General features: G+C 39.5%; 1 protein-coding gene across 1 annotated transcript; it reads right to left on the bottom strand.

Annotated features, from left to right (window-relative positions):
- Window positions 1-28,882: 28,882 nt before the first annotated feature.
- DEUP1 (deuterosome assembly protein 1) lies at window positions 28,883-116,429 on the bottom strand. The gene is made up of 18 exons (XM_054389564.1): window positions 116,069-116,429; window positions 111,012-111,118; window positions 110,232-110,304; window positions 91,367-91,621; window positions 90,648-90,761; window positions 89,822-89,885; window positions 67,934-68,105; window positions 64,999-65,094; window positions 59,201-59,335; window positions 56,189-56,302; window positions 53,145-53,357; window positions 49,539-49,684; window positions 48,810-48,915; window positions 45,796-45,993; window positions 44,741-44,827; window positions 42,018-42,208; window positions 35,114-35,414; window positions 28,883-29,053 (listed from the first exon to the last, which is right to left on the bottom strand). The coding sequence occupies exons 1-18, from the start codon at window positions 116,427-116,429 to the stop codon at window positions 28,883-28,885; spliced, it is 2,904 nt and encodes a 967-aa protein (XP_054245539.1).
- Between the last annotated feature and the right edge of the window lie 27,750 nt (window positions 116,430-144,179).

The raw sequence follows: 144,179 nt of genomic DNA, 5'->3' as shown, positions 1-144,179 counted from the left end.
CAGTTACAAGCTCTGCAGGAAAGGCATAGGCAACTTGTGTTGACAACTTTTAAGATTTCCTGTTTCTCTGAGCCAGCTGGTTTCTGGCTGAGCCAGTTAACTTTCACTGCTGGGACATCTTCCTGTCTTGCATTTCCCTGGAAAATTTGTTCCTGACCACCCTGGATAGTAATCTCTTCCCTCCAAACTCACAATACCAGCAGTGTAACAGCGTCAGCTATGTGCAAGTCTCTGAATTCTGCTGTCAGTTGTATTTCTTACGAATAAAGTGTTGGTGTTACAGAATTCCAGGGAGCCCTGAATATAAACGTATCAATTATGTGTCAACACAACAGCATCTGTCATTGAAATTGGGTATCTTTTATTTGGCATCAGCATAGCAAAGATTTGGCTGACAGCCAAAGTAAAATGTTCCAGCAGAAACTGCTGCAACAGGAGCCATCTCTGAAGTAATTCTCTGAAATACAGGTGCTCTAACATGATCTTTTAATAAATTCTTAAGACATGAGGGACCTTAAGGAAAAAAACTCTCAGGTTCCATGTTCTGATCTACTTTTGTTTCTATTTTTTTGTCTATTTGTTGTTATTGTTTCTGCTCTCCGAAGAGATACACGCAAGGTTTAGGGATGTATATATCCTGGGATTTTTAAATCTTTTTTTGGCTTTCTGTTTCATTTTCCAATACTTTCTTACATAAAAGAAATGCAATCAGTGATGCCTTCTTTGGGGAAACTTTTGCTTAATTGCAGATGAGGCAAAGCTTTAAAAATAGGAGAGGGAGAAATTTCTTGTAAAAGATGCATAGTTGTTTGCCTTTTTTTTTTCCCTTTTTTTTTTCTGATTAACTTAATCTCTCTGGTCTTCCTCACCTTTTCATAAGCCTTACCTAACTGAATTTTACATTCCCAGAGATGTGAGTAATTTCAGCAAGTTAGGAAACCCTGAGTCTGTAAGATGCTCCATTTGTCACAGGCATAATTGCTGTGGTTCAGTAAATGTTTTAGAGCAACTGTGGGAAATGGGAAACTCAGATCACTTTGCTCTTATGGATGATTCTTATCATACCTCAAGGAGGGTAAAGAAGTCACTTTTCTGCGTAAAGGTGTAGCTTGTAATAGTCAGCTGTCTTTAAAAATGAAAACGGGGAGATCAAAGTTGGAAAGCAGAAAATATGGCAGAAGTACTTGGGGTCATGTAATGTATCCAATTGTTTACCTCATGTCTTTTCATTGACTAGACTGAAAACAGTTCCCATCCTTCAACAAATTGAAGTTTTTCACTTGTGTGCTAAAGAAGCTCCTTTTCTAGGAGAGCATTAAGAACAATACAGAGATAAAAGTAGTTAGGAGAAAATATTCATTGGATTTTCAGTGCTGGGAGAAAAGCTTTTAGAATAAAGATGAGCTGGGTTTTTTTAAGGTTTTTCATTTTCTTGTTTTGTTTTTGTTTTTTTTTCCCTGAGATTTGAAGTCCTGTGAAGTTCAATTTCTCTCAGAGGGGAAAGAACAATGAAAGGGAGAGGGGGGGCTATCATATTGTCTACATTTTAAATGTGTTGGTTTCTTTTTTGGGTAGGAAAACCAAATTATGTTTGGGTAGTAAATTTGGGTTAACTCTTCGTACCATCAAATGAAATCACAAGTTTAGAGTTAAGTAATGAAACCTCTTTGGGAAAATCAATGCTACCTTTATCCAAGCTCAATATATTCAAGAGGTCAGCTTTACTGCTGCCCTGCCATAGCTCAGGTTTAATGATTAACCTCTTAGTGGCTGTTCATGTGACTTCTGGCTTCTTATGTAGTACTTTATGTAAGCCAAGATGGTAACAGAGTGCTGTAGTAGAGTGGTGTGAGCTATTTGTGGAAAAATTCCTTTCCAAATCCTATATGCAGTGTGCATCAGCCCCGGTGAAACCGAGAGAAGCCTATTAAGAAATCCGATTAGCTGTCTGCTCTCTAGATGAGTTAAAAATCTCTGTCCAGCGTGGTAATCAGTGATGTCTAACTGGTAGCTTATCTGGTAATAGTGCTGTCATCTTGTGTAGAGGCACCTTCTCTTGCTGCTCTGCCAGGCATGTGTGTTTGTTTCAGCCATGTATAACACTGAGCTTTGAAGTGATGCCCTGTAATACATTTTAAAGTCTTCTTCAGTGCTGAACCTGGCGCTGTCTTGCACTGTTGTGTCACCCTTTCATTCACCAGGCTTCCTTGTGAGATTTTCAAGTGTCATGTAAGCAGTAGCATACAAGAGGAGGGAGAGCATGTTTTGTGTGAAAGCAGCGGAGAAAAGTGCAACATTAGGTTTGCGGTTCAAAGCAAAGTATTGTCAAGTACTAGGCGGTGTGCTTGCTGTATAGTAATCCTCTCTGTAGGTTAAAAAAAATAGAATCCGTATAATTTTGGAAAGTTAGTATGAAAAATACTTCAAAAGTAGCTTTAGTTTATATGAATTAACTGAATTCTAAATTGTTTTCCTGTTGAAATGGAAAATGCTGAGGAAGATCAGTTCTAGTGCCAGCGGTCTTTGATGTATGAATTTGCTGTCTGTTTCATATCCAAAGAAGTTCATCTCCATGGAGAAACTTGACTGAAACCTGTGAAGCGCTGTAGTAGCAAACTGAGACAGGCTGCCAGATGGGAACTGAACTTCTCATCAGCTTTTGCCAGATGTACATAGTCCTGTATCTTTTGAAGATGTCTTCTGTTGGTAATTGTTGCTTCTGACCAGTGTTTGTTCATCACTCTTCATTTCACTTGAAGGAGGTGAGTTTTGACTGCAGCTCTCCTGATAGTTGGGGTGTTTTTAAGTGCTGTACACTTTTACCCTTGGGTTCCAGCAAGTTACTGTGATCTTAGTCAGTGCTTTCTACCTTCTTTTGTATTTCCTTCTAAACTTGCTATTCTGAAATATATTAATATTGTCTCATTTCTTTTGGGGGTTTATGAACAATTTTCAACTGTTGCTAGCATCCCCAGCTGATAAAAACTTGAGTGTGCCTCCAAGGAAAATGAGATGACACATATGGTATAGCACAGTAGATAAAGGGCTCTGCTTCTCCCCCTTCTCAGAACTCTGTTTTGTGGTTGTAGTTCTAGTTTCAAGATTTGATTAATTTGTGGGGGGGGGGAAAAAAAAAGAAAAAAAAGAAAAATTTCACTTCTCTGTTGGACAGAGGGGTAAGTGGTGGTGAGTGGCCTGTATCATAGAAGGAGGTTTCTGATCTCTCTAGCTCTATATAGGAAGAAGATAGTTCTGAGAGTCCTGCTGAAGGTGGTGAGTACTGTCCTCATCCCCAAATGCACAGATTTCTTGACTCTCTCGTTTGTTTTGGAGAGCCATGCTCAAGGATGTGAGTACATCTGGCAGGAGACCTGGCTTTATTTAGAATATTCAAGTTCTGAATTGGTAAAAGGCTCTGCTAAACCACTGCTGGTTTATTTGCCTCTCTGTCTTGAACCTCCATCTCCTCTCTACCTGTCAGTTCAAATTATTGGCAATTTTGGAGGAAAATAGTGTTTTCCTTTTCCTTTACATATGCACCAGAAATTCAAAGGACAAAATGCCTCCTAGGAGTGAAATGCTATTTTATAATAGCCTCAAATTAAATATTGGGGTTGTTGAATCTACTTCTAGCACCACAGCTCTTGTATTGAGGAACAGCCTGTTCAGAGCAGTGTTTGCAAAACCATTTCTGTGCATCTCACTGTTACAAAGCCAGTGCTGCAAGCTTCTATAAGCCAGTCTCCATCCACTTAACTCCAGGACAGCTTACATGATTAATATTTATATAAAAGCTTCCATGTTTCCACAGTGAAATTGTCACACTCACAAAAGAAAAGAGGACTTTTTTCCCTGTTGACTTGGTGTGAAGGATCTTGCAAAGGCTTTCACCAGCACTGCATCTGATAGAAGTGTCAGCAGACAACCCAGGGTCATTCTTAATCCAGTATTTCATTTTGTGAAATTGCCAGCTCCGAGAGAAATAAAACATTTACATGTATATTAACCAAAGTTTGCCATCTATTGGAATAAAGCCAGTTCTCTCGGGGCCAAACAAATGCTCTGACTGAATGAGTAATAATCTGCTATTGTCACTCCTAATTTATGGATGGGTAGATAGAGCAATGTTTGCCATTTTACGTTGTCCTCTTTGCTTGAAAAACTAGAAATCATGATCAGATATCAGCATGGAGTATCTGTATCATGTCTTTTCATAGCTGATTAGCCTCAGTATAGCTGCTGCAACAGTTCAAAACCTCCCCACATGATAAGAAATAATTGTGGAAGAGGATGAGAATGCATGAAGGTTGCAGATGTTTTTGGACAGTAATTTGGAATCTGCAGCCACAGGCTGAAAAGATGTGTGGCATCTTCTCTTTTTAAATGGTGTGCAAGGTTCCTGTGCCTCATTTATTTTCTGAAAAAATCTGTACACTCATCTCTCTCATCTTAGTAGAAAGTTAAAAAAAAAATCTGTGAATTCCCAAGACTGACTGTACTGAGGTTTTTGTTGTTGGTAGATAAGAGGAGGACATAATAGTGAGCACCTTACAATGATGTCTTTTGTGTCTATGAGCCTTTTAATTTGCTTAATTTTTTCAACAAATGCAGTGTAAAACAGTTTTGAAACCCTTGTTTTATGCATTTATGTGCCTGCTTCCTTCATGAACTTAACAGCAATCTTGACAAGATCAGGGTCAATAAAACCAGCAGTGAGACTTCCATTTGTTGAGAAAGAGGAGTGGTTTTAAGGGGGGGCACTTAAAATCCTATGCCTATAAACCCCATATGGAATACTGTGAAGAGGCAAATAGCACAGCATCCCTCTGAAGTAGGAGTTTGAGGCATTGAGAGTCACTCTTGGGATGAAATTGCCCTCAGAATGTCCTGTGAAGTCTTGTGTGAGATCTCCTGACTGCTTGTGGAGGAGTGTGCTTTGTCACAGCTAAATGCATAGGTAGGAGATGGGTGAGAAGTACCAACCTTACTTGTCAGCCACTAAGTGTAGATAACCACAGTGCAGAGGTGAGACCAATAATTGGTGTCTGTGTTCTCTGGTGGATTGACTCTTCCATCCACTTCTTTCAATCTTTTTTTCCCTTCTGTGCATTGGTTTTTCTTCCTTTATTTCATCTCTTTTCTTGTGCGCTGAGGAGGTTTTTCTGCTCTTTCTGTCTGGGCTTCGTTACCTCACTCACCTACTTTGACTGCATCACATTTTAAAGATTTTTTTTTTTTTTTCCCTGCATAAAACTTCCTGTCTGTGGACTTGTCAAATGAAATAGCTGCAGGAGTGGTTGGTGTTGTAGATACCGGGGTACAGCCATTAATATTCTGTCTGTAAGCTGTGGAAGACAGGCTCTGAAGAGATGCCTAAGGACATGATTCCTCAGCCCCTCTGAAAGGTCAGATGTAGGACTTAACTTCTGTACTGTGCAGCCTGAGCTGTCACTGGCACTTGGATAAGATTAAAAACTAATATCTCCCCGTTTTGAGAGAATGTCAAATAATACGTGATCCAAACCCTGCCTCTACTGAGTCATGGCACCTTTAAACACCCATTTCCTGCACACCCACGGTTCCCAAACTGTCTGTGGGCTCCAACACTTCCACTGTTAGAGAGGTTCAGGGCAAAACATGAAGTGGTTTGATTTTTAAGTGCCTGGCATTGCATTGACAAGAGTGATCTGCTAAATACACCTGAAGGCACACATTGAGCGTGGCTGATGGTGAACAGTGAATCAAAAGGAGTAGTGTTTTTGGGAGCTGGTTAACAGCATCTTAATAAAAATGGGGGGCAGGGGGAGAACCAACTGCACCACAAAACCAACAAAAAAATACCTTATCTAAAGACAATAAAACCCCTAACCAATTCCACTGAAGATAAATCCACCAGCCAACCACCCCACCCAACAGCTTGGAGCAATGTTTCTTGGAATTACTCTAAAATAGGAAGCTACTAAGATTAATCTGAGTTAATCTTTACAAAGTAAGAAAGATACCTCCTTAGATCTCAGCAGCAGCAAGTGCTTGCAGTATTATAAATAGAAAGCAATACAAATTGAGATGCTTATTTAATTTGCCTTTATGATGCTTTGAAGAATTGCAGTGGAACAGGAAAAAAAAATACCAGAGGCTCTGGATTAGAAGGGTGAGGTAAATAGTTATGCTGCCAAAAGAAACAGAACATTAACTAGAAAAAGTGATAGAGTTGTTAAAAATATTATCTAGCCAATTTGTCTCTGCCATGGAGAGATTGGCCAAGAGCTTTGAAGGGACATGATTGAATTGGAATTTTTTTTTTTTGGTCAGTTTTAATACAGGATTAAATTTTAATGTGTTTTCCAGGAGATTGCACTGTAATCTTTCCCAGCACTGAAAAGTTTTTGTTTCCCTTTTCCCCCAGTTCTGCAGGAAATGCTTACATTTGAGAAACAGATTGATTCAGAGTGTTTTCTGCCTATTTGGATAAGGCTCTGGTGAGGGTCCTATGTGTCATTCAGCATTTTCTAAAATTCATGAAACACTGTTGGGCCTCCACAGAGAGGTGGCTGATCAGAGTAGCTAACAAATCCGCAAGTGAACTGGATTGGAGCAGCAGGCTCAACTGGCAGAGAAACTATTAAAAATGAATCAAAATCTCCAATGTGTTTTCCTTTAATGCAGATTGATTTAATTTGGCAGGGAGCGTGCTAGGAAAACATAGCATGGGGAAATCAGCAGTTTGGGGAGCAACGAATTGCCCTGCATGAGAACCAAGATCCTACTTCTTAATGTCGTGAAGCACAACCACACTTGCTGGTGGAGAGAGGCCTACAATGGCATTCCTGCACCCTTCCCCTCTCAGTTACTCTTGGAAAATGCCTGGCATCAAACCAGTGAAAGAGTCTGGGATAGAAATGGTATAACACGTGTACACATACAGAACAGGTAGAGTCATTATCACAGAGCAAAAGGAGAGAGGGAACACATGTGGACAACAGGATTGGCACCCATGGCCAGGTCTTCCTGGCACTGCACCTCTGGGCTTACACAAACTAAAGTGGCTTGTGTGTCATACATCACATTTAATGTGTTTTACTCGTGGTTAAGAATTCAGTTGCACCCATACACTTAAGAGTTATATGGAAAAGACAACTTAGGCAGTGCTCGAGCATGACTACCCCTGGAAAAGTTTGGACCTGTTCAGTAGGGAGTGAAGCTGCACTAAACTTACTGAGGTTAATGGACAATTGTGTATCTGTGGTAACTCTGAGAGCACTGTGAGTGAAAAGGGAGGTTTTACAGGATTAAAGAAGGGATAATATGAATACTGTACCTGGGGTGGGGTGGAACAGTTTGGTCTTGGCAAGGGCTTTAAAAGGTTGCTTGTACTTTATGTGATGCTGATCAATAGCTGTTTGCAGAACTGAGTCATCCTTCTCTGACTCCCTGGGCTTGCTTGTAATGGATTTTGTGACACACAGGGCTATCATTTGCTTTTGCTTTCTGAGTTTTTGAGTTGGTGGGAAGTCATGGCAGTAGGACTGTAAATAGGAGTATGTAAATAGGTGGTGCAAGAACCAGTGTTGCAGAACTGATGAGGCAAAACAGGCTTGTGTTTAGAGGGTGGCTTTGCTGGGAAACTCCCTTTGGTTAGACTCTGCAAAACTTTTTTTCTTTCTGTCTCTGTGATTTTATTAAGTCTTAATTAAAATTTTCTGCATTTAAATTAGTTTACATTAATGTCATGCTGTCTTATTATATGTATATTGACAGACACTAGCAGGGATTTGATCAGCCCAATCCAGCTGTATGTAATTATGTGCCTTCTTAAATAATTGCAAACAGAGCCTATCAATCATGGCAGGAAACCCTGCTGCTTTAGTATAATGTGGGATTGTTTAGTGAAATGTAACAAGACTTCAGGTTTAAGCTGGGGAGTAAACAGAATAAGATTTTTAATGAGACCATTGGTAGGAAGAAAAATCTCCCCACCCATCCTGTGCCGCAAGTCTCAGTTCTTATCTCCCTTCCCCCCCGAAAAGGTGTCCTGATTACATTGTTGTCACACTGATGTTGAGAACATTTATGTAATTTGAAAGGAATTTGGTAAAGGTGCCTAAACCTGTGGTGCTCTTCCAATGTAAGGCGGAGGTTTTTATTTCATTTATTGATAACTTGATTACTGGGACCAAACAAGAGCGTGTAGAAGGCAGCAGAGCTGGGAACGACATCTGTCAAACAGCAGCGCTGCATAAGCTCTGAAACACCTGCCCCACTTGGAAAGCAAATGGAGGAACACAGGCACCCACTTTAGTGACTGTATTTGGGTTGATTTCTGTGTGACTTAGTTACTCTCCAGTGTCATGCAGTTCTCCCTTGGCACATGTACAAGCAAGGAAAGACAGGCACAGTGCCAGCAGTCTTTCCACAGCTTCCTACTGGAAAACCATCCGTGCCAAGAAAAGCTTGAAAAACCAGAACATCAGACAATCCCTGATGAAGGGGTTGAGTTTGAGGTCTGAGTCCCTCGTTCAGCTTGCTGTGGCATTGCATCCAGCTTGCTTTAAATCTGTGAATGCTTCCAAGTTACTTAATAAAATAACATGGTAAGTGTCACTATCAGTGCAGTTCTGTCCATGTTCCCCCTGCAGGACCCTCAGGAGGCTTTCGTGAGTCCAGATTCACATCCATTTTGCTTCCTCTTATGGCAGACAGTTTTGTATCTTGAGCTAGAAGGGGACAATTTCCCTGTGTACCTTCTGAAGAAACAAACTATTTCACAAATAGTTTGAGTCCAGCATACTCAGATTATCTTGTGGTGAGGAAGCTCACTTCTTGTTTCTAGATTCTGCATTGCTGTCCTGGGAGTTGTTCTTTCAGCTTTTCTCTACCATCAGTCACATCGTTCCCCTTTCTGGTGCTCACACACACATGCACACACCCCTGCTGCCCCTGGCTCATCCCTTGACTTTGTGTTTTTTATGTTTTTAGATTTAACAATCTGTTCTTGCTGTGAGCATGGATTTTCTTTTTTGCCTGCCAAGCTGTAGCCTGGACTGAATGTTCACTGACAGTTTTAATGACCGGTAGAATTATGATGAGAAACAGTGACAGTCCCTCAGCTCTCCTGTTTGTGTTATAAAACTGTAACACCAGGCTTTGGACTTGCTGGTGTCCTGCCTGGCATGTGTATAGGGCATCTGTTTCAAACATGTTCACAGTGATGCTGTTGCACAGTGACTGTTGCAAACCTGGTGGTGTGAATGGGAGAAGGAGAAAGCAGCCCACGTGCTGGATGGTAGGAAGAGTGTTTCCCATTCAGGGCATCATCAGCTCAGAGTATGAGCACTGCTACCCTCTGGTGATAGCTCAGCTTGTGGTGTGAGTCAGCAGTGACAGTCCAGATCTTGGTGGATTTGTGGTCCTGACACTGGAAAGCAGAAATGTTATTTTCATACCAGGTCCCTATTGCTGCACTTCCTTTCAGATGCCAAATGCTTGGGGTTGGTCTGAGAGAGCGGCATATGGATTTTGAAGAGCTCTGACACCAGTGGTTCCTTTATTTTTATTCCTTTGTTTAAGTCTGCTGTTTAGAAGCTGACTGGAAATATAACTGGTTTGTATCCAAAGGAGTCTTGTCAGGAACAGCTGAGAAAATTACTTTTTAAGAAAACAGCTGAGCAAATACATAATGTCAAGTCAGATGCTAGGTGCTGTGGCTTACAATATTTATGCACAAGATCATCTGTAGCTGTATAGATGAAAAATGGCAAGCTCTTCCTTTACAGCTTCCTCTAGGAGTTGAAGTCATGCAGTGACAGAAATTCCATGTTTTGTTTTTCTTCTATTTTCAGTAAACATTAATCATATTTCTTCATTGGACTCCCTGTTGCAAAAGTTGCCTCAACGCTGGTTCCCTATCTAGAGAGACGAATACAGATTATTTATTCACCTGTTCATGGAGCAGAAGGATTTGCCATTTTATTTCTTCATTATATTTTTTAAAATTGGATTCTGTTCCGTTTCTTTGCCGCATTCTGGGCAGATAGGGTTGCACTGCAATGCCATATGTGCCAAAAATACCATTACCTCGTCCCTCTTTAACAATGCCTTCCCAGATGCAGAGATCTATGGCTTTTTGTTTCTCCTACAGATTACTTGCTGTATCCAGGTCTTTAGAATTCTGAAAATCATATTGAAATAGCTTTGTGCTACAGTGGCCTTGCTCTCTCTGACTTTCTGGCAGTATTCAGTGCTGGCTTTCATTTTGCAAATTCTTTGAGTAGTTTCAGGTCTCAAAGCCACACTTGCAGTAAATGTGGTGTTGCAGTAATGATGGGTCAATTCTGATTTAGGGCTGTAATTTGGGGAAAAAACACCCCAGACCACCCCTCACTTAAAAATATTAAACCAACTTCAAACAGTATCTTAATAGTTCTGCATTGTTATGTGTGTAATTAACAGCTTTTACTCTTGAAAATGGGATTGAGTTAATTTGCTAATCATAATTCCTTGCTCCAGTCAAATTGATTGAGGTAAATTTTTATGATACTAAGAACTGGCCTCATGCTGTAATGTGAAAATCCATTTTTCATAGAGCAAAAAAATTTCTCTTAATGCTTTTCCTAATTTTTAGCATACTCTGAAATTCATGGCAGAGAGTGTCACTGTAAGAGAAGATCTCAAATTTAGCATGGCAAGCATTGTCTTCAGCTGTGCATCATTTCTCCTGTGCAACTTGTGTTTAAAAGTCACAAGCTGGGTGGCCCAAAGCGTTTGACAGTGCAGTAGGTAAAGTTATGTCTGTAGATAAAGTTGCTCATTGAGGTTGCTCTTGCTTCCTTGGGAGCATGGCTTGTGCAAATTAAAAGCTTCTTTTTTAGGCAGCTGATTATCACTTCCCCTTGTTAGTGGTTGCACAGAGCTGTGCTTCAGTATCAGAAGGAACTGTCCTGTAGCTGGGGTATTTCACTTCACCATGGGGCCACTTCAGTGATGCTGGAAGTGGGTTAGCTGGGGAGGTTTGGGGGGAGGGAAGATGTGATTTGGGATTAAAGTGTTTTATTGATCCTCTGGGGAGGCTTGCTCTTTAGGATTCAGCAGCAATCTCTGTTCTATCCATCTTTGTCACCCACACAAATGATTGCACAGAACATTTGGCTCTTTTGGAGCCTGTCAAATAATGAAGATTTTTTAAAAATATCATTTAAAATCTAGTCTTTAAAATGGAGTGTAATAATTGTGCTTTAATGCGATGGACAACCACTACTGAAGTTCCATAAAAACTGTTAGATCAGGCTCTCTTTCTTTTAAAAGCAACCTGGTCAGAGACAGGTTTTTAAGGCATTAGGTGCTGTATGTGTCTGACACAGAGGAAGGAGCAGGTTTAGTTTTGTGCCTTGACATGGGAGTTAAGTGCAAACTGCTCTAAGTGCTCCTGCAAATCCTGCCCAGGTAGCAGCCAGCCAAAGGGATGAAAGTGTTGTTCAGAGAAGATGTAAGGATAGTTATTTTTCTCTTACACACCTGCCAAAAAAGACAAGAAATTAAAAACAAGGAACACAGTTTGACCAGGATCGATGGAAAGGCTGTGTGCAGAACAGAGTTCTCTGGAGACTACTTCTAGAGGTGTGTGCCCAAGTATTTCAGTTTGTAAATCTGGGCCAAACTCCTACTGAAATGCTAAAAAAAAGTTCCTATTTAGCTGCATTTCTAAGCTGATCAAATCACCTTTAGAACTCGGTAACCTTGCTGACACTACTCTAGTAACGGCCAGTCCTTAAAGCTGAAGGAAAGAAAATTCCCCATCCAAAATGTAATATATTTCACCTTGAGGTAGAATCAGTTATGGGCTAGTGATAAAAAATAATAAATAAATCTGTGTTCTGTGGGGTAGCCTAAACCAAGTCTTGCTTTCATTAAATACTACCCAGTGTTTCTGTAACAGTATCACATGCAGTTCACTCATTTATTTTAAAAACCCCTTTACATGGTTTCAAAGGCAATAAATAAGGTGTACCTGTTGCTTAGACCCCACTGTAATTAAGGTAGAAGTAAGAATGCTATTACTTTAGCCAACTGGTTGGTTGGCCTTGTCTCCCCATGCTGGCTGGGGCAGCATGTCAAGCTTCTTCCTGCTCAGTCAGGAGGTGTTATCTCCTTGCAGCGTCCTCTGGCTTGGCCACAGTGGAGTTGATGTTGTGTGAGGGAGGAGGACTAAAGCCCTGCACAGGCAATCCTGGCTGCCCAAAGCCACTGCATCAGTTCTGCTGGGACCATGCCAGCAGTGCGCTCTGCCCATGGCTGGCGCCTTGGCAGCACTGCAAGAAGAGATCTCCTTTCCCTGGTGGGAATGGTGCCCTTTATCACAGGGCTGGGGAGAGCTCCTGTTTTAATGACTGCTCAGTGCTGAGCAGTGGTTCCCTGCTAACCAGGCTTCCTCTTGCCCTTGGAGTCCCCATTGCTGCTTCTTCAAACGTCTTTAGATTTAACTTTTCTTCCAGGCTCTGTACAGCAGCTTTCTTTGTAGTACCCTGAAGTTACCAGCCAGTAGCAGAAATAAATAACAAGGAGATCAGCTTGGTTTTGGTTCTTCTTGAGTCCAATGCTGGTGTGTCCTGGTGATTTGGAACTACTGGGTTTGGGGCTGTTAACACTCACATAATCTAAAGAGAATTGTCTGCTTAGGTGTCGTCGTGCCCTTTTTCCCTACTGCTGGCAGGCAGTTTGAATACAGTGTGTCCTGATTGTCTGCTAGTTTGTTGTTTGGCTTGGTTTTTAATGTCCGTGTCCTAGGGGGAAATTTAAATTATAAAAGTTAATTCTTGTCAGATTGTTTGTTTGAATTTCAAGATGTTTTGTTGTTCCAGAAATGTTACAGTGTCAGTAGCAGGATCGTGAGGCCAGGCTAATCTGGCTAAATTGGCTTGCAAACACTTGTAATTTTGGATTTGGAGAAAACATTACTCAGCTTAACATAGCTAATACCTTCATGCTGCAAGGTTGGTGATAATGTGTTCTTTAGGTGTCTAGATGTGCGATTACACTTAAGTGCAGATAAATGAAATCATCTGTGCATGTGTTGCATGGAGAAGGAGTTGCAGAACTGCAATACTCAGCAAGTGCTGGTGGAGCCAGGATTTAGGCTGCTGTTCCTCACTCACAGGAGTTGCTGCTTCCCAGGTTTTCATTTTACCCAAAAAAACCCCAAACAACAAATTGCCATAAATTTTGCTTGGAGGCTTGGTGATATGTTTTGAAGGATACCAGTCCTCACAAGTTTCTCTACAGCCTTCTGGTACAAAATTGTCCCTACTTAGCAGTGGCTGACTTGCTTTAAGATGCTGGCAAATGCTTCACCATTGGTGTATGAGTGACGTCAGCAAGTCGGCTGATGGATGCACTTAGGTTTTGAAGTTAGCTCTGCAAAAACAGTTCAGGGTAACTTAACCCAGACGGTAGAGCAATGAGTACTTTGATATACAAAAAGGCAATTTCAGTGATGGGCAAGGAAGAATGTAACTGCTGTAGATGTCAAGCCAGGATACCAAACTTGTGAATTTTTATTATGCTGAAGAATGATGTCTGTAGGTTTGTCTTCAGTAGTTTGAACTTTTTCATGTTTTGTTCCACTTGAAACCTGAGCTTTTTGGTGTCAAGTTGGAGCATGGTAGTTCAGAGAGAAGAGGTAGGGTCTGTGAAGTGGATTTTCAAACAAATATACAAAGTCAAAACTTATTTTCTTGACCTGGCAGTCAAGATGGTTTCTTTCTAGTCAGTAGGACCCTGCTTTGGGAGAAAGCTTTTGATATAGTGAACTTGAAAATAATCTCATGCGCTTTTATTGTTAAATTTTAAACTGCAAAATTCATAAAAGGAAGGTGAAGTTACAGTCTCTGGCTATTGCCAGACTCCTGTTGTGGACTATGGACTTTTGCTCCAGTCTGTTAATCTCTTCTATTGCTATTCCAACAAATGTCCCAGTTGAAGGAGTTGCTGGCTTTCCAGTAAAAAGCAGTAGTTGAACTGGCTTGGTGATCATTCCCAGCGTGGACAAATGTTTGGGCCAGGTTTGAGCACTGAAGAGAAATGGGAGGATGCATACGGTCTGCAGCAGTGAGCCCTCTCCTTTTGAGGGAGCCTGGGGAGGGAAAGCAGACGCTCAGCATCTATTTGCAGTTCTTCTGCAGCATGAGGTTAGCTGGTCATGAAGGTTAGAGCTTGCACAAGATTGAAGTACCTGTGGGTCATCACTTTCTCATTGCCCTTCTGACAGTGCCTTTCTCTGAGATGTTTTCGGTGGGCAGTGCTCACTAAACTGTTTATTGAACCTATCCCAGTGCTCTATTATTTCCTTCCTCTCTCCAGTTCAAACTTCCCAGTGCACAAGCAGGGTGGTTACTGGCTGAGGGAGGCTGTAGCTCAGTAACGTGAGACAATTTGCTCTCGTGGGCTGTGCATGCCACAGGGAACGAGACCCTAAGGTAATCCCATCCTTGGCACTGACTAGCTGTACTGCAGGTATCTGTTTATTCCTTTCCCTAATTGTCAGTAGTCACCTGCCTTCCAGTGAAGTCCATGGGTGGCCAGTAAGAGGCTTGGCAGTGAACGGGGTGGCTGCGGCTCTCTTACTGCATTTGTAAACGTGGGCCATAGGATTTCATCTTACACAGCTGAGCATTTAAGTGTTGTTTCATACCAACATGGATACAACGGCATGTACAACATCCCAGACCTTTCCTGTGTTGTTTCTTGCAGCAACTGTCTAATATTGGCTGTCTAATACTGGCAGTCATGTCCAGGCTCCTAGTGCCAATAGAAGCCTGGCAGCAACTTGCAGAGACTCTCTGCTTCCATTTTATGCTTCAGTTAAGATGAACCCTAAGGCTCATCTCCCTGAAAACCATGGGCCAGCTTCTGTGCAAGTCCATCTCTGCCAGTAGCAAAGCCAAGTAACCTAGTCTCCTGGAAATGTATTTGGAGAATGCTGCCAGATTCTCAAACTGGAGAACATCAGCTTGCAATTCAAGTGGTGCTGACATTTGCAGGAAGGCTTTCGTTCTAGGCCGTCAGATGTTAGCTAGTGTATGTAATTAACTTGGGATAATTTTGCTTCAGAATGAAATATTCATTCAAAAGATACTTGAAAAAACATCCTGAATGTTTTTAACGTCTGAGTTGCAAGTGATGCTGCAGAGAGCTAGGCATACATTTATTGTTAGATTAGTTTCATGGCAACTCTTGTTTGTTACCAGGGTACACAGCAAGTCCCAAAGGTTTTTTACTGTCCATCACTTCTTTGGTCCTGTGAGTGATCTGGATATAAAACTCACTGATGTACATTAACAGTGGAGACAGAAAACAATATGAAAATACTAGAGCCTGAAATGATCTGGTTGTCTAATTATCCCAATGAGCAAACATAAAACTTTATTTTGCATAGCATTTTTTCTAGAGCTGGGTAATAAAGTTTGTGACCAGAGTAGAGGAGAGGGAATGTAGATGGAATGTTCCAGAGGAAATTCAAGAGTGAGTTAAAGAAGTGATAAACAACAAAACCAAACCACAACCTGTAGCTTGGCCGAGTCTTGGGTATTCTACCTTCTGCCCAAATTAATAAGAGAGCTGAGGATTTGCTGAGTAGAAAGAGTTATAAAAGTTTTGAAGTAAAGTCATCCCATTTGATTCAAAGGCTGGAACAGGGTGTCACGTGTGGTTGCTACATCCAGTTCCTATTCACCTTCCCATTATGAAGTTCACTGATCACTTCTGGCCTCCCTAAACCTCTTACATATTTTGAGTCTAATGCTGCATCTCGCAGAAAGAGTTGGTTCTTTCTAAGGCTTGAACTTTATTGTTTCTTCTTGATAATCATTCCAAGCACCAAAATTTCCCTTTTGTGCTTTATCAAAACTGAAATCAAGTGTTTGCCTCAGAGCGCAGGTTCAATTTGCAAAGGTTATGAGCAGAAGGGAGAACTGCCTGAAAGATGTGTGTGCATGGGATGCAGATCAGTGAATCCAGACAAACACCGAGATCCTGCCACTCTTCATGCCTTTTTCTTTTTGCTGTTGTTCTTCAAACTGCATCCAGGGAGGACCATGTAAAGGCAGAAGTGTCATTTTCCCAGTACCACATGGTTGCTCTGATAGGCTAATTAATTCCAGAAGTTCAAGTTGGTAGATTTATTCTATATTTTACCATAACTGATGTAGTATCTCATCTCATTTACCATAACTTTGATGTAGTATCTCATCAACCCAACTGGCTGGATGAGATTCACAGCAAACAGGTTGCTGCTGTTTTAAGAAAGGATGAACACTCCTGCACATACCCTGCAGGTGGGAATTCTTGGTTTGTGCATGAGTGTCTTAGTTCAATTTTGCTTCTGTGGTCAGGCTGACAAATAAGGTTCAGTGCTAAAACCAACAGAAAGCATCCCACTTTCAGCAGAAAACCTCTTCCATTTTTTAAAAAGTAGCTGTAAGACAACTTTTAGCACTGACCACAAATAACATATCAAGAGGAAATTGTGTCTGTGGTGACACGAGTGAGCTCTACTTGTTGACACCTGCTCCTCACCTACAGCAGCACACTAAAGTCATCGTTATATATCGATATAAAGAGGGGAAGAAAAGAAGCAGTTACATTAACCCACTAATTTCTACATACGTTTTATTCCAAGTGTGTTAGAGAGTGATGGGAAGACATCAGTTCATCCTTTAACCAGTAATTGTTCCCCTCCAAATCTGTGCTGAGATACACCTGCTCTGTGTCCAGCTGTTGTGCCACTGCAGAAATGGGGCATGTGGCAGAGGGGAATATAGCCAGAAATTGGCATCTCCCCTCCTCATGCAGTCAGTGAATTGCAGAGCTGTCAGCAGCTTAGAGACAAAACCCCTTAGAGTGCAGAAATATTGAGCACCAACTAATGCTCCATATTTCAGGGAGACATCCCTATCATGTGGTGTTTTTGTTAATCTCACTTCATAGATACTTCTGCTTTTAAAAATGGGTTTAGTAGGTGCTTCAGAGCACCTACCTTATTAATGACTGCTTGTCTACACCAGTGATTTGTAAGCAGGCTGGTTACCACTTAGGATCTTTGTCCTATAAAAATGATGGCTCTAAGAGGAGTGACAACACTGAGCTGTGTTATGATTTAGACTTTGTTCTACAGCAGCAGAACCAGAAGTGTAAGTTCAGCAGCTCTTTCCCCGTATTTCTTTATGTTAGAAGACCTTTTATTCCAATATACCTGGTGTGGATGATCAACACTTAATGCTTCTGGTTATGGCAGGTTGCATGCTCTCCTGTCCTTGTTCTGCAGGTTTATGGGGAGCCACAGACCTTCAGTTGGGAGCCTGCTGCTGTGGCAAGAGGAGGCAGCTGGCACTTTCTGTGGCTGCAAGACTAATTCATATTATTTTCTTTAAGTCTTTAGTGATGTTATCTTGTTTGCCTTAGTGAACAAAATGTGTGGTGCTGTGCTTGGTTTATGGCTTAAAGTGCAAGTTGAGTGCTCCTGGACAAATACACCCCATGATGAAGAGAAAAGAAGGCTCTGGGGAGACCTAATAGTGACCTTCCAATACCTGGAGGGGGCCTACAAGAAGGGTGGAGAGAAACTGTTTACAAAGGCCTGTCATGATAGGACAAGGGGCAATAGCTTCAAACTAGAGAGGAGCAGATTTAGATTAGGTGTTAGGAACAGGTTCTTTACCCTGGGGGTGGTGGAACACTGGAATGGGTTGCTCAGGGATGTAATTGAGGCCACATCTATGGAGATACTCAAAGTGAGGCTCAAGAGGGCTCTGGACAACCTGATCTGGTTGAGGATGCCCCTGCTTACTGCAGAGGGCTTTGGACTAGATGACCTTTTAGTGGTCCCTTCCAACCCAGACTATTCTATGATTCTGTGAACTGTAGCTTTCATAGGGAAAGTGTTCCTAATGAGCTGAGCTCATAACTGGAACACAGCTGGAATATGGGTAGATCTTGATCAAAAGTGTTGGTTTTTTTTCTTCCTTCTCTTGCAGTTTCTTGCACAGCCAGCCATTTGAAGGAGAAGGAATTCTTCAACCCTTCCTTTCAAAAGACCTTGGACTATTTGCTGCTGTTCAGCTTCTTTCACTTGCCTATTTCAGCAAACAAAAGATCCTAGCAGGAGGATGAGACAGCTAAGAGGAAAACCCAAAAAAGAAACCTCCAAAGACAAAAAGGAGAGAAAACAGGCAATGCAAGAGGCCCGCCAACAAATCACCACCGTCGTGCTTCCCACACTGGCTGTTGTAGTACTGCTGATTGTTCTATTTGTTTATGTAGCAACTCGTCCAAATACAACCGAATGATGCAGCTTTTCAGACTCTCTGGCTTTGGGGTGTTAATAATTTTACCAAGAGCCAAAAGGAACTCTTCTCTGCCACTCTTTCAATATTTTACAAAGGAACTCGCTGGCATTTTCAGTCTTTCTCTTGGTTAAGGTCCCACAGATTCTCTTTAGGAATGTAACATAAAATGTATTAGTGAATGTGCCAGCACGTTTTACGGTGCGGTTCATGTGCCTTTCAGACTTTTAAAACAGTGTTTTTCTTAAATCTGTTTGAAGCTCTGTATTGTAAAAGGAAATCGTGTTCTGCTACAAATTTATTAAAAAAAAAGAAAAATCAGCTTTTATCACTGTCACAGATAGTGTTGCTCCCATGAGCTCTTGTATGTCTATTTCAGAACTTCCAAAGAAGTCCATTTATTTCTTTGTACTTAATGTCATATGAAGTGCTTTTGATTCAGAAAGGATATATTTATTTTTTGAATAAAAGAGAGAAGTCTTACTTGGAATCTTCAAATTATTTGGGGGAAAAAAAAAAAGGTGATTTACTGTGAGAGCCACCATTGTGTAATAATTTTTTTCATTAAACACTCTAGAGTTCAGTCAAAAATCTTGTTGCTGTGAGATGCCAGCATGCAAAGTGAATACTTCAGGATCCGCTGGAAGGAAACAGAAGTTGGAGAGGGAGATTCTACCAGTTTATGGTGAAGTAACTAATAACAAAGTACATAAACACATATAGTTGTTTATCTGAATGTTAAATATTTAAATCTGTATAAGTGGCAATAAACCAGTGATTTTTGGATATAGCCCTTGACTGATTTTTTTTTTTTTTTTTTTTTTAAAGGAAGGAAAAGTAACATTCATGTAATTTAGTTCTGCCATCTGTTTGCTGAAGTGAGCTGCTGTTTGGGGGCTTTTTAGTCTGGAGAGGAGAAGACTGAGAGGAGATCTAATAAAAGTATATAAATATATGAGGGCTGGGTATCAGGAAGGAAAGGACAACCTCTTCTCACTTGTGCCCTATGATAGGACAAGGGGCAGTGGATGTAAACTGCAGCACAGCAAGTTTCAACATGAGGAAGAACTTCTTTACTGTAAGGGTCACAGAGCATTAGAATGGGCTCCCCAGAGAGGTGGGTTTTCCTTCCTTCTCTGGAGACTTTCAAGACCGATCTGGATGCATTCCTGTGTGACCTATGCTAGATTATATGGTCCTGCTCTGGCAGGGGGGTTTGACTTGGAAGTCTCCAGAGGTCCCTTCCAACCCCTAATATCCTGTGACATCTCCCCTGAACCTAGAAGAAGCTGCGAGCACAGCTTGGACAGTTTTGTTTGGAAATCAAGCTACAAATTCTGATCAAAATGCTTTAATAGTCCTGGCTTCTTCTGCATCCCTTTTCCATTCTAATATTTTAAGGCACTCAGTAAGCATTAGCCTTCAGAAGATTTTGGGGAGGGAATTTGAGAACTCTAGGTGGCTGCTTAAATGCAGGCCAAACAAGGAGGAATGTGATGATGTTACAGTGCACTGAAGCACAGCAGGAAGTATTTCTGTGCCAAAAAGTCAAAGACCCCTCAAATCTTTATTTGCCATGCTGTTGCTTGGCATGGGGATAATGCCAGGGAAGTCAGTGGGACTGTTCATGCAGGTGCCAATGACAGCCCATGCCATGCTTCCTGCATTAGCCCTGTGTATTGCTCCAGTGCCAACCAGCATTTTGCAAAAAAAAAATCAGCAAGCAAATGCAATGTCCTGCTTAGAGCTTTGCCCTAAGGCTCATGTTTCCATGGTGGGCTGAGTCTGTGGACAGCTACAAATTAACCCAGTTCAGAATGAGACAGGTACTCAGTGATGCTGGGATGGCCACAGCTAATGACTTGGGCTGTGCCACCGCTGTCAGTAGCATCTAGATTTGAACTATCCCTGCAAACTATAAGATGTTTCAGAAACAGAAAAGTTGCTAAAAACTAAAAGGAAGGGTTTGGATGAAGAGTTAGGTTGGTTGCTGCCCCCATAAGTTGCAACAGAGTTGAGATACATGCACAACAAACTACACAGACAAAACGGTTATTGTGGCATGTCTGGAAGAGTGTGACCAGCAGTGACCAGCAGGAAGTCTGCTGTGGAACCCCTGTGCTCACCAAGACCAACAATTATCTGCTTTGGTACTGAGAACTGCTTCCTTCAGCAGGAGAGATCTGAAGTGATCCATTTGTGAAAGTAATTGCTTAGTCTGTGTCATCTCCCAGCTGTTTCTCTTCTCCCAGGCACCAAGTCCTTTTTGTACTATTTTTATTTTATCCTCAGTCAGGGATAGCTGCAGTGGAGTGCTGATAGTTTGCCCCTTTTTGAAAGGAGGTGTTCAGCTTGAATAAAATCTGTGCCTCAGGAAGTGAGCAAAAGCATGTGTAGTTTAAATACATGTGTTCTGCGGGGTACTTGGTGTCTTGGGCATCTGGAATAGAAGCAAAGTTTCTGCTAACCTCTTCCATGGATTCCTCCTCTTCCTCGTCTTGCATGGATTCTTAACCAGAGCATTCCTGGCCCTGCTCATTCTGTGATACTGACAGCTCTAGCAAAGTCCTTGTGACTTTCCAATCTCCGAGTAACAGGTTTATTTCAGTCTGTTCCAACTGCAGAGCTTTTTTATCAGCCTGAGCAGTAATTGTATAATTTGGAAAGCCTTTTCTGAAACTTAGGTGATTTTTTTTCCCCCTCCCTTCATTTTCTGCAGGAGTTGAGTCTGTGATGAGACCAATTAACTGTCTGATAACTAAATAGGCAAAAGGTCTGTTGATACAGATAAAATATTTAAGATTACTTCTGTAATGAGATGTTCTATTTCTGATACTTTTTCTTATGCCCTCCCTTTGTCTCTTGTCACCTGCAAATTCTTCAGGTCACAATAACAATCTTCAGAGTGGAATGTTTATTAGTGTGAACGTATTGCTTAATGCCAACATGTGTTTCAATTCCTTGAAATGTGCAATTTTACTGTGTGCTAATTGAGGGGAAAAGAGCGTTGCACATTTTGAATTGTTCCTTATGCAGAAGTTGGAATTGATTTCACAGTTTGACTCTTAGGGAAAAAAAAGTTTTATTCTCTAGTAAACAAGTTGGATTCTGACATTTTCTACTAAATCCTCTTTTACTGGGATGTGAGAATGGGATGTGAGAATGCACATTTGGAAGAATGGTGTGAAGCCTCTGTAGACAGGAACTGTCAAAAATCACTGGGAAATAGTAGGGAGGTAAATTAATGGCAGTTGCCCAAATGTCAGCTCCTGTGAACTTCTCAGCTGAAGGTGTAACCGTGTCTCTGTTTTTTTAACTGTATGTATTACTCCAACTGTCAGTTGCCTTAAAAAAATGTTTTAGTAATAGAGTTTCAAATCTTTTCCCAGCACACAATAGCTTGTGGGCAAAGCTGAATGATTTATTATGAGCGTTTTACCAGAAAACTCATGCTGAGATACTTCTTCAGCAGTGTCTTATGATATGGTTTCCAAGAGTGCTCATTATCAGGTGAAGTCATTAAAAACCTGCTGTTGCCTTCTGACAAGTTACAGAAGCAATTTTTGTAACTATTTTTTTCAAAGCATAAATCACATCTGAGTCAAATACATAAAGATCAAGGTTTGAAAAGAGTTTTATAAATGTCTTTGAAATGCAAAGAAAATAAAGGCATTGCATAGAGCATTCTTGCAATGGGTAAATGCCTGTCTGTGTTAGACATGGCCCCAGCTCCCCAGCATCGGCTGAGAGAAGCCAGTGACACTGCCTGTGGTCTGAAGGAAGAGCTACACATACTTTCAGAACTCACAGAAACTGTCTCTTGTTTCTCTGCTTCAATCAATCTACATGGAACTGTTCACTTATTCACATCCTGGTGCTTGGAAAACAGCACTGTCAGATCCATACAGCAGAGAAAAGGCACTGTGGTTTTTTCAGACTGTTGAGGTTCTGTGCCCAGATGGTCTGCATAGGTTTGAACACTCCTGTAGTTCTGGAAGAAGTGAACTAGAGCCTGCACTTTGATTCCCTGCTTTGGACATGCATCACAGTCATTTCTTACCAGAAGTTTCATACCAGCGAAGGGAGCTCACACACCATGCACCATCAAAGCAAAGTCCTCCCATCCATGTCCAAACAAGTGTCTTCATCATTGCTGCAGATGGAGCTGATGTTTTCTGTGCACCACCATTATTTGGTTGAAAAGATCCAACCAAAAAAATATTCTAGTGGTGCTTATGTGGGATACCAAGGACCAGAACTTCTGCAGGATTTCTTGCTCCACATGGGATTGTAGAAGAGTTCATATCAAGTAAATCCTACATCTGTCACAGGAAGTTCAGTGACAAGATGGCTTAGGACTGTTCTTTGCACACAAATGTTCTCAGAAGGTAACTGAGCAAACACATCCTTGATTAATCTGTTTCCAAGCCCCTAGCAGTTTGGTTAAGAGTAGATTAGAGAAACAAATTGGTTTATTGGTTTAGGAAGGAAGACTGGAGCACAGTGTAGCAGTGTCTAGGGACACTGCCTAGTCCACCAGTGGAAATTTAGGTGCAGTACCTTAAATTGCAGCCTGCTTATGGATTTGAGGGTGACTGTGTGATCAAGTAGTAACTTGGACACAGTGAACTTTGAAGTCTGAATTCTCTAGTGAGAAAAAAGGAACACACAGTTCCCACATTGGGTTGGCCAACTCAAATGGGTTGTGCTATGAACAGTTGTCTAGCTGATTAGTTAGAGTTGGGTGATTGGTTGCACTTGACGATCTTGGAGGTCTCTTCCAACCTGGTTGATTCTGTGTGATTCTCTCTGTTTTTAACCTGGCATGTTCTCAGCAAACTGCTATGTCTGTTAAGACAAAAACCTTCCCTAAGACAAGGCAGTTGGTGCAAAATCTAGTGGATAGGTATTCTGCATAGAATTAAATGGAACAAAAAGTGATTGTGAATGATACAGAATCGTAGAATGGTCTGGGTTGGAAGGGACCTCCAAAGGTCATCCAGTCCAACCTCTCCTGCAGTAAGCAGGGACATCCTCAACTAGATCAGGTTGCCCAGAGCCCTGTCGAGCCTCATTTTGAATATCTCCAAGGATGGGGACCCAACCACCTCCCTGGGCAACCTGTTTCAGTCTTCCACTAACCTCATGGTAGAGAACCTGTTCTTAACATCCAATCTAAATCTGTTCTTCTCTAGTTTGAAGCCATTGCCCCTTGTCCTATCACTACATGCCTTTGTAAACAGTCTCTCTCCATCCTTCTTGTAGGCCCCCTTCAGGTACTGGAAGGCTGCTATTAGGTCTCCCCGGAGCCTCCTCCAGGCTGAACAACCCCAGCTCCCTCAGCCTGTTCCCATAGCAGAGGTGCTCCAACTCCCTGATAATTTTTGTGGCCCTCCTCTGGACCCACTCCATCAGGTCCATGTGCTTCCCATATTGACAGCTCCAGGCCTGGATGCAGTACTCCAGGTGAGGTCTCACTAGAGCAAAGTGGCAGAATCAGCTCTCTGGATCTGCTGGCAGCACATCTTTTGATGCAGCCCAGGATGTGATTTGCCTTCTGGGCTGCAAGCACACACTGACTGCTCATGTCCAGCTTCTTGTCCGTCAGCACACCCAAGTCCTTTTCTACAGGGATGCTATCAGCTCATCCCTCAGTCTGTATTGATAGCTAGAATTGGCCTGGCCCAGGTGCAGACCCCTGCTCTTGCTCTTGTTGAACCTCATGAGGTTCACCTGGGCCCACTTCTCCAGTGTGTCCAGGTCTCTCTGGATGCCATCCCATCCCTCTGGTGTATCGACAGCACCACTCAGCTTGGTGTCATCTGCAAACCTGCTGATGGTGCACTCGATCTCACTGTCTGTGTAATTGATGCAAATATTAAACAGCACAGGTCCCAGCAGGGACCCCTGAGGGACATCAATATATGTATAATTGGCTGTTGTAGGTTGTAAAGCCAGATAGGAATGTAATACCATCATCATCCTTATAGTACTGGGTAAGGACCAACTCCCAGTGTCCTCTGCCTCTCTCCAGCTGTTGAGCCTCTGTGAGACCCACAGGCAGAAAGCAGCAGGACTCTGTGACGAGAGTTCAGCCCCTACCTGAGCTGTGTGTGTAAATGAAACTTCAGTGACTGGGCTCAGCTCATTAAACAGGCTCTGCTGATGCCTTCTTTCATTCCCACTAATGGTGATTAGTTTCAAATTATCAAGTGATGGGTTTGATTCTGTGTGCTATTGTAGCACTGTTAAATCAGGAATTACACCAAATTACACTATGATAAAGCCAGAACGGAGACACTGGGGGATAAAGTACTTCCCCTGGTATCTCTGATCATAGCAGATTTATGAGCTTTTGACTGGGTAGGCTAAAGCCATTGTTTAAGTCTACCCATCAGAGAAGCAAGGAAGCTCTTGGTGATGCCCAGTGACAGTACAAGGGGTGATGGGTGGAAGCTGAGGCATAGGAAGTTCCATGGAAACATGAGGAAACATTTTTTCACTGTGAGGGTGACAGAACACTGGAACAGGCTACCCAGGGGGGTTGTGGAGTCTCCCTCTCTGGAGATATGCAAAACCCACCTGGATGTGTTCTGGTGTGACCTGGTCTAGGTGATCCTGCTCTGGCAGGGGGGTTGGACTAGATGATCTTTCAAGGTTCCTTCCAGCCCTTAACATTCTGTGATTCTGTGAAGCTGTTCCATTGTCCATTTTTGTCTTCAACTGGCATTGTATTTTGCAGCTGTTGTTTGCATTCCTCTCTGCATGGTTTAGAGTACCCACGTCTGACACTCTCCCATTCTTACACTCCTAAATTTCCTATACAAAAAAGAAGAGAGTAAGAAATGGTAGGAAGAAAATGTGCTAAACACCCAACTTTCATGTGACTCCCTTTGAAATGTTCCTGTTCAGTTACTGCCATTTCACTCATAGCCCTGTGAGAGTAAGTTTTGGGAAGTGAATAGAAAGGGCAATGGTTTTAAACTGGAGCAGGGCAGATTTAGGTTAGAGGTAAGGAGGAAGTCCTTCGTAATGAGGGCAGTGAAATACTGGAACACATTGCCCAGAGCTGTGGTGGAGGCCCCATCCCTGGAGACCTTCAAGGTCAAACTTGATGGGGCCCTGAGCAACCTGATCTAGATGGAGATGTCCCTCCTCGCTGCAGGGGGCTGGACAAGATGATCTTCAGGGGTCCCTTCCGACCTGATGCATTTTGTGATTCAATGAATTGGACAGGAATGGTCTGGCAGAACTATTTCCAGATGAAACATGTTGGCAACTGTGTGTACATGACCTCTGTTTTTCCTTCACTGAAAAATGCTGGTGGCAACCTGAACCATTATTCTTTTTATTTAATACAAGTCTTTCAACTGGGAGCCAATGCTTTTCAGTAAAGCTTTGAAAAATCATAAAAGAAATCCAGCAGCTTACAAGAATTTTCCACTGCCCAAAGTAGAACAGAAATTTTCTGTATGCTTTGGGTAATCTGAACGTTGCACCTTGTCCTCTCAAATGAATTTATGATTAACAATTCACTGTTCCATTTTGATTGGTGCATTCAAAGATTCATATCCTTGAACTCTTCTGATTATTCCTTTTTTGATGGTATACATACATCTCCAATCCCTGTTGATAAGGCATATAATTTCTCAGCCTTTATTATTTCTGCTGTCCATCAATCTTTAAACAGTTTTCCGTATAGCTTGAAATGTGGTACATTTGTACAAGCTATTTTTGGCATGATAACATCAGGAATATGCTTCTTGCTTCAGAAACCTCTCAGCAGTTCAATTAAGTTTCTACCTTTTAATACAATTAAAGTATCCAAACCCAGCAGTGTGGCTCCAACTGTACTCTGGCAGCAATGGCCTTGCTTAAATTTGGGATTGTGAGATGAGCAACTTTCGCTGATTTGAGATGGGTGACCTTTCAGGTAAGTATCTCTCAGCATTTGTACCATAATATCCTCTGAGCAGGAAATAACAGTAAAAAAGTAAGCTCTTCATAGTGGTTACTCTGCTTTTTCCAGTGCTTTTCACAGGGAGTTTATTATATGATTGTTGTACAGAAGCTAGGCTGCAACTTTCTTATTTCATTAGCCAGAGTTAGTAGCTTGGCCAGATCTTAAAACGCTTTAGATTTTTTTTTCCCTTTTAATTTTTTGATAATTTCATTCACATAGAATCACAGTATGGTAGGGGTTGGAAGGGACCTCTGGAGATCATTGAATCCAACCTCCCTGCTAAAGCAAGATCACCTAGGGAAGGTCACACAGGAGGTTTTGAAAGTTTCCAGAGAAGGAAACTCTGCAACATCTCTGGGCATCCTGTTCCAGTGCTCTGGCACCCTCACAGTAAAGAATTTTTTCCTTATGTTCAGATGGAACTTCCTATGTTCCAATTTGTGCCTGTTGCCACTTGGCCTGTTGCTGGACACCACTGAAAAGAGCTTGGCCCCGTCCTCAAGCTACTGCCCACACTCTTCTTAATGCACCCCAGGATACCATTGGCCACAAAAGCATATCGCTGGCTCATGGTTAGCATCTGATAGGACTTCCAGGTCCTTCTCCACAGAGCTGCTTACCAGCAGGTCAAGCCATGACCTGTACTGATGCATGGGGTTATTTCTCCCCAGGTGGAGGACTATGTACCTGCTGAACTGCATGAGGTTCACCTCTGCCCAGCTTTTCACCCTGTCTAGGTCTTGCTCAGTGGCAGCACAAACCTTCTGGTGTGTCAGCCACTCGTCTCAGTTTTGTATCATCAGCAAACTTGCTGAGGGTACACTCTGTCCCTTCATCCAAGTCATTGATGTTGAACAAGACTGGACAGAGTACTGACCCCTGGGGAGCACCGTGATCTACAGGCCTCCAACTGGACTCTGTGTTGCTGATCACAACCCTCTGTGCTCTGTTATTCAGCCAGTTCTCACTGTATCATCACACAGGTCTCTGTCATGAGAGGCATCCTCAGGCCTGGACTGGATTCAGACATGTAAGTTTCTTTGAAGCATACTGGAGCATACTGTACTGTATGTTTATATCTTGCAGTGGCAAAAGAATCTAAGTGGCTAATATCCCTTTTTTTTTTTCTCTTGCCCTTTGGAAAGACAACATTTTGCTGTCTTTGTCTGTACAGATATTTCCCAGCTTGTTTCTTCCTTAGTTTTTTCCAACCCCAAGATGCATCTCCGCTTAAATTGAGGACATATATATTTAGTTTGTTCAGATGTCCTTCCATCATCTTTTTATTCAGGCTTAGTTCCTCCAGCTGAGTCTACTAATTTTCCTGAGTTTTTCTGTAAAAGGTTCTTTGATGTCCTCATTTTTGTTACTCATTTTATTGCAAACCAAGCCAAACTGGTATTTAAAATCTGGGTATGTTGTTTAACTGTGATGTAGTGCATTTTGTCTTAATGGAAATACAGCTTCCAAAAACAATTTACATTTTTGCTGTGGTCTTGAATATTAATGAGACTTCTTTTACTCACAAACTGGAGCTGTTTGACAGTCTGGTTTTATTTTTATCCAGATTTTTCCAGGAAGCTGGCAACAGTATATGCAGGAAAGCAGTTCTTCAGTATCTCTTTCACTGAAATTGGTGGTTCATCAACACTGTCTGTAATTTTTGTTTCGCTTGCACAGCAACAGAATTCAGTATGAATTGCAAATAAAAGGAATCTCATCCTTATGCATTTTTTTTTGGGCACATGGAGTCGAATCAACTCTGCTCAGTTTCAGAATGTTTTCCTCTGTTGTAGAAAAATATAAAGAATTTAGACCCTTATCTCAGACTGACCACAAGTTGTCCGAAGTGAAAAGGTTTTATCCCTGTTACAGTGTAGTTGAATAATGAGCCAATGTCAGATCAAAACATCAATATCAAAATAGGTGCTTTTGAAGATAGGATTCAAAAATTGTAAAGTGTTTATGTAAAGCATGAAAAGCACCTGAGATCAGACTCTACCCCAGGTGAAGTCTTAGAGGTCTGGTAAAATGAGCGATGTGAGTGGTTTCAAAATATGTGCTTTGTCTGTTCAGGTTCCTCTCACAGACCTGCAATGGCTTAGAGCAGAAGAGCGAGTGAGCTCAAATTTCTCATTTCAAGAGTCCCAAGGGCTATTTCCATAGCCAAGAATAACCAGAGCATGGATAAGCTCTTTATTCCAGGAGCTATGACGTGGCTAAAGCCCCCTGTTTTTCTTGTTCTGTGCAATGTAGAAAATGTCTGTTGGCTGATTATATTTTCTGGGGAATCATTGCACTTATTAGCCCGCTGTATATCACAGAAATGAAAGTATATTACTTAATTTATGCTGCTGCAACAGGGTTTCTGCTGCACACAATTTAATAATATAGTAAAGTAATAGTTTAGTCATAGAGTCAAGTTACAATACTCCTAAATCCATAATGATTATCTTATTGAAAGCTTGGTGTTAAAAATACATACTATTGGCACTGTGCCTAAATACATTAAGCAGCTAGTTGCAGGTTTTAGTTCTAAGAGACTCGTGGATGATTACTTGTTTTATTTTCTGGATGGTTGATTGGTTTAAGTATGCCTGCTCTGCTGTATCCTGGCATATTTCTGCAGAGTATTTTCAGAATGTCTTTGCAGTTCCACAAGGTGTGAATTTAAACGTTCTTCAAACTCTCTTGTGTGTTTCTCTTCCTCTTGAAGGAACTTTTCTGTTGTCGCAAGGAGGGACATCTGAGGGGAAGACTGAGCAATGAACAGAAAATCATGGTTAGTAAAACCAGCAACTACTAGAATGTGTTTTACTTTATCAAATGTTAAATGTGAAAAACATCTTAATCTATAGCAGCTAATATAGCTCCCCAAGAAAGCCCGAATTTGGACATGTATTTTCAAAGGCATTCAGGTTTTTGGGTAACATACCGTGAACATGATGTTTGAAGGTTGGACTTGATGATCTTAGAGGTCTTTTGCAACCTTAATGATTCTATGAATATCTGTGATACAGCATTAGGATGTAGACTTGCCATAAATTATGTGAATATTCTCAGACAGAATCAAGCTGCTTCAGAACCTCCAAAGTATTTGGATCAGATAAAGGTTATGTTCATCACTTGTATGATTTAGAGCAGGACAGAGGACAATAATCTGGTTTTGGGGATTACAGAGCATAACTAGTGTTCAGCACTGCTGATTGCCTCCTGTAATTTAAACTCTTTGCTTCTGTGGTGTGATACTTGATGAGAAAAGGAAGAAAACCTATTCTTATTTTAGTACTATCCACTCTGAGCCCTGGTATTTTGGAGAAAGTACTAAATTTCAGTTGCCGCAAGCAGCTCACTGAAAAATCTTCTTTTCATTTTATAAGCATTTAGTAGACCGAGACATAAATCATACCAAAATTGTTCTTAAAATGATTATCATGGGATGCAAAGTCATGTAAAGCAAAGGACATGAGTCAGTTGTTGATGGAACAAGTTCTAATTGTTTAAGCAGCAATTATTGTGGCTTTGTTTAGTTTTTTGATTGTTTGTGGGTTTTTTTTGCTAATACTTAAGATGCATTCATTGGAATGCCTTTAACAAAAGAAATATGAAATAATTTTTCTGTGCCTACAGATATCATGTTTGTTTAAATCAATTCACTGTTTCTTTATGTAAATAAATACAATTTTATGATAAATTTTTAACAGTTGGATGTGAAAAAGTATTTGAGCTGTAGTACAGAGTAAGAGAAAGATAATTTTCTGTCATTAGAATTGTATTGAGAAAGACTGACATTTATTATTGTAATTAAACCACATGTTTAATAGTTTTAATAACTGATTATCACTTTAGAATCTCTGTTTTTGTTTTTCCTGGATCATATAAAGGGGAGTTCATCTGTCAGCACATCAAATAGGAATGGCTTCCAATGATCTGAATGTCTACTTGATTGGATAGGGCTGAGTGTAGGTTGGACTGGATGATCTTGGAGGTCTCTTCCAACTTGGTTGATTCCATGATTCTATTTAAATATTCAAATGTTTTGTGGCAAAGGCCAATTCTATTACACCTGTAAATTTTTATCCTAGGCTTCACTGCTTCAGAATGGAGTGTTGCCTATTTCCATGGCAATTAGAGGCAGGTTTGGTCTTTGCTTTCAGCTTGGTTTAAAACTGCCCTATAGCAGCTTTTCAGGCCAAAATATACTACCTAGAGAGATGCTTTAAGGCACTGCTTTAATGCACTATTTTATTTCAAACTCTTTGCAGCAGACTGTGAGATGAAATTTAGAGACTTGCTTTAGGAAACCTCTTTTCTTTTCCAAGTACAGCAAGTAAGTGACAGCTGGAAATAAATTCTGAATGTAATACCATTCTTCTAGTCGGAGACAGGCTTTCTGATGTATAGGGCCCTGAAAATGAAATTCACAGCAAAACAGAATCTTCCTTTTCCCAGTCCCTTCAAATTAGTGTTTTATCAGGGCAGGAAGGTGACTTAATTTCCCATGTATGAATAAGGAATCCAAAGGTGCTGGATCACTTTGTGCCACAACAGTCTTCTGTCGATCCTTGCTCTAGCAGGGATGAGAAAGAATGTTAATCTTTCATAGTTTGAGAAACTCTGGAGGGAGATCACCTGCCTTCTGGTATTTCTCATAAACACATGCACGACTTCCCATCCATAAATCATTGGTGTTTTCATATGAAGAGTTGTTCCTGAGATTTCAAATGCCATAGCTACATGGACATTTACTCCTTCATAGGTTAGGTCACAAATCTATCTTGTGACAGCTGGATTCGCTGATCGAGCTGGCAGTACTACTTTGAAGTATTTGAAGAAGGCTTTTGTACAATGAGGAAGACATTGGATTTGGAGGCTTTACTTAAAGAATCACCACGTGTTTCACTTACTGAATACCAGCTCTGAAGTCTGGTTCAATCCTGAGCAAATAAAACATTTCCAGCGAGAACTGTAAGGAACTGGGAAAACCTGAGTCTGAAATATGAATTTAATAGGTCTCATCACCTAAAGGGAAAAAGTCGTGGTGTCCTTTTCTGCATGGATGGCAGATCTACACCAGTGCTAGTCTTCAGAAATGTGGTATCAAGTTATGAGAGATTCTCAGAGATTTATTGTAACAATGGGTGACTTGTAATTAGAAACACATTTGCCTCCTAATCAAATGATCTTTCTCAAATCCTATAGTCCTTTGCTTCAGCTGGTACTTACTTGGAGGAGGTTTTATTTGAAATGGACTGTAAACTCCAAATGAGACATTTCGGAGTTGCGAGAACAATGTTTATCATTCCCTACAGCTCCTTACCTGGGAGTCAGATATCTCTGACCATCATTTTAGATAGGTCCCTAACGCCCTGGGTTTTATACACTTTGAGAGAAAGATGTATCTAAGCAGGTCTAAAAGGCAGCATTTCTTGTTAGCAACTAAGATTTGCTTTCCAAGCCTTTTGTCTGTTCTTTCACTCTGTTCTTTATTGTTTTTACTTTCTGTGCCTGAGGAAGTAAAACCATAAAGAGACTGCTTTAATTCATGTCTCAGATGAGATTCATTGTTCCTAGTTCTGAATTTCTTTTCCTCAGAAAACACTTTTGTTATGTCTTTTGGTTTTGTAGCTGGAGCTGGATAGAAATGAGTCCATTGGTAAAGCTTTCAACCTGACTTATTTGGGTAGTCAGGCAATCAGGACTTTACTTTTTAATTTCTACAGGCAGTCAATTCTGTATTTCCTTGGTGTTTGCAAGGAGAATCATCGTTTTTGAATCATCATTTACTGAAAATGGAGTGTACCTGACAGAGAGGCATATTTCCACATGTGAAATATGTGCTATTTACGTCTTCCCAAGCATGAACTAACCAAAGTGCTTAAGAATTAATTCTGGATTGCTGAGGAGAAGCACTTCAGGAAACTAGGTTTATTCACTCTCACAGGCTGCCTAATTAATTTGTCTAGAGTTAATGTCTTGCCCTGTGAGTTGTCCCAGCATTCTTGGATGCACCTTCACCGGAGCAGGAGGAAAGCTCTAATACTTAGGATATTTTATTATTTACTGGTCAGACTATGACTGGTCACAACACAGTGTTAAAGCCTTCTCATATTTAACTTCTTCCACTTTCCTGGAAAGTTCTAACACAAAGGCTAGAAATTGATCTGGCTAATTTTAGTCCTTCTGAGTCTAAATTTGGGAGCTTCTGGGAGTAGTTTCCTCTAATGCTACACTGCAATACATCTTAGGTACAAGCAGGTACAGATGCTTGTCTTCAGCATGCTTCTGTCATATAGGAAACCAAATTTGAGATGCCTAGGAGATTGCTAAGCAACATAGGAAGGCTTTTAGAGGGCCTAAGTACCTAATCAGGTAGGTAACAGTAATATCTAAGAGTGAGAGGCAGGGACTGCAGCATGCCTCACAGTAGGATTAAGACTGTCAAAATCAGACCTAATAATGTTCAGTGGTAGAATTTCCACAACTTAATATTTCAATCTATTTATTAAGGGTTTTTTCATCCTTAATGTTAGAAAGTTTCCTAATGCCTAATCTAATTTTTCCTTGCTACAGGTTCAGTTTCTCTTGTCTTTCCAAGCCTTGAAAGTAAGAATAGACAAGAAGAGAAACAGGATAAGGTATTTGTGACTAGAAGTTTGAGACTGGGAAAGGCTACACACATAACTCTTTCCTCCAGCTGAAATGGAGAAATTTTGTAGAAATAGACTGTTCTGAAGCTGCAAATAATCTTATTGGCTATTTTATATTTATTTATTTGATTATTTATTTGTTTATTGGACATTGGACTGTTTTATGGAACAGAGAACTTCCTAGAGACTGGAAATGGATCAGAAAACCATTTTCTGAGGCAGTTCATATCAAAAAGAGAGCACAGCACAAAATACTGTTCAGAGAAAAAGTATTTCCCTAAATTTGAAATGCCTTGAAATGAGAATTTTTGGAATTCCAGTGAATCCCATCTGAGTTTTCTAATTTACTCTAAGGCAAGAGTAGTGTTCTCCACACATGTAACCTCTAAGTAAGAATGTGAAAGGACAGAGGTTTCAGTGGAATATTTACTAAGATTGTCTGAAGATTCTCTACTAGGAAGAGAGATGTACATCTTTGTCTAAAGTCCTAGAGACTATTCTCTTTTTTCCCTTAAATAGCAACAGAGTAATTTTGGTAGGTATCAGGACATGACCTGCAATACTGATGTTTTCGATTGGTGCTACAAATATTCCTCAGAAGAGCAGTCCTTCAAAAGTCTTGAACATGATGGAGATTTCAATTAGGTGAAACACCAGTTCTGAAAACTCTGTCAAAGAACTCTGGTTTACAACATATTGTATGGTTTCCCCACTCCCCTTTTCTCCTTGATGCAATGGCTTTACATTCAAATACAAAACTCTAGAGAAAGAGACTGCTGAATCAGCTCTGCAGTAAAGCTGTGGTATCCAATGCTGCTCTGAGTGATAATTTAATTTTGACAATCTTCAGAACTTGTCCCTGCTTCAGTGCCACTTATTTGGACTTAGAATCTCTACAAGAAATATCCCTTGTTTAATAGTTTCAGTATGTAGTTTGCCCACACACCAGCTGGAAAGTGTTTTCCTTATAATTTAGTCAACTCTCTTGGCATCAACCCTGTCCTGAGTGCCAGCTGGGGAATAGTTTCTCTGCAGCTTGCAAAACTATCTCAGAATGGACATTTTTCCTGGGCTGGAAACAGATGCTTTGTGTTCTGCTGTGTCTGACACTTCTGACAGAAGAGTGGAAAGCTGATCTTTATCACTCTCCTGAAAATGTCCAAACTTCTTTCACGATTAGCAGTTTAAAGAGGAAAACTCTGAAACCATGAAACCAAAAGTCATTTACTTAAAATTCCTGTGAAGCATAAGAATATAAAAAAGGCAGTGAGGCCAAACACCCAGGATTATGTGGCTCTCACTGTTCTTTGACTGCTGGGACACACCTTCTGGGACCATGATCAGTGAAGGACTGCACTGCAATCCCTTCTTCCCAGGCAGATCATTGCTATGCATTTCCAGCAGCCACGCCTCCGATAGGAAAGGATATGTGCACATTACTGTGGACTCTAATGCAACTTTAACAAATTACAGAAGATATTAAGTGGGAGGATAAAGCTCAAGTTTATGGAGAGATCTAAGTTCAAAGAACTATAGAAAGTTTTTCTTAAGAAGTTGCCCTAGGCAAAGTGGGATTTATCCCACTTGTCATGGAGGTTGGTAATCTCCAGCCTGTGAAGACTGAAAGAAAAGATGCTGCGCAGTTACTCTTTCCATTTCAAGAAAAGTAAGGATTACAGCAGCTATCATTTCTGTTCCTTTTCAAATGCAATAGCTAATACATAGCAAATAGTTGCTACAGTTCCTCTAATTTCATCCATCAGCTGAATGCTGTGGAAACTTGATTTGTTTTACAGCACTTAAGCAGCAAGTTTGCAGGCATTATGGAAATACACTTAAAGCAGAGTGCCCTTACAGAAGGCAAGATGAAGCAGTGCCCCAATGTAGAAAGCAACGAGCTAAAATGCAGAAATCCCTCTCACAGTTGTGTGACTGCAGGTAATTATCACCATTGTTCTTAGAGTAGAGGCATGGCCCAGTAGGGGATGTTTAATCTCCAGAAAAAGCGCATTTATGTTAGAAGAAGGTGTTTCCATTTTTGCTGGACCAGCACTGTATAAATAATAAAGATAACAGGGGTGATCTAACTTTTGGCTCCTCCAGGGCTCCATTCAGTCCACAGATGAATTGTTGAAAATAGATTCTGTTATAGGGAAATAGGTACTTACTGAGAATTTTAGTTCTTCCGCATTGCAAGCAGGGCTCAGTAAGCTGCCTGTTCTGCCCTCTTCAGGAAACGGCACAGCAAAGCCCAAAGGATACCTCGCTGGTGGTGATGGAGATTTATCTTCTATTCTCTTTTCATGACCTCTGTGGAGTGTATGAGAAGAAAAAGTGCTATCACTTTTTGAACCACTGATATTGCCTTGGCAATATAAAGCAGGACTACGGTTTCTGTAGTATCCACTGGTTGTGAACATAGCAGTCTGTTGATGTTCCATTTCCTCTATGTTTTGCTTTTGGAGAGTTCTAAAAGACAAAAAATGAATAAGACTATGAAAACCTGTCAAACCTAAGCTATCACAGCAAAGCCAAGGGTTGGGGGCTTTTAATTTTATTTATTTGTGCAATTATAATTACTTATCCATTCATATAGCTTATGGGCCTGGGATTAAACATTACCAAGTTGCAGCGATTTAGCAACTTTTCACTGAAGTCACTGTGTCAGAGTGTGCATTCTCTGTCTGCTTCAGCTGTGACTTAAATCACACTCATTTAAACTCTTTTACTGGAGCTTAAGTTGAGAAAACTTGACATGTAATTGTGTCAGGAGAAGAGCTATAGCACAAATTCACTTCAGGTACTAAAAATACCAATACTCTTAAGTGTTCATTACCCATCTTTTGCCCAAAGTTATCTTCCCTTCAGCTTTTCACTGGAAGAAGCTATGCAAATGGTCTCCACCATGTCTTGATAGCTTATAGTATAATAGACACTGGAGTGAATTTAGCCACACAAATAGAGGGAATGAAGTATTGAAGTGTAAGTGAGATGGGAAACAAACCCTGTAATTAGTTGGATAATTAGTCAGTTTTGATCTAATATCAACTTAAAGAACTGTCTTCAAATAGCTAGAACTTAGAATAAGTGTTTAAAGAAAATATAGTACAGGAATAGTTTTTCTTGCATTTTTACTGCAATACTAATTTTACCACTGATTTAATGATCACATATTGGAGATTAAGATGAGAAATAAAGCCATTTAAAAATATTTTTAATTTTTTTTGATTGTACAAGAATGTGATTTTGTAACAACACCTGAAATTTTCAAGCTTAGAAAAGAATCTCCAAGTATTTTATCATGATGTTCCATAACTCTTGTAACCCACTTACAGGGATCAGAATGGGTGAAAAGTTATGTATTTGTATTCAATTCTATTCCTGTAAAGCAAAACCTATTATGGTTAACAGCATCTTTAATAGAAAAAAGCTATTTTCTTCCCATTGAAAATATCTTCTTCTCCTCCTCACAGTCAACTGAACAATTCTGAAACCATACTGATAAGAGCAGAGAATTTTGAGACTAGCTTGCTCAGATGTCTGCTGACTTAAAATTAATTTTCAGTTTAATCTTTACTTATATACCAAAATATGCAAAAAAAAATTATTACATTTGTGTTACAATATTTCAGACTGAGATAAAAAATTTCCATTCTACTTAGATCTGTGGTTATGACAAAATAGAAATTTTAGGCTTGGGATGTAATCACTATACTTAAACAATATAGCTGCTTGAAAACATCCTATCTTTGCAAATACCCTAAAACATTTACTAATTTGAGATGCAGCTGTACAAGCTTTTAAAGATCGAGACCCCTGCCACTGAAATACATTATTATAAATATTCAAGAGTTTGCAGTGCTGCTCAGATCCAAGGAAAACAGTTGTTTGGTTTTTTTTTTTTATTAAAAAAAAAATTGTGAAGTGCAGGGAAAGGGCAATGTTTTCTGTAGAAAGATCATGACAACACTTTCTGAATTTAAATATTTGGTGTTGAGAAAGGTTGGCTGTGCAATCTTAATGGAGTTTGCTTGTACATAAGCCCTGAAATATGAAACTGAGTACCCCATAAACAGACTGCAGAAGAACTCAGAAAACTAATGAAGAACTTATTTTTCTTTGACTATAAAATAAGTTGTGATTAAGACGCTCTGAATGATACAGGAAAGCAAGTTATAAGCATGATGCCATAATATTGTTATTATTGTAATGCTATTATTATACATTCTAACATAAAAGTCATTGTGGCATGCATCAAGCCTCTCAGTTTTCTAAATCACTTAAAACGTTTACCTTTATGGGAGCAGAGTTTTCTGCTTTCTTTCACATTTTGCTTTAAATAAATACATTGCTCTTTGGGCACAGGAGCACGTCTTTTAGCATGTCTTTTTTTGTTTCCCCCCTCACTTCCTACCCCCTACTTTAAAGTCTATTCCATCGAATATTTGGATCAAGGGCACAGTGAAAAAACTGTCACAACTGAAGATAGATGGCATGAATAATAAAATCACAATTTTTTTTTTCATCTTGTGTTCTGACCTTTTTGGAAGTAATTTCCTCTGTAAACCCACAGTAAAGTCTATGTGATCTGTGTTCTTTTTTATCCCCAGACCTGCTTCTCTATGTCTTTAATAACAGTTATTACAATTATATTACAGCTAACGTCACTAAGACCCAAATTTTCAGGCTTGGGTTCCTACAGTTTTGGTAGCTTTTAGATGGGAAAAACAGACTCCACCCCAAAACCCCCAAGGATTTATTTTTTGAAGGAACTCCTCTTGCTACTGAAATCCATAAGATTGCTGGGACTGTTCGCTGCTTTGGAAAAACATGACACTTACATTTAGGTGCTTTAATGAGAATACTGTGCCTTCACTTCAGGCAGATTTCACAGCTGGGGTTTAAATTTATGCCGGTTCAGTGATAAATAATATCTAAGAACAGAGTTCTAGTCTGAATACAAATGGAAAGATAGGCAAATATCTGCAAATTTGTAACAAAATGTCCATTTGTTAACACCAGCAATGCAAACACACAGTAACTGCAGTTAAATAGCTTATGCTTTCAGTGAGTTTACTGTCACAGATTATTTAACATGTACTTCACAAAAATAATATCACTGTTGACATGGTGACACGTGGGACAAGAAGTGAAAGAACAATGTCCTGGCAAAGGGAATTTATATAGACAGGATTGATTTTTCCAGACTCATATATAAAATCAGCCTGGTCCCTATGTGATCGATGACTTCAGCGTTGCAAAACAAGCATGTTAACACATTCTGCTGCTGACATACTTAGTCTTGAGAAAGAAAGCAACAGGTCTTTAACGACCCAAGGGTCTTCAGAATCGGTGGTGGTGTGTTTACCTTGTGAGTGTAACTGCTAGCTTGATTTTCAAAGTGGTAAAACAGTATTTTCCAGAAGAGATTATGCTCTCTGCTTCCAGTTCATCTCCTGCAATAACTGATACAGTGGTGAGATGGCTAAGAGTGTGTGACATCCAAAGGGTAAGAAAAACCTCCTTAAGACAGATATGCCACTGTCAAAACAGATCTTTTAAGAGACTCAGCAGTAGGCATTCAATCCTAGCCTTTCCTCCCTCACTTTTGCCACATCATGCAAGCGGTTTGATCAGTTACCTATTTTGTGTATTTATATGGCAAATAAATAGCCTTTCACTTGGGAACTCACATGCATGTTCTAACTTTGGAAGAAACAGGCTAAACACATCAGCTTCATCAGAGCAAGCCCTCTTCATCCATGCCAAAAGCTGATTTCAACTGTATGTGGCCAAGGTCTAAATAAAAGATTGAATTTTGAGAGTAGGGAAAGCTTATGTAAATGGCAATTAGAACTATACAATGCTCTGGGTGGCAAGGGACCTCCAAAGGTCATCTAGTCCAAGCCCCCTGCAGTGAGCAGGGATATCCTCCATTAGATCAGGTTGCACAGCAACCCTGTTGAGTCTGACCTCGAATATCTCCAGGGATGGGGCCTCATGGTGGTTATAGGTAGGATGTCGTTGCAGCCACTGTTCTGAGGGCAGCTGCTGGACATGTGCAGCCTGCATGATTCCTTAGCTGACCAATTCCTTAGCACGCTGCGTAGAGCAAAACAATAACATTCCATGTGTACCAAGAACAACATCCTCACATCAGCACCTTTTGGTTGGAACATGCTGCAGAAGCCACCTCCTTGACATGCTGACACCTCTTACTGGGAAAAGCTTTTAGCTTATATATGTAGTTGGATATTACTGGTTAAGTGATTGATAACAAAGAATATATAAACAGCACTCAGCAATAGTTACTTTTGGTTAGGGACTTCTGCTTCTGTTAGTTCACTACTTCTGGCTAGGGCTTCAGCGTAGGGATGCTGCTAGGGATATGCTTGGGACTTCCAGGACTTCTGTAAGTGGGACTCTGAGACTATGTTATGCAAGGGATTCTGGGAGGACTTCTCAGATTCTCTGCATTTCTGGAATCTTGTTGCTATACATAAACAAGGTTCATGCCTTCATTTGTCACCCAATGGCACCTCGTTATAAGGGGCCTACGACTACATTCAGCTCCCCCAGACCCAGGGGAGTGATAGGATGTGTCTATTTTAGCAAAAAGATGCTACTCTTGCATATCTTACTTTGTAATACTTAGAAATTCACTGTATACTATGAGAAAGAGGAATTCATGCTGCTTTCTAAACTGTCAGTATAACTTCCTGCAGTTTCCTGTATTTTCTATAGAGGTCTCCTACCCAACTAATGACTGTGCCCATGCGTAGGATTCTAGGTGAGATATGCCTGAAAAACGTTATTTTGTTTTGTTTCAAAGCCATTTTTTTCCATTGTGCAAACCTCTCTAGGTTTCTCAGTGCAAACAGGAGGAAAAAAAAAGTACAGCTTCTGAAAATTACTATTTAAAACACATCGCCCTCCTTCCCTACCCTTCCACAAACACTATGTTTTCCATTTTTCTACTATTTATAAGGAGTCTCTTTGCCCTTTCTCCAGTGCCATAATTACCATGGAAACAGAACTGCAAATTAAAACAGAAATAACATGATTTACGCTCACAATAAAATAAAACATAGCCCAGAGTTTAAATCAATCAACATCAATTACCTGGTTTATCTGCATACATTGGATGGATGAAAATTTAATTTTAGTTTTCTGAGAAAATCTTGAGATAGTTTCCTGTTTTATAACAGAGAACTGGCATTATATAGAGGGCTCAATCTTAAAATGACTGCCTAGCTGATGTGTATATAAAGTACAGGGGAAATTTTCACATTTTTTGAAATCACAGAATTTCAGGAGCTGGAAGGGACCTCGAAAGATCATCTAGTCCAACCCCCCACCAGAGCAGGATCACTTGCACCATATTACACAAGAACGCATCCAGGCAAGTTTTGAATATCTCCAAAGAGGAAGACTCAACAACCTCATTGGGCAGCCTGTTCCAGTGCTGTCACCCTCACAGGGAAAAAAATTTTTCCTCCTATTTGCATGAAACTTCCTATGCCTCAACTTCCACCCATTGCCCCTTGTCCTGTCATTGGGCACCAACCAAAAAGAGCCTGGCTCTATTCTCTTGGGACTCACCCTTTACATATTTATAAACATTGATGAGATCACCTCTCAGTCTCCTCTTCTCTAAGCTAATCTGAGTGTGCATTTATTTATCTAAACAGCTTTTCATTTAGGAAATAAAACACATGGTTTAGATCCTGAAAATCAGGCTCAATATCTCTGTTTCATCAGATTAATTAGAATTGTAATTTAAATTGTGTTCATTAGTGTGGCTGAGGTTTCTGTTGGGAGAAAGGTTAACTCTCCCAGGTTTCTCTCTCCCAGTTTTGATGTGATTTGCTCTTCAAAGCTATGAAATCAAAATCCTTTGTATTACCTGTATAGTTCTCTTGTCTCACACGCTTAAATTCTCATGAATGCAATCTCACAGTTCCTTATGTACAGCAAGTGTGATTCCTAAGAAGTTAGCTAAAAAAAATCTTACTTTTTATCATTAAGAAGAGTGGAATTGTATTGTGTTGACAATGTTTTGGTGAAATTATGGGACCTACAGGCACAGAATAGTGTGCCTTGGTTTGTAAATATTTGTTTCAGCAAAACCTTCAAGGTCACTTGAGATTTAATAGGGAAATAAAATCCACACCTGCCCTTTATATCTATAATGTATATAAACAAGATGTCTTTTGATTTTGTAGAAAATCACTTCGAATTTTACCAAAGACTGAATGTGTAAGTTTGAAATATTAAACTACACAACTTTCCCTCCCTGTTACAAATTAATAAAATATTTAGATTCCTATGAATTTTTACTCTCCTGCACTGTGAAATATCGCTTAGTTTATTTTTTAGTTTCATTACTGCAATGCCATGATTATAACATGTCTGAAAACAGGGAAATAAGGATATCATCACTACAATGTTTTCTGTGAGCCTGAGTATTTTTAAGTCTCATTGTTTTGCACTAACAAGGAGTTTATTGTAGTAATGATTTATTCAGGCCATCTAAAATCATGGTTTTGTTTTTTTTTAAATCAGGTCACATAAGAACACCAGAAGTAGACAAGGCATTAAAATACATTTAATGAAACTTCCAACAAATAAAACTGGCAGGACACAAAGCTTTTCAGCAGGACTTGTGGTTCAACCTGCTTATTAAGATAACCTCCTGTGGAGCAGTTTACCTCTCATGTTGGTTTTTATATCCTTTCTTTGTCTTGTTTTTATTTGGCAGTAAAATACATTCTGTACTGTTTTGCAAAACCTGGAACTAAGAATAATTTAAACAGCACATAAAAAGTTTTGTAAGTTGTTTCATGTGCCCAGTACTAAAATAATGATCAAACATTTCTGGGACTTCGTTTATTGCCAAATTCAGTTAGCCACCCGGAAAAATGTAGGAAATTCTTACATATATACTAAAGAGGTTTGATATTTATGACGGTGGGAGTTCTGAATGAACAGGGACAGAAAAAAGCTTGGCCAGTTAGATGTTTCCATAAAACTTAGAGGAAGTTACACATATGTATACAATCAAAAGCTTACCTCACTTCCTTTTGTTGCATGTTTGAATGGGTTTGGTAGCTGCGCTCTGTTTCTCCATATGTGTCCATGAGACCCAGCATCGATGTGTTTGTGTCATTTTGTAATTTAACAAGACCATTTTGTAATCTTACATTGTCATGCTCCAGTTTGTGAATGCAATCTCCATGTTCTTTTTTGGATAAATCTATACTCTGTGACAGGAGATAAAACCATCATTAAATAGTTACTTTTTTTCCACAGTAAATGGATGTTCATATTTTTAACAAACAAGACAAAAAAGCAAACACAAAAGCAGGTAAACCTGGAGGTAAAACAATGTTCTGTGCTACAGAAAGACACAGCTACCACATGTAACTGTGCAGTACTTAGAGCAAACCAAGAGAATTGCCTCCAGAAAAAAACACTGTAGATAGATGGAGAAGAAGGGATAACAGCCTCTATAACACAATAAAACAAATTAAACTTTCTCAGCAAACATGCATTCAAAATATTACTGTTGTAAATTCATCTCTTGCTTTGTAAAACTTATGACATAAAAGCAAGCACAACAGCTACAGCTGCAGACTGTATTGCTCACTCCAGAAACAATTCCACCAAAAATAGTATGAAAAATTATAGAAGTTCATTACTATACTAGATACAAGGTATGTCTACAGGCACAATTTAATACTCTGTCAAGATACAGTCACCTTCAGTTTCAGAAGCAGTAAAGCCACATGAGCACATTGCTCTCCAGCTGTGGTACTACACTCTGCTTCTCTGTTGTATTAGCACACATGGTATACAAGTCAAAACATTGCAAGTGCAAGCAGCGTGAGCACCATGACCAGGGGCTAAAGAGGCACTTTCACTATGGGAATCAAGAGGGGAAGATGGAGATTAGCTCTGGAAGCTGACTAGTCAGGACAACCTATTCTTTTTGCCCTGTCACCTAGTCCATAAAGTTTATGCTGCTAATTTGGAACCTGAGCTAGCTAATTTGGAATTATCTCTGCAGAATACTGCATTGCATTGTGTAAATACGTTTGCAATAACTATATTGCCAGCAACAGAAAATTCCCACAAGATTTATCAGATTACACACAAAAGACTAAAAAATTATACATTTTTTAAGTTGTGCTTTTATGTGTTTCTAGATGTACCTTGTTCTTTTGGACCTTGGTAATTAATGAATATTACGGATTTGGTTCTTCATATACCGCTACCACAACTGGGTTCCTGTGACTGAAAGCTTGTCTGTTCCTTACATTAAATGGTCTGATGTCATCGTGTCCTATAAACCTTGCATTGCTTAGCTGGTTTTAAGGCACATTTATGAAGTGCCAGAAAGTATAAGAAAATTTAATAGCTTGTGCAAAGATAAGGAGCAGAGATGCAGCTATGTCTCCCAAGCGGAGAGGAGTGGCAGAACAGAGGAAGAAGGAAAGTGCTCAGTCACCCCTACCACTAACAGCTCGAGAATCAGCAGTACAGTTATAATGGCATGAACCCCAGATCTGAGCTGGCACAGCTGCATAGCTTTTGAAATGTAAACAAATAACCCTGCCTGATGCATTACACAACACTGACCTAAGATGGCACTAGTGTGAGTGGTTTGTGTAGTGCTCTTAGCGCTCTACTATAGGGTACAAACACATCCATAAAACTCTCTCATCTCTGCAGTGTTAGTATCAAATACCTCACAATCTTTAATGTTTAGATCCTCACAGCACACTAGTCGAATAGGAAAGAATTATTAAGCCCACAAACACATTGATAGGTGTAGTGATTGTGGTGTGTCCAGTGAGTGGATTTTGCTGTTAAAGTTTAGCAAACACGTTAAAGGTTGTTGTCAGACAACTCTTAGTCTTCATGAAGAGTATTGCTGTAGAGTAGAGCTACAGGCATGCACACATCCAGCTATTCTTCCACAATGATATATTGCATATACACGTACATAATAATATATATGCACGGATAGGCAATACACCACTGGTAGACATAAATGTTGTTTTAAGAGTGTGGGAAAAAATGACATTCTTTAATGCATTTGTCAGTCTACAGTAAGACAGGTTACAAACGCCCCTAAGACGTATTTACAAGCAACATTCCAGTGTTTTTTTTCTAGTGATAGATATAATAACTGCAGCTGTTCTGTAAGCAGAGGACTTGTAGAAGCTTTTTGTGGAAGGCGACATATATAATATTTATTGCCTCCATGTAAACTATAGTTCTGCATGATACTTGGCACACTTTTGATGAATGAAATTTTAAATATCCCCCATTTGGAAAGAAATAAATACTAAACTCTGAAAATAAGCTGGGTGTGGGGAAAATGTGTTCACTTTTTAAAACACTTATTTAAATGTCATATGAATAAAGGGGTAAAATAGTAAAAAAAGGGATTTATTTTTGTATCTGTGAGAATGACTGGATAAAAATATACATTTTCTGAAATAAGTGATGCCACTTACAAAAAATAGACTCCCAGAAACTGTTTATGATCTAGACGGTTACTGAAAAATTTAGTTTGTTTCCAGTTTCCAGTTTACTGCAATTAAGATCAAAACAATTCCTAGCAATACTCAGTTTCAGATACTGTGTGAATGCCTCTTGGGTTTGAATATGTCACATGCCTTATTTTAATAGATTTATTTTACATAAACCAGATATGTTTAAATCTGCCATGATCTCACTCTACATTTACAATAAATGTAATACTGAATAGATGTTTTAAAAATTACCATGCAACTTTTACATTCCTGGTTTTCCACCATCTCTTTTAGATGTGTGTTTTCAGATTTGATAATCTTGTACTGGAAATCCAACAGCTAGGAAAAGATTCAGTTCTTAGTTAAATACAAGAATATTACTGTTAACTTGAAAATAGCACTGAGTATAGTTACATGTCAGTTTCATTTTACAACACATACATATAAAGAATACAGCAGTACTAAAGCAGAAAGAAGTCTTATACCGTCTATAAAATATATACAAATGTGATGTGTCTGATTTTTTTTACCTTTTTAAAAGAAGTAATCACTTAGAAAAATAAGAGATTGCATACAGTTACAAAATAGAAACAGGGACAGATTTTGCAGTCCACTGAAACTGGAAGAAATCCTAGTCACAAAGTCTGGAAACAACATCCACTCTTTTAGTGACAGGCCTTGTAAAGAGTGCCACAATGTAGGAAACCTCTCTCATTTTCCCAAACACCAACTTCCTTATTGTTGAAAGTAAAGTGTTAAACATAGTTTTTAATATGCAGTGACCCTCTCAGAAAGCCCAAAAACATCCAGAAACCCCTAAATGTCTAAATAATGAAGAAAAACCATTTAACTGTAAAACTGAATTTTGCCATTAAAACACTGTATCTTACAGTTTTCATCCTTGAATGTATGAGAATTTTTCTAAGAAGATTTATAAAATTCTTCAAAAAGCTTTTGAAAAAACTGAAAAACTATGAAACATTTGAGATACTCTATTAAGGAGTTCTGAAGATAAAGTGCATTTATTTAATAACAAGAATCTGGAAGTTGTCAAGACCTTTTTCACATTAAAATGGTAACTACATTTGATGGTCAGAACAATTATGTTTTAGATTCACAACTGACATTTACTGGTGCTTTCTTGCTCCAGTATCCATTTGACTGGCTTAGTAATACTTCACAGATATTACAGCACTGCTGATGAAAATCACAGCAAGAAAAGAAATGTCTTTTTTTCACAGAGAATGTATGCCATTATCAGTAGTGTGGAGTAAAGGGATCTAGACTGGTTTTGACTGCTTACATACCTGTTGTTTTGCTAACAATTTGTCTTTCATCTCTAACTCCATTTTTAACTGCTTTTCCAGAAGACTAGCTCTCTCCATGATAGTTGCTATAGTAATCTCCTTCTGATGAAGCTCTTCTGTCAGGTCAGAGATTTCTGTCTTCATTCTTTCCTGCTCAGAGCAATGGGACTGCTCTCCTCGATAAAGATGGTTTCTTATCTGTAGCAAATACATCTCAAAAAGAATAAATGTTGTGCAGTAAATGTGATTGCATCACTTTCTAGCTACCAGGGCCTTTTCTGTTGTTGCTTCCAAGACACTGGCTCTTATAACCAAATCAGAGATTTTGAGATTGTATAATAAAATATCTTCACGAGTCAGTGCACACAGCTTTATTTATTTTTCCATCTCCTTTCAACCCTTTTCTTGTGCCGTCTTTTGCCTATTTAGTATTACAAAGGAGCAAAATACAAGGCATTTAAATAAATATTTTGAAAGTATGGACTAAAACTAGAGTTAATTTTAAGAACTGGAACTTATGGCAAAGAATATCCAAGGAATTACCCATCCAATAAACCTAAGTATGATTTATTTATATTGTGCCTAAGTCAATTTAGGCTGCATTAAGCATATTTGAAACTTAAATTAACTTAGGAGCAACATAAATCAATCAGTAACTTTAATGCAAAACTGTGTTAGAAACTATGTTAGAAATAAAGAGTATATATGGTAAATCACTTTATGAGAATTATTCGTCAAATATATATGAAAACACAAATACAGGCTGGGTGGAACACGGCTTGAGACCAGTCTTGAGTAGATGGTTTTGGGGGTGTTGGCTGATGAAAATGTCAACATAATCCAGCAGTGTGCACTTGCAGCCCGGAAGTCCAACCATATCCTGAGCTGCATCAGAAGAAGCATGACCAGCAGGACAAGGGAGGTGATTCTCCCTCCCTATTCTGCTCTTGTGAGACCCCATCTGGATTATTGTGTCCAGTTCTGCTGCTCCCCAACACAGGAAGGATACTAAACTGCTGGAGCGGGTCCAGAGGAGGGCCAGGCTGAGAGAGTTTAGGCTATTCATCCTGGAGAATAGAAACCCTTGGGGGACACCTTATAGCAGCCTTCCAGTACCTGAAGGGGGCCTGCAAGAAAGCTGGGCAGGGACTTTTTTCAAGAGCTTCTAGTGATAGGATGAGGGGAAATGACTTTAAGATGGAATAGGGTAGATTTAGACTGGATATTAGGAAGAAATTCTTTACAGTGAGTGTAGTGAGACACTGGAACAGGTGTCCCAGGAAAGCTGTGGATGCCTTCTCCCTGGAAGTGTTGGACGAGGCCAGGAGCATCCTTGAGCCCATGGCAGGGGGATTGGATCTATATCTTTAAGGTCCAACCAACCCAAACCATTCTATATTTAGTCAAACTTTCTGCACTATCTGCTGTGCACAGTTCTCCAAAGAATCAACACAAAGTTTGCTTTCATAATCTTTCTACTGCAACTGACACTTTAGTGCTGATATTTATTTAAGAAGCAAAACTATAAAAAACAGTGTAACAACCTTTTAAACCATTTTAATAATTTATCACAGTACTGTACACAATCAGTAACAGATGGCATTTCATTTTTATTTATGCAAACTGCACAGAAATACTGGAATTGTAAACAAATAGATGTAGATGCAAAAATCCTAGGAGCTAGATCATGACTATGATGCCAAAATTGCTACATCCAAGTCAGCTGCATCCAATTACACATATTCCTGCTTACATTGCTACTCAGCAAAACCTCAACATGCCTCTAAGAGGAGTTCTGAGCATCCTCTACTTCCAGAGTGTTTTGGCCTGCCAAGCCATATGCCATTCCACAGAGCCATGCCACTACTGCTCACACACAGCACTTCTGAAATGAACAATGCAATGTGATGCAGAGAATCACAGAACCATAGAATCATTTTTGTTGGGAGAGACTTTTAAGATCATCAAGTCCAGCTGTTACCCTAGCACTGCTAGGTCACCACTAAACCATGTCCCTAACTGTCATATCTACAGATCTTTTAAATACCTTCAGGGATGGTGACTCAACCATTTCCCTGAGCAGCCTGTTCCAGTGCTTGACAACCCCTTTGGTGAAGACGTTTTTTCCAGTATCCATCCTAAACCTCTCTGGCACAACTTGAAGCTGTTTCTTCTTGTCCTATCACTTGTTACTTGAGAAAAAAGACTGACCTGCACCTCACTACCACCTCCTTTCAGATAGTTGTAGACAGCAGTAAGCTCTCCCCTCAGCCTCTTTTTTCCAGACTAAACAACCTCAGTTTCCTCAGCTGCTCCACGTAAGACACATTCTCTAGACCTGTCACCAGCTTCATCGCCCTTCTCTGGACACACTCCAGCACCTTGGCATCTTTCTTGTAGTGAAGGGCCCAAAACTGAACACAGTATTCAAGGTGTGGCCTCATCAGTGTCCAGTACAGGGGCACTTCCCTACTTCTGCTGGCCACTTGGGCACACTGCTGGCTCATGTTCAGCTGGCTGCTGACCAGTTTTTCATACCAAAGAGCACTGCCCTAGACTGTGCAGCAGGTGACTGATTAAGCTTAGCTTTGTGTGAGTACCTGCCATAGTGATCTCTATCAGTTGAGCTGTTAGCATATTTTGCATGTGAGACCACCTACAAGTTACTACTTACCTCCTACAGCCTATTTAATTACTCATAGCCTTGGAAGGTTTATTATTTGCATGGTAGTCTCTGAATCACAATGATGCTCAGACATGGTCTCTTCTGTTATTTCAGTAAAGTTGCTAGTTCTGTTGTTAGTGCACAGAATCAGAATATCAATTTTGCAGCTACACAACTACCTCCAGAAATGCAAATGTTTTCATATATGAAAATTTCATTCTTTCCTAAAGCCACGATTTATCCTCCTGCTCTCTTCTGCATATGCACATACCCAAGGTCAGTACTTTGCTCTCTTCTAAAAATCCTATATTGCAGTTAAGATCTGGATATTCTCAATAATATGAAATACCTTGTTTAGCTCTTCTTGTTGGCATTCTTGACTTTGTGCCAGCAGTAATAACTCAGTGATTTTATTTTCTAGTTGCTCAGTAAGTTGTACACAAGATGATTGATGCCTTTAAATTAGAAATAAACAGAACATGAAACAAGCAGAATGTTCAATAACCTCTAGCTTACAGTATGCCCTCCACAGTTTAAAACTGGAAGGCCTGCTTGTTGATGAAAAAGAACAAAAAAACCCAAAGATTTGTCTGAAACTAGGTTGGATCTTGGGAGATTTCTGGAGATTAAGGACAATGCAAGTGCATGCAAAAAGAATCCTGAAATCTCTTGTAGATTGGTATTTCATATAATCTCAAATAGCTACAGTAGATTAGACAAACCATAAAAAGATGATCATTCTGCTCAAAGGAATTTAGGGAGAATCTTAATCGCCCAACTTCCAAAGAGTTTTAATGCTGAGAAAATGAAAGACACTGTAAACATATAAATAGACACGCATGAAGTGTGTTGCTTTGTAAAGATCCAGGCAGCACTAAAGCCTTTTAACAGAACCTGCATCTACTGCCTGAAATCTTGTCATACACAACTGCTAACAAAAGAGTTTATTCTAGAATTGTTTAGAATCTGAAATCTGAAACGAGAGTACCTTTTTAAACAGACTTCATTTAAATCAAATGCAAGAAAAAAGATATTAGCTCAGAAGGACTTGTTCATTTAAATCTTGTCTTCAACGTACTTCATTTGAATTTCCTGTGCATCTTTGTACTCTCTGATTTTCAGCAATTCTGTATGCAACTGTTGGCATTCCAGCTGTATCCTTCTCCAGAGAGCATCTCGTGACTGCAACTCATTTCTCATTTCTGAAAAGCCTGCCTCTATGTTCTAGAGGAATGAGAAAATACATAAATAAATAAAATATACATAAATAACTAAAATACAAATTTGAATAAAGTTCAAAATGCTGTGTTTTAACACATTATTTTTGATATCTGTATACTTTGTATGAAAGGACATACATGCTTTTATTCTGAGTTTCATTTCTGAAAGAGGCATTGCTCTCCTGTCAGTGTCTTCTCCAGAAATGCCATCTAAAAATGAGATGCTGAATATTCTTTATATCTTGCAATGCTCCAATGCATCTATCTCTGAAACCATCATAGGAAAGATCATTCAGAAGTTCTTCATTGTACTAAATGCATCTAAAATAGTTTGCTTGTTTCAGCAGTTTCTGCACCCTAGAAAGTTTCACATGCAGGAATTAATGCCATAAGTACTTTCCATTTTCTTTTTTCGAAGAAGCATTTCCAAACTGATAAGTTTGAAAACTGCAAGGCTATAGAAAAGCAGGGTTAGGTATATCTCTTCATTAAACATTGCCTGGAAGGTGGAGCAGATACCTCTAGACTCATGTACTTAGATAAGATATGTGCTCTGTCACCTCCAAAAGTAGTTCTAGCTGCATGGAGTTAATTGCTGATTTCAATGAACATCAAAACACTTTCAAATAATCACAAAATTATTTTCCTTAGGGACTCTACAAATCTTATCACTATTTTACTTTTATTTTCTGATTGATAATGTCATAGAAAACCTGGAGGTACATGTTATGTTTGGCATCATAAAATCTGAATCCTCAAAAAAATCAGAATTCACCCAAAATATACTGAAAACATAGTAAGGATAAGAACTTGGAAAGATAACTCACAAATAACAGAAGTAGTATCTATAATGAGATTCTTGCAATAATAATATCTAGAGAATATTTATTTCCTCACCCAAGATTCAAAAGCATGTTGCAGATTAAAAAAAAAAAAGATTTTCCAAGAATGTTGCTTGTCTTTAAAAACATTACACTAAAAATCCCTAATATTTTTCACAATTTCTTCATTTAATATAGTTACCATGTTTAAAAGCAAAACTAAAGCCTTTAAACTTTCAAAAGACAAGTGGAATCCAGAAATGACACTGCAAGCAAGGAACTTCAAAGGTTTATGTCCCTTAGAATCTCATATGAGAATGACCTTCCTTCCAAGAAGCCTGTGGTTTTCCTCTGGCTGAAAGGGCTGCTGAAGACAGATAGGAAGTGCTTTTGCTTTTTTTATAGAGGCTGCATGCATAGATTCATTCATCTTACCCCTTGTTAAATTAAGGCTGAAAGCTTTTTTTTTTTTTGTATTAAGTCTGAAATGCAAGTCTGGGCGTATTCAAGTGAAATAAGTTTAATGAACTGTTAAAATTGTCTGCAAAACTTGCTGATGATTGTATTCATGACTTCAACACTCAAGAAATAGCCACAATTATTTTATAATACAGAAATCTGGGGGAAGGTTACCCCTCTGATTTCATTCTGGAGTGGACAGGGGGAATGAATGCTGCATGATTGTGTGGTAAAAGTCACATCATCTGTGGCAGACTGCAGCCACCATACGTATTTACATAAATTTTATTTTCCTCTGTGAATTATAATGATAGCAGGAACACCAGCAGCCACAGCAGCAGCTGCAGTAACAATTGAAACAGAACTTCAGGTCAAGAGTTTCACACATCACTTCAAAAAAATCATTTAGATATGTACCACTTCAACTATTACAACCAGTTAAAACACAAAAGTGAAAATTAATTTTGAACCAGAAAACTTTTGCCTTTATTTTAAAGATCTCTAATGAAATACAACTTTTTAAAGAGTCTATTCAAGTTGACACATTTACCAAATCCTCTTTTTTCCTGTGAAAAGTTTTTCTTTTACTGCCTTGCTGTGTTTCATACCAAAAGGAAGTCTCAAAAATTTTCTGACCAGTTTCTGTTCTAATGCTACTCAAAGGTTTCTGGGGTGTGTTGACCCTGACTGAATGCCAGCTGCCCACTAAAGCAGCTAGATGACTTCACTCACTGGTAAGGGGAGACAAAAGAAAAAAAACAAAACCAAAAGGCTTGCTTAAGGGTCAAGGTAAGGACCAGAAGATATCACTCATCAAGGGCCAAACCTGACACAGGCAAAACAGACACGACTAGAGGAATTAAATTTAATTTATTGCCAACCAGAACAGGGTAGAATACTGAGAAATAAACTCAAATCTTAAAACACTTTCTGTCCACCCTTTCCTTCTTTATGCACTCAATTTCACTCCCAATTTCTCTATCTCCTCCCCACAGGAGCACAGTGGGAAGGGGAATGGGGCTTGTAGTTAGTTAATCACGTTGTTTATGCTGCTCCTTCCTCCTCAGGGGAAGAACATCTCCACCTCTCTTCTCTTGCTCCAGTAGTCCTTCATGAACTTCCTTTCTATGGATTGCACTCCAGAGTGGATCCTTTCTATGGGGTGACATGTCCCTTCAGGGGACCCACATGCACCAATGTGGGTCTCCCATGGGGCCACAGCTCCTGCCATAAAATCTGCTCCAGAGTGCATTCCTCTCTCCATGAAGTCACATGTCCTGCCAGGAGCCTGCTCCAGCATGGGCTTTCCATGGAATCACAGCCTCCTTCAGGTGCATCCACCTGGCCTGGCATGGGGTCCTCCACAGGCTGCAGGTGGATATCTGCTCTAATGTTACCCTCCACAGGCTGAAGAACAATAACCTGCCTCATCATGGTCATCACCACAGGCTGCAAGGGAATCTTTACTCCAGTGATTGAAGCACCTCCTCCCCCTCCTTATTCACTGACCTTGGTGTCTGCAGAGTTGTTTCTTTCACATATTCACACTCCTCTCTTCCAGCTGCTGTAGCACAGCAGGTTTTCCCGCGTCTTTTGAAATATGTTATCCCAGAGGCTCTACCACCATCACTGACCAGCTCAGCCTTCGCCAACAGCAGGTCCATCTTGGAGCCATCTGACATACACTATGTTTATCATGTGGGTGGCTCCTTGAGTCTTCTCACTGAAGCGACCATTGTAGCCTCTACACTACCCTGTTGCACAATTCCAATACGCTGTTTAACCTTTTGAATACAATTATATGCTCTATTTCTATGTGAATTAGTGCCTAGCAGCTGACTTAATGCAGACTTTCCAAGAACCAAGCCTCCTGTATGATGTTTTCGGGCTGCCAAGTGAATTAAGATAAATTCCCCTTGATGCTGTGGATATAGGAAAGTTATAAAACCCTAGATAAACAGACAGTAAAATATACTAAATATCAAACACATTCCTGTTTTCTCTTTGTTTCACTAAAAAAATGGTACTGTTCCCAGCTCATTCTGTATTCCTGCAAAAATATACCTAATGTGCAGGTCTGTTGTATAAACGCATCTCAGTCCAACTTTTGGAAGTATATTCCTAAGTAATTAATTCACCAACATGAATTCCACAGTCATCACACAAAAGAAAAACTCTTGCTACCTGGCACTGCTTTCGATACATTTTTAGATCCTCCTGGAGTTTCAGATTTTCTTCTTCTAGTTCCCTCTTGTTTATTGCAATTTCATTCACAGTTGCCTTTAGCTTTTCAATAATGAACTCATCCTTTTCACTGTTGTGCTGGCCATAGGTAATTACCTCTTCTTGGTTTTGTTTCTTATTGCTTATTTGGAACGGATAATTCTGAATCTGCTTCTACAAAACAAGAAAATCTTTTAAATTAAATTCAATAATTATATGTAAATTGTTAGAACTAAACCATTACTACTAAAATCATAAAGCTATTTCCATCTTCGCCAGGATTTGCTTAGAAAAGATGGCACAATTGGAGCAATTTGCATTATTTCTCTAAGGGATAAGGCCTTTTCTCAGTTTCACTTTCCTTGCCCTCAGTTTAAAAAAATGTTTCAGAAACTTTCAAGGACACAGAGTTTTTTCAAGGATTCTTCTCCTCTGCTACATATTTCCCAAGCACTTAATGTTAATTAGCCTCAAATGTGAAAAAGGTGATTATGGTGACCTAGTCAAAGCAGCTACCTATAAAAAACAATTTGAGAGAAATGTTCTTTGATTTATCGAACTTGGACGTCGTGTGTGTGTGCCTCAGGATAGATATTAACCTTTGACTAGAGAGCTAGCACTACACAGTTCATGTATATATATATATAAACAGCTCAGTTACTACAGGAATTGTACTTTGATATCATTACCCTTAAACTTGGGGAAGAATAATTTGTACATTCTTCAGAGCCACACACTCCATTCAGTTTCTTCCACTAATTAAAATTCTAACCCCAAAACTTCAGAAAATATATATTAACAGTATTTGTGCATTCACAGGCATTGTGAAGAATCATGATTACTATGGTGACTGTTTTTGCTGTTTAAAAAACTATCCACGGGGATCCCTCTACTGGGAGATTAACAATCAGTGATAATCTTTCAGAAGACTGAGAATTAGCTGAAAAATAACAAGAAAATATAACTGGGAAACTATATATCATGTGCAGAGATCAAGCTGAGGAAGAAAATGTGTATTAAAATTCAATAGGGTTACTCATACCATATTTCATTGATAAGGACTGCAAAGTGCATGTGCTAGACAGCTTTTGGTGTCATTGAATATGTTCCCAGAATCTGTGTTGGCTGAACACCTAGACAGAACTGACCACTGGCTGCATATAAAAGCCACAAAGAAACTTGCAGGCAAAGTTCTTTTCTGTAGTTAACAAATTACTCAAGACATCTAAGTTCTGGAGTCTGACATATCAAAAGGTCAAGGCATCCCATGAAGGATATAGACTCCATCTGAAAATTGAAGACCTCACAAAAGACAAATTTGAGACACAAACATAGGTTCAGTTAATGCTTTTGAAACAGTTAAGGGGTAACAGTCCACCAGACTTCCATTTAATAAATTAGTTGGTGTTATGTTAAAGTTGTGAAGAAACCTGTCTTCAAAGAAAGTCTGCTGATGGCAGGGAAAACTTTAACAGAAAAATGTGGATGGTCTCCTTCACTACTCAGTTTTGTCTTGTCTATACAATCAACATGCATCAGTCAGTAGTTTTGTCTAATTAAGCCTTGCTTTTTTTAGCACTCTTGTGTGGAAGTGCAATAGTTGGAATAAAATGCTTTCAACATCTAAATCCAAAAATTAACTGACATCCTTGGATATGGGTAAAGAGTCTCAGAGCAAATGCTAAGAAAGTGTTCCACTAGATTAAGATCCAATGATCTCAGTAAGAGTGGAAAAGGGGATTACCAGGCAGCAACGTAATTGGCTTCCCCTTACTTAATTTCCAAGTTCTCTTGTGGCCCAGTTAATTTGTAAGCTATTTTCTAGCTCTTTACAGCAGGCTAGTTCATCAAGACATCATTAAATCAGTATTTTTTTTCTGGATTGGAAGGAATTAAAAAAAAATAAAATATGCTAGATCAATAGGCTATATATAAAACATAATAAGCAATTTGGCAAGTAAAAAAGAATCTCAAAGTCACACAAGAACTGAGCGGAAACTTGGAGGCTGAAAAAAAGAAGACAAAAAAGGGATAAGTGATCCAATAAACATCTCCAAGTGTCATTTGGGAGTAGTACATAGAAATTAATTTATCTACATAAATTATATTAATATATATTTATGATCTTAAAAAAAGTAAGGGCTGTCTTTACATTTTAGTCAACATAGCAATGGCACTTACTACTTACTTGGTAAGATACTTTTCAATAGCTTATCATCACAATTAATTGCATGTTAATAAATAGCATAGAAAAGTATCTCTACAGAATAGATAAAATGAAAGGATTACTATCCACTGCTTCTTGTAGGTTTTAAAAATACCCTTTTCCCCCCTCATTTTCATGAGAAAAACTTATTAAAATTGCTGTATGTATCATTAGATATTTCTGTATTGGGTCTGCCTTACTTAATGTATTCATTAACAACATACTCATGCATTGTCAGATTCACTACAGAATCATAGAATGGTTTGGGTTGGAAGGGACCTCAGAATGTCATATAATCCAACACCCCTGCAGTGAGCAGGGGACATCCTCCATTAGAACAGGTTGCTCAGAGCCCTTTCGAGCCTGACCTTGAATATCTCAAAGAACGGGGCCTCAACTACCTCCCTGGTCAACTTGTTCCAGTGTTCCACTACCCTCATGGTAAGGAACACTCTCTTAATGTCCAACATAAATCTATTCTTCTCTAATTTAAAACCATTGACCTTTCTCCTACCACTACAGACCTTTGCAAACACAGTCTCTCTGCAGCCTTCTTGTAGCCCTCTTCAGGTAGTGGGAAGCCTCTATTAGGTCTCCCTGGAGCCTTCTCTTCTCCAGGATGAATAACCCCAGCTCCCTCAACCTGTCCTTGTAGGAATAGTGCTCCAGCTACCTGATCATTTTCATGGCCCTCCTCTGGACCCTCTCTTTCACGTGTACATTTAAAAATTAAGTTAAAATAACTCTAGCTGTGCTAACAGCTCATTTTCTTCTTGAAGCAGGAAGGTAGGAATTTTACCTGAAGTAAATTACATTTCTCAGACGACAGTTTTTGTTGAGCATCTAAATAAACACAATAATTCTGGCAGATTGTCCCCTTCTTATCCCCTTCTCTTGATTTTGATTTAAATTCCTGAAAGACAGCAAAACAAGTCTAGTAAATACAGGGAAATATTTTTTCCCCTTAATCTAAATAGCTTTGTAATTCACATAGTTCTAGGGAAAACCTAGATTTTAAATTAATAAATAATCTCTCCATGATTTTGGGAAGAAGAAAAACCCCAGTGATATAAAACAGCTATCCAAACATCCCAGCCAGAAAAAAAATCAGTCTTAAGGGCTTTTAATCTAAGAAAAATATGTAGTGAGCATAACCACTGCAATAAAAATTATAAACTATTTTAAATCACTTCTGTTACTGTAAAATTTAGAGTTATGACTACAATGTAGAACTTACAATTATGACTGTAATACACCCATTTTATTGGAGGTAGTTCTCATGGTACTAAAGCTGTGTCAGGTAGTCAGCAGGGAATCAAGCCCTTAATATTAAGACATATGTTTTGAGTGCTTGGGGTGGTTTTTGGTTTTGTTTTGTTTTGTTTTGTTGGTTCTTTGTTGTTGTTTTTGGTTTTGTTTGTTTGATTGGTTGGGTGGGGAGGATTGTTTGGTTTCATTTGGGATTTTTTGTGTTTTTTTGGGGGGGACAGCAGCTACTGAGGATAAACGCTACTTCTTGCCCTCCTTATGACTGCTGTGTCTCCTTCCTGAGTTCATCTAGTTTAAACAAAATAATTGTTTAATAAATTCTGTTATATCAGATTCATTTGGTCCTGGTTTTGTATTTACTCTTATATTCCTCTTTATAGAGTCTTTGATTTTGCTTTTAAATCATACCAGATCTTATATGCTCACAGCTAGACTTTAAAGGCAGTGTACAACAAAGTAAGTATGAGAACTCCAGTTACTACAACTGTTGCTCTTTTAATCTGAATAACTAGCAAAATAACAGTATACTGTTTTATACAGTGAAAACTATAATATTTATAAGCTGTTGTGAGAACTTCCTTTTTCACAGAGGAAATACTGATTTGAAAAAGACTGATAATTTTTCACAATTATTCTAAACTGGCATATTCCCCAAATTTTGAAAGATAAGATTTTATTTGCTACTGCAACAAAATCAAACGTTTTCCAGCATAGATGAATACAAATCTTTTCTTATAATTTTCCTAATATCTGCTTTGGCATTTTAAACTAATAAACATCTTCCCATTTTATGCAACATGATACAAATGGAGTTTGAGATTACTTAATGAGAACTCCAGGTTCAAGGCCTTACTAAAGCACTGCTGAGCTTAGTAGATTTTCAACACAATAATTATTTCCTGAATACTAGAATTTGCTGAATATATTGCAAGCACTCATTTTTCATACTGAATAATTAATCAAATTATAGCATTGTGTTACATTATTTTCACATTTTAATCTTAAATAAGGTCATTCTTAAATTAGCTGGATCAGACAGTTTTGTGGTAGTGATACATTTAGTCAATGATAGATGTATTACCCATTTATTATTCTTGTCATACTAGATGTTGGCAGCAGTGCTGCAGTCCAAAGCATAGCAGCTTTTCTGATGGCAAGGACTCTTGCATGTGGAAGAGAAACAACAGACAGGAGACAGGATGTGTCTAGGATGTGGCCTATTATGTATTAACAGTCACATGAAGGTTGCAGAAATTAGTCCTGTATCTTATATAATAACATAGAACATATGCACGTCCAAAATAAATATCCTAAATCTTAACTGCAGCTTAAGCACTGAAAATCTACTAGATCTTATGTGAGGTTCTCAAAGTGTCGAAATAAGGTCCATCTTAAATCTACTTAAATCTACACCATAACTCTACATAAATCTACATCACAAACCTCTAAGTTTTTCACAATGCTGATCAGCTAGCTCCCACTTTCAACTTGTGTTCCTCTGCTTAGTTTCCCTCCAGGACCCGGTTCAGTCAACAGTCAAAGCACACACTACTTTATGATGCTCTTTACAAATTATGGCCAAAAAACCCCATAAATGTGTTTTTGGTGATACTTCTTTGCTTCATCAGATTAGTGGTGAGACTGTTCTCCCCAATATGTGGAAGATTCAGTACAACAATCTTCTCTCCAGACAGAAACTGAACCAGAATATTCCCTTGTTAATTTTCTACCTAACGTTATTTTTCAACAAGCTCTGCAGTTCTTCCTTTTTGAAGTTCTTTCACTTTGCACAAGATATTGGCAAATTTATTGGATAAGTAAAAAAAAGAAGCAAAAATTAGTACAGCTAGAGATTACAACACTCAGTTATAAGGAATGAGATAAGATCTTAGTTTTTGCACCAGTAGCCAAGACTAAATCAGCTAAAATCTGTTCTGTGTCCATAGGGATTGTGAATACGACCAAAGTTCGTCCTCAGCATCTCATAGTATCTAGCCTGCACTCAGTGTGCTGGATTCTGTGGAGAGTGTTTTTAAGTGCCTAACCCTTCCTCATGCATTACCTAGGGAAATTATGCACTGAGATCAAGGCTGCAGATTGCCTCGAGCACACTGGTGCTGACAAGATATGTATAGAACAGGTTTCCAATCCTGAATCCTTTTTTCTATCTAGCCCTACATAGTCAAAGTTGTCCCGAGGTCTATAAAACTTGAATTAATGGCAGGTATTATGTGCCTGCATATGTAAAAGGTCTCATGCCTCAGCAGATTATATGGCTAGTACACATATATTAAACATATATATTAATAGGTACACTTATGAAGAAAATTATCTATATTAACTCATAAACCCATTAAAAACACAAATAAAACTTGTATAAAAGAACAAAACCTGAATATTAAACTATGTGTCTTTTCTTGCCAGAGGAAGAAAATGATATAATTTTTGTAGAATTATTAGGAAATTAAAGTTCACAACTGGAAATCACAAATCAGTTCCAAAGACATATTAAAATTAGAATGTAATAATAAAGTATTCTTACCTCAAGTTTCTTGTATAAATTGTTCAGTTCAGGTGGTGTCTCTAGGCTTTTCTCAGGTTTTTCTCTACTTTCAACCTTTTTTTGCTTTGAGTGATGTGACTGTAGCTTTTCATAACTGTGTCTCAACTTTGAAAACTGAAAAGGAAAGCAGAGTTGAACATGCAGAATAAATCAAACATGACCATGTAGCCAGAGTTTTCTTTAAACTAGAATTGCCAACTGCAGCTTCAGCATCCTAAACATGCAATCAATGTAACAAAGAATCAATTAATAACGTTAATTTCATAGAGATGAACAAGACTAAGCTCTAACACAAATGTTAACTAACTCTTCACACGGGTTGATTTGACAGCTACTTAATTCTGCTGAAGTTATTTATGGCACTGTTTTCATAGTGTCATTTCCTCTACAATGTTTGTGTGACATGTTCTATACTTGTTTACTGCCACCTTGTGTTGACATTTTTAAAGGGTGCTTCTCTATCCAGGAGGAAGGATTACCACAGAATCACAGAACGGTAGGGCTTGGAAGGGACCTCTGAAGATCATTGAGTCGTGTATTTTAAACTTGCATGTTTCTTTATCATGAAAATGGCTGAAATGTTGTGTGTGATGATTGCATTCTTCTTGATCATTAAGTATTAGTGTCTATAACAATCAGACACTAAATATTCTTCTGATTATTGATTTTACCATGAAAGCATGGCTTGAGAATCAGAGCCAAAGAAGCCAGAGGCAGAGAAGGAACAGTACCAGCAGAAGGTACAGCCTCTTCAGAAGGTACTAGCCTCTTCAGAAAAATGATTGGTCTGATCAACAGTGAGCTATACTGTACAAGCAAAGGGGCTGTTAACAGGTTTGATACAGCAAACTGACATTGTCTGGTAGAGATGTACATCTAGTTTAAAAAAACAATAAAGGAAAATCAAGGATATTGACAAAGAAAACAAAATATGGTCCTGAGGCAAGTCAAGTGAAAGAACTTTGCAAAGAATGTTGGGTAGAAAAGAAGCTTAGAAGTAAGAATACAGATCATTTCTCTCATTGCTTTGTTCCTTTAAATTCAGGTATATATGATATTAACATTCCTGACTCTAACATAAAGTCCTTGCCTACCCCAAGAACTACTGTCTGGAAAAGGAAGTAATCAGACTGATCATGCTAAAAAAGCTAGGAAATACAGAATGCAACACTTCAGCAAATCAGTCTAAAATGGAACAGATAGCAAAATGAGAAAATTCAGTTTGAATGTTAGATTTATTGACTGCAAGTAGGATATTTCAGGTATAGTCTGGAAGCTAGACTAAAAGCCAAGAATCCTTTCATTCAATGTTAGATATTTACTTTAAAAATAAGGTCTGGGTAGTTCTATTTGCATGTGGTACAAGTGAAAAAGCAGAAAAAAAAGGAGTCAGTGAATTCTGTGGTAGAATTTATCTAAGTTCAGATTCCTGAAAGTTAGACATCCAAGCATGAGCTGTTCTCCATTACAAAAAACTGTTACAAGATGCTTAGTCACTTCAGCTATCTTAAATTCTCATCATATGCTGACATGAATTATATTCTAAGAGTGTCCATTTTCCTCCACTGATTCTAAAGGGAGCCTGAGATAGCTCAGATGTAGACATCCAGCTTTTAAACATCTAAGTAAGGCAATTAGTTGCTAATATGCTTAAAGCAAGAATGGATTATTGTACTTTTTCTGTGGGATTTCTGGCATTTTCAAAATAAGAATAACTACTAAGCATTAATACAGAGAAAAAAAATGAAGGAAAAAAATAATGAAGATGAACTCCTGAAGTGTTTGCTGATTAATTATGACAAAATGTTGTACATTTGCACAGCAGTGTGGCTTAAGACTTCCAGGTTACATATCAGGAACTATTTCCGTAATACAAGAATGTGATGGTTTGGCCCTGGCTAGAGGCCAGACGCCCACCAAAGCTGATCTATCACTTCCCTTCTTAGATGAATAGCGGAAAGAGAAAACATAACAAGAGGCCTGTGGGTCAAGATGATAGCAGATTAGCAAGGCAAGAACAAAAGCAAAGGCCGTGCATGGAAGCAAGAGCATACAAAAATATTATTCTCTACTTCCCATCAGCAGGCGATGCCCAGCAGGGCTTTACAACATGTAGCGATTGCTCCATGTCCTCCCTCACTTCCGTCTTTCCCTTAGCTTTTATATCTGAGCTGACATCATATGGTATAGAGTATCCCATTAGTTGGTTTGGGTTGGCTGAGCCCTCTCCCAAGATCTTGCTGACCCCTCAGCCTACAGTTGTGGGGAGGGAACATTGGCAAAGCGCAACCTTGGTGCTGTGTGAGCACTGCTCAGCAGGAGCCAAAACACTGCTGTGTTATCAACACCCTTCCAGCTACCACTACAACACAGCACTACAAAAGATGCTATGGGGAGAACTAACTCCATCTCAGCCAAACCCAGTACAAAGAAAAGTACAGGTTTTACTGTACACAGTAAGTTCAATGGCAACGTCGCTCATCAAACCATTGCTTTTATCACTAGCAAGGGTAAAATGCACAGAGGACCACAGAAGCAGTATATCAGAGAAGTTTTTTCTGAACATTCTGACAGCTAGAAAAAGTGATCCTTTCTACCAAGATTACGAAGGAAAAAAATTGGGAGGGATTTTAAGAATACATCTGCAGAGAAAGATATAATGCTACTGGTAAATAGTAATGCACCATTTGTCCAAAACTAAATTGTAGCTTTTGTGATATACAGCATAGAAGGAAGTGTAACTTTCAAATGAGGGTTAAAAAACAAAAGAAGGGAGAAAAAGGAGATAAGGTGAAGATTCATATCATCAGGAAGCTCTACATTTTAGATCTCACTGTGCAGCTAAGAATTGGGGACATTAAAGTCATTCTATTGTAACACTGCAACACTGTATCGTAAGAAACTAACTCAGTAAGGAGGTGTGGTAAATGCTGGAGCAGACTGGGATAGTCCTACTGCTAGTATAAGTGCTTGGAATTGTTCTGACAGGCATCCTAACTTCCACACTGAAGGCCTCACCTGGAGTACGGCATCCAGCTCTGGAGCTTTCATCACAAGAAGAACATGGACCTGATGGAGTGGCTTCACAGGAGGTCCACGAAAATGATCATTGGGCTGGAGCACCTCTGCTACAAGGACAGGTTGAAGGGGCTGGGGTTATTCATCCTGGAGAAGGCTCTTGGGAGACCTAAGAGAGGCCTTCCAGTACCTGAAGGGAGCCTACAAGAAGGCTGCAGAGGGACTGTAGTGATAGGAGGAGGGTTGATGGTTTTAAATTAGAGAAGAGTAGATTTAGGCTGGACATTACGAGAATGTTCTTTACCATGAGGGTAGCAGAACACTGGAACAGCTTGCCTAGGGAGGTAGTTGAGGCCCCAACCCTGGAGATATTCAAGGTCAGGCTCAACAAGGCTCTAGGCAGCCTGATCTAATGGTGGTTGTCCCTGCTTACTGCAGGGATGTTGGACCAGATGACCTCTGGAGATCCCTTCTAACCCAAATCAATCTATGATTCTAAATGTGATTTGGTGAAATGAGAGATTAGTAACTGGGGAAAAAAAAAACAAATGGCACCAGTACTGGAACCTTTGGTAAAATAAATAAAATTACTTACAGAGAAGAAAATGTTTGGAGGCATAGATTGGGAAAGAACTTCTCTTAAGAGTAATCCAAACTTTGTGCATGAATATAAATGAAGAAGGAAATGGGAACCTGAAAGAAAGGTTACGTAGTCTGAATGGTAACTAGTAAGGAGAATCTTGGCAAGAAGTATAACCAGGTTTAGAGAGAGAATTTTATAGGTTACGAAGTGTCAGGTTTTTTAAAAAGAAGCACAAAGAGAAAACAGATTGTATTTGCCCATGGAAAGGACTTGTAGAGTTATTAACAACTTTGAAATAAAAATACTTATGAAAAAAGACCTCGAGTTTTGAGTAAAAAAAAAAAATCAATTTCAACAAAGTTCTTAGCAACCCAGTCATTTTAAGCATGTGATTACAAAAATAAGAAATGAAAAAATATTGCAGAAAATGTGAAAAAGGATGAGAAAAGAGAGATGCTATACTCTGGGGGACAGTCCCACATTGCTAATGGTACCTCACAACTTACACATATAAAAATCATACCTGTTTCATTCTGTGTTGCTTATCTATTCAATAACCAGATATAGTTTCTTTCCCTGTAATTTGTGTAAATTACCAAATAGCCTTGGTTTCTACCTACTTTCCCAAATGATTAAAAGTGTTAAGTACATAGCAAAGAAAACACTTATGCACAGAATTATTTAAAAATTCATTTACATATAAAAAAGAAAAAAAAATGACATTATAATATTAAAAATAAGTTATACACTTATTCATTTGATTGATGTGGGTGGATTAGATGGATAGAGGTGGATGTCATTCACCTCTAAATGAAAACAATAATATTCAATTTATGCAATTCAAGATGATTCTATGATACAGGTGGTGAATGGAAATTTTTAATTGTAACACCAGATCTCTGGTAGAAGAATCTAGTGAAAGATGTAGCAGAATAGCAGGAAGGAAAGTATGTAATTGTGTATGTTAACTTGTTACAATCTGAGAAATGGAATAGACTGAGTTTGCTCAGACTCATAATTGAAGTGGAAACACAGAGCAAGCACAGCCAAATAGAATCAGAGAATCAAAGAATGGTTTGGATTGTAAGGGACCTTTACAGATCATCTAGTCCAACCCCTCTGCTGTGGGCAGGGACTTCTTTCACTACATTTCATTGCTCAAAATCCTGTTCAACCTGAACTTGAACGCTTCCAGTGATGAGGCATCACAACTACTTCGGGCAATTTATTTCAGTGTGTCACCATCCTCAGCCTAAAAAATTTTCCTGCTTGTGTACAATCTAAATCTTTCAGTTTAGATTCATCACCTCTCTGTTACTACAGGTCCTCGTAAAAAGTCTCCCTCCAGCTTTCTTAATAAGCCCCTTTTAAATATTTAAAGGCTGCAGTAAGATCTCCCTAGAGCCTTTCTCTTCTCCAGGCTGAACAATCCCAACTCTCTCAGCTCTTCTTCACAGCAGAAGTGTTCCATCTCTCTGATCATTTTTGTGGTGTTTTTCTGGACCTGCTCAAGCAGGTCTATGGCTTTCTTGTACTGGGGAGCCCAGAGCTGGATTTCAGTGCTCCAGGTGGGGTGTCACCAGAGCGGAGTAGAAGGGGAGAATCATCTCCCTCAAATTGCTGGATGCACTTCTTTTTATGTAACCTAGTTGGCTTTCTGGACTGCAAGCGCACTCTGAAATAAATAAAGCCAAATCAAATTCCCAACGACAGTAATCCAGTTTACTCTAGTTTTGATACTATGTTCCCTCAGGGAAAGCTATCGGACTATGTTAATAACCCCTGTAAAGAAGGCAAATTAAACCCAGAAAAAAATATAGCAAAGGCATGATGAGAAGAATTTGAGAGTTAAAATTTGTAATGTGCATCAGACTCTTGTTAACATGAATCTAATGATCTATTTTAGTCATTCATCAAGGTTTCAGTTTGTCAGTGCAAAGTTGGGAAATCAAGTATTTGTTTCCATAGCAAATGCTGCAATCACATCAGAATCCATTCAAAGAGTTTGGACATGTCAGTACAGAAATAATAATGGAGCCAGGTAGGACACTGTAGTCATCATTATTTGTATGACACGATTCATCTTACCCAAATCCATAAAGGTACATACACTATTAGGCACACATAAGCTCATTCTACTGCAATCATAAAATAATGAAATTGGTGTTTTTCTTACTTGGGACTGCAGCGCTTGAAGCTGAGTTTCATAATTCTGAACCATTTCATATTTAGTTTTCTGCAAGTCTTCTAGTTTCTGCTGTAGTAGTCCCACCTATAGTAAGGATAAGGATTCAAATTTACTGCTTCTGAAGTGTTCAAAAATATTTCATTTTTGGAAGAGTCATCTGAAATTTTGAAGGAAGATGATTGTCTAAGAGATAGATAGATACTAAAAATAGATATTCATTCAGTAACTTAATAATAAAACTGGATACCACAAACCTAGATTGTGCTAACATCGAGCAAGGGATTTTATAATAAAAAAATCTCATTATGTGCTTATGTTATTATTTAATGATAATACTGTATGAATCTATCATAAAAGACCATTTAATGACAGTTTTTCTGACCTAGATATACAAATGAACTGCTGTGCCCCATTGTGAAAATCTTGCTTGGACGGCTGAAATAATCACATAAATGAATTTCAGCTACTTAAGTACAAATTACTGGGAGACACCACAGACTCATTTCAGCTCCCCAAGTACAGTGCCATTTCAGATAACTTGAATTATCTGAGTTTCAAGGAGATATGAGAAATATGAAAAAGAGCACACATAACAACTGTGTTTTTCTGGAGGGCAGCTGGAAGCTAGGTAGAATATAATAACAGAGTGGTAGAGAATGGTGCCACATCTAGTTGGAGGCCAGTCACTAGTACCCCAGGGATCAGTGTTGGGCCCAATCCTGTTTAATATCTTTACTGATGATCTGGATGAGGAGACAGAGTTCACCATTAGTAAGTTTGCGGATGACACCAGGTGTCAATCTGCTGGAGTGTAGGAGGGCTCTGCAGAGGGACCTTGACAGGCTGGACAGATGGGTGGAGTCCAGCAGGATGGCATTTAACAACTCCAAGTGCCGGGTGCTGCACTTTGGCCACAACAACCCACAGCAGCCCTACAGGCTGGGGACAGAGTGGCTGGAGAGCAGCCAGACAGAAAGGGACCTGGGGGTACTGACTGACAGCAGCTGAACATGAGCCAGCAGTGTGCCCAGGTGGTCCAGAAGGCCAATGGCATCCTGGCCTGCATCAGAAATAGTGTGGCCAGCAGGACTAGGGAAGTCATTCTGCCCCTATACTCCGCACTGGTTTGGTCACACCTTGAGCACTGTGTCGAGTTCTGGGCTCCTCAATTTAAGAAGGACATTTTGATTCTTGAACATGTCCAGAGAAGGGCGACGAGGCTGGTGAGAGGTCTCAAGCACAAGCTCTGTGAGGAGAGGTTGAAGGACCTGGGGTTGTTTAGCCTGGAGAAGAGGAGGCTCAGGGGTGACCTTATTGCTCTCTACAACTACCTGAAGGGAGGTTGTAGCCAGGTGGGGGTTGGTCTCTTCTCCCAGACAACCAATGCGTAACAGTGTGAGAACAAGAGGACACAGTCTCAAGCTGTGCCAGGGGAAGTTTAGGCTTGAGGTGAGGAGAAAGTTTTTCACAGAAAGAGTAATTGGCCAGTGGAATGGACTGCTGCCCAGGGAGGTGGTGGAGTCACCGTCCCTGGAGGTGTACAAAAAAGATTGGATGTGGCACTTGGAGCCATGGTTTAGTTGTCAGGTGGTGTTAGGTATTAGGTAATAGGTCGGACTTGATGATCTCTGAGGTCTTTTCCAACCTGGTTGATTCTGTGATTCTGTAAAATATTTCAGCTAACATCTTTGTAGAGGCAAATAAATTGATGCTTTAAATAATCAGAATCACAGAAACATTCAGGTTGGAAAAGACCCTCAGGATCACCAAGTCCAACTGATAACCCTACTCTATGAGGTACACCCCTAAACCATATCCCCAAGCACCATATCCAAACAACCTTTAAACACATCCAGGGTTGGTGACTCAACCATCTCCCTGGGCAGCACATTCCAATGCCTGGCCACTCTTTCCATGAAAAAATTCTTCCTAATGTCCAGTCTAAATCTACCCTGTTGCAACTTGAGGCCCTTCCCTCTTGTTCTATCACTTTTTACTTGTGAGAAGAGACCAGGACCAGCCTCTCCACAATGTCCTTTCAGTAGCTGTAGACAGTGATGAGGTCTCCCCTCAGCCTCCTCTTTTTCATACTAAACAGCCCCAGCTCCATCAGTTGCTCTTCATAAAATTTATTCTCCAGGCCCTTTACCAGCTTCGTTGTCCTCTTCTGCACTTGCTCCAGACTGACTAGCTGAATTACTCTTTTGGCTCTTCTGACTGCAATGACTAATAGCAAGCTCCTAATTGCTCATTAGGGAGAGTTATTTAATTTTGAAAACTCCTGCTGGCAGTTTTGACACCTAGCTCACACAAGGATGACCATGTGTAAACACTTAACTTTGAATGTCTTGAACAAGAACTGCATGCTGTGCTAGGATTGACTGATGCTTCTGACTTAATATCCAGCAGACAGAACTGTGGATACGGACAACATCAGGTACACTGGGGCTTTCAGTTTGGTGAGTCTAAGTTGTAATACAATTCAAATTTTCATCTTTAATAATAAAATTATCACACAAAGTGTGTCACATAAAATGATAAAAATCAGCTATAAACATGAGTTGCAAAGGCATAATTTTGTGAAACTTTCTGAACTGTACATTTCCATGTAACATTTCTGATGAAACTACAAGTGCTGACATTTAGAAAAAAAACCCCACAAACGAACATGAAATTATCTTTCTGCAGTTAAATCAAGAATATTTGAATTACACTTTATGGAAATAGAAATACGAGACTTTCAATGACTTTTCAGAACAGAAGCACACTTTAAAACAAAACAGTAAGGATAATTAGTGATTTTTAAAGGGTGTTTGGAATTTTTACATGACAGAACAAACAAGTCTCCTTGTAGAGCATTTGGAGCATAAAATTAACTACCAGAATAAACACTTTATTTATAGAAGGTGATATTCTTAAATACCTCTTGACCTTTTTGATCCAGTTTGCTTTGGACATTTGCTAATTCTTGATCCTGGATATCCATCTTTGCTTCTAAAGCTTTCATCTTGCTTTCCCATTCCACTTTCTTGCTGTTTACTATGATGTCAATTTGATGCACTAATTCCTGAAGATCAGCCTCACACGGAGAAACTCTAATAATAAAAACAAAACAAACACCCAAACAACCAAAGCAAAGCAAAACCAAAACCCAAACAAAAACAAACACAAAAAAAACCTAACCAAAACCAAACCAATAAACAATTTCAAATAGAGACTAAGGAAGAAAACATTTTAATTTACATTTCTAAGATTTTATTTTGCATCTGATGGAAATAACCACTTTTCAACATCACAAAGAAATAAATGTGAAAACTAAATGATGCCTTCAATTGTAGGTGGAATCTCACTTCATCTATCAGTTCATCATCTTCACCTGAAGTCAAAAATCATATTCTGGAGACTCTGTCTATCTTAAATGCTGTTTGATATCCTCTAACTCTTGCAGGGATGAACTGTCAAATAAGTGTAAGCTGAGTTAAAAACATCCAGGCCCGAACCACAGTGTAGCAGAAGCTGAATAATAAGTTGTTTATGGGCAAAGGACTTTCCACTATGGGTACATAATGATGGAAGCAGAGTTTGTCAGAGGAAGTTGTTGAGCAGTTGGCTTGGAAGCAAGCCGCAATTCTTAACTGCTAGTTCAGCTTTTACACCCTAGTTTTCCAATGCTGTTTGTGGAAAATGGAATTAAATAACAAAGTGACTTCCATAATAATAGTAAGTTTTATTCTATTAGGAAATACAGAAGTGAGTGCATTTTGAAAAAGAATTTGTCTTTGAGGGACCATGTACTGGACTTCATAGGGATTTCTACAACATCTAGAAAATAAACATTAGATTTCCCCCAAACTTCTAAGCTTAAACTTAGAATGCATCCCTTGTGTTATAATATCATTGTCAGTAAAAGACAGTATTTCAGACTGTTGCTTTAGGAATACGATATGTCCTAAGTAACAGAATAATGACATATGGTTAATTCACGGTGTATTAGAAGTGCCATCAGAAACTGAAAGCAGAGTTGCTCCCTTAGTTGCCCTTATAATTATACTCATATATTAATTCTAAAAATGAAACTTTGTCTGGACAATGTCAAACGGTGTTTAAATCTCCCGGCATATAACATTTAGCAGACATAGAAGATTTATCTGAATTTCAGTATGGAGATTTCTTTAGCCCATATTCATTCCAACTTTCTATTTGATGATGAACATAAGAAAAAATGAAAAATAAGAAATATATAGATTATAGAAAACTTGGCTCTGGATACTTCTTTGTGCAAGAAATTGCATAATTATTTCTACACTCTAATATTTATTTGTATAAATGACAATTTCTTGTCAAAATTATACAGTCCTTCTAGGGTATATGAGATATTTTTCCTTGAAGTATTTTGGAGAGTTAACCTCCATTGCCTCCTTTTTTGCCCAGTTAACTCCCACTGGTTTCTAAACTGTTAACTTCTCATGATCTATAAATTTACAGCTGGAATTTCAGAGTTTCAATGACTTATTTAAAAGACAGAATCACTCTAGAACTCATCGATCTATTCAACATTCAGTGAAACACTCCAGCCAGGAAAAAAACCCAACAAACTAAAGATGGTATCAAAATTAAATAAAACTGTTTATTGAAATGTACCTGAACATATTATTTTCCTGATTTAATGGTTCAGATCCACTGATGTAGGAGTGTAGGGTTTGGGAAAAAGATAAAGGAGACAATGTACACTCCCAATTAATTCCTCCCTATAAAATAAAGGCAAATTTTACTCTATTAACACTCAGAGCTGCTTTTGGCCTGTTACAATAAAGAATTAGTTACTGAACAAATTGCTTAACTAAGTGTATGAGCACATAAATTTTCTGTAAAGCTTAATTTTTATCGAGTCATAGGGCAAAAAAAAAAAATCAGGCTGTTTTCTACCACTATGATTAATTATACATCACACAATCATCAAAGACTTCAATTTGATCTCAGCTTGTTTAAATTGAGATACAAGACCAGAATTAGTTAAGACTATTTTTGATAAAAGCCTTTAGTGTACTTAGCACTATGATAGAATCATTTTGGTTGGAAAAGACCTTAAAGATCGAGTCCAACCATTATCGAACTCTACCAAGTCTGGTGCTAAACCGTGTCCCTCAGCACCACATCTCATGATGCTTTCTTAAATTATTTCTATCAACTTCTTTAAAAAAACAACAAAACAAACACACAAACAAACCCACAAACCAACACGACCACAACTTCTAAGAATTTTTAGTATATTCAGAGCTCATAGAATGTTGGATATAGATATTATTATACCAAGTACCAAAAGGAGCATATAGCTCACTGAAGTGCAGGAAAACCTTTCACTGACTGTTTTTAGCCAGAGGAATAATGTGTTGAATTTTTAACTTTTGAAGAGTAGCATCTCTTTCATTTCACTTTCCATAAATATTTACTTCCCATACAATTTTTTTCAGTGTCATTTGTTAGCTACATATTTTGTTCCTGTTTGAGTTAACTGTTGATACTTTTCTACTTTTTTCCACTGCTTTTTTAGAGCTTTTAAAATACCTTTGGTGTTTCCTGTTCTAGTTTTAATTAATTTACTTTTTTTTTTCTCCTTCTAAATAAGAGATCCTGTAATATACAGGTTTATTATTTTCTTTAGAAGACATACTTTTATGTGATCTTTGTACCATATTGAAATGTATTGAAATGTGCCACCTTTAGTTGTTGCAACCTTATTTTGGCCATAATTTTTTTTCCTTATATAAAATCTTTAAATTACTCTTTTCAATGGTGTGATCTAATCATTGCAAAAATGTCTGCATTTTTGTCCCTTCAGTGATTCAGAGATCAGTGTATCCAATTACTGCCATATCTAAATGAAGGCACAAATAAAACAGATGTTGTTTCTCCACTATCCACTTTCTCTTATCTCAACCAGTTATTCTGTTAGTGGTACATCTGCTTTCTTGTCACTCTTTTCATCTGCCATAGTGACTATTCATTGTACAAATGAAGATTAATCTGCATTTAATTTCCATTTCCTCAGATTGTTGCATAACTTCCCAGTCTCTTCTTGCATTTTTGGGTTCTGACTAGAAGCCTAGATCGAATTTCCTGTTGATAAAACCACCAATTGTATTCTTTCATAAAGTTAACTGTTCCTCCTGATATCCAAACTGATGCAAAATATGTATTGTAAATTGTTACTTTTCACTGTAATAAATTTAACCTTCTGATAAATATGTTTCTTCACTTAAAAAAAAAATCTCAGAATGCTGTTACGTTGTTTTGAATTATAATGTGTTCCCTTTTCCTTCTAATAATAGTATTTATCTTACTGACATTTTCCCAAAAAGTAGAAGTGATAAATACTGATTTTCCCAAAAAAAGTAGAAGTGATAACCACTAGTTCTAAATTAAGTGAATCTTTAAACAAATTTAAAAGCTAGGCATTCTCCTGACTGCTGAGGCTACAGAGCTTTGTGTGCACTCTGTGCGCACATAGAATCATAGAATGCATCCGGGTTGGAAGGGGCCCTTAAAGGTCATTTTGTCCAACCCCCTTGCATTGAGCAGGGACATCTTCACCTAGATCAGGTTGCTGAGGGCCACATCAAGTTTGACCTCGAGTATCTTCAGGCATGAGGCCTCCACCACATCTCCAGGCAACCTGTTTCAGTATTTCACTACTTCATTGTGAAGAACTTCCTTCTAATGCCCACCAAGTGCCTATATGATCACTAGTTATGTTGCAGCCATTTTAATATCCCTATGGCATGAGGTTTTGTTAAAATCAGCATCACTGTTTCCTGCCATAGAGACAGCCACACAGAGACAAAAGATGGTGCAGCATGTGAATAAGGTAGCAGTAACCTACAAAAGAGTTAATGACAAAAACCACAGCAGCGTGCCTGTAACCACATCATCCTAGGAAGTGTTGGAGAAGATTTCAAGAACCAAACAGAGCACAGAAAGCCATTTGGTGTCACAAATATTACAATCTGTTATACGGTTGGACCTGATGATCTTACAATTGGACCGGACGGTCTTAAATCTCTTTTCCAACCTAAACAATTTTATGTTTCTATATTTTGGGGGGACATTGTAATTGATAACATGCCAAACAATTAAGAATCTACTTTATCAGAGACACACATAACCGATCACAAACTAAACTATGAACTCAAAGGTAATACCCCTATTGCCAGCGAGCCTTCAACTGCTGAGCCTGCTGCCAGCACAGAACAGTAAGCTGATTAACATGGTCCACTACTGTAAATGACTGCAAACTAAGATTTCACATAAACAGGCACTTTTGCTCCTGATAGTTGATATCACCATCTTATGTGAATGCTAGCATGAAAATGCTTCCTATCTTTTCTGGTAATCTTTCACATCCCAGCTTTTTGGCCAATGCTCCAATCATCTGCCCTCTCAGTGCCCACACAGACACACTGAGGTCACTTGTCTGTGGATTGTGCTCTGGGTCAAGTGCTGGTCACACACACTCTGCATTTCATATCCCGCATGCTCAGCTTCTGATTGCACTACACTAAAAAAAAAAAAAAAAAAAAGAGTTCATTAACATAGAATCATAGAATAATTGGGTTGAAAGGGACCTTTAAAAGTCATATATTTGGTGCTTAAAAGTTGCATATCTCATTTGGATAATTATTACAGGAAACTGGAGAAAATTTGCTAGATTTACAATTTCATAATTAAGTCAAAATGATTTTTTTAAAGCAGAATCCTTCAAACTTTTTTTATACCAACAAATACTTGAAACTTAATCAGTGTTAAGCTTGGAAAAGTTTTTTTTAAATACAAAAGTTTTAATGCCTTTTTAATGTTAAAACTCTTAGCAATGCCATTTAAAATTTAATAGGAGTCATATAATGATAATAATCAAAGTGCAAACGAATAGTACACTGTGGTGTACAAAACAAACACACCCCACTCCCAAGTGCCTGAAATTTATCTTAAAATATCAGTAATGATGCAGTAAACTTTGATTGCCTTTGGGTGGAGAATAAAATGGGATTTTAAAAACAGAAGATGAAACAATACTTCATCAGGACTACTATTTTTTTTTTTCATACTTCTTTAAGGACCTGTGCCCTTCAGCCTCATGTGATGTCAGGTGGCAACACTTTGGTGATAGCAATGACTCCGCTATCTGATTTTAGCCTTCAGAAATAGGTACTTTCTTTATTGTACGTCACATGGATCATCTAAACATTGTTATGCAAGTGTAAATGCAGCCTCTACCCTGGATTCTCAGGTTACCCTTTCAGATCCACCACGGCCAACACTTTCCCTTTCTCTTTCAGATTCACAGATTTGCAGATTGCATTGTGTTGGACCGGACCTTTGAGGTCCCTTGTCCAACCCCCATGCAGTGAGCTGGGACACCTCCAAATAGACCAGGCTGCCCAGGGCCACATCAAGTCTAATCTTGAATGTCTCCAGGGACAGGGCCTCAACCACATCCCAGGGCAACCTGTTTCAGTATTTTACCGCTCTCATTGTAAGGAACTTCTTCCTTATGTCCAGCCTAAATCACACAGAATCACAGAATCAATAAGGTTGGAAAAGACCTCAGGGATCATCAAAGTCCGACCTGTCACCCAAGACCTCATGACCACTAAACCATGTCAGCACGTGCCATGTCCAATCCCCTCCTGAACATCTCCAGGGATGGTGACTCCACCACCCCCCTGGGCAGCACATTCCAACATCTAACAACTCTCTCCGTGAAGAACTTTCTCCTCACCTCCAACCTAAACCTCCCCTGGCACAGCTTGTGACTGTGTCCTCTTGTTCTGGTGCTGGTTGCCTGGGAGAAAAGACCAACCCCCTCCTGGCTACAACCTCCCTTCAGGTAGTTGTAGACAGCAATGAGGTCACCCCTGAGCCTCCTCTTCTCCAGGCTAAACAACCCCAGCTCCTTCAGCCTCTCCTCATAGGGGCTTGTGTTCGAGGCCTCTCACCAGCCTCGTTGCCCTTCTCTGGACATGTTCAAGTGTCTCAATGTCCTTCTTAAATTGAGGGGCCCAGAACTGGACACAGTACTCAAGGTGTGGTCTAACCAGTGCTGAGTACAGGGGCAGAATGACTTCCCTGTCCCTGCTGGTCACGCTATTCTTGATACAGGCCAGGATGCCATTGGCCTTCTTGGCCACCTGGGCACACTGCTGGCTCATGTTCAGCTGCTGTCAATCAGTACCCCCAGGTCCCTTTCTGTCTGGCTGCTCTCCAGCCACTCTGACCCCAGCCTATAGCTCTGCATGGGGTTGTTGTGGCCAAAGTGCAGCACCCGGCACTTGGACTTGTTGAATGCCATCCTGTTGGACTCTGCCCATCTGTCCAGCCGGTCAAGGTCCCTCTGCAGAGCCCTTCTACCCTCTAACCAACCAACACCTGCTCCCAACCTGGTGTCATCTGCAAATTTACTGATGACTGACTCAATCCCCTCATCCAGATCATCAATAAAGATATTGAACAGGATCTACCCTGCTCCAGTTTAAAACCAATTATCCCCACCTACTAGAGGTACTACTAGCTGCTATAACCATTATTTTAGTCCATTCAGTGTTTTGAGAAGACTGCCAACTATCCCCCTTAGAATATGACCCATCATGTGGTATCACAGTCATGACAATTCATTTTGATCAGTGGATGTGGAATATGGAAGACTCTGGGATTTTTGTTTAATATTCTCTGGGATTTTTGTTTAATATTCTACCAGGTAGATATTCTAACAGATTTTCCAATAAAGCAAAGAAGTATGAATGCTTTGGGGGTTTTATCCATATGCATTCAGCATTCCCACTTTGCTGGGAAAATGCACGCATCAAACGTGGAATCATTCTTCATAAGTGGAAGTAATGACGTGTGCTTAAGCAAGTGGCAGGTGGTTTGTTTTGTTTTGGTTTGGTTTTGTTTTGCTCTGATTTGGTTTGTTTGTACTTACTTTGAAACAGCTTAAAACATTTTGATATCTCATTTTTTAAGTGATGTAGGCAAGTTTTGTTTTGTTTGTATTTACTTCAAAACAGCTTAAAACACTTCGACATATTTCATTTTTAAAGTGATATAGGGAAGCTCACAGTCTTCTTTTATTCTATTTCCATACTGGTGAAAATAGAGATCATCCATATTCTGCTGTCATTGATAACTATTTATCTTCATGTAAAACTTAGATATTTTCAAATTTAGACAAACTAAAATCCAGATAGTAAGTTTTACCAACTCCAGGGCTGTATCATAAATTATTTTGCACTAGCCAGACCTTTTTAGCTCTATTTATCTGCCCTTTGTTTCAGAGTTCTGCACAGATCCTGTATTTCCTGATTGGTCCTTAATAAATGTAGAAGGAATATTATTATCCATACATTCTTAGAATAAAGTTATAATTTAGAAACTGACTTTTTAAGAAATGTTTGGTTCATACTGTCAGTCTCTACTTCATGCCTTCTACTTCATGTTTCCTGACAAATAGGATGGAAATCTTTACACAAATACAAGCAAAACCTGTGCAGAACAATGTTGACAAAGATTTCAGTCTTGCATAGTACATTTGTTAGTTTTTGATCTTTCATCCAGCTTCTAGAACCAATAAGTAATTAATTTTACCTTCTGAAAACTTGCTTTTGAAATGGGAAATCCGTAAATCAGTCGTGACACAATGCACCACTAGAATCCTCTATCCCAAAATTCTGTTATATGAACTGCAACTGATTTATTTAACAACTTTCAACCCCATGGAATCATGCACATCTGTTAATGGATAATTTATAATGTAAGAGTCCTTGCAGCTGGGATTTAATTGTCATGATTAAATGGCATTAATTCTGTTAATGTGTCTATTCCAGCACCAAATTGTAATACAAGATTTTAAGAAGTCCTAGATCAAGCAAAATTCCTGTAGTTTAACAATAATTTTGGGAGTTTGGTCCATTTCTAATAATAATTTGATGATACACAATTCAATGTAGCTTACTTCCAGAGCAGAATAAGAGACTGTCCTGGTTTTAACTCAGCTGGGAGCTGGGCCCTGGCAGAGATGATGTTAAAGGAGTAGCATAATTGAGATGCAATTTAAGTTATAAATTATTATATACCCTACTGGTTATCCTTCCTAGAGAATTGTCTCCTGATTGTTGAAGATATGCTACTTTTGTAGTGTAATATGTAATAGTAGGTAAAACTAAGCGCATTTGTGCATTTTGCTTTAAATGAAGTTTTTATTTACAGGATATATTCATACACTACCTTGCAATCTCAGAAGACAAGTTAGATTGAACATTTTGTTGCAATAGGCTCAGTGTAGCTCTCACAAGAAACATGCTCATTTCTTTAGCATAGAAATCAGGTGGGTTAAGTGATATTTAACTGATGGATTCATAGCAGCTCTGTAATAGTTTAATAATTACATTCTGTACATTAGTTTGGATGTTTCTGAGGGTAATTTACGGAAGTGATAGACAGAAAGGAAAAGGAATAGCTCAGTATAAGCCATCCATCAACACACACCTCACAACAACCTCCTTTCAGGTTGTTGTAGAGAACAGTAAGGTCTCCCCTCAGCCTCCTTTTCTTCAGACTAAACAACCATGGCTTCCTCAGCCACCTCTCATAATGCTTGCTCTCTAGACCCTTCACCTGCTTTGTTGCCTTTTTCTGGACATGCTCCAGTACCTCAAGGTCTTTCTTGTAGTGAGGGGCCCAAAACTGAACACAGTATTCGAGGTGTGGCCTCACCAGTGTCGAATACAGTGGTGCAATCACTTCCCTGCTCCTGCTGGCCACACTATTTCTGACACAAGCCAGGATGCTGCTGCCCTGGCCACCTGGGCACTATTCTGGTTTGTATTCAGCCAGCTGTCAAACAACACCCCCAGGTTCTTTTCTGGCAGGCAGCTTTCCAGACACTTTGCCTCAAGGCTGTAGTGTTGCATGGGGTTGTTGTGACCCAACTGTGGGACCTGGTACTTGACCTTGTTGAATCTTGTTTGTCTAAGACTAGGCAATATATGCACAAAAGAAAAAACAAACAAACAAAGCCCCAAAATATTCTTAAAGCTTTCTGCTTATGTTTTTCTGGAAAATCATAATAATAGTTAACATTACTGCAACATCTTTTGTCATGGCATAGTCTTCCCTTCTTAGCTACTGCTATTTCATTATGAAAATAATGCTTTATGGCTCAGCAGCACAGGAATGGTTTCTGGTGCTCTATACTCAAGAATATTTCTTGTTTAGCTTATTTTTACTTAGAAATTCAAATAGTCTTTTGTCTGTGATCTTGCCTGCAATTAAAAAAAATGAGAAAAGACTATTTTATACTTCATATTGTGCATTTTATCTATTCCTGTGTATCATGCCACTGTTGCACCAGTTGGTATATGGTGCCTCATTGACATAAGGATTGATGAAAAATTATTTCAGTTAAAATAGAAAAGTTATAGAAAAATATAAGCTCTCTAAAGCATAGATTTAGTTGGTACTGTCTGAAGGGATTACAAGAAACACATTGTGCATTTTGTTTCATCTTATTTTATGACATCCCTACAATTTTAATAGCAGAAAAATGATAAGGACTGTAGAAGCTACTTTTGGTCATATTTGACAACTGAAGGGTGAATAATTGGAACTTTGTAATCTTACATAGATATTTTGTAATCTTATATAGATTTAAAATTTACTTTTTTGACTCACAAAATCATGGGCTTGGGAAGGACCTCCAGACATTGTTGAGTCCAACCCCTCTGCCAAAGCAGGATCACTTGGGGCAGGCTGTACAGTCATTCAGGTGGGTTTTGAAAGTTTTCAGAGAAGGAGACTCCACAACCTCTCTGGGCAGTCTGTTCCAGGGCTCCATCACCCTCACCATGAAGAAGTGTCTCCTTGTGTTGGGGTGGAACCTACTGTGTTCTAGTTTGTACCTGTTGTTCCTTGTCGTATCACTGGGCACCACTGAAAAGAGACTGGCACATTTATCTTGACACCCAACCCTCAGATATTTATAGATGTTGATAAAATCCCCTCTCAGCCCTCTCTTCTCAAGATTAAACAACCCCAGGTCTCTCAGTCTCTTTATAGGACAGATGTTCCAGTCCTGCAGTCGTCCTCATAGGTATCCATTGGACTCTGTCCAGAAGATCCCTGTCTGTCTTGAATTGGGGGGGCCCAAAACTGGACAAAATATTCCAGGTGTGGCCTCACAAGGGCAGAGTAGAGCAGGAGGAAAACCTCCCTAGACCTAGACTCAAGCACATTAAGTGAAGATCCTGTTGGAATAACTTGTAGAGAAATAATTAACAGTGCTGACATTTAAGTTGTCATTCAGAGTTTCAGAGTCAGCAATTGAGGGGATGACATGGGATTTCACATTACTCACTTGCATAAGAATGTTTTCATACAGTAGGCTACACTATATTGGTTATATTAAGATGGCATTTTCAGGTTATGCTTGGATGATCATGTGCTCTGCCCTAACTAATTTTATTTTTTTATCTTAGTTGTGCAATTTAGTTTTCTAATGATCTGAATGCAGTTATTTTTAGTACTGGGGTACAGCAGTAGAGCAATTAAAATTTATTCTTTTGTTGCCTTATACACAAGTTCATTATGAGTCTGAGCTACTTGGCTTGGTTGGCAAAGTTAAGCCTCCCTTTGACTTAACTGTAAATGGGTATTTGGTCAGTCAAAGTCTCAGAGGCAGGCAGTTAGGGTACCGGTTATGTTATTTTCTTGCTTTTCTTTAGAAACAGAAAACTGCTTTTAACAATTTCACATCTGAAATCAACCTTCAGACCTTGAAACTCGTCATTCTCTTTAGAGTGTAAATAACAGTAACACAACATTTACTTTCTTTGCCTTCTGCAGACTCTCAGTTGTTTACATGCTCAAGACTGACCTACTTGAACATCAAGTTCTGCTTAACAGTTGCCATTTCTCAGTCACAAAACTTCAGTCAGCTCCTTGCAGGGCCAGCTGCATTCAGGTATAGAACAGTGATGGTAGCAGTGAAAACTTTGCTTCAGCTTGCTGGAAAAAGCAAAAGCAACCAAGACTTTCCTACAGAACTTGAGCTAACAGAAATAACTCTATATTTTTAAAAAGCTGAAATTGATGGCTGGAGTGCTCTCCCACTCTTCAGCCGGAGAAACCAGATGACTTGTAAGGGTGGAGCCTTAATCCTTGACTTTTCCTCCCAGCCTGGACACCACCACCACATAAGACCACATTGCAGGCATCACTAATTTTTATATTGTAAGCACTATGCTGATATCCAAAAGAGTAACTAGTTGGATATAAGTCACAGTCAATTTAGATTTTATTGAAAGTAGCTGATCAAATTAGAGGGGAAAATATGAAGAATCATGGTGAAACACGCAGATACACACAAACACAAATATTCACTCTGAATCTTACATCTATTCTGGACAGGGTAAAAGATTTTTGGAGAGGCCTGGCTCTTGAAGCATCCAATAGCTCAACTCAGTGGGTGTGGCAAGAAAAAATACTACAGCTAGCTCTGACCTTTCATAGCTTTGGGGTTCCTTGGACAAGTTGCTGATGGACATTTTTGGGTGCTGCTCTTTTTGACCTCCCTGACCAAATGTGGCTGAGCACGCAACTTGGTGTGTGTTTTACCTTGCTGGTACTTTCAAACCTGCCTTGTGCTGCTTGTTGGCTCCAACCTGACCTAGACCACATCTCAAGACAAAGCAATGAAGATACCAACAGTAAAGAGAGTTTATATTCAGGGAATGGTTTTCCAATGTTACTGATGGTTGCTTTTGCTTTTTCCAGTAAGCCGAAGTAAAATTTTCACTGTTTTTCCTGTATGCTGACCAATCTTATGTTTGAGCATGAGAAGCAGCATCACTATTAAATTTCAAGAACTTCAACCTCTAATTAGTCACATTTTCCATTGCCTTTCCTAGGAAATAGCAATTGGATGTTTTCCTCTTCTGTGCATGCTTTAGAAAGTGATATCATTACTGTAAAATGGTGACAAGAAAGTAGGAAAGAAATCAGCCCTGGTTTTCTTTTTGCCTTTGAGCAAAAGATTTTATTTTCTGCTTCCTTCTTATCTGAAACGCAAGACTTGATAAAGAAGATGGTTCTGTAGCAGCCCTCAGAGTCATTAGTGTGGTGTGTTGAAAACACAGGATTACGGGAACAGCTAAGAAAGGCTGAGGAACGAACAGGTAGATGAAAGAATAAAGGGAATGAGAACAATGCTGATGCAGAGAGTGTAGAAACAGAGCACACAGAGGATAGACAGAGAGGACAGCAAGAAGAATGAGATTCTGCTAGCACAGAGCAAAACCACCTTTGTATGTTGGGGCTGTTTGGGATGCTAGTACACTTGTGCTGGGCACATTCAAAAGACAAATCTTAGCCATAATACAACATTTATGCTTTTTACTTCAATGTTATGTTTGATGTAATTGTTGAGTCCATCATGTGTACAAGGATGCTGCCCTTCATGGCTCTGTGGCTCTCCATGGGAAAGGAAAGGATTACAGGTCAGCTGAAACGGAGGACTGAACAAATGCAAAATGGAGAATCGATCCACATTCCAAACAGATATGAAGGAGAAAGTTTGAATGGTGAATATAATTTGTTTCCAGAACTTTGTTAGCTACTCTCATAATGCTCCATTGAAACCAGATGTACTGCAAACATAGGTCTGCAGAGATCTCGTCTCAGTAAGAAGTTAATTGTTTCCTAAATAACTAAATAATGTGGTTATTTAGTAACATAAAAGCCACCATGGAATAAAAAAATTAAATTTGGCTAAAAATTCTGTTTTCAGCAGTCTCTACCAACTCAGGAAAGCCTCCACATTTGTTGTCTTTCTGTTGCCACTAACTTTTCCAGTCCAACTGTAGAAAGCTGAAGTTGTTGACTTTAAGTGTTGTCTGGTGATACGCTGTAAGCACGGGGGTATGCATATGAGATCAATAACCAAAATGTCCTTGTCTAGTTTCCTGTTCCAGCAGGTTTTGTATTCCTGACCAATATCTTATTGCTGCGATCTATGATTGAGTGAATATACTTTTCTTTATGAATAGCTTGTTGATGTCCTAGGACCCTCTGGGACAAAGGCAGCTGCATACATATAAGGTGATATTAGTATTTTCCATCTTACTAGAAAAAGCCCGCAGCTGGGGAGATATTAAAGCAATATTTTCAGCTCTCCACATTCCCAGTAGTTTAAATTGAAAAGCCAAATAGAAAATTGCTGACTAAAAATAGCTTTCCCCCCTCAATTCATACTATTATAAAGAACTTCCTGCATTACCTACTTCTCTCAAGGCCATAATGATCTTTAAAGGCCAATTCTAATGATCTTTATATCCAGGCTAGATTTTATTGACTGAAACAGCGTCAGTCTTCTGGAGATTTTCTTAACAGACAGAAAGAGCTCACTAGTGTAAGTGTCTTTTGTGTCTTTGATCAAGATTTACTTAGTTTCACTTCTTCACTAAAAAGTCCTCTTCCTACATAATGTATAGACCAGGGAGATGGGGTCAGACACACCTACATTTCAGAAATTTTTCTGAGGTATTTCATGCTTCATAGCAAACCCATGCACTTGCATCTGTGGAACTCTTTGGTAGGGTAACTGATCACCTGAATTTCCAGAGGAGGCTTGAAAGCAATCAGTCTGCATGGAATTCACAACTTCTTATATGTAGTTACTGCAAAAAAGAGAAAGTATGAAGGCCAAATTCATACAGTCATTACCTTCAGCAAATAGAGAAGGAGGGTGGTTCTGTGAACACAAGAGTTCTGCACTCAACTCTGAACTTTGTCATAGGCTTCATATGTGCTTCAGGAAACCATTTGGCTTAGTTCCCAGATATGAAAAATTGATATAATACTAATTATATTCTAATTTGTCTATCTATCCTTTATGTTGCAGCAATGACTATTTCCTATTTATTGTATGTACAATATTTAAGAAGCAGAGTCCTGGCTTGATTAACAAGTCCTCCCATTACATCAAATAATTCTCTTGGCTGGGATTCAATAACTCAGTGTCCATGACATTAATAATTCATACACGTTCTTCATTCACAGACAGTTCTTACTCACTTCAGCAAAAGTATTTTAATGAAATTTCATCTTGCCTTACAAAGATAAATCTAAGCCAAACTAATGTTTCATTTATATGCTGTAATGAAAAGGTGTTCTGCATTCTCATCCTGTTTTCCAGTGCAGTTCAACACATTTCATTGATCATTTTACAAAATTACTGTTAGAGGTGTATTGAAATCAGAGGGATTGCATTCAGATCATCAGAATCAGTGAGATATTGGAAATGTTTATATGGCCTTTAAGTATTACCACATCTGGAAGCTAGATTTTTAATATGCTTTTTGAATTTATTTATTGAAATAATAGTTTATTTGCATAGAAATATTGTAAGAGTCTCTGTTGCAGTTTAGCATCTTTGTACTAAATAGCAGCCAGCTTTGACCATTTAAGATTAAACTGCTTTGATGACTCTTGTTATAGAGTTTAAAGGGGTTTTCCCACAAGGTTTTCTGCTGGGAAAAAATCCACAGATCAAAGCGTCAGCTGACATGCTGATGAAGACTTTCTTTTTTGTGCTCTCCTTGCCTTTTTTCAAACCTTGGGAATAAAGCTTGTGTTCTTTTGAGCTGTTGGTGCATAGAGAGGAACTATATTTCCAAATTTACAGAGTGATTTAAAAAAAAAACCAAACAGAACCTTCACAACATTGCTCTCCTTTTCTTAAGTTTTGGGAAGTGAATATCAGTCCTTTAAGAGCATTCCCAAGCCACATGGCGAGTCATCTGTTACTGCCACATGGAGCCAAATCTGCCAACATTTCCGTTTCTGCCTCCTGCATCTTTTCAGGGTCTAGTAGATTATTTTTCATAGCTATAAAACTTGACTTGTACAAATGGTGGATAGGAAGATATTTTCTATCACTTTTAGAGTATACTCAGGCTTCTAATTATGCGTCCTTCTCACTGTGTGGAAAGCCAGTTGGTGGTATATGCATGGTAGGTGCATATTTTGTGTAAGATATCATATACTTAGTTGGCATAACACAGAGTGAAGCGCCCTAAAATAAAATATTTTAACCAAGAGGTTGATTTTGTTCAATTGTGTTTGACAAAATGCCTAAAGGAATCATTGGTCAATTGATAATGTATGATTTTATTATTAAGTTGTTCTCTGTTACAGCTCATTTTGGAGATAAAAGTATTAGCCTAAGTAAAGACAGACTGCCTGTTGCTGCTAATGATTATTCTCAGGCTTTCATCATCCTTTGACATGTGCAGTGAGACACATGAAAAAACAATTCCGTGGCGCTTTAATTTACACAAAGCCAAGCAAAGATTTAAAACTATTTTAGTTTTATATTATATAGAGAACTCTTACAGTTCTTTGGAGCCAATTGTGTGAACATTTTCTTATTTCAATCAAGTCAGGTTCAACTGCATTATTTTTATTCCATTAAGTATCTTTTCTATAGCAGTAAGTTCTGGGTGCCACATTGTATTCCAGCGATTTTAATGAGTTACTGTCAAGCATCTGGTTCAAAGTATAGCAGCTGTTTCAGAGTAATTTTACATTTTTGTGTTCTTGATATTCAACAAATGGGAAGTAAATTAAGCTGTCTTAACCCTCAGTAAAGGGAGCTTCAGGTAAGAGATTCCTCTCATAGAAATGTTATAATTTAAGGAGACAAATCATAGCATCATAAAATTATAGAATCACAGAATTGTTTGGCTTGGAAGGACCTTTAAAGGTTATCTAGGCAAATCCCTCTGAAATGAGAAGGACATCTTCAACTAGATGAAGATGACGATGAAGATGAAGAACAAAGAAGGATAAAAAGAGATTGCAGTGATGACAGGCTTGCTGTATATTCCATGACTTTCCCAATCTTTTTGTAGCTGAGCTAAATTAGATGTAGGTGTCGTGGTTTGAGCTGAAAACAGCTCTGGACCGAGGATAGAATGAACTTACCCCAAAGGAGTAAATAAAAACACTCGCACAGGATTGGAGGCTAAATAGAAATACTATTTACAAAAATAAATCCAATACAAAAGGTACAAAGGAAAAAAATACATAAATATACTCAGAATCGGACCTGGCTTAGTGCCCCCCTGCCTAAGCCCCACACTAGGCCACAACCAGGCCTCACTAGGCCTCAGTAGACCCAGAGTAGGCCAAACTGCCCCTCAATTGAGACAGGCCCACCAGGCCTCAGTGGGCCTCAGTCTCCCCCCCTCAAGCTTCACTGTCCCCCCCCAGCAGCTGGCACATTGGGCCCAGCTATGCAGCAAGAAAAATAGCTTGCCCACAAGGCTGCACTCCCCCACAAACCAAAGAGAGAGCAGCTGCATGCAATGGGAGCAGAGAGGAGGCAGAAAGGAATTCAAAGGGGATTCACCCAAGAGGGTGACCCAGCCAGCCCAGCTGAAGTGCCTCTATGCAAATGCACGCAGCTTGGGCAATAAACAGGAGGAATTAAGGGCCACTGTGCTGCTGGAAAGTCATGACATAGTGGCTATTACTGCAACTTGGTGGGATGATTCCCATGACTGGAATGCAGGGATAGATGGGTACAAGCTCTTTAGGAAGGATAGGGAGGGAAGGAGGTGTTGCCCTCTACATCAGTGACCAGCTGGAATCGGTGGAGCTCAGCCTGAGGAAGGATGATGAGCTGGTTGAGAGCATATGGGTGAAGGTTAAAGGGAAGACAGGGGAAGGTGGTGTTACAGTAGGGGTCTGTTACAGGCCACCTGGCCAGCAGAACCAAGCAGATGAAACCCTCCATAGGCAGATAGAAGTGGCTTTGCATTGACAGGCCCTGGTCCCCACGGGGGATTTCAATCACCCTGACACTGGCTGGAGGGACAACACAGCAAGGCAGCAGCAATCCAGGATGTTGCTGGAATGCATGGATGACAACTTGCTCCTCCAAATGGTGAAGAAACCAATAAGAAAGGGTGCTATGCTGGACCTTCTTCTCACCAACAGGGAAGGGCTGGTGATCAGTATGAAGCTCAGAGACAGCCTTGGCTTCAGTGACCACACTGTGCTAGAATTTAAGATCCTCAGGGAGGATGTACTCCAAGCTTACGACCCTGGACTTTAGGCATGCAGACTTTGATCATTTCAGGGAACTGCTGGCAAAGTATCCTGGCACAAAGCCCTAGAAGGTAGAGGTCCTACAAGAAGCTGGTCAGTGTTCAAAGATCACCTTCTCTGTGTCCAGGAGCAAAGTATACCAACAAAGAGGAAGGCAGGAAAGAATATTAGGAGACCTGCCTGGATGATCAAGGAGCAGCTAGGCACACTGTCACGCAAAAAGAAATTACGCAAGGAGTGGAGGAAAGGACAGCTAGAATGGGGGGCATATAAGGAAGTTGTCTGAGCAGCAAGAGACCTGGTTAGAAAAGCTAAAGCTCAGTTAGAATTAAATCTAGCCAGGGAGATGAAGTGGAATAGAAAAAACTTCTATAGGTACATTAATGGCAAAAGCAAGACTAGGGAAGGTGTGGGCACCCTCAGAGAGGAAACAGGTGAACTGGTGACAAGTGACACGGAGAAGGCTGAGGTTCTCAATGACTTCTTTACCTCAGTCTTCACTGGCAAGGGCTCCATCCACACACCTGAATTTCCAGAAGATAATGGCATGGACTGGAAGAAGGAACTGCCCATTGTGAGTGAAGATCAGGTTCATGGCCATCTGGAGAACCTGAAAGTGTCCAAGTCCATGGGACTGATGAGATACACCCATGGGTGCTCAGGGAACTGGTGGATGAGGTTGCTAAACCACTCTCTATTGTATTCCAAAAGTCATGGCAGTTCAGTCCAGTTCCCACTGACTGGAAAAGGGGAAACATAACTCCCATTTTCAACAAGAGAAAGAAGGATGACCCAGGGAGCTATAGACCAGTCAGTCTCACCTCCGTGCCTGGTAAGATCATGGAGCAGATCCTCCTGAAGGCACTGCTGAGATAGAAGAATAATTATGAGCTGATTTGGTACACTCAACACAGCTTCACCAGGGACAAATTTTGCTGGACAAACCTAGTGGCCTTCTCTGACAAGGTCACAACATCAATAGACAAGGGGAGAGCAGCCAGTGTCATTTATCTGGACCTGAGCAAAGCCTTTGACGCTGTCCCACATGACATCCTGATCTCCAAGCTGGTAAAATATGGGTTTGATAGATGGACAACTCAGTGGATAAAAAGCAACCCAGTGGATGGACAACTTAGTGAATAAAAAACACACCCAAAGAGTGGCTGTCAATGGGTCCATGTCCAGTGGAGGCCAGTGACAGGCAGAGTCCCTCAGGGCTCAGTCCTGGGACCAGTCTTGTTCAACATCTTTGTCGGTGACATGGACAGTGGCATTGAGTGCACCCTCAGCAAGTTTGTTGATGACACCAAGCTGTGTGGTGCAGCAGACACACTGGAGGGAAGGGATGGCATCCAGAGGGACCTTGACAGGATGGAGAGGTGGGCCCATGCCAACCTCCTGAGGTTCAACAAGACCAAGTGCAAGGTCCTGCATCCCAGAAAGCCAATTGTATCCTGGGCTGCATCAAGAGAAGCATGGCCAGTAGGTTTAGGGAGGTGATTTTCCTCTACAGCGCTCTCATGGGACCCCACCTGGAGTACTGTGTCCATTTCTGGAGCCCCTATTACAAGAAAGATATGGAAGTGCTGGAAGGTGTCCAGAGAAGGGCCACAAGGATGATCAGAGGGCTGGAGCCCCTCTCCTATGAAGACATGCTGAGAGTTGAGGTTGTTCAGCCTGGAGAAGAGAAGGCTCTGAGGAGACCTTATTGTGGCCTTCCAGTATCTGAAAGGGTCCTACAGGAAAGCTGGTGAGGGACTTTTTAGCATGCTGGATAGTGGTAGGAATAGGAGGAACGGATACAAGATAGAGGAGACTAGATTTACATTAGATGTGAGGAAGAAGTTTTTCACCATGAGGATGGTGAAACACTGGAATGGGTTGCCCAGGGAGGAGGATTGGGGGGAATGGATCCAAGCTAGAGGTGGGTAGAGTTAGATTAGACATTAGGAAGAAGTTCTTCACCCTAAAGGTGGTGAGACTCTGGAGTAGGCTGCACAAAGAGGTGGTGGAAGCCCCACCCCTGGAAGTTTTTAAGGCCAGGCTGGATGTGGCTCTGGGCAACCTGATCTAGTGGAAAGTGTCCCTGCCCATGGAACTGGATGATCCTTGAGGTCCCTGCCAACCCTGACAATGTTATGATTCTATGATTTCTTTTTTATTATTCTAGGTTAATCAAAGTCTGAAGACCATAAAGATCTATGTACTAGTTGTCTACAGTTGCAATTTGTGACTTTCTGTCCCTTGACAATTTATGAGAAGAGCTAAGGATTTCTAGGCCCTAGTTGTCTTTTCCTAATGTGTATATCTAAAATGAGATTGATGAAACTTCTCCTCAGAGTCCCTCTTTCTGTCTATTAACTATTAAGGGAAGTTCAGATGCCCAGTTCACATATAAAACTATATATTATATGTCTAAAGCTAAGTGAACTGAATCTTAAACTCAGGAAACACTTTTCACATCAATGTGATAGTTCCACCTTCTAAGATAATTAGAATAACAGCAAGTTCTGCACAGGCAGTTTGAGTATGTAGTCCTTTTATTTAATGTGACATTCCTTTCTTTAAAAATGCTGCTGCTAATGAAATGATATGGGGAAGCCTGTCAAAACAATGTCTCAGGAAGTGAAAAATATGATTTAATAGAATTTTGATTCCTTGGCTTGCTGTATTTTTTTTTTAAGATTGCTTTTTAAATAGAGTTTTGAATGCAGGGGAACAGGAACCAGTAAGTACTTAATCTCAGTTTGAAAAGCAACCTTGTGGCATTTCCTAGAATAAGTTATTCATAGAATAAGTTACTCAAGTATTGTTTATTCAGTAGAGAACTGTAACCTCTCAGAGGACCCCAAAGCCAAATGATTATTAATGTCTTATTCCTACACATTTAATTTTGAGATCTCTGACTTTAAATAAGGTGTTTCTAAACAACAGGGAATAAAGAAGAAGGTTTCCTCACTTAGAAGGTTTTTTTAGATGCATTACACATTACTAATTCTAATTAAGTATGGCGATTAGGATTTTGTGAATTTTGGGGGTATTTTTACATTCTATCATTTTCACACTCTTTTTCTGATAGTTTCAGAAATCGTTGCTAGCTAGATGTGAAGTGTTTGGCAAGGCTGGCATTGTTTGCTTTGGATGGTATAGACCATACAGTGTTTTTAGCATACCCTTTATCATTAGCGAACAGTGGCTTGTGAGTGGGATAGTGAGATGTCTCTTGAAATGTTTTGTTCACTCCAAGGCATGCATTCCTTTTAAGTAAAAATAACTTTCAGCTTTTTTATTCGTTATACTTTTCATTTGGAAACTGAAGGTTTTATTCTTACTTTATAATTTTGAATACTTTTAATGAAAGGAAATACTTGAAACAAACCTATGAAAACATTCTACAGGTCATTGTTCTATGGATATCTTTATTTGTGAATTTTCAATAATAACTTTGTCAGCAGGGTCACTAAGTCACTGTCTTTCTCTTGTATTATTGACAGCTCTTTTGCCAAGGTTGCAGCCATATCAATAATCAGTGGCTTAGGCAATTCTGTTCTAATTTGTAGTTTTTTTTCAAGAACCCATATATTACACATGAGTATTTTTCTAAGATCTTGAACAATCATTATCTTCTACAATATTATGGATTAGCTTTTACTTCTGGCACAAAGTTAATGTGAGTATATTCTGCTTTCTCAGATGATTATTCCTTTGTGACTGCCCTGCTTACTGAAATCTAAGGAGCTTTGTGTTATTTTTTTAAGCTCTGTAACTACCAGCAATGTAATGGTATGCACTACTAAATTATTTCTTTCTCAGCTGGATGTGTTCCTCTGCCCCTGATTATTTTCCTCTATGTTTCATATATGCTATCAAGTATCTCAGGTACCTTATGGTGTCTACTATAGAACCAAACAACAGCATTTAGGCACCTCACCACGCTTTTTTTTTTTTTTTTTTTTTTTGCTTATCCTCAGCAGATAGAACCAACTGATTTTTGCTCTTTTGAAATGAGATAAAAAGCTCACTTTGGCCTTCAGATTTACGGCTCTACAGCTCCATAGTTTATATGGACTTTCCATCATGCTTTAGCTCCACTGATGTTCATGCACCAGCCTTCAATTCCTTTTCCTTTTCCATTCAGAAGGACTCACTGTGCTTTATAACACCCTTTCTTCAAGGCAAGGGTGTTATAAAGAGAAGAGAAAGCTGTGTCTCTTCTGTATAGTAAGTTACAAATTGTCTTAGATATGCAATATTTTTGTAGACATTTTCTCCTGAAATTTATTTTCACCTAGAAAGTCTGTGGCTAACTTACATCAATTTACTTCTACTATTTCTTTCTTTTCAGTCTTTTTTTTTTTTTCCTTTCTTTTTTCCCGTCTGGTCCCTTCCATGCTATACTTCTTATTTGCATGGTTGTGACTCCTACAGGATACCCACAGGGTCTAAGCCTCATTTATCAGACATTTAAAGCTGTACAGCTTTAAATCAAGAAAGAGAGGAAACAGAATCAGAAGGCATGCACTTTATTCCTATATCAAAACTCAGTTTTTTTTAAACTATGCTTATCTATGACAAACATCACAGGAAGTATACTATATTAAAAATGTACACTTTTTTGCAAGCTGTTCAACTTGACCATCTTGGCAGTTACCTTAAGATACCTTTCACTTCAAAGAGAATAATTTCTTGTAAGCTTTGAACTTTCTTAATGCTTTCTTAAATGAGAAAGCAGGGATTTTAAAAGAAAGCAGAAATTGTATTTCCTTTGATTTAACAGTCTGTTATCTTTCCTTACAATAATATGTTCTAATGTGATTCAAGATGACTGATACTCATAATGCTACAGAGGATTTTGGTCTTCAGAGGTACATAGTGTTTCTGTAGAGACACTGTGCTTGTATTTCAGTCCTTTGCAATACTAGCTTTTCTGTAAGACCAAATTGCTATATTATTTCCTGAGAATGATGCATTCAGCATGTTTCACTATATGTTAATTCATGAACACAGAAATTAGATAATTTTTCATTGCTTGTTTTGTCATAGAATTACAGAATTCTTTAGGTTGGAAGGGACCTCTTTAGATAGTCCAATCTCCATGCTCAAGCAGATGGAATTTATGATGGTTTTTTAATTTGTGCCCATTACCTCTTGTCCTCTTAGTAGGCACAACTGTGAAGTATCTGCTCCCCCCATCAAGTATTATACATTGATGAAATCTCATTGAGCCACCTGTTCTCCAAGATGAACAGTTTCATCTTTCTCTCCTGGTATGAAACAAATTCCAGTCCCTTCATCATCTTTGTGGCCCTGTTCTGAACTTACTCCAGTAAGTTCATATCTGTCTTTTCCTGGAGAACACTGGATTCAGTACTTCAGATGTGGCCTCACTAGTCCAGAGAAGACCCTCAACCTCCTGACAGCACTCTTCCTAGTGCAGCCCAGGAAGCTGCTGACATTTTTCCCTGATAGCACATTACCTGGCTCTTGGTCATGCCTGGTGTTACTACTCTCTAGGGGCAGGACTTCTAATTTCCCTTTTTTGAACTTCATGAAGTTCTTGTCATCCAAGTCTCCAACTTGTCCTGGTTCATCTGAATGACAGCACACCAATCTGGTGCATCAGCCACTGCTCCCAGTTTGGCATTCTTTCTGAATTTGTTGAAGGTGGACACTGTTAACCCAGGACACCCATTATACAGGTCATTATGAGGAGGCTAAAAAGTGTAGGCTCCAGTATTGATTTCTGTAACACAGCACTGGTGACTTGCTTCCAGCTGTCCTCATTGCGGCTGACCACAACCTGCTGGACCTGGCTGTTAAGCCAGTTTTCAGACCACCTCACTATCCACTATCTAACCTGTACTTTGTCAGCTTGTCAGTGAGCATTTTATGAGAGACAGTCGGTGTCAAAAGCCTTACTAAAGCCCAGCTAAGCAACATCCACTCCTCACTTCATCTGCCAAGCTAGTCACCTTGTTGTAGATGGTTATCAGGTTGGCTAAGCATAATTTCCCCTTTGTGAATCCATGCTAATCAGTCCCAGTCACTTTCTTTTCCTTTATGAGTTTGGAAATGTTTTCCATGATTATTTGTTCCATCACCTTTCCAGGGACTGGTGTGAACCTGGCTGGCCTATAATTCCTTGCATCTTTCTCCTTGCTCCTCTTGAAGATAGGGGTGATATTTGCTCTCTTACAATCTTCAGGAACCTCTTCCAGATGCCATAACCTTTCAGAGATAAGAAAGAGTGGCATTGCAGTGGCATCAACCTGCTCTCTCAGCACTTGTGAGTGTAACCCACCAGGGCCCATGAACTTCTCTGTGTCTATTTTGTTTAAGTGCTCCCTCACCTGGTCCTCCTCCTTCCTCAGGTATATCTTCTCTCTGTTCTTGGAACTTTCCTCTGGTCTCAGAGGCCTGAGATTCCTAAAGCCAGGTTTATCAGTAAAGCCTGAGGCAGAGAAGATATTGAGAACCTTACCCTGTCTCAGGTCATTTGTTAACAGTTCCCCTGTCTCATTCAGCAGTGGGCCCATGTTTTCCCTAGTTTCCCTTTCACTGCTAACGTATCTGTAGAAACCTTTCTTGTTGTCCTTCACATCTCTCACCAGATTCAGCTTCAGGCTGGCCTTGGCTTTCCTCACATACTGGTCCTCCTACCTCTTGTATGTCTCTTTATATGTCTGAGTTTGTTTAGGAACTCCTTCCTCACCTGTGCAGGCCTGCCACCTTTTCTTGATTTCCAATTTGTTGAGATACGTCTTTCTTGAGCTTGGAGGTGGTGATCCTCAAATATCAACTACCTGTGCCTGACTACCCTTCATTGTCACATCTGTGTGCTCAATGACTGCTACCTTTTTACTACATTTTAAAGCTTTTGATTATAGTTTGTTGTCTCCTCTTTCTGAGGGAGAAAATCTACATACAAAAAGACTGATTTAATAACTAGAGGATTTTAGAAATATTTTACAATTATCACAGTTTATTTACTTTTGTTCCTTTGCATTGCACTGGCAATCTTCTGACTTTACATATCACAGTGAAGGGCCCAACTAGAAAAAGCATTAGGAAACACAAGATGGAGAGCTGTATGTGTAGATGGAACTTTGCTTTACTACAGTGTGGCTCTGGTTCATGTGTGATTCCTGTGTCTCTCAGGAATCAGACAAATGTTGGACATTGACTGGGGTTGTTTAGCCTAGAGAAGAGAAGACTGGGGGGGGACTTTATTACCTGCCTTCCAATACCTCAAGGCATCCTATAGGAAGGTTGGAGAGGGACTTTTCATAAGGGTGTCTAGGGGAATGGTTTTAAACTGAGGGAGAGCAGGTTTAGATTGGATCTTAGGAAGAAGTTCTTCAGTACAAGGATGGTGAGGCTCTGGAACAGGTTGCCTGGAGAGATTGTGGATGCCTCCACCCTGGGGGTGTTCAAGGCCAGGTTGGATGAGGCCTTGAGCAGCTGAGTCTACATGAGAGGCATCCCTGCCTGTGGCAGGGAAGTTGGAGTAGGTGGCCTCTAAGGTCTCTTCCAACCTAAGACATTCTATGATTCTATAATTCTATGGCAGTGATGGTTTGAAATTGTTAGCAAATTTTAGAAAACCAAAAAGTTTTCAAAACTGATCTTACCCTTCCTAAGTCTAGAGGATCTCTGGTAGAGTGTACTCTGTAACACTTCTATTGGAGCTTCATCAAGCTGCTGGATGCAGAAGAATTCAAGATTAATGAGACCAGAGGAAAAAAAAATACAGAGCTAGACTCTGCAGACATACTTTGATGAGAGTAGTCTTTCGTCCTGATCCTTGTTACCTGTCTGCATATATTTTGTATGACTTAAAGTGTAAATGACTTTCCAAAACCTTCTTATCATTAGATTACAGAGTCTGGAATATAAACACACTCATAGAATTAAGAGACAATCTAATGATACAATGCAATCTAAATAGATGGGTTAGACAAAGGCTCGACAGAAAGTCACAGCTAATAATTAGTATCATGGTTACCTGCTGCCTGCTGGTTTTAGTTCCTGTTTTATCCACTTTTTTAATAAACCTTTTTTTTTCTAAAAAGGCTGCCTGGCTTTCTACATTTGACTTGAGGAAGGTGGAAAATGATAGGTAAATGTGTTTGAGCATGTGGGGAATAACTTTTATCACAATTCATTAGTCTCTCTAGTCTATATTGCCACCCAGCTGTGATCAAAGAAACTAAGATACTACAGGGCTTGAATATTCTGCTTTTGATTCTGTTCAAGAAAAGATTACAGGGTGGATTTTATTTGCAGTGAGAGTATGAACAGACTGCAACATGAATGATGGAAGCCAGGCATTGGCAGCAATAGTCGCAGCCTAAACCTGTAAAGAACAACACCCTCAAAGGATCCAGGGGCTGTGGGGATCCTTATTCTATAGGACACTGTACTTGAACATGACAGCTATCTTTTGCTGCCTATGATAGCTCTTTTTTTCTCCCCTTTGAAACATCTAAGCTCAAGCCCACAACTTTAGTATGCATTTATGTTTTAGTTTCATTAAGTCCTAAAAGCATAAAAATATTCAAGTGCTTTGTTCATTGTCATTGATAGTGGATTAAACTGTGTACCAGTACATCAGATTTTGTGTTCAGCACTGAAGTAGGAATAGAAGAAAAAAATGAACATATGTATATGACAAAATGCATATTAATCGCTATACAAATCAGAATATTGTAAAACTTTCATCCAGTTTCCAGTTTTATGAATACACAGGCTTAGAGAATAGAGAAAAAAAAATCATTACCCATATTTGATGAGTAGAAAAAGGAATACAAAATGAAGACAATTATGCATCCATGCTTTACTTACTTTTTTTTTCTTCAAATTTTCTTTTTAGTTTTGTAGAAGTTACAAAGTACAAAAAAAAAAAAAAAAAAGAAAAGAAAAGAATTTGCTGGAGATTTTGCCACAGCTACACAGTAGAAATTGTCCTCCCAGAAAGGCATATAAGATGTAGTACCTATATAAAGGTAGCCAAATTACAGCAGTGTATTTGCTACCTTACTAGCTGCATTATTTTGTCAGGTGATAAAGTGACTATCTTCTACTATGATAAACTTAAAAAAGAGTTATGTCCTTGTGACATTAAATTCCATGAATACGAACTTCAGTGTTAGTGGCTCAGTTTTGCACAGCTTCTTTCAGATCACCTTCATTCTTCAGACAAGCACTTTCTTCTGTTTGTTTTCTCAGGTTCTCTTCAGAATTTATCCACATATCCATGCTAAGCTGGTTGTATGGCAAGCTGATTTCCTTTTCCAAATTAATGGTGTATTGACTCTGAGATTAGTAGCTCTTGTGATATGCCAGGATCATCAGCACAGGAAAATGAGTCATGCTGGTTCAGAATGTGTCCAATGCAATCTAAAGAGTAATTCATCAAGGAGCTATGATGTTTGAAAGTGGATGCAAATGGTAACCATAAGCAGAGTTTTTTCAGAGAAAAATTGACTCTTTTTATTTACAGTTGTAGCAATTTCACCTGAAAAATAACTTAGACATTGCAGGAAATACATGCAGGTAGAATTCCAGATCACATAATTTTGAGTCTCCCTTGAGTTTAATTTCTTAAAAGTAGACTATAAGTTTATCATTAAAAAAGGATTGAAACTAATCTTTATGGTTTCAGTGACTTGCTTTTCAATGTGAATGTTAGAGCAGTGTCCTCAGTGGACTGTGTCAAGGGCTGCTCTCAAAGTACACTTAAAGTCAGAAAAGTAGACAAAATAGAATGGTTAGAGTTGTATGAATTGAGAAGTACAACATACAGGAACCATGCTGAGTGTTTCATAGCACTTTCTGGCCACATAACACTGATAAAATTCTTTCATTTGTACTTCTGTGAGCTCTGCACAGCAAGAGGCATTCCTGTCCTTTGCTGTTACTGATAAATGAGTTGCATTATTACAACTGAAGACATCAGAAACAGAGAGAACTTGGCATGCTTATCAACTCAATCTATCTGCAGCAAGTTTTAGGACGAGTAACAGTGTGGTCTTTCAAATACACCCAAGTAAACAGCTTGCAATAGAGGCATCAGAGACAATAAAAGATGCATCCATACAGTGCCATTTGAGGTTTATATCCAGAATATTATTTTTTTCAGAATATTACTGCCCTTCACACATTACAACCATACTCACAATTCACAGATTAATTGCAAATACACCAGAGGCCAGATGATATTTGGTATGAAAAGAAATATGAATTCCTACAAAGAAGTAAAGCCAGTGAAGTTCTATTTCAACGGGGACTTTTAGGGATTCAAGGGTCTTTTCATGATAAGGAGGTCACAGTATCCAAATACCAAATTGGTTATGAAGAACTGGGAGTGCATGGACATCTGGTAATTAAAATTATCAATACAGGGTAGAACAAATCTACAAATGTGTTGAAGGTTCTGTATCTGCTTTGCTATAAGCCTTCCTGCCTGCAGATGGGAGAGAGGATTCATGGTCTCCCTTTAGCTCTAGGATGCAATGCCTTTTCCAGACTGGCCTGTTCATATTTTGAAAAAGAAAGTATTTTGTTTGTTATTACATATACTGAGCAGCTCACCTACCTGTAACCAGAATTACATTCATTGTCTCTGTTTTCCTCAAATTTGGCATACAATATTTCCTTTGATTAGTTTGCATTTCCTCTCATTTATTTATCCTATCCATTGTTTACCTTTTTCTTTCTTTCCTTTTCTTTTTTTTTTCCCCTTTCAGAAAAGGTTCAGTTACTTGTTTCGTGTTGCTGGTGTACCTAACAAGATGCTGAGGCACTGCACTGATCCTGCAGAACAGCTAATCAGTAATAATAATGAGAGTAGTAATAGAAGGAAATAATAATGGTAGTAGTAATAGAAGGACTGGGTTTTAAAATAAATTTTGAAAGGAACTGGTATAGCTGACTTAGAGTGCAGTGAATGCTGCCTGACATTTTCCAGGAGACATAAATCACATTGTCTTCCTAGAAGAAGTAAGCAAAATAAAAGAAAAAAAAATAAATAGAAAGAACTACAGACTAGTTAGTGCCCTTGGGTCAGAGAGAATATATAGCTCCTTCTACAAAAGATACAGGAGACCAGAGTGCAGAGAGATGTTAAATGGCTGTTAGATATCAGAGGCTGTCACAATAATGCACTGTTCTGGGCACCTCAATATCAAAAAGAGGTTCAGAAAGATTCAGAAATTAAATTCCAAACACCACCATGTGCTCTTGAAGATACACTTAAAAAAAAAATCACAGAGCTAACTCACTTCTCTTGATTCATTTATGACATTTTCTTTTGCAAAGGAATATATGCATCCAATTTAATAATAGTTTTCAACTGAAAATTTTTACTGAAGCAAATGTAAGACATTTGAGGTCTATTTGCCTAACTACCTTAAATGGGCCACTGAGAAGCAGCAGAGAGATACCCAGATGAGCAAAAACTACTTTGCATATTATTTAATGTCAACAGAGGCAAAGCAGAGGTTAACAAAACATACTGCCTATGTTCTGCTAAGTGGACAAAAAGCTTTTGGTGGCACTGAGTAACCAGGGTCTGTTCCCGTTTGCTGTAGATCTGTTCTCATCTGCAGTTATCTGAATGGCTTAATACATAGGATGAAGCATAATGGTTCAGAGTATCATCAGACAGGGAACAGGACATTATGGGCTGAATCTGAAGAAAGTCAGATATAAGTTGTAAGACATATCTTAAACTATCAGCAAAAATATCAACAATGATATCTCCTATAGTGAAATTTTGGCCAAAGACTCAATGTACACTGAGTAATTTTGGAATTGAAATTGTCAAAGCATTCAGAAACATGCCTAAAGAATCATGCCTGGATAACAAAATAAAATTAGATGCACTGAAGTACAAATAGAAGCTTTATTATTTTTCTTTTAATCCTTAATTTCTATGATGTAATAGGTGTGGATGATGTCTACCAATAGTAATTCAGGAACCTAATGTAGTTTTAAAGCTCTTCAAGGGACAAAAAATATATTGAAGTTAGCTAGATGTAAATTTGGCAAAGATTGACTCACTAGGATTCACCAAAATGAAACTGTGGCTGATACAATTTCATTTCTATAAAGCTCTTTGAGAGCAACCTTGAAGACTGTTTTGAGAAAACTATTTGCTACTCTCTCATTCAGAAAGCTTTGTATGTCTAGACTTATGGTGTAACATCCCAGGTAGTAACTGAGCACATGAATAAAATTATTCAATGTGGTGTTTTATCTTCAGTGTGGAATCTAACAAGACAGCCAAAGAAGTGAAACTTGCAAATCACTGTCTCTGAAGACTCTGCTGTAATGAATTTTCTACTCACAGATAATCCATTGCTGTTTTTATAAATACATACAGGTGGACAATAATGAAATAATTTTTAAATCCTTTGTATTTCTTAACTTTAAGAATCAAGTACCTCATTTAATGAAGTAATTACATGATTGATAGATGGTATTAGCACAATGAGGTTTCTGTATTGTCACCTTGTCAAATGGACATCCATCCTATTATGGTACTGCACAAATACCATTTCCACACATAGTTTAGAAAGCAAAGTATCTTGCAGCTGACCTTTTACCACTTCCATTAAGCCTGGCTTTCTGTAGTAAGGAATTTCCACTTTCAGCTTCAGTGAACTGGGTGCTCTGGAAACTCAGTCTGATCAGCCAGTATTATGAAACATCTAATTTGTGTATTAAAACAAAGAGAAAGGGCAAATGACAACAGAAGTAGACATGCCACACTTGGTTGACCAGATTCTCATTTTATTTCCATCAGTTATTGCAATGTAGTGCAATTACTTCAGTGCAATTCTGCCATAAATAAGCTATCATGATGCTATCATGGTCAGAGAGGAAGCACTACCTAGCGAAAAGAAAAGAAAAATGGTTTAATCTACTCTAAGGATAGCCACTTATTTTCTGCATGATCTTGAGAAAGTGACTTACTCTTTGTCATTGTTTTTTTGTGGTTTGAACAGGCCACTCTAACACTTTGCTACCTTGTTGGATTGTTGTGAGGATAATTAAAGTTTCTCAAGTACTTTGGCACCTTGAAGTAAAAGGAATTAAAAAATGTAATGGCATCCTTTTTTTTTAGATAGGATTGAAAGAAGAAATTGCAGTTGGCGGAAGTTTATTTATCAATTCATTGGTTGGCATAGTGAGCCTTTTACATCAAAGTCCTGTAATGCAACTGGTTATGTGAAACTTACCGTAGAGTGCATAAATTAGATCTTAATATCTTAAAAGGGACTGGATTAGCGTGGTTCAGAAAGAGGCATTTTTTAGCTGAATGGGAATGATGGGATAATTCCTCTAGGATGTGGAAAATCCAGCATATGGATTCATTATGATAAAATATATACTTAAATGATACAGGAAAAGCAGGTCTAAGTAACCACTTTCCACTTTGCTGCCTTCTTGACCACAAATTAAAAACATTAGCTAATTATGTGGAATTACGTTTGAATACTTCAATATTTTTTCTGTTACCAAGAATATAAAGCCTATACTCTGTAAGTCCTTTCTGTAACACACATTCAGTGGTGGGGATTGTGAGTCAAAGGGCTATTATAAAAACCATATAAATTTACTGATATCTAACATAAATGATCCTTCATGCAGCTTAATCCTGTGACTTCTCACACTGTACATCACAGGAATATAGAACAAGTTAATCCTTTCCACTTTTTGGCAACATTTTATATAAAATCATTTAAACATGCTCGCTTTTCTTTTGTTTAGGATAAACAATCTTGGGGCTTTCAACTTCTTATGGCAGACCATATTTTCTGAATCTCTTACCATTGCTGCTGCTCTCGTTCTGAGTGATTCTGCTCAGTGACTCCTTTGGGGGTACTGCCTGGGGTTCCAGTCTTTTTTGAGACCAGTGTGCACCTCAGATTGGGGATAAAAGGGCTGCCAGTAACATAAGAAAAATTGTCTCATGAAGGAAATTCAACTTTAATCTCAAAATTACATCAATTAACATGGCATAAATGATAATGATATAATGAGAGTATAATAATACTCCAAATAATGCAAGCATAGACTTTCTGTATCCTTAGCAGTAGTTGAGCACTGCTAAATCCCAATAGCTACAATAATGATGATTTGACATAAAACTCCCTACTGATTTAACTGATCCTTTTGTTAGCTGTTTGGGTTTTTTTCCCTTGACATGCTGCTTTTTCTTTAGCTCTAGAGATTAGAAACTTAATTTGGCTTCCACTGAAGCCTGTTATTACTACATAACTGCTGTATTCAAAGAATACAAGAAAAGCACTAAATATCACAAAATTTATGATTAAATTTAGAAAATTGACAACATCAGTCATTTTCCTAAAGAATATCAACTCAGGAAGAAATTGACTTGTTAAACAAATCTCTTTGTTTATAATTGTTGGTATTCACAGATTCACACAGATTCACAGAACATTAGGGCTTGGAAGGGACCTCCAAACATCATCTAGTCCAATCCCCCTGCCAGAGCAGGATCACCTAGAGTAGGTCCTACAGGAAAGCATCCAGGTGAGTTTTGAATATCTCCAGAGAAGATGACTCCACAACCTCTCTGGGCAGCCTGTCCCAGTATTTTGTCACCCTCACAGTGAAAAAAATTTCCCCTATGTTCATGTGGAAGCTCCTGTGCTCCTGATTGCACCCATTGCTCCTTGTTCTATCATTGGTCATCACTGAGAAGAGCCTGTAACCTGCAGAAATATTTTAAAACTGATCTAAAAATAGCTTTCTGTCATACAGTTTCAGCCAGCAAATGATTTGTCTTTCCTATTTCATTCAGAACATTGAATCTATAAGGTACCTTTTTTTTTTACCAAATTTCCTGCGTGCCTTCAGGCTGATGTGATTCAAGTTGAAATGTAAAATGCAAGCCTATATGTAAAATGCAGAAATCAAAGGTAAAACATGAAGAATGCTTATTTCTGTATGCAGATTCCCCTGCATATGCAGTTTCACATATCAGAAACGTGTTTATGACTTCCGCAAGATAGTTTCCTGGCTGTAGAAGATCTAAACCAAGGAAAGATGATTAAGAATGCTTTCTGTAGTGTTTTCTGTTTACTACTAACGTGTTTATGATTATGAAAGACTTGTTTCAAAGCCTAATAAAATAAATGCCAGACTTCCCAGACTTCAGATCCATCCTTAGAAAATTATTATCTCTGATAATGTAGTTTCACTTGAAAGCACAATGTTGGCAGAGTATTTTCTGTGTCTCATATGGGCATAGCAGCTGACTGATAATTGCAGTTTGTGTAATCCAGATCAATTATAATAGAAAAAGTAAAAAATGTAATTGACTTACAGATCCTATAAGCAGGTATGTTTCTGTTGCACAGCACTAGCCAAAATCTGTCTTGAATTAAAACCCACAAATTCTCAGATACTGAGATTTTACTATGTTTATAACAAGGCAGATTTTGATCCAGTATCCTGAAATTTATTTATGTGTTTCCATTCATATATGGAAATTTTCACATGGATTTTTTAAAAAAACGGATAATTTACTGACAATTTGAAATAGTCATTCATTTATTTACCTTCTAGGGTCTAAATCACAGTTTTAAAACATCAATAATTCTCATAATATATAGACTATAAAAAACTCCAATCTGGGGAGTGTTAGAATCATAGAATTGTCACAGTTGGAAGGGACCTCAAGGGTCATCTAGTTCTAACTCCCCTGCCTGGGCAGGGACACCTCACACTAGATCAGGTTGCTCAGAACCCCATTCAGCCTGGCCTTAAAAACCTCCAGGCTTCTACCACCTCCCAGGGCTACCTGTTCCAGTACCTCACCACCCTCATGATGAAGAACTTCTTCCTAACATCCAACCTGAGTCTACCCATTTCTATTTTTGCTTCATTCCCTAATCCTATACTACCCGACAACCTAAAAAGTCCTCCCTTGCAGACTATTTGCCACAGAGGCAGTAATAATAACTTCACAAATGTTTGTTTTCAGTAAACAGAATTCAAAAGCATATTCAACATCAGTGGAATTAGAGGTCCACAGGCCTTTTTGAAAATCCAGTTATAAGTACCCTAGCTGTAATTTTGCATGTCTAAAAACTCTGAAAGTCTTGAAGCATTGCATCAAACAAATATTAAAAGTCTGGTGAGCTGTGATATGTCTACTGAGATGTATAGTAACATCTGTTAGCGCAAGGTGTCTAGTTCATATCTTGCTGAAAAAGCAAATTCTACATACATGAAAAATAGTTTTGAGGACTAGGATGAGATGCTAATACCCCAGAAATTTTAATGGAGCCAAAACTGCTCAATATTTAGCTTCAGATACATTCCAGGGATATGGAAGGCTCCTGTTTCACAATATTCTGCTTGGTGGCCTGTGAAAGAGTCTGAGAGCTTTGGAGTTGCAAGTCAAACAAGCTTTCTTGTTTGGGATAGGGTGAAGCTCTTAAGAACCTGAATGTAGAGGTAAATACTGAATTGCATGCTCTTTCATTAGACAAATATTTTCTGCAGAAACAGTGTATTTAACTGTTATGTTTAATCCTCTGCAGTCACAGACCTCAAAAGCTGAGAAATCGGAAATTTTTATGGGTCTCTTGGTGGCTGGTGGGGAATCAGGCAAGCTGGCATGAAAGTAGGCAAATAACCACCAAAAAAGTGAAGTGAATGAAAGACTCCAGTAAACAGTTTGTTGCAGAAAATTTCTGACCAGATGAGGTGTCGTTTACAGATTCTTGACACGAATGAGAAGCACATTCAAAAGTAGTCTGCCTGTACTGATGTATAAAATTAGTAGCAATTCAGTTGCTCCAGTTTGGTCATGAAAGAGAACAAAGAAAATGCATTTCTGATCCATCCCATCTTCCTGGCTAAAGTATTCTGTGATAATGCAGAAAATGATGTTCTGCTGCTCTCCAAGTATACAGCGTGGTAATTCTGAAAGCTGAAATGGCAGAACAGAAAAAGACAAGACTCTTCCAACAAGTTTTTTCCAAGGTGTTTCGTAATATTTCAAGCTATTTGGTTTATTTTCATGGTGTTCAAAGAGTTTGAACACTTTGGAGAGATCAGACATTAGTAAGAGTTTCTTGGTAATATACAATGGTACAAGCAACTGGTAGACGGAAGCTAGGGCAAGGAACTTAGGAAAAAAATAGGGCAAACCGATGAGTTAGTCACAGAATCACAGAATTGTTTTAATTGGAAAGGACCTTTCAGATCATCAGGTCCAACTGTCAATCTAGCATTACCAAGTCCACCACTAAATCATAAATTCATAAAATAATTTTGTTTGTAAAAGACCTTTAAGATCATGGAGTCCAACCATTACTCTAACTATCAAATCTGGTGCTAAACTATGCCCTTTAGCATTACATCTATGCATCTTTTAAACAGCTCCAGGGATGAGGATTCAACCACCTCTACGGGGAGCGTATTCCAGTGTTTAATAACTTCTAGTACAGAAGTTTCTTCTAATATTCGGACTAAATCTCCCCTACTGCAACTTGAGGCCAATTCCTCTTGTCCTATTGCTTTTTACAAGGGAGAAGAGACTGGACCCCACCTCACTGCAACCTCCTTTCAGGTAGTTATAGAGAGCGAGAAGGTCTCCCCCGAGCGCCCTTTCCTCAAGACTAAACAGCCACTCCTCCTGAGATCTGTTCTCAAGACTTTTCACCAGCTTCATTACCTGTGTCCCTCAGCACCACATCTATACATCTTTTAAATACTGCCATAGATGATTGTTCCACCAGTTCCCTGGGCACCCTGTTCTAACGCTCTACAACGCTTTCTGTGAAGAACTGTTTTCTAATATTCAACCTAAACCTCCCCTGCACAACTTGAGGCCATTTCTTCTTCTTCTGTTGCTTGTTACCTGGGAGAACAGATTGACCCCCACCTCACTACAACTTCCTTTCAGATGGTTGTAGAGAGAGACAGGCCTCCCTATGCCTTCTTTTCTCCAGTCTAAACAAACCAAGTTTCCTCGAACTTGTTCTCTAGACCCTTCACCATTTTTGTTGCTCCCACACCCCAACACCCATGCTAATTCCTAGCCTCAATGTTTACAAAAGTCTTGGTGTTGTTTTAAGTGATTAAATTTTGACACATACTGAAAAAAAATTCTTCTGCAGTTAATTAAGAGGTAGTTATCTTGAATATCTGTTTTTAAGATGGGAACAATTGCTCATGACTGTCCATAGGGTCACAAAGAACAGGTAAGGTTATGTGAAATTCATCCTTTCTTTGAGAAAGAGCACTTTGAGAACAAGATTGCAGTTATTTTTCATTCACTGAGTTATGAATATATTTCTTTACTGGTTCTTGAACAAGTGTAATAAAATCTATTTTTTATATATTTTATATTTAATATTTTGGGTGTTGGTATCTTCAAACACTGCTGTAGCTTATTTACAAAGTATAGTTACAGGTTCTGTTATTTGGTTGTGAGTGATACATTCTACATATAAAGACAGTTAAATGACTTAAGCACAGATTAAGAATTTCCAATACAGCAATTCAAATTGGAAATAAAAGTTCTGTGATCTGTGGTTTCCCACAAATGGGATTCTGTGGCAGATTAGCCAGGTACTCCCCACTTGCTCCTCTGGATGGTATCTTCCCAGATGCTGTGACTATGATTCAAGTTACCCTTGGCTTGGAGAGGGTTAGGAGCCTCTCTCCTCTTGTGCCCAGTTCATGGTCTGGAGCTTTCTCTTGGCTCAGAGGGTTAGGGGGTCCTCTCTCTCTCATGTGCTCCGTTGCCAGGCTTAGCCTTTCCGTGGCTTTTCTGGGTTTCAGTTCTCTTGGATCTTTTCCCCTTTCTGCCCTGGTCCAGGTGCAAGGCTCAGGTGTAGCTGGCCTGCTAGCGCAGGCTCCTCAGCTGCTACTCCGGCAGTATTTGTCTCTTTTCTCTTTCTTGGTAAGAACAAGGCAAATTTAAACAATCTCAGAAGGTTTAAATAGTGTCTGAAGACAATTAATGCCCTTTGGTAGCTGAGATGCCTGATAGCTTAACCTTTAGAATGGGCATCTCCAAACATGGCCAGGGGCACACACAGTTCACAGATTGTGCTACATATGCCACACCTCAGGAAGTGTCCAGGTTTGCACACTCACAGGTGCTTACAAGGTTAATTACATATGCTACACATTTGCTTAGACCATCTGGACCCCAGGAAGTGGCCATGTTAGCACATTTGCAGGTGCTTAGCCTATTGTCTGGGTCAGGGCATGTTTTGGGGTGTGACTCTTCAGGACAACAAGTAGTAGGTCTGTTTTCTCTAAGTTGTGGTGTGTATATATATATATATATATATTTATGTGTATATATATATATATATATATACACACACACACCCCCCTATACACACACACACAATTATTTTAAAATCACATTTGCATTGAGTTCCAAGCAACAAATAATTTGAAAAGTTCTTTTCATTTTCGCACTCTAAAGCTATTTAGTGATCTTAATTTTTCCTATGTGAACAAATGTTTTACATGAACCTCCTGTCATGTATGATAGGTTAAACCCACAGATGTTAAGCATTGCTCTCGTTGACAAAGAAATGTGCAAATGTTGGTGAATCACCAGTTTATAGGTGTGTTTCTCAAAAGAACTGTCCATCAGAGAGCTTTGATATTATCAGGAAAAAAATGGCTGAAGTTTCTGACACTGCTACACTTCCATCTGTCCCCTAGATTGATGGTGGCACGTGTGTCTATCCATGTGCCATATTGTAATGGGTTGAAGCTTAGAACGATAAATCATTTTGTTGTCACAGTAGTGACAGGTGCAGGATAACAGATGCAGTCTCCAATACATTAAGAGAATGCCATGATTCATTTGCATTAAGGAGGTCTGGGGTTAGCAATCTGCTTGAAATTAGATAACCATATGGTGCATGGCTGCTGAATGAGAATATTTGCCTGTAATAATGTACTGTATTAAATGCAAGTTCCACTATTTAGCCTTGGAAAGTGTCTCTTGACACCTGTGTCAACTTCTTGAGAGGCCTGAAGACTACATTATGTGAGCCAAAATGCAGAATGTCACTAATCTTGTGACAGCAAGCTTGGTGGGGGGGTGCAAGTGTCCAACAGAGTGAAGTGTTTAAACACTCACATTTTCCCATTGGCCTCTAAGTTAGCAATGTGCTAACAACCTAACTCTAGGAGGATCTACAGAAAGAAGTTTTATGATGAAGCATTAATTGTTGTACTTCTCAGTTGTTGGTAAAGACGATGACACTGGACATATGGGCAAAGTCAGGACAACTCTGTGATTAATACAGAAATAAAAATTACCAGAACTGAGGTGCACACACACACACACACACAACTCAGTGATTAATGAGTTCAGGTCACAGACAGTGCCATCTCCGTTACAGATTTGTCTGCAAAGACATCTGAGAGTACAGAAAGCTATTGGTCTGATAATAGTACATGCAGCAGATCTCAAGTCAGGGAAAGCATGAAAATGCAGTGATATTATTTAGGGGTGGTTAAAATTGTTATTTATTTAACTACAGTCCTATTATTCTGATCTCAAAGGTGTGAGAAATTTAAGAACATAATGTGGGGAACAGCCAGGACTGTCAGTTTCCAGAAGGGGTAGGTGGAGGCCTCAGGCAAGGTGGGTCAGGGCAATTAAGACCTATTAGTGTCCTCAGGGCCCTGGTGACATATATTTTGATGGAAAAAAGGAAACTGGAGACAATGAAAAAAATGGAGAACAGTATAAATTGCAGCTTGGGTTTACTGAATGTGAATTGCATTTGAATAGCCTGACATCTTTCTTTGTTAACTCATTTTCTAGACAAAAGAAATGCCTTGTCATCTGTCTGGCCTACCACACCAAATGGGAAATTGGAAAAGATGCAAGTTAGAAGAAGTTTCAGGTAGAGGAGGGACAGCAGCAGGTGCTTTTGGAAGGGAATGTACTGTGGGAAGGAAAGTCAGGAGTGGAGTTGCTCAAGGAGTAGCCTACTGACTGATTTCTTAAATATTTTCACATTGTTTTAGGGTTAAATGTGGAAACATGCTGACAAAACTTGCTTATGTCCTTGTATGCTGGAAGTGATTAATATAGAAGAGGCTCAGACTACCATACAAGAAATAAACAGATGATCTTTAGGTTCAGAGTACTACAGCATAAAATATCAAATCACGAATTTAAGGAATAGTGACAAGAATTTCTGCAGTCACCCAAGAGGTCGTCTCTTGAAAACAGCTGAAAAGAAGGATTTCAGCAGGCTACTTTTTCATAAAAATATTATGAGCAACTGCATAAATGCACCTACAGAAATGTACAAATAATGCTAGGACACTGCATTTACAGCATGCCTAGTAGATAAGCAGATACCAGATAAAGATGTCATTGTGCAGGGTAATATCATGACAATTGGATGGACAGCTCTTCAAGAAATTTGTCTCCCTCTCAACTAGCCAGAAATCAGATGTCTGATTTAGACTTTCTTTCTAGATGGGTGAAAGAGGTAAAATAAGTCATACTTCAATAATTAGTGGTGAAAAAAGGATGTTTCATTGGTACTGATTATATAAAAGAACTGTAGTGAACCTGACTGGGTACATTTCCATGCATCTTTCAGCAGCATCATCAAGGTCCTTTGCTGTCATCAAGGTCCTAGATTTAGTGAAACGAAATAACCTGATCTCACAAGGGTCTAATTTTAGGACCTATTTCTTGATAAAGATTTTATTGTCAACAAACTGGATCTGACAGAAAATGCCCATACTTATCTAAATCCTTTCTCATCTCTAGAGTCAAAGTGCTTTGAAAGATAACAGTAAGAAGCTGGTATCAATGCTCTCTTCACTAGAGATAAAGAAACACAGCAATGGAATAACTTGCCCCAAACCACAGAAAAGGTAGTCACATAGGCAGGAATAGACCCCTGCAGTCTTATCTACTGGTGCATGCTACCCCCCACAATGGATAATAAGACAGTTTGCAGAGATGACTGATAGCAGTCCTGACAGAGCAGCTACACAGTAGCTCTTCTTCCAGGCTGTTAGAGCAGCATAGAAGTCAGTTTTTTGAAAGAAGAAATGTAAGGCTTAGGGACAAAGATACAGCATTTCGAGGACAAGAGTTTTTGAATGTAAAAAGAATAGACAAGAAGAAGCAACACATTTTAGGCTTGTTAGGCGTTAATTCAGAGGAAGTGATTACAAACCCCAAAGTAGAAATGCTATGCACCCTAGGCATCAGCAATAAATCACTGAAGTGACTGATTACCCAACAGTTTTATGCAACAACATCCACACAGATGTTTTACAAAGAGTGTGGCTGGATATGATTGATGATGTAAAGAACTGAGATACATCAGCTCTGGTAGGAATGGCCATTTTCAAGGAAAGACTAAAAACCTACAAATTTAAGAAAGGGGAAAATAGAAAAGGGAAAGGGAATAGGAAATAGGAAAGGAAAGAAGAAAGAAGAAAAGGGATATGAAAAAAGAGAAAGGGAAATAGAAAAGGGAATTTTCCATGGCAGCTATCTGGGAGGTGAACCAGTGGTGGTGGTGGTTCTGGTGGTGGTGAGCATTCCTAGATACTCATTCTCTCCAGCGCAGCTGGTGATCCCTCACAGATATTCTCCTACATTACCTATATGGTTTTACCCTGATGCACTCCACCTCTTTATTACTCACCTGTACTCATTACCCTAATAATATTGCTTAGAGGATGTTTTGATCACACATGTTGCCCGTGGTTAGGTTCCTCACCTTTTTTTGCAAATGTATTACTGGGCAGAGCTTGCTGGCTACATAAAACATTGCTATCTCCTACTGGCAACTACTAAGCACTACATGTTCTCTATCAATGTTATATGCCAAATGCCACAAAACAAAGCATAAACAGGGAGAGAAAGCCAAGAAGGACGTTTCAGACGGTGTCAACAATTGCTTCTCATGAGAAATCCAATGCAACAGCTATGGCTGTGTTCCAGAACTGGAAGTGCAGAGCTGGGAAGATGATAGTGTTTTGGATAGAAGTACAGAACTCTGTCCCAGCACCCTTGAGGTTATGAAGATGCACATCTGCACAGAAAAGTGACTGGCAGACCACAATGTTGCAAGAAAAAGTTGGCAGAGTTGCAAATGGAAAGTCTTGGCACTATGCAAGCTGCAGACTTTGATCAGAAGCCTGACCCTGCAAGGAAACAGCTAATTTCCGCAGTCAGGGACAGGCTTGAGGTGCTTTCCTTAATGCCAATGCCTGAGCACCAAGAGATAAGACTTCCCGACAACTTCCTGTCTGTCACCCTTCCCATCCATCTTGGCTTTTGGAAAACCATTCCTTCTCCTACATCCTTCCTAAAAGGCAGTTAAATTTTTTCTCCCTACATCATGAAATATCTTAGTTTGTGCTCAAAACTTTGTGACTAAGGAATTGTTTCATTTGAAGATGCTTTTGCCTTCTTCTGTGTCTTGTGATAGTAGTCACTGTTGCGGTTTATCCTGACAGAGTTGTGAAAGCTATAGGGCTTATGTGAAATTCATAGTTTGGAAAGAGACATTTGGTAAAAATAAAAGAACCAGGTCCTAGTCATATTCCCACTTTTATCACGTGCTGGTAGCATCATAGTTCATAGCTGCAATTCTGTACATGTATTCCAAGTTCATAGTTTCCAAGTAGGTCATCCAGAGGGTAGCAACAATTCACAAAGTCTCTGGCATATGATTACAAACTCCTTTAAGATGTGCAAGTGGGCAGATACAGAAGAAGTCCTTTTAATAGTTCAGGAAACATAAAGAAGATCATGGTATGAATGACAAACACTTGGCTTTGCACAGGTGTCATCTGATATTCATAGATTCACAGTTTAAGGCCAGAAAGAAGTCTTAAATAATTTTTATTGACTCAGTGCCTTTTAGAGGTTAATATGTTTCACCCAGAGAAGTGAACAATTTCTTCTTTCAGGCTACAATGAATGCCATTGAAATACCTTTCCTCACTATAGTTTCAGGTGCTGCTAAAGCTATTTTTCTTGCACAATGTTTCTCAGAGATCCATATGTTTATAATTCTTATAAGAAACTGAAAGCAATAGTGAAATCTGTTTGAGTTTCTGATCTTTTGGCCAGCTGGGCTTTTTTATCAGCTCTTACAAATGTTTCATCTTCTCTTGTTAGGAAAATCTTTTTACTCCAAATGTCTCCCACTGCACTAACATGGTGTTTATTAAATTTCCGTTGCTGTTTTTAATTGGACCACAGAAATGTGTTACTAGCTCTAACTCCACATACCAAGGGATTCTACATGATGTTTGAATCTCAGTGGCATCCCATTAGCCATCATCATTTTAGCTTCCCTTAATTGTGGTCACCTTCAGGGACAGAATATAAAAGTGATCATCAAATATTCTTCTGTCTGCAGTCAAGCTGAGTAATGAGGGACTCCTTTGCTGCCCATTGATTTTACAGTTACTGCTGACCCCAAATGGCTCTTTCATTGCTGTCTAGTAAAGCACAGAGTGCTTGGCTTTGGAAAGAGTCCAGTTTCCCTGAAATAATGATGGGCAGAGAGAATTAGCATTAACTGGATTTTTTTAAAAGTATTCTTTTCTTTCAACGTCTCTGGTAATGACTGTCACCTTCTTGTGTTCCTGTGCCATTTGAACCTGGATTTTTTTTTTCTGTCTTCATCATTCTCACTATCACCACATTAATAAGACTACTTACTGTTATTTTAAGGACTTTAAAAAATATATATATGTATACCTGCATGCAGATCTGTTACACAAGAATTTTATTATTAGTGACATAGGACTGTGTACAGGAAAACGAAAAAACACAAGCGTGATTCAAGTTAGGGCACTAAGATCTGGATGGGGGTAAAACTAAATGAGTAAAAAAATGGTTGCATAATTGGGCTTGAAGGGCCACATTTAATGGTTCACACTGTGCCTTGAAGGCCATTAACCAGTGGGGTGCTGCATGGGTCTGTCCTGGTACCTGTCCCATTTATCACCTTTACGAACCTGTAAAGGTTACCTCTCACCTGTAACCTTTATCACCTGTCTGGAGCAGGTGACAGACTGTGCCCTCTTGTCCAGTTTGCAAAGATCACCAAACTGGAGGGAAATGGAGAACAAAACGAGAAAAACAACAAAAACAAACCCAGAAAAACAACAACACAACCAATCAAAACAAAACAAAAGAAACCAACCAACCAACCAAAATCCAATCACAACCACACACACACACACAAAAAAAAAAAAAAAAAAAAAAAAAAAAAAGAGAGAGAGAATTATGGTGCAGGAGAATGCAACTGAGGTTCTTTTGAAACTCTAAAATACCATCAGTGAGAGAGACTGAGGCAAAGGGAAAGTTATAAAGAGGAGTGTGTGCATGTGTGCACAAGTGTATGCACGTGTGTGCGCATCTGTACATGTATGCATACACAGGGGAAAACCCTAGATTGTTGTGCTTGTGAGCTACCTGGTGCACAAAGCTATGATGAAGTGACCAATATTGTCAATGCCTGACATGCATACAGAGTCAAATCTCCAAAGTGCTTGATTGTACCTTAAAAAACCTCATACTTTCAAAAAAGTGCATCTTACCATATGCAAAGACCTATTGCATATTTCAGATCAATTAAGGAGTGTATGCCCTATCATTTAGTGATCTGAGATCTCTCTGATGCATATTACCCAGCCAGAAGTAAATGAATGTTATTAAAATTGCAAGACTAGCACTAAAAAATGAAATACCACACAATTCTCTGTCAGACCTCTTGTCCAGCTGCATTATTATATAGTTTTTAATTATCACATACCTTATCAAATACTTTTTCTTTCTCTGCAGAACCTCTTTCATCAGCTACGTTTCCATCATTTAGTGAATGATCCCCTTCCTTATTGCTGTAAAACTTTAAAACCTGCCCTGAAAACAAAAAATATTAATTTCCTTTTGCAATTTTCCATGTGGCTTTTTATATCACTTCATGTCATCCAGTCATCTCAGAATATCCAGGCATGTATTTACTGTCACAAAATTCTTTAGGATGTAGGGGAGCTATTCTCATTTTACAGGAAGAATTGAGGAACAGAGATAAAACAAGTGACCTTCAACTGGTGAAATGAAAGACCAAGGTGAGACTTTCTGAATACTTGCCTAAAAGCCAATGTTACACCGGTAGGGCCATCTACTTCAGAATAAACCACCAAGATCAGCTTCCCAGTTACTGCTCCAAAATCTGATTTGTTTTAGACCTCTTCTTTAGGATGAAAGCAGATCCCAGCCTTGCTGGAGAATGTCCAGTCAAAATAGACTGCTACAGTGCAGGGCAGTGGTAGGCTTCCTTGATCTTGAGCACACCCTTTTTCTTAGCTACTCCCTGCTCTAGCATCTTCCCAACAAACAGTGGCCATCTCTCTTCTTTCTCCACACCTGCCTGCTTCCACTATCCCTCCTTGAGTAGCCTCTTTCTGTGGCATAAAGGCTTACAGCTGCATTTTCTCCACTGTTTTTTTCCACCTTTATTTTAATTCTTCATTTTCCCTCCCTTCATGCAGTAGCATGCACTGAGTTGAAGAACTATGTCCAAGTACTTTAGCTGTGTTTTGTGCCTTCCAAATGTTTTGTAGCTGTAATTTGCACCACAAATTTAAGTGAGCTCAGTAGCTCTCACTAGGACATTCCAGGCCTAATTAATATTTAATTAACATGGCCCTTAAGCAATGAGTCACTGCATATTCTTTCTTCTGCAACCTTACCTCTTTTTTGGTGTGTGATTCATGTAATCTTTCATAAATTCTGTCACTCCCTTTACTGTCATGGACAATAAACCCTCAATTACAGTATAGCACTATTCCAATAACAAAATAAACAGCTGTTGACACAGATAATATTTTGAATATTGATTATTTGCACTTTTGAATGCACCTGGGAATCAGCAGGGACCCACTGTAATTTTTTGTATCTACAAGCTTCTAGCGAGTGATCCATGAACTGTGGCTTGAGAATCTCTTTCACTTTTATACTTATAGGATTATAATATTTTTTCTTTGCGTATACACGAAGTGTGCTTCTGAAAGTGGAAAAAAACAATTACTTTTTGGAGTAATAATTAATGAAAAAGCTGTTAGAGGTTTTACAAAACCAGGGATTTCCCCTCTTTAGCCTGACTCTTCTTGCAGTGCTCCATGCTCTGGTTCTTTGACTCTGCTGACACTGATTTATTTCTACATGGTACTTGTGTATCACAAGAGCAAATTTTCAAGTACTTTTTCAAAGCTGTGTATTCAAGTAAGACCAACAGTTGTTACCATGATGCTTAAGAATCCAGACAAAAGGACTGAGGCTTCAAAAAAAGTTTATTCAGTTTAGTTTTCTCTCTGACCATTTCAGGAGAGCAGAATAACGCTGCCAGCCCATTCTGTAGAGGATGTAATGAAATCAGCACTGAGTGGAGAGAGCTGGGTTTGAAGAGCAGCTTCACCCTCATGCTGTGTTAAATGTTTATGCAGAGTGAATGGAAATATAAAGTATTGGTGTTTGATGGGCTTAAAGCTATTAAGTTAATGTCTAAATGAAGTTATGTTGTTTTTTCCCCTCTCTTGTGCTTTAAGATCTTAGCAGGTCCCTTCCTGCTTGTTTATTGACACCACTGTTTTCAACAGATCTGAATTCCTATATAAGAAGAAATAAAGTAAACTAGCATGGTACAGTAAACAGTTTGATAGGCCATGATACCACAACCTTAGCAACAGGGAAATAAACCAGGTAATATCTGGGTTGTTAAAGCCTCCCAGAAGGGCAGTGCCTCACTTTTCAGTAAGAACTCAGAAAAGCATTGCAGACATCAAATATGACATTTTTAATAGGGTTTGTACCATTGAAACACAGCTGTGCTCAACAGGCAGAGCAGCTCAGCTTGGTTCTTTCATTAATTCTGTTTCTTTGTATTATTTGCACTGATGCTCTTCAGAACAGATGAGCGGGTCACATCAAATGTCTGTCTAGCTCAGTATCCCTTCTCAGAAAATTTCCAGAAGTACATCCAGAAGGAGCAGAGAAAGTGCTCAGCAATCGTTCACCAAATTATTCTTCTAGACTTCAACACTTTGCAACTTGGGGACTTCCTGAGACAGAGGTGATGTCTATGTTTTCATAGTAACCTCTAAGGTTACTTTTGCACAAATGTACTCATCTAGCCTATGTAAGCATTTTAGTTTCAATAGTATTTTGTACAAAAGAATTCTACAGTCAAATTAATTTTTGTTTTTAAACCTGACAACTACTGCCTACATTTGATACTTCTTAGCTTTTGTATAGGAAAAAGCAGATAACAACTGAATCTTTTTCACCATTTCCATTTTGCTGATACCACCATCAACCACTTTTTTTTTTTCCCCCAGAAGGAAGTATCAGACGCAGATCCAGCAGGTAGATATGGACCATTTTATTTTCTGAGAATTAGTAACTTTGCTAAAACTGGACATTTCAGTTAAGCAAAATGTGAGGTCACGTTGAATCTGATAGTTAGGAATGCAAAAGAGAAGGAAATTGAAAACCACCATTTTTGCATTTTCAGAATGAAGTATTCTGTATTGCTGAAATTTTTGGTTTGACATTATTTATCTAAAACCTACAAAGTTCTAAATTTTTAAATGGTATCTAAAAAAGATCTCTTTTCTGAACAAGGAAGGGAAGTGCAAGGCCTTCAAAAAGACCAAATAATCAAAAGCCAACCAAATTAAACACTTTATTTGGGATCATATAAGAGATTTCTGTTTAAACCAAAACTATTCACCCCACTCTGTAGAAATATCTGAATAGAAATGTTGTATCTTGGTTCAGACCAAATCACTGCTGTGATTTTGCAGTGTGGCTGTGGAATGGAGACATCTGCCATCTTCCCATCCCTATTTACAGGGCTCTGAGTGGCTTCCCCTTTTTCCCAGTATTTTGGTCCTTATTTTCAATTGCCATTCTTTTACTTGGTCATACACATTTGTGCAATGGTAGGCATATACATGCTGATTTGATATTACTAATTGCAGAAAGACCTGGCAAGACTTCAGCTTGTTTAACCTTCCAAACCAAAGGTTTGCACGAAATACAGCTGCTCCATCAGGACAGGCATGCCAGGAATATGAGAAAATAATCAGTGCAGAAAATACTAAGCGCAGAAGATTTAAACTGGAAGACAAAATCAACAAAAAAAAAAAAAAAAATCCCAAGCCACTTCTTGAGAAAGAATTTAGTTAAGAAATGATGTATTTTTTTACTATCTGAGAAGAAAATTTATGGAGACTAAAGGGAATAAAAAAAAAAGTATGTTTAGGATAGAACCTGATCAGTTTATGAAAGATTGGTATTATACAGTAGCCTGGGATAACCCCCAGAACTTCATGACTGTTTTGTGCCTTACAGAAGTATACTCTACAGAAGTATAAGGGCATAGGTCTCTCATTTGCTGCAAATCCAGCACTAAATGTGTCAAAGAAGCACAGCACTACTGCCACGCATGGAGGAATATTTTGCTGAAATAGATCTGCATCCTGAATCCTTGATGACTGAATCCTGAGTAAACATAAACCAGAAAAACTGATTCTCAGTCTGATTCCTAAAAATGTTGAGCACTGCAATATAAATTGTTTACAGTAAACTGAAAACAAACTGCTTCTCAGTTGGCAATATTAATCCTAAACTTTTGGAATTGTAGTTTGCTTTGCAGATGTGTTTTTCATAAAATTGTTTGGAAAAAAAAAAAAAAACCAACAACCTAGAAATTACCTTTTCCTCCCAGGAAAAGCCCTATGTCAGAGAGATGGGATGTCCTTCAGAAATATTATTGTGAGAGATAACAGTTGAGCAGTGATTTTACATTTCAGGGTGCTTGGTTGGTTGCTGTCAATGATGATGTGATTTGTGCTGAACTGTTGGCCATCCTTGTGCCTGATGTCAAAATGGAAATGCAGCTGCTCCTGTGTGAGAAGCACTTAAGTGCCTGCTGTTTGTTGCTCTCCTTGCACTCATCACATGATGTGTGGAAAAGATGTCTACACCATTTTCATTCTTCAAAACATGCCCCATCCTCAGTAGTGTCAATATGCAGTAACACTAGCACCAAAAGCTTACAAGGCAGAAATTATTTCACTATTTTTGTTTTTTAGCATATTTTCTAATTCACATCTGTGAGGGTAGTATAACTCCAAATGCAGCACGCAGAAGCTAGCCGGGTAAGTCTCCATGTGCTGTCAGTGGTACAGACAGAAAAGTTTCTGCAACAAAAAGATGATGAAAACCATGTGGGCCCAGAGGGAGAGGAAGCAAAGGGGAGCACATCATACTGCTGGTCTGAGTGCTTTTGCTCACTTGGCTGCAGAGCAGCTCAGCTTCAACAGCAGTGATGGAAAGGCATCACTGGGAGCAGCCTAGAGTTGTGCTGTTTGCTCAGGTCGGTAGGAAAATGTGAACTTCATTCCTGACAGACTGAAATCTGCCCCTCGCTGTGGGCTGGGCTGCTCATCACCGGGCTGTGTCTGACCCCAGTCTGCATCTCTGTGCCCCTGCTCTGCTCCTTTGGCTGTGTGCTGCAGAACATCGCTATGTTGGGAAGGGCACTGCCCTGTCAATTGCTGTCACCCTTCATTCCTGGTTCACCTTGCCCTTGCCTGACGCTCTGGAGGGACAACTCAGTCTGTAGGTGGTTTTAGGTTATGTATAAGAAATTACCCTGCTGGCTTGAACACTTTGATGAAGCTGAGTGTTGCTCATTTCTCACCAAGAATGGACTCGCACAACTGCTCACCAGTTTCCATATGGCACAGTCCTCAGCACAGCATTTTGTAAGCACCAGATTTGTCATCAGCAGCTAAGGGTTACTACTGACTACACTATGCTGCTGGTTGTCCGTCTCCACGACTCCGGGTGACACCTGAGGCATTAAAGCACCAGCACTGCCGCGGTGTATGGAACGGGGAGTCCTTGGCATTTTGCTGGCTTCCACTTGATGGCAGCAGAGCCCACAGCAACCGGGCGTGGGCAGCTCTGTGAGGGGCTTGCTGGTTATTATCGACTGGGAAATGCAAGGCGAGCCAGCAAAAACCTGGCTTTGAAGAACATTCATTATATTTTGGATTGTGAATGTAATGGTGATGAGACTGGCTCTGGCAAGCATTGGAGTCCTCCTGTCTGTTTCCAAACTGAGAGGCAAAAATGCAGTGTCTTTCGCAACAGATGACATCTCCACTGTGAGAAATTATGTATGAGACCAGATTTACTCTGACTCAGGTCCTTGTTCATAGAAAAAAATTAAATGGCTCAGGGAAATAGTTCAGATTTCATCTTTGTTTTTGCCTGTTTTCAGTACAAACAGTTCTGATGATGTGGTAAACAGAAAGCGGCCTGAAATTTATAAATTCTGAGGCTGAGCCAATTTTTGGTGTTGGCTTTTCAGTTGTTTTGAGGCAAGTGTCCACAGATGAAACTAAAAGAGAAAAATTTTTGAGAATAAACAGAGAAGCACAGAAAGGACATATAGTTACAGAAAGAATATTTTCTGCAAGACAATGAGCTGCTTTGTAGCCAAGTCTGTGTTTTAATTAGGTCTGTATTTGCAGGTGTTTCCTAAGAGCCTATCAGCTAGGGGGGTGGTGGTGGTGGGAAGTATATTTGGTGTAAACTAGAGAAGCTTGAACTTTTCTCAGCTCTGTCTCCAGCTCAGGACCCACATATCACCTGACAGCTGCATCATTTACTGTGGTGCTGGTTGAACACTTCTGGCATATTGGCAGGTCTGGAATGGAGGCTGCTTTTCTTGTTCTTGTCTTTTTTCCAAGGTTACATGAACAGAAATAGAATATATATTTCTAGTCTCATCAGACACTAGTATAAAAACGTGACTTAAACATTCCTCTCATCTTCTTGGAAATGTTTGCCATTGCTCTCCATTTTCCTGCCAGGAAAATGCATAGTTTTAAAACAGCTGACTTAGTCCTCATTGTAAAGATACGCACTCTGTAAACTGAAAGAAGCCGCCAAAAAGTCAGCTGCGTTGGATATCTCTGTATAATGGCTTCTGCTGGAATTGCAGCAGGCATGTTCAGCCAGGTACTTGGAAAGGAGGGCAGAAAAGTTCTGATAGAGAACACCAGAAGTTTCCAGAAAGCTCATCTACCTCTTTCCCTGAAAAGTCAATTTTTGAACGTTTGCTCTTTGTGAAGATAGATACAATATGCCACAACATCATCTTCTGTCCTTTCAAAGGCACATATACTCTAGAAAAAAAACCAAAGTAATGATATAACTGAATTTCTTATAAAAATCAAAGAGGTAAATAGATAGGCATATAATCCTTTGTCCAGACTTACTTAACTATTGCAGGTCCTTGGACATGGAAATCTGATGCTTTACATATTGCAGGGGCCACAGGAGGAGTTAGCAGGAATAGCAGTGATATTTGAGACTGAGTTTCTTTCAGGGTCTTAATCTGTTTTTCATAAGAAAGGCTCAGGGAAATGAAGTACAACCCTATAGAGTGGACATCTCACTTCTCCTTCTGTATGGATTTCTTTCAGCTTCAAGTTCTCCACAGGGCTGACTTCATGAAGACTTTAATTGCTTATGGGGTGGGACAGAGGTCAAGGGAGCTGCCAGAGACACTGGACTGAGGCCCAGAGAAAGATGCTCACTTTCTCTCTCTGAAGCTTTCTAAAATTACTGCTTCCAAAGATGATTTCCTAATTATTTTTTTTAGGAAAGTTGGTGACATGTTCCAAAGGGAGAATTTTTTTTTCCTCCTTTGCTCTATTGTCCATATGAGTTTGTAATGCATAAATAATTATTTAAAGCTGCTGACTATTAAAGTGTTGCTCTCAACTGAATATTTATTGCTTTTTGGTGAATATAAATCTGTTGTATGTTTAATTATGCATTAAGGCATTTAGTGGTTTCATAGCTATCATTAGATTGTTATTCAATCAAAAGAATGATATAATAAAACTTTTCCTTTGTCACTTAGTACAGTCTGCTTCAAACATAATTACTTGTCCTCATACAATATTGTACTCTTAAATTTAATTAGACCTTTCCATATCTTCGTTTAGGCACCCATTTGATCTCTGATATTATTTATAAGGTAACAGACAGCGGCATAAACAGACTTCAATTACTCTTACTCATAAAGGTTTGACATTGTGGCATGAATTGGAAAATGATCTTCAAAGGCATTCAGGTTAGATGCTACTTTTCTGATATAAACCCCCAAACAAACAAACAGCCTTTTTTTCCACATTAAATACCCAGGTCTTTTGAACCTTGTATGGTTCTTTCTGGTTTTGATATTTGTGAAAAGGTATCAAGAGATTTGCAGAAGTTTTTGCCTTTTTTTTTAATTCAGCAGATAGAAAAAAATAAATAAAGGAACTGCGAAAGGCTTTTCTGGATCAGTGGCTCCAGGTTCTCCTGGTACAAAGAGCAATAATACATCATCCTTTTTGCTACTGTCAAAAATGAAAACTAGTTTTTCTTCCCTTCCCTTATTAATCCTTCTGAAGTTTTTTCCCCCACTCTCAGAGTTTAAAAGCATTCTTCCAATCTGATAAATAAAACTTACATAAAACCAGTTACAGTGACATGATCTTTCTTTACCTTAAATATTTCATCTTCTAATCCAGCTATGTCTCAGCTCTGGTTTTGCTAGATTAAGCAAGCTCAGCTCTGAGTTTTCCTCCCAAACCAGGTTTTTTCTCTGACTGAAATAACCATCCTTCAAAGGACCTGCTTCAGATGGATTTATCCTTCTTTGGCCTGAGGTGTATAAAACTGTACACAAGGTTTTGGATCAGAGCTCACTGTGATTTCTGCAGTGTCATTACCACCACTGCTCTTTCCTTGCTACCTGCTTCACTTAATGCTAAATCTGACAATGCTGGGAGAGCAAAACTTGTGAGGGTGAGTCTGCCTGTGATAAGGCAAAGGCAAGGACTCTTGATAGGAGCTTTTTCAGGAACTCACATGAGATGGATGTGGGTTCCTCCACTGCAGACAGGATGAATTCTGCTCACAGAGACACCTTCAAAATGACCTTTTGGTGATAGATTTTGCCACCTTGATTTCTGAAGCAAATAATGCTGAGTGCCACGACTGGGATATTTTACTTGGGAAACAAGTTTCAAATACTATGGGGCAGTTAATTTTGAGACCTGAGTTAGGGATGGGGCAACCTGCATTTTGCTTTCTGCTTTGCCTCTGGTTTGTCAGAATATGTCCCAGGTATTCCCTTGCTCACGGAGAAGCATAGAGCCAAGTGGGAACAGGGAATGACTGAGCTTCAGCACAACTTCTTGGCATCCTCTCTTATCTCCTTGTGCCACATAGAGAAATAATGACTCTCCAGGTACTTGTTGATGAGTAAGCAGAGACACTTTTACAGCTCATTAGAACTACCCCCACAAACCATGATATAACCTGATGCTTAGCGCTCCACACACCATCTAACATCTGTATAAAAATAGCATTAAAATTCTTAATCTGCCCCTAGTGTTTTGTGAGGTTTAGTCATTTTTCTAGAAAGGGCTCGAAGGAACTGCTCTTGTGGAGTTACAAGTCCTAAATAATGTTTGAAAAGATGCAATCTTTAACTATCAGTCAGACGTGGGCTCTGAGATTGATGCTAGAGCAGTTCTAGAATAAAATGCCAATAGATTTTCTACCTCCTTGGTTGCTCAGTGTGGCCTTTAATTGGGTCATAAAGACAGTAACAGAAACACCACTGCCTAGAGCATAGCAAAATCTAGACTCTCTATCCCTTGTGTCTGAGGGAGCAACTGCTGCAACAGAAAAAGGCAAACTGAGGTTTACTCTGATTAATGGCAACTGCTAGTTCTTATCCCAGGGCTCTGTTAGGCTGCTTTCTCAAAGACGGGCAGGATATAGGCCCCACTGTCTTCCAAAATTACATATTTCAAATCTTGCAAAACATTACACATGACAAACAGTCATTCAGGCCTGCCTAGCATGGCAAGCCCTATATTTTTAAGTCTTTCTTTGCCAAGTATGTAATTTTCTCGTCAGACTAAGAGTCTTCTTCATACCACCACACACACATACACAGCAATCTCCTGCTATAGATTTATTTTCTGGGACTAATTACTTTTATTTTCTTCTTAGAGAAAGTGTAAGTAGCCTAAGCACTTATTTTATTACTTAATGCTCTGTGGGATGTATTAATGAACTACCAATTCCAGGCTATGGGGGTGAAAAGTTTTTTAAGTTGCTTTATAGTGACAGAAATATGAGAAACACCCAAGTTAAAGCTAGGAAGTTTTTGAGTCTAAATTTCTTTTATTCAGCTATTAAAGGGCTTTTGTACCCAAGACTTTGAATCATTTCTGGGTAGATTAAGTAATGAAGCTCCAATTAAATAAAATAGAAACTATCTTCTGCTCATGCAAAGTCCTGTACAGAGTAACAGGAGTAAGAGAAATTACAGAAATTATTCTAGTCAGAGGAAAAAAACCCAAAACAAAACCTGAGTCTCTTTCTCTGGAGACTTTCAAAACCCACCTGGATGCATTCCTGTGTGGACTACCCTAAGTGATCCTGCTCTGGCAGGGGGGTTGGACTCAGTGACCTCTTGAGGTCCCTTGCAGCCTCTGATATACTGTGATACTGTGATATTTAGACAACAAGAACCCCCCTGCCACTTTTAAAGCTGGAATATCCTTCTGACCTTCAGTTACGCTTGTGGAGAGCAACACAGCCCCAGGATAAGATAATTTACTGCCAGAATAAAAGACCTATATGTGTCTAAAGGTGCTCTGATAAAATTGTTCTCAGGTAATTCCAATCATCTCTATTTTTAGATGATTGTTAGCTTTTAAGTCTTAATTGGTGCCGGATGTGTCCATCATGTTACCTGTTACATCATCTGGATGACAATTTAAAAGTTACATAAAGGGGCACAAAAGCCTAAAATTAAAGACAACTTAATGGCACTCATTGTATTGACCTAAAAATAGGAAATCACAAGGATAAAATAGTACCAGCTGGACTAGATTATAAAAGACCTGTACCATTGAGCATGGATGTGTCTTATAAATTGTTTTTTCACAGATGTACTAAAGCAGCAGCTGGTGTAAATTAGCACAGATCTGGTTACTTCAGTAGAATAAACATAGCATTGGCACAGAATCTGACCCTCTAAACTCCACTGAAAGCAAGACGAAAGGTCATTGCCACCTAACTTTCTGCTGAAACTTTTATTCATGAATGATACATGAAATCACTAAAAATAAAGGGTGTCTACTGCAAATGTTTTATTTATATTATGTAGCAGTACTTATGGACTTATAGCACAGTGAGGATGTTGCTCTTCAAACATAACTAAATTAATTCTCTTCACTCCAGAGAGCTTCACCACCTAAATGAGGAGTATCAGAGTATCACAGTATATCACAGGTGGGAAGGGACCTCAAGAGATCATCAGGTCCAACCCCCCTGCCAGAGCAGGAGCACTTAGGGTAGTCCACACAGGAATGCATCCAGGTGGGTTTTGAAAGTCTCCAGAGAAGGAGACTCCACAACCTCCCTCCCACTGTTCCAGTGCTCCATCACCCTCACTGTAAAGAAGTTTCTCCTCATGTTGAGGTGAAATCTTCTATGTTTTAGTTTGAACCCATTGTTCCTTGTCTTATCACTGTGAACCACCAAAAAGAGCCTGGCCACCTCCAGTTGACACCCACCCCTCACATATTTATAGACATTGATCAGATCCCCTCTCAGTCTTCTCTTCTCAAGACTAAACAGCCCCAGGGATCTCAGTCTCTCTTCATAGAGGAGATGCTCAAGTCCCCTAAGCATCCTTGTGACTCTTCATTGGACTCTCTCCAGCAGTTCTCTGTGTCTCTTGAACTGGGGAGCCCAAAACTGGACACAGTATTCCAGGTGTGGTCTCACCAGGGCAGAGTAGAGAGGGAGAAGAACTTCCCTAGACCTGCTGGACACATCTTTCTTGATACATCCCAGGATCCCATTGGCTCTCTTGGCCACAAGAGCACATTGTTGTTCCATGCAGAACTTGCTGTCCACCAGCACTCCAAGGTCTTTCTCTGTGGAGCTGCTTTCCAGCCAGGCAGCTCCTAACCTGTGCTGGTTCCTGTTGTTATTTCTCCCCAGATGTGGGGCCCTGCACTTGTCCTTATTGCACTTCATGAGGTTTGCCTGCACCCAGCTCTCAGCCTGTCCAGGTCACGTTGGATGGCTGCACAGCCTGACAGGTGTCAGCCAACCCCCCCAGTTTTGTATCATCAGGGAACTTGCTGAGGGTACTCTCAATCCCCTCATCCAGGTCCTTGATAAAGATATTGAACAAAACTGGATCCAGTACTGATCCCTGGGGGGACACCACTTGCCACAGGCCTCCAAGTTGACTCTGTGCCATAAGTAAGTTTTGATAATAAAAATATTCAAACTCTAAAAACCTCCAAAACTGAAAATGCGATCTGGCAGTTCTATCACACTTAATCACTCCATTGTTAGAGATCTTGCTCCTGCAGTTTCTCTCCAAGTTTTGGTGCTAACTAGAGAGTAGACCTCAAATCTGTCTGCAGGCTGTGAAGAGGGCTGAAGTCCTGAGACCTATATCTCATTACCACCCAGACTGTACGGTGAAGTCACATTTACACAGTGAAATGAGTGTGAACCTTGACCCCTGGGTCAGGTTCATGTAGCTGAAGACAAGGTATCCATCTTCATCTACACTGCTTTGCAGTTGGGCATGGGTCCCCCATGGATGCCATTTGGTGCCCCTCCAGTCCTGCAGTGAGATTAATTTTCACTTTTTGGGGTGTCTGCAATGTTGTAAGAGCTGATTCTGAGTTTAGTGGGGGGTATTTTCATGGCATGAAATTGCAGGTACATGTTGCCAGGCCTAAAGCATGGCATGAAAGCACCTGGGAGGTGTTTAGTCTTTCTGAAACAGCACTGGTGGAACCGGACAAAAACTGGTGTAGTCTCATCCATACTGTGTTTTGGGTGCTGTCCCAGGAGTAAGCTCTTCCTCAGATCACACTTGGGTGCTTGCAGAAGCTAGCTGGGATTTTTTCAAATGTTTTTGGCAGAGCAGAATTAGTTCCTTAATGAGAACCATATCATTGAAAGCTTCAAGATTCAGGAAAGTCATGAAGATATAGTTTAAAAAAACCCTCAGCACTTGAAATGCACTCCAAAAAATCTGACTATGTATATTGAGCCTAAATGGAAGCTAAGTTATTTTGAAAGTCTGGTCTTGTGTAGGATGACATACAAGCACAAAGCTTTGAAAACACCAGTTGGGTGTATGTACCCAGCATGACCACTTTGATATCCAAACACATGTTTTATGGGAAATCCAAACCTCCACTCCTCAAATCACATTGGTATCTGTTTGCTTCCTCTATCTTTTGTTAACCCACACACTGGCTACCAAACACCGGAAAACAGCTATTGATTAGAATATTCACCATAGGGCTAATGGGAACTGATTTTAAAATTGCCATTAATTATACTATTGGGTGTCTTCAGTTAAGATTGAAATTGATATTTCTAATTATACTGGTCTCAGCCTTAAAATGAAGTTTCAAAAGTTTTATGAAGACAACAGGAAGGAAAGAGAATAACTGATAAGTAAGACGACACAATCACTGTATAGGAGTCTCATTATCCTTGAGAGCACATTTTCATCTGAAAATATTGCAGCTATCTTTGTTGCATTCATCTTCTGCTAATTACTTAGTCCAGTAAGTTTTGCCTGGTCCACATACATTAGTACAAAAAATTTTGCACTTGCAGCCCAGAAAGCCAACCAGATCCTGGGCTGCAGCAAGAGAAGTGTGGCCAGCAGGTCAAGGGAGGTGATTCTCCCCCTCTACTCCGCTCTGGTGAGACCCCATCTGGAGTACTGTGTCCAGTTCTGGAGCCCCTATTACAAGAGGGATCTGGACATGCTGGAATGTGTCCAGAGGAGGGCCACCAGGATGATCAGAGGGCTGGAGCACCTTTCCTATGAGGACAGACTGAAAGAGTTGGGGCTGTTCAGTCTGGAGAAGAGAAGGTTCTGAGGTGACCTTATTGTGGCCTTCCAGTACCTGAAGGGGGCCTACAAGAAAGCTGGGGAGGGACTTTTTAGGCTATCAGGTAGTGATAGGACTAGGGGGAATGGAATGAAGCTGGAAGTGGGGAGATTCAGGCTGGACATGAGGAAGAAGTTCTTCACCATGAGAGTGGTGAGAGCCTGGAATGGGTTGTGCAGGGAGGAGGTCGAGGCCTCATCCCTGGAGGTGTTTAAGGCCAGGCTGGATGAGGCTCTGGCCAGCCTGATGTAGTGTGAGGTGTCCCTGCCCATGGTAGGGGGGTTGGAACTAGATGATCCTTGTGGTCCCTTCCCACCCTGACTGATTCTATGATTCTATTACTTGATCTATTTCTTTTCATATTGTCAGTTCCACAGTTAACCAGATGGGCAATGCCTTTCCCTGCAAATGCACAAGATAACCCTGCTTCAGAACTAACATCAGAAGGTGTGGAGGTTGGTCTCTTCTCCCTGGAATCAAGGGACAGAATGAGATGAAATGGCCTCAAATTGCACCAGGGGAGGTTTAAACTGGATATTAGGAAAAATTTCTTTACTGAAAGAGTGGTCAGGTATTGGAATAGGCTGCTCTCAGGGAGGTAGTGGAATCACCATCCCTGGAGGTGTTACAAAAATACATAGATGGCATTTTGGGACCTGGTGGTGTTAGGTTGACAGTTGGACTCAATGGTCTTGGTAGTATTTTCCAACAAAACAATTCTAGGGTTCTGTTACTTTTAACAGAGAAAAGAAACAAACCACAGTTTGTCAGGGGAACAATTTTAAAGAAAAAAGGATTTAAAAAATAAAATCTTGCCACTGTACTGAAGTACTTCAGTTTTTAAAACTCCAGTAGAGCTTGTTTTATATATTTGGGGACTATATATCTGCTTGCAGAAGTGTTCATAGTTCTATTCTGAGGTCTCTGGCACCATGCTGATGATGAAGAAAGGACTGTGAGCCATCAGTGAGTGACAGGGGCTGTGGGAAGCAACACCACAGTGAGTGGGGTGGCTGAACAGCTACCTGACATTTCACAGCTACAGGTAAGCAGGCTAATGTGACTGCCAGCAATTATCTGTGGTGTAGGAGGTTACACAGTAAAAGAAACTGTGATGTTCAAAGGATGTGAACAAAAGAACTGATGTCAACATTGAGAGCAAAGGGATTTCTGCTGACAAGACTTAGGTCCTGCCATGAGAAACTAAATTGCCTTAATGGAGAGGCTGGGAACTGATCACAGTTTTGCCTGTGAACCCTCCTGGATTCCTCATTCATCTTCCCAGGCCACAGGTGTTGCTAACTCAGGAGGAGGAGGAAGGGTGGGGCCACAACTGCCTGGACATCTGGGATCCACGTTATGGCTCCTAATCTTCCTTTCCCTTACTTGCAGAGGAGCAGGTGCGAGGAGGTGGTGCCCTCACAGGCACAGCCATTGCAGCACCAGCTGATGCCACTGTGCACAACGCAGGCAGAAGCAGCAGGGTAAGTCACCAGTGTCTGCAGTCACTCCCTTGTCCTTGGGTGTCTCTCTGGTGTTACAAGGGCTCCCAGGTCCTTCATGCTAATGCAAGCAGCTGGACATGGCCAGTGAGTACACATGGAAGTCAGCAGTATTTCTACCCTGAGAGGGTTTGGGGCACCTCTTCTGCCTGTGCCACTGACTGTCCTTCCTCTCCTTACAGCCTCCAGTACACGGTCAAGAGATAACCACATCCATCACCATGAGCAGCAGCCAGCTGAGATAGATTGAAGTCCAGGTTGCTCATGGCTACCAAGGAATTAAAAGCCAGTGCTGCTTCAGTTCAGCCAGGAAGGATGGGGCTTGCAGTAGTGTCAGGAATAGGACCAGTACCCAGCCCTGCAGCCATGCAGGGACTGCCATACCCAAGAGGGATGATGCCTCCCCATGATGGTAACCATGTTCTGGCTTACTATCAACACAGAAAATTGTGTTCCACTATCATGGTGAGGTCTTAACAATTTAAATTATAAGGGAGAGAGAAGAATGGAAGTTGATTTTGTCCTGCAGTTAAAGACTGCAGTGTACAGATTGGGTACATTGAAGTCCTTCACTCCCTCAGTGGCCCAGGAGCATCCCAGCTGATGAGACAATGGACTAACTGTGGACAATGAAGCTACCAGAGATTGAACTCCTATCTAAAACATCTGGCACAACCATGCATTTCACTAACTGCAGACAATGAAGCTACCAGAGATTGAACTCCTATCTAAAACATCTGGCACAACCAAGCATTTCACTAACTGCTACAAGAGCTCTCTAAGTGGGAATTTCAAACAGCCATGAGGCTTCCACCTATCTCCTGCTTTGTCTAGATCAATCCATAGGCACAATCTGTGTGTTTTGGTGAGTGGACTGCTATCCTGGGCAGAGGATCTGGCCATCCCAGAAACTCCTTCAGGTGGTTCTACTGCAAAATTGACCCAATCTACATAAATAAAACAACTTCAAATATCACAGTATCACAGTATTACAGTGTATCAGAGGTTGGAAGGGACCTCAAGAGATCATCAGGTCCAACCCCCCTGCCAGAGCAGGAGCACTTAGGGTAGTCTGCACAGGAATGCATCCTGGTGGGTTTTGAAAGTCTCCAGGGAAGAGACTCCACAACCTCCCTGGGCAGCCTGTTCCAGTGCTCTGTCACCCCCACTGTAAAGAAGTTTCTCCTCATGTTGAGGTGAAATCTTCTATGTTTTAGTTTGAACCCATTGTTCCTTGTCTTATCACTGGGAACCACCAAAAAGAGCCTGGCCCCCTCCACTTGACACCCACCCCTCACATATTTATAGACATGTATGAGAAATAGTGTAAACTCTTCCTACAGGAGAAATGGTCACATTGGGGCAAATTATGTTGACAGTTATGATAGATTGAGGAAGTTTCTTATGTAGTATCAGGATTGATGGATCTTGTATATGCTGTGGCAGTCATGCAGCAGCACAGGCCAGCTGGCTATGTGAACATTATATGGCTTTTACAGTTTGCTTAAAGGCTGTTTTAATGACCCTTTTCTATCATCAGTTTGTAATTTTGGAGGCATTTGTCTCTTCTTAAGCATTGTTTTAAAATCCTCAGGTACTTCAGAACTTGTTTTGCATTTTAGATCAACAGCTGTAGCACACTTAGATACTATACTTATCATCAAGTGGAAAATTTGTTTATCCATGAAGTCTGCCTGCCATTGAGCATCCATTTATACCCCCAAAATCTGCCCACACAGTAGCATGCTAGTATATACACATGCACTAGTATATACAAATGACAAATGTTAACTGTCAACAATAAATTTAACTTGTGCATAGAGACAGCTTACAAGGGATGCTGATTGCTGAGCTTCCCCAGCCTTTTTTCATTTTCCCTTGTACTGTTGCTCTCCTTTTCTTGTCTTCTCCATTTTCTTTGATTGCTGCAGGTCCAAACAGAGCTGTTAAGCAGCCTTTGGTACCTAGGTCATCTTGTTCAGAACTGGCTCAGGTTCCTCTCATGTCATTGAATTATGTTCTTGAGACTGAACCAGTGGACTCCAAAACAAGGGCTTAAACAATTTCACCTTGCTGTCAGTATTACTTCAGTTATTGTATCTCACTTCTGGGGAAAGGTTGCCTTCTTATATCTATCTTGTACTCTCCTAAAATGAGGTGGGGGAAAAGTGAAAAAAAGAATACGTCAGGGTAAGAAAGCACCTTTGAAACAGAGGAAGCAAAATTTCTTTTTGCTACTTGAAACCATGTCTCAGACTTCAATCATTGAACTTCTGAAAATTTTTGAAGATATGGCTACCAGGATTCTTCACTCACCTCCACCACATACCTGCAGGTTATCAGTTCATCCATCCTTGGCTAGCAGTCAAGCCATTGTCTTGGGTAACTTGGACTACAATCAGGGTTTGGATAATAAAGTAGTAGGAAGGATCAGGATGGGTGATTCTTGTGTCCATGTGAATATATGATGTACAAGGAAGAATCATAGAATCATAGAATCAGTCACGGTTGGAAGGGACCACAAGGATCATCTAGTTCCAACACCCCTGCCATGGGCAGGGACACCTCACACTACATCAGGCTGGCCAGAGCCTCATCCAGCCTGGCCTTAAACACCTCCAGGGATGGGGCCTCAACCACCTCCCTGGACAACCCATTCCAGGCTCTCACCACTCTCATGGGGAAGAACTTCTTCCTCACGTCCAGCCTGAATCTCCCCACTTCCAGCAGAAGGTTGAAGCCCTTCCTTTATCCTCTGTAGAAGACTGATTCACAAGCATTCCCTGCCTGGCTATTTTCACTTTGATCCTAGCACCATCACAAGGCTTTACTTCTTTACTCCACAAGGCTGTGTGCCATATGATACGTTCTAGTAAGGAGCACATGCTAACCCAACAGAGCTTTCCAAAATTGGGGATCCCTCACAGAGAGTGAATTCCCTGACAGTTGCTGCTTCATACTTCATTTGCAGTTCCACACAACTATGCTCAGACATGAATAAGTTTTCATAAACCACAGAGAGAAAAAAAAAAAAGGTTAATCTCTGTAGTATAACTCGTTAAAATATATCTTATGCAAATCTGCTAGTGCTGCTCTCTTTTCAATATTGTCCATAAGATTTTATTTAAAGTCTAGACATGCTCTACAGAGAGTGTAAAATGTGGTGTGTTCTGGCAAGGAGCATGTGCTAACCATCCAGATTATCACCAGGGGGTCTCCAGCAGCCCTTCTCTGACGAATACAAAATTCATTATTGGTGCATGGGCTCTCTGCTTGGCTTTGGCTCTACCAGCTCACGCCATATGAAAGGAGATATGCCTTCTGGGCATCAGACTTCTCAGCTCTGTTAATTAAACCCTACAGGCTAACTTATGTCAATATAATTTCTTCATATCCCTTTCTAAATATGGTCAATTAATACTTGGCAGGAAAAGATTTTTTTTTTTTTTCCTCCAAAGAGGGTCAATTAAAGATGCAATTCGAGCATTGCCCCCGAGAATATCTGGGAAGAAAATGACATTGCCGTTACTGGCAGATTTCCACCATCCATCTGTATTAGCCATGTGTTGGCTTTTGTCAATAAGATTTTATTTTTATCCATTTTTTTCCTGATAGATATCAGAATTCTTTGCAGCCTTTTAGGCCACTATGAGATCATTGTAGTGTGGTGGGCTGAAATTCCCCTCCCACATTAACACCACCAGACTAGCTCAGTAGAGAAGCAAATGAGGCTGTGTTTTACAAACAAAAACTACAATCTACAATGAAATGCAATGAATATGTACAAATATACAGTATTTACAGTATTTACAAATATGTACAATTAACAGAAACAGCACAAAACTCTCCTGACCAAAGCCAGGAAAGCTGCCCCACTGCCTCCCCCTTCCCTGCCTTCCTCAGACCCACCTGGCAGAAGGAAGAAAGACAAGAATGAGAGAGGTTGGTAGAACTTAGCTTTTCAAGGTCAGTATGCCAGTAAGTTATCTTCGAAAGCAAAGCCAGAAGAGAAATGCAGACTGCCCAGCAGAGAAACACCAGACAGACAGACAGACAGACAGTACTTTGTTTTGAGTACTGACTCTTAAACATTTCTATCTCCCCAATGGAAGTGTTTAGAATAATCATTATTTTGCTTTCTTACATCCAATTGTGATTTATTTACATTCTTTTGCTTTTCTGCTTGAACTCTGTGAAAAGAAATTAAAGGCACAGCCTTAAAACCATCACAGAGATATATTAAAAAACACACTTAGTGATTCTAACTGCCCCATTCCTCTGTCCCCAAGGGAACTCAGTTTCAGGTTTAGGCTTGTGAAACAGAATAATTTGGTTTATTGTAAGAAGGAAAACTTTTTGTGTAAACAGAAATTAAAACATAGTCAGTGAAAACTGCATTCTTCCTGGGCACAGAGAGGTAAAAGATTACGTTCCCAGTGTTGCAATAAATGCATTGCTTTCCAGAAAGGAGGCAAGAACCAAAGAGAACTAAAATGCAAAAGCTACATGAGAACTTGTTTCTATTCCATGTGAATTTGGAAGACTACTTTAAAAATAATGTCTGTCCAAATAGCTTCTCACCTGACTTTTCAGGAATATTTGGACTGCTTGTAACTTACATGGAGTTTTCAAAAAAATACTGAGGATTGAATAGCACAGCATGCCACAGCTTGTCTCCTCCATCATAAATACTCTGACTTGTCCCCTGTGCTCCTCCAGGCTGATTCACAGTGTAGAGGCAAGAGACTAAGTTATTGTGACCTGTCTACTGTAGATCTGTTGGTCTAAACCCAGTGTGCTGAACATTAAATAATATAATCTGTCACAATCCAGAATTTGTTTGGCTCATTTAATTTGGAATGGTGGTCCCCAGTGTTGAAAATAGAATGGGACATTTAATCTTGCATCTCTAGGGACTGTGTGACAGCCTCACTGGGGAAATATTTCTCCAGATTTACAGAACCACAGAAACACTCAGGTTGGAAAAGACCCTCAGGATCACCAAATCCAACCAATAACCCTACTCTACAGGTTCGCCCCTAAGCCATATCCCCAGGCACCACATCCAAACGACCTTCAAACACAACCAAGGTTGGTGACTCAGCCACCTCTCTGGGCAGCACATTCCAATGCCATTCTTTCTGTGAAAAATTATTCCTAATATCTAGTCTAATGTCCAGTCTAATGTCTTTCCTAATGTCCATTTGTTATGCTTGCAGTTTCTGATGAAGTTATATTCTTCACAGCAGATTAGAAAGGCAGAAGAGCCTTCCCTCTTGGATGACTGAAATGCACTTTTTGGAGAAAGGCATCATGGAAGCCATCTCTTCTGTCACAGTGGACAGATACTGGAAATAGTTGTGACTGGAAAGATGAAGATGGGAGCAGGTACACACACGTGTAAACACATGTACACATCTTTTGTACCATACAAAACCTCTCACAGGATATACTGTCTGCAAACTCAAATGTTACAGTTAACTCATGGGAGAAAAAAAAAACAACAACAAACAAACCTTGAAATAGAAGTTATAGCATGACTTAAATCATAGGATCATAGAATACTTTGGGTTGGGTTCTAAAGATTGACTAGTTCCAACACCTCTGCCATGGGCAGGGACATCTTTCACTAGATCAGGTTTCTGAAAGTCCCATCCCTCAGTTGCTTTTCCCAGTCAGCTGAGGATAATTGTTGTCAGTGAGGCTGTCTTTGAATTTTAGGACATGAAAATTGAATATTAATTGAAATTCCAGAAATAAGTGAACCTAATAATTAAATAACATCTTATCCCAATGAAAGGGTGAGCACACTGGGAAACCATTCAGTGGAAAGAAGTCTCTGCCACAGGGAATGCTATGCTTGCTGCAGCAAGCCTCACCCATCCTCAGGACATTCCTGGCATCCCTCTCCTTTCCTTCCCTGTGCTATAGCATGGAGATGAATCAGGGATCCCCTCAGGGCTAGGCTGGCCAGAGCACTAGCTGGGAACAGAGGCTGACCATAAGGAGTGAATGTGACTCTGGAAGAGCTAAGCAAACTGAGGACTGTATGTGTTGATGTATATTTGAGAAGCTGAGAGTTTCTATTGAAATACACACTCTAACCATTTTTTTTAATGGTCTCTTCTAGTGAGAATGCAAAAGTTATGCTAAACTAAACTTCTGTTTAAAGATTAGATGGGAGACAGTTGCTACATGAATACATGTTATAGTTTGAAGGGGGAACTTTAGCCTAGAAGCTGACTGCAAAGACTGAAAGTAAAATAAATTGCCATTGGATACAAAAGAAAAATAATGATAGGGTGTATATAATTCATTGGATTGCTAATTTGATATAGAGTAGTGGTATAAACTTTTCTCTGCCTCTTTTCTTCTTCTGTTGCTTCTGCTTGCAACTTCTCTGTCTCTTCCACAGCCTTACCAGAGGTATCTCTGTTTTGATTACTGTGTGAGGTAATGGGAAGGAGGGAGGGAGTAGGGGAGGAGGTGAATGGTCCCCCTGGATTCATCCAGGGGATCTGAGGAGTTTCTGTGTTGTTTATAATTTGTAAATATATATACATTGTACCAATATTGTATATTTTGTACATATGCATTGCATTTCATATTTCTAGATTTTAGTTTGCTTGTAAATATAGCTTCACTTGCTTCCATCCCAAACTGAGCTAGTCTGGCAATCTATTTTGGGAGTAATTTCTCCTTTCAACCCACCACATCAATGATTAGACAAATTTGCATTCCTTGCTAGCCACAAAGACTGTATTGATAGTTTTGGTATTCCAAATATAAGCCAATCAGAAGCACTTTGCAGGCAGAATTTGAAGAAATATAAACTCTTGGCCAGTACACCCATGCATGCATGAGTGTGTAAGAAAAAAACATGTGCAAAATGACTGGAATTAAACTGCAATAAACTTCCCTGGAAATCTGTCAGGAAAATTGTTTTCCACACTGCATGCCACATGCACAGTCTTCACATTTGTGAAGGTATTTTGAATTAAAAATAGATTCTTTAACCTTTTTTGATTAAAAAACCCCCAGTTTTTCTTAATGGAAAAAGCATTATTTCAGCACACTGAGTTTGGAACTGAAGAGGTGTTGTTATATCATTGTGGATAGTGTTGCTTTATCTATTTCTGCTGATTTCATTGATTTAAGGGATCAGATCTTTTCAATGATCTATTTGATTTACAGGATCAAATCCTCAGAAAGAGATGAGAGTCCTCTTAGATTCTTTTAACTGAAGATCCTTAAATTATTGTGCAACAATTTCATGCCCTCCCAGATGGAGTATGGTTTTCTAGGTAGCTGAACTTTTGTGAAACATTTTTTGATGAGAATGCATCACCCTAAAAAGTGTTGTCTGACAGTCACAACTCTATTTTTTTCTCTTGCTTTTTCACTTCTCTCTCCTTTCCCAACATTTAGGAGTTGGAGCAAGCCACACAATCTGCCAAGGTCTGATATCCTCTATCTGTAAAAAACCCTACCAAAATATCACAACATAGTCTTGTGGGACTCAGCCTTTCAAGTTCCTCTGCATTGCCTTGGGGCTGTTGCTGAGCATTATGTACCTGCCTGCTGTTTCATGAATTTTGTGTTTCAGGAGTGGCAGTGCTGATTTACCTGCATTCACTGAAATGCTAATGAAAGAAATATAGTATCAGATGCAGATTTTCCATTTCTTTGACTCTTCCTGCTTAGCAGAATGGGACAGTCCTCCAGGAGGACTCAGCAGGAGAAGAAACCTCACTAGTTTATGACTGAGCTCAATGAGTTTGCTAATGGCATTAAATGAGAAGCCTGCCTCATAATTGCAGGCAGCCCAAATGTCCTGCTGAGTCCCCTGTCCTCTAGTCTGTATACATATAAAAAAAAAAAAAAGAGGAAAAAAAAAGGAACATCTTTTATTGACTTGGGAACAGTTTTGCTAGAATTCACCACCTGCATCACATTAGCACTTTGGGATAAACTTCCCCTGACACTTAGGATGCCGCTGCAATTACAATGGCAGACTGATGGCAGAATAGGGCCCTTGGCAATTCCCTTACTGCTATCACCAAATGGTACCACAGAGCAATACTGTTAGCAGCTGTTTTGCTCCACATGAGACATTTGCCATTTTGCTCTAATTTGTACAGTTTAACTCCTATAATGGGAGGCATTACAGTATTTCATTAGGACTATTCCTTAACCATTAATTCCTCAAGGAGCAGAACATTACCAAGCAGCTGCAGCAGCTAAGACCAAACAGTCCTGTTTATTGTTTGGCTATATCTTCACCCTGTAGGGATTAAATCCATTAGGATATCATTGAAGAAACTGGCCAAGCCACGACAGAACATTAATACAAGCAATTAGTAACTACAAAACAAACCTTTGTCTTTAAATAAACACGAGCATGTTTATTTAAGTAAGCATGACTCAGACAAATGCCATTGGAACCTTCAACTAATTTTCTTCCAGAAAAGTATCCAAACACATGCTTTGGAAGCACTAACTGGCTTATATTAAAACACGTGTTGCTATCCTGTATATAAACAGTATCTAGGGATGTGCTCTCTATCTAGGGATGTTTAGGCTTTTTTTATCTCCCTGCTTGGAGGTTCAGGAAATGCACTGGGAAAAAACAATAACAACAATGTTATTGATTATTAAATGGTAAAACAACCAAGTCTTACAAGCCCAAGAAGGGTTAGAACTACTGGCATTTTTGTATCTATTGCTGACATCTCATTGCTGAATGGAAACTAACTCCAAGATAGACAAGGTCTGAAAATGTTGATTTTTTTTTTTTTTTTTTAAGATGACCTGGATGGATATGCATGGATTTTGCAAATGGATGTTTCTGTACAATGGGAGAGAATGTTTCAGAAGGGATACAGCTAATTAGTGCTGTTACTTGCCTACCAGTATCTACCGGTCTGACTGTCCTAAGTTTGAGGTGGACCTGCTCAAGCCATAGTGGTGAACAGCCCATGGACAGAGATGCTCTCTGCAGAATATTTGCATATCTAAGGTAGGCCTTTTCAAGCAGAAGAGAGGCACCAAGAAGGTCATGCACATAGTTCTTCACACATCGCTTATCAACCCTAAGTTTGCCACAACATTGTTGCAAGCAGCACAGATGAGAGCTGTGTTTTGATACAAAGTCCTATCTTTTATGCATAAGAATCCCTATAACACAGCAAAGGCAGCTGGTTCAGCTCTACAGAGGATTCAATACTTTTTATGCAGCAGAAGTCAGAATGGTGTTTTATATCTTTTCCTTCCCAAGGTCTTGCTTACACAGGCTTGTTCTTTAACACATCTGGTATCTATGTAGAAATCTTGAACTTGCTTAAACTTGATTTCCAGAGCTTGATTTCAAGGCTGTAAAGACATTGGCCTAATGCTCAAGAGCAGTTCCAGTTTGCTGCATAAGGCAACAAGAATATGAAGAGTTACTGAGGCTTAGGTTCTGAGCAGAAACAGCAGTTAACGATGCTGAGTTCACATAAAAATCAGTTCTGGAAATCATGCTTCTATAAGAGATATATTTCACTATATTACTCAAACTCTGGAGCACTTGAAACGATACCTAGTCTCAGCTTCCAGAGGTTTCCAAGATTTCTGTTTTCTTCTCAGTTTGCTAATCTCTAACTTTAGCATCTGACAAGTTTTATTTCTTTACTTATTCAAAGAGGAATCTAAAAGCACGACAGTGTATTTGCTTCCCAAACTCTCCTTGATGTACCTATAAGCATCTCACTATTTATTCCAGAAAAAACAGAGTACTCTTTTATGTCAACAGAACCAGTGATTCCCAAGAGTGTAATGAAACCAAGACAAAGGACAAAACACTTCTACAGAGAGAAAAAGAGTTAGAAAGACTTTTGAGCTAATTGTTTAGAGGTAGTAAGAAAGGTTAATAGAGTACAACACAGTCATAAATTTCCTCCTTCCCAGTGGAAACGGCATTGCTTATCTGTATTGACACTACAGTACACATCAGCACAAAAACATTATCATCACTAGAAAAACCATGCACCATTTAGACAGGCTTCAACACTTAACAAATTGTGTGGCTGGGATATAAATTCAACAGGCTTAACATGCAAATAAGCTTGATAGCTGAATGATATCTTTATGCAGACACCACACTAAAGACCCTCATTTGCTGAAATCTGCAAGGATCTTTTTATTTTCCAACCAATCTCAACACAAAATTGCTACCAGAGGTAAACAGACAGCTGGGGTTTTGCTGCTGGTAATGCTTCTCTGTTTCAAGCACAGCACCAATCACACCATGTCCACCACCGTAGCATGCTGTCTAGAGGAATTCAGTTTCTAGACAAACAGCTGGCTTCAGTGAAAAAACAGAAGATATACCACAGTGATTTTTAGCATACTTTTTTTTTTTTTTTCCGAAACAACATCTCCTGAGACCTAGCTCTGACTTTTGACTGTTTTAGAGGTTACAGATTTGCACATACGTCACTCCTGAGTGGAAAACAGATTCAAGGGTCTTTGGCTCTAAGGATATTTTGTTGGGGACACAGCCTGGAGCAACATTTATTAAACAAATCTGGTTGGCATTTATGATGAGAGTATGTTATTTTCCCAAACTTGCTTGATTACACTTCTGCCTTGGATCAGCTATGATAATATGTATTCCAATGGGATCTCATTAGTTGCAATGCAGGAAATTATTGCTGAATTAACTGACTCAAAATACTAGTTCTGTATAGACTTACTCACAGAACTGTTTATTAAAATTGTTGGGCCCAAGCAAGTACAAGATTCTTCATTAATGAAGTGATATGTTCATATTAGTGCTAAGTTTAGTCTTTTGGATCTGTCACTATTCATGGCCTGCCACTAAACGTAACAAAAAAGAAGGTTCCCATTCTCTTTGGTGGACTGGATCAGAATGCTGATGGTGAAGTTCCTTTAGATCATTCTAGATGTAAAAGAGAATGAGAGTTGCAAAGGAGACTAGGGGTCAGTTTTATCCATTTGCAAAGCTGCCATTTAACTTTCAAAGCAGAAATAGATCAAGCAAGATTTGCAAAATGGAAAAAAAAATGAAATGGATGGAATAAAATTTAACTAGATAACTTCTTAGGGAGTTTTGGAAATTTTACCATACAATTTTCAGTGCTTTTGTTTCTTTCCAGGTCAATTGTACTTTAGATAGTACCTTTAAAATCAAGATACTTGGTGCTTTAAGTTAGAGGACTCTGCACATTTCCAGATTTTTGTGTGTTCACTTATAATTATCCAGTATTAATTCTTTACACACTTACATTACACTAGTCACTCCTGTAATTCTCCAGGCAAAAAGCATGTTCTTCTTTATGCATGGTCTTTACTAGGTATACAGCCAGAACTGGTTACAAATGTTTGCCACACTCTCAGAGGTATTACTTAGCTCTCTTGTGAGCTAAATTAACTAAACTGAACTAAACTGCTGGTTTTACAAAGAAAATGCTTCTCTATAAAACTGCTCCATAAAGATCCAGAAAACTATTCCTTACTGCTAAGGGATTCCTTGTTCTTTAAAGAATGGTAAGAAAACCAGGAAATTAAATCTATATTTAAATTTTACTATTTGCTGACTTTCTCAGGAGAGAGGAGGATTTCTAGACACAACTGCTCCAAATGATGATAGCACTTTTGGATTCTGCAAGCTGATTTGTGCAGGTATGATAAAGAGAAGCTGTTTACAGAAGTCTAGAGTTTACATATGTAGGGGCATGTTACTTAAACTTTCATTCTCCCTCTTTTATTTCCCAGCAGCATGGATGTAGCCAAAGGCAATGCCTGTAGTCACACATTAAATTCCTTTCCTAGCACAACCAACTTTCAAACTCTTATTGCCTGCAAAATAGAGCAACCATTTAATTGAGAACAGTGCATGGCCTGTGCCAAGTCCTAAATTAAGCCTGGGAGTTGTTTAGGAAACTGTGAGCATAAAAATACCCCAGGCTTTATCCTAAGAATTAAATAGGATAAATAACCACTTGCTTGTGTCTAAGCCTTTGCCCTGGCGTTGTTTAATTTACTGCTATTGCTAATAGAAGTATATGCTGGTAATGCAGAGTATCTCAGGTTATATCAATTCTGAGCCATGCTTAGAGGAATTAGAATAAACCCCAATAAGTGTAATTCAGAAGTAGATAGGGCCTATATGGGAATAAACACCAAAGGAGATATTTCCAATTTAAGAACTAGAAATTTGCTATTTTAAGAACTAGAAATATTGCTGTCAGTGTATTCTCACATAGGGTTACTCCCTGCTTTGTGTTCTGCCTGCTATACTGAATAGGGTGAATGGTTAATATTTATAGATGTCCAGTAAGAGTTACATTCATCTGGCTAGTTATCCCAAATGGATGAGAACCTGGTTGAAACAAGGCAGCCAGAACAAATGTGCACTTGCAGGCCAGAAGGCAAATTGCATCCTGGGCTGCATCAAAAGAAGTGTGGGCAGCAGGTCAGGAGAGGTGGTTCTTCCACTCTGCTCTGGTGAGACCTCAGCTCTGAGTAGAGACATAGACCTGTTGAGAGACATAGACCTGCTGGAGTGTGTCCAGAGGAGGGCCACAAAGATGATTGGAGGGCTGGGGCACCTCTCCTGTGAAGACAGGCTGAAATAAGTGGAGCTTTTCATCCTGGAGAAGAGAAGGCTTTGGGGAGACCTTATAACTACATTTCAGTATCTGAAGGAGACATACAGGAAGGCCGGGGAAGGACTGTTTAGAAGGGCTTGTAGCAATCGGATGAGGGGCAATGGTTTTAAACTGGAGCAGGGTAGATTTATGTTGGACACAAGGAGGAAGTTCTTTACAATGAGAGAGGTAAAATACTGGAACAGGTTGCCCTGGAATGTGGTTGAGGCCCTGTCCCTGGAGACATTCAAGATCAGACTTGATGTGGCCCTGGGCAGCCTCACCTAGTTGGAGGTGTCCCACTGGCTGCAGGGACAAGATGACCTTTGAGGGTCCCTTCCAACCCAATGCAATCTGTTAACCTGTGAACATCCCCACTGTTTACACAGATTCCTCCTGGACCCCATTGTCCCCTAGCAGTCTCTGCTTTGCCCTCCCTTTTCACTCAGCACTCTTTCCCAGATGCCAAGTGCTATTTCTAGCTGCAGCCATCTCTGTGAATTCAGAGTTGCTTTTGGGAGCAGAGAAGATCTAGTCTTGGCTTTTGACATTTTTTCCACTACCTCCTTGCCACAGCACTGGCAGTGTGATCTGCACTCCAGCCTGACTTCAGCCTGTGCAGTTCTTCTTTTGGATGCTGTAGGCACAGACTCTGACTCCTCTGGATATGGCTTGTAAGAAAAAGAGAGGTCACCCTAGAGTTAGAGGAAGGGAATTCCTTGTTCACTGGGGATTTTACAGATATTACTGGACAGGGCACTAGAAAACCACACATAGGCTCCCCTTCCCACAAAAGGTTGGACTTTGGAGGTCCCTTCCAGCATGGACTGGCTCTGGCGGTGTTGAAGGATGTAAGGTCAAGAGTCTGTGCTTGCTCTTGGGACTTTATTATTGTTCTCACCATCTCTTAGGTGTTTTTTATGGGCCACTGTTCTGCAGGGAATTTTCCACACAAGATTTTAACTTTGCACTTTAAGATGAAAAGCAAACTTTCTGTTTTAACAGTGGCAGTGAAACATAGCTTTCTTATGTGGCTCACAATTATGGAAGCCACAGAAGAACTCCACATTCAGATTTATTCTTTTCAACCTCCTCACTCTGAAACTTCTATGGAAACTTTTGAAGTAATCAACAATATTTGAGTAACTGATTTTACCAATATATGGTAGTTATTTAGAAAACTCTGAGATTGTGGGCTATTGCCTCACATTCATAGAATCATAGAATCATAGGATGGTCTGGTTTGGAAGGGACCACCAAAGGTCATCCACTCCAACCCCCCCTGCAGTCAGCAGGGACATCCTCAACCAGATCAGGTTGCCCAGAGCCCTGTTGAGCCTCACTTTGAATATCTCCAGGAATGGGGCCCCAACCGCCTCCCTGGGCAACCTATTCCAGTGTTCCACCACCTTCATGGTAAGACTTGTTCCTAACACCCAGTTTTAAATCCAGCAGATTTAGATCTGCTCTTCTCTAGTTTGAAGCCATTGCCCCTTGTCCTATCACTACAGGCCTTTGTAAACAGTCTGTCTCCAGCCTTCTTGTAGGTCCCCTTCAGGTACTGGAAGGCTGCTATTAGGTCTCCCCGGAGCCTCTGCTTTTCCAGGCTCTGTCGTTGTCCTATGACAGACAGGGCTCTTACTTGTTCAGTACATTAATTAAAAGAAAAATCATAATAAAATATTTGATGCAGGGTTGTAGCCACTAGATGGGAGGCAAGAGCTGGTTAGGAACTGAGAATGTCGATGCCAGGGGATGCACTTGGGGAGCTCTGATCAGCTGCCACCGCCAGCTGTGTCTTGCCACACTGGAGCTGCACACTAGTACATCTGAGACCACGTTTATAAGTGCACACAAGCAGGTTATTCACTGAACCAGAAACTTTTTTTATGAACTGGCAGTGGTGGTGAATAGGGAGTGGGATATTTTAAAGATAACTGTGATAATTCTCTGCCTCCTAATGGCTTTGCCAGAGGAAATTCCCTGCTTACATCTGTACCTGATGGAAAGGAACATCATTCACATTATCTGTTTACATGGAGTCTATTAAAAAAACAGCTGCTAAAGGCTTTTTTTTTTTTTTTTTGAGGCAGGAGTGGTATTAGTCTATGTGTTAAGAGGGTGGAATTAAAGTCCTTACAATGTGTCATGGTAGGGCCATGACATGGCCCAGTACAATCCCAGACAGGCCTTAAGATGTCTAGACAAGGTCCCTTTCTCTCCCCTCCTTCCTGCATTAGAACAGGGCAACGTGGGAGAAAGAACAAAGGGGACAGGACTCCTGCCTGTCTGGTAAATAAGTTGTTTATCTGGGGTGAGAGCACATAAGCTGACCACTGCTCCCCCAGATACAAGGTTTTGTTTCTGCCTTTTATGCTTATAGCCTGGCAGAACACCTTTCCATTGGGCAGCTACACGTTAGCTTCAGTGCCCCATTGGACCAACCAATCTCTGACCACATGTATATAGAGGTTGACTGGTTAGTCACCTTTGCTTTGCTTTAAGCCTTGCTTCAAGCCTTGCTCAAACCTTGTTTTAAACCTGTCTGCTCTTTTTTATCCTACTTAAGCAGCATATAATGGAACTTCCTTTCTTCCCCAGTGGAGATTAGTACTACAAGACTGTGTTATCATAATACGGTACCATATAGAAATGTCTTGGAGCAATCTGTGGATACATTTTTAATACAAAAAAGTGTGAAGTTTTTTGCAGTTTTGAGTGTCTCCTTTATCCAGGTTAACAGAAATTTGGACCAGCCTGTTGACTAATTCAGTAAAAGCTAACCATAGTAAAAAAGATAAAGAAATGTAATAATTTAAACCAAACCACTAATCTCAGCCAGAAAGGGCTGCAGGTTGAGAAACTAGTGGACTAAGCTGTCAGGGAAGAAATTAAGAGCAACAGATTAAAAAAAAAAAAAAGAGGGGAGTTTAATTCAAACCTCTTAGTTAAAGTTTTTAATATAGTGACACAGACAGAAAGAAGTGTAATTTAGCATCTCTGACAAATGACCTCTGTAACATCCTGGTAGAACCTTGAACTGCACTGCAATACAAGCATGCTTTCACAGCCCCATCTTGGGAGTCATGGTGGCTTTACTGAGACAGGCAGAGGGACCTGAAGGATCCCTCATGCCCACCTGTGCCAGCTTTGGAAATGTCTTGATATTTGAATGGGCATGGAGCAGCTAATTGAATCATATCAACATATGCATTCTTCAGTATAAAAGGCACACATAAGAACACCCAAACCGGAACCTTATACATCAAGGTCCTTGTTGGAGCCTGGCTGTCTATGCTTAAGGCCAGTTTTGACATGGCCTCATAGCAGACCTCTGTCCCTCAGCTCAGGCTCAATCTGAATGACTGTCTAAATGGCATGTGTTAAGTTTCCATAAAGCTCTTTCTCATTTACAAAATAGAAAGGTATCAAATCATATTGTTAACATTAAAACTTCATTAATATTTTAATTATCTTTCCTTTAAGAAGTTTTAATAATGTTTACCATGAGATGAAGCAGGTCTGAATCTCATGACTCAAATCTTCAATATCATTTGTATTCTAATATAATATTCTAATATAATTTAATATTCTAATATTCTTACTGATGCCTTTAATTTCTGCACCTATTTGGTCTATGAAGACTGATTATTTATACAAGAAACAAGACTGATTATTTATGCAAGACAGACTTTTCCCTGTCTGAGAAGGTACTTAATTTAGTCACGCCAAAAGTTTGGTAATTAATAGATCTTGGATACTTGTTGCCAAAATGCTTTAAATAGGACAAATGGAGAAGGTGGATTGTACTTTAGAGATGCAGGAGCATATTCTGGCAGCCCAGAAACCTGGGTTTCCGAAGTTCAGTCCCCTGACATGTACAGTCTATTCCTGTCTCCACTCCAGGTATTTTAATGATTGCTTAGGTGCAGTCTTTTGTTAACAGTAAGGGTTAGCATCCCTGAGCTCACCACTAGAACCTTGCTGTTTGCTGCTGCTGAAATTCAGACAGATGTGTCTGCATTCCCAAAAGGGATATTGCTTGGAGTGATCCAGGAGCTCCAACCTCTAATAGTGCTGTAGAGGTTAGAGCTTGATTATCAGTATATGGAGATGTCCCAGAGGAGCTGCTGTCCTCTGCAACACCTGTGATATCTTAAGGCAGCCACTTTGGTTACATGACCCACTGTTCTGCTAACACAACAGCATTAACTCACACTGAAAAGCCTTCTGTGTCCTCAGTACAGAGTTTTAAAGGACTAAATATCATTTAAAGCCTGTAACTTTGACTAGGCATGAAGATTGCCTTTCTTCTCTCCCTCTAGGTTCTTAAATTATTTTTATTATAAGGTGAGGGGAGGATTTGTCCAGGATCATTTCTTAGCCCAGCAATGTTTGGTATCCTCTTCTGCTTCTGCCTCTCCTTTCCTACATTAACACCTTTCATTAGTGAAATCTTACTTCTGCCCAAAATGTGACAAAGTCCTGCATACCTAGAACACAAACACATAAATGGACCTGGCCTATTTGTTTTTCTCTCCTCTGTTCCCCAGAAGTGATAGCCTTTCTTCAAGGAGCCTCGGGCTGCTTCCTTTAAGAGCAAAAGTGCTCTGCTGAATAGGAGAACAATTTACATAACAGTTTCATTTGAGAAATGCTGTTGAACTGCTAATAATTACAGTGCTGCAGTGTACATAGTGGGAGTTGACCCAGATCGGATGAACTGAGCAGGAATTACATCCACACTTTCCTTAAAGCCTCCCACTGCTGTGCTACCATAACCAGCAGCTGGTAAATATCAGCAGCTAAGATTTTTATTTTCATAGTATCCTAATTTGTCTGAACAGGTGAAGGTCAAAAGAACTATGTCCTGTTTTCCACAGTGGTTATTATGAGTGTGGTGCTATTGAGCAAACTATGGCTGAAAAACAGACCCTTTTACTGGGAGTGGCAGGGAGAACTGGACTCAGGAGATTCTGATCTCCATTTCTGTGTCCATTAGCTGCATCAGAGATGGTTAACCTGTAACTCCTGGTAATGATTTATAAGATTTCTTTACATAGCATCTCCTTCCTTCTCTCTCCACCTTGCAGATGCTCTGCTCTTGTTCCAGCTACAAAGGAGACTTGCAACCTCTTGGCTCCTCTGAGAACCACCTGCTTGCTGACCCCCTTTTCAGTGCATCTATACCAGTAGAACAAAATCTATACCAGTGAACAAAATCTATACTAGTGCCCAAAACAGGGCAGAGTCTTTGTTGTTTTCCTGAGCATGAAGTAAGAAAAACTAACAGAACTAGTAGAACACAGCTCATATGGCTAAAGTCCATGACCCTCCAAAATGGGATAATCACATCCAATCTTGCTGGGAACGGTCCACATGCAAGCTGAGCCTGGAAAAGTGCAAGCTCAGCTCAGAATGATGCCAGGTTTTCAATCAGAATTTAATACAGATAATCACAGAGCAGTGGTTGTAACCAACATCTAATGTGCTTACTGGTATAGACACAGTCCAAACGGTTATGTAATGGGGCATGTAGCCCACCCACAAATGAGGACTGGCACACTTACACCAGGTTATCACCTTTTGAAATCTAAAGTCATGATTGTTCCTTCCTAACAAATAGCAATATCCACCAAAAATTTTGCTATTTAGAACACAACCTGGTAATGTAAATTGGTAGACTTCCAAAGATATATGCTTTTAATTTTCAGATAGTAGGTGATCC

The sequence above is a fragment of the Indicator indicator genome, chromosome 1 (genome assembly GCF_027791375.1).
Source record: "Indicator indicator isolate 239-I01 chromosome 1, UM_Iind_1.1, whole genome shotgun sequence".
NCBI classification, from domain to species: Eukaryota; Metazoa; Chordata; class Aves; order Piciformes; family Indicatoridae; genus Indicator; species Indicator indicator.
Note: the sequence above shows the minus strand (reverse complement) of the source record. Positions and strands in the feature narration are given on the sequence as shown.

Excerpts from the sequence above, each read along its gene's own strand:
- DEUP1 (XM_054389564.1), bottom strand. The coding sequence starts at position 116,429 with ATGTCATCTGTTGCGAAAGACACTGCATTTTTGCCTCTCAGTTTGGAA. Across the intron at positions 65,095-67,933 it reads TGGATCAAAAAGGTCAAGAG|GTGGGACTACTACAGCAGAA; the intron begins GTATTTAAGAAT and ends TCCTTACTATAG. Across the intron at positions 59,336-64,998 it reads TTCAAGCGCTGCAGTCCCAA|TTTTCAAAGTTGAGACACAG; the intron begins GTAAGAAAAACA and ends TTTCCTTTTCAG.